General features: G+C 36.2%; 6 protein-coding genes across 7 annotated transcripts; 2 read left to right on the top strand and 4 right to left on the bottom strand.

The window, feature by feature from the left end:
- Window positions 1-18,200: 18,200 nt before the first annotated feature.
- On the top strand, window positions 18,201-18,584 carry LOC131061641 (pentatricopeptide repeat-containing protein At2g13600-like). Its single transcript, XM_057995431.2, has one exon. It carries the CDS (start codon window positions 18,201-18,203, stop codon window positions 18,582-18,584), a length of 384 nt encoding a protein of 127 aa, XP_057851414.2.
- Window positions 18,585-23,034: 4,450 nt separating this feature from the next.
- Window positions 23,035-24,936, bottom strand: LOC131875538 (salutaridine reductase-like). The gene is made up of 3 exons (XM_059220140.1): window positions 24,911-24,936; window positions 23,616-23,789; window positions 23,035-23,522 (listed from the first exon to the last, which is right to left on the bottom strand). Exons 1-3 carry the CDS (start codon window positions 24,923-24,925, stop codon window positions 23,139-23,141), a joined length of 573 nt encoding a protein of 190 aa, XP_059076123.1. The 5' UTR covers window positions 24,926-24,936; the 3' UTR covers window positions 23,035-23,138.
- A 3,130-nt stretch (window positions 24,937-28,066) lies between these two features.
- Window positions 28,067-29,467, bottom strand: LOC131875374 (uncharacterized). The gene has a single exon (XM_059219484.1). It carries the CDS (start codon window positions 29,465-29,467, stop codon window positions 28,067-28,069), a length of 1,401 nt encoding a protein of 466 aa, XP_059075467.1.
- A 95-nt stretch (window positions 29,468-29,562) lies between these two features.
- On the bottom strand, window positions 29,563-33,897 carry LOC131875375 (short-chain dehydrogenase/reductase 2b-like). The gene is made up of 4 exons (XM_059219485.1): window positions 33,746-33,897; window positions 29,898-30,152; window positions 29,717-29,798; window positions 29,563-29,624 (listed from the first exon to the last, which is right to left on the bottom strand). Exons 1-4 carry the CDS (start codon window positions 33,848-33,850, stop codon window positions 29,563-29,565), a joined length of 504 nt encoding a protein of 167 aa, XP_059075468.1. The 5' UTR covers window positions 33,851-33,897.
- A 6,927-nt stretch (window positions 33,898-40,824) lies between these two features.
- On the bottom strand, window positions 40,825-115,525 carry LOC131061615 ((+)-neomenthol dehydrogenase). Of its 2 annotated transcripts, none has more exons than XM_059220142.1 (6): window positions 114,923-115,525; window positions 48,891-48,980; window positions 43,575-43,844; window positions 43,400-43,480; window positions 41,404-41,577; window positions 40,825-41,310 (listed from the first exon to the last, which is right to left on the bottom strand). In XM_059220142.1, exons 1-6 carry the CDS (start codon window positions 114,944-114,946, stop codon window positions 40,927-40,929), a joined length of 1,023 nt encoding a protein of 340 aa, XP_059076125.1. In that variant the 5' UTR covers window positions 114,947-115,525; the 3' UTR covers window positions 40,825-40,926. The 2 variants fall into 2 exon arrangements, with proteins under 2 accessions (XP_059076125.1, XP_059076126.1); XM_059220143.1 differs by lacking the exon at window positions 114,923-115,525 and adding an exon at window positions 49,107-49,132.
- Window positions 81,649-120,854, top strand: LOC131061614 (uncharacterized). The gene is given in 9 exon segments (XM_057995387.2): window positions 81,649-82,017; window positions 117,926-117,994; window positions 118,156-118,427; window positions 118,554-118,656; window positions 118,659-119,219; window positions 119,312-119,511; window positions 119,601-119,845; window positions 119,987-120,223; window positions 120,226-120,854. Coding segments are annotated over 7 exon segments (1,980 nt in total). The 5' UTR covers window positions 81,649-82,017; window positions 117,926-117,994; the 3' UTR covers window positions 120,588-120,854.
- The last annotated feature ends 23,325 nt before the right edge of the window (window positions 120,855-144,179 follow it).

The following is a 144,179-nucleotide window of genomic DNA, read 5'->3' on the forward strand; positions in this document are numbered from 1 at the left end:
ACTTTAGATATGTTGCTAGAATAGAATTACATTATGATGGTGAATGTCATTATTGGAAATTTGTAGGACTTCATTTTGATGATAGAAAAATGATGCTTATTTATGAATGGTTCAATTTTGGGAAATTATGTTAATTGCTTATGTGAAATCGAATTTGAAACAAATGAGATATTGAATTATTGTTGTCAAATGTATGAGTGTTTGATGTGTAATGAAATCCATGTATTTGATTATGTATAATTGTGATTATTTGGAGTTACTAATGTGTTAATTGAGATGCGTAGGAAAATTATCCATGTGACCATGGAATTTAATGGAGAACCAAGCCTAGACCAAAGTGCGTTTGTTAAGCCGGGAGTTGTCTATTTGGAGAGACAACACCCCCTTGTAATGTATTTTATTTGTGAAGTGTATAATGCTTGAGTGTTAAAATTAATTTATGTGTATATGTGTAATCCTATAAGAGACAAATTCCATGTGTGATTTTTATTGTGTCACTTGACACGTGCTGATTAGTGTCATTGATTTTGACTTGTCTCTTGGAGGGAGTTTTGTTTCTACCAAAGCCATTCAAAAACATGAGTGTGGTCCCAAATTTGCCTTGGGTAGGGAGTCTTGGGAGTGGTCAACTCAAGTTTGACCCGTAGGTAAACTTCAGTTGGGTTTCCAAAGGGTTTAATGGACTCCTAGGGTAAGTTTTTAGGCTTTTCCAAAGGTCCAAAGGGTATACCTATGGGTTAGGGGTATTTTGAAACATGTGGCTTCTCCCATGTGACTATTTAGTCACTTCAAAAAGTGGTGTTTCCAAGAGGAACGAAAATTCAACTTAGAAAGTTCCTCCTAGGATAGAGAACCTTCCCTTTAGATGTCATACTCTCTTCCCCATCTTCTTCCACCTTTTCCCTTTCCAATTTTGGTAATGTGTAAGAGTTTGGGAAGGGCAACCAATGGGAACTCACACCTCACCCAAGGGGTTGGGAAGTGTGTGAGAGGCCTTCTTAGGCAAGAATTGGAGACTTAGTGAGTCATCACCCACTCTCCATTCTTGGAGATTATGCTTGATTTGAAAAGTTAGTAGGAGAATAGCACTTTTGGTGGAATTTGGAGAAAGTTAGTGTGGAATTGGGCAGCTCATCCCCAACTTATTTTAGCATACCTATTGGCAAAATAAGGTTGGTTTCTTCTTATCTCCTCTTGTTATGTTGTATGTGTTAGTTTATGTTGTTTTGTAAAAGAAAAGAGTTGCTTGCAAAGAAAGTGTTTTATGAAGTTTTTGTTGAAGTTAAGAATGTGTAGTTTTCTTTTCTATGTGTTTTGTTTTGTGATCTTGTTGTTTTTGGGAGTGTCCAAGATCTCCTACTCTTGGGAGGGTAGGAAGATCTTGGGGTGGAAGGAGTATGACAGCCTTGGGTGAGAGGCTCTCCTTATGGAGAGTGATCTCAAGGGTGTCCTTTGTGACCCTTGTTGCATAGCCTTGTGTATGCATTTGGGGGTCATAAGGGGAGTAAATATGGCCTTGAGCCTTTTGGGGGGGCATAAGGATTGTGGAAGTATTTTGTTGCATTTGTATTGCCATGAGGTGGCTTGTGTTGTATTTTGGCATGCATTCTCCCCATTGGTACTTGGTCCACTTCCACCCATGGAAGAGTCACCATGAATGTGGTGAAAGTGTAGCTTGGGAAGGGAAATTTGTATGTGAGTGTCTATCTATGTTTGTTGTGGAGTTGCTTGTTTGTAACCCGTCTAGTGCTTGGTTCTCCAAGCTCGGGGGTGGCTTCTAGTAAGCCTAGGCTGGGAGGTGAGCTCTCCATGGTCAAAAATGTGTTTTATTGCAGGTTGCATGGGAATGGGAAAAGATGGATTAAAGAGCTAGGTGGCTGTTTTATGTGCAGAAAAAAAGAAGTTAATATGACAATGTATTCTCTTTCGGAGTTGTAAAGGAAAAGAAAAAAAAAGGAGAGCTAGATTGTGTTATTTACAAGGAAAGAGGATTATGTATTCAATGTTAGCTTGTAAAAGAAAAAAGATAGTCAATGATGTATTTATTTTTCCAAAAAGTAAAGCCAAGTATTCCTATTCCATGGATAGGAAAGTGTAAATATTTTATTGCCAAAATCTTGTATTCATGTTTATTTTGTACCCATTATTATTTTTGCATCTACTTTGCTAGAGAAAATTATAATGTCTTTCCTTAGTTTGCAAATGAAGAAAGTAATGCATTAGATTGCACGTAGAATTTCATGTTTTTCAAAAGAAAGAGAAGCAAATGCATTTATTATGATTTCTGCAAGAAAAGGAAAATTATTGCTATATGCGCTTTATGATATTATGCTGCTGCAAATTAGACTTGAAACTACCATTTATTCTCCCCATTTATTGCAGAAAATGAAACTTGTTATAGTAGTTTATTTCTTTCAAAAAAATACATTTAGCAATTAGTATTAGTATTTTGTTACAAGAAAAGGAAATATTGCATTTAGAGTTAGGATTATTTTGTTACCCAAAAAGGTTGCATTATTAGTTGCTAAAAGAGAATGCATTGTTGGTTGTTTTCAAAAAAAATAGGCCTAGTTGAGTGACAAATAACCATTAGGGATCCTTCTATATGCACTTGAGTTTCAAACAAAAATAGAAGCCTAAATGGAACTTAGTTTTAAAGAGTAGCAAAAAAAAAAAGAATATACATTTAAATACATTTTACTTCCTTGTATGATATTCTGATATTCTGTTATATAACAAATGAAGAATACAAAAAAAATATGTGTTATACTAAATCTATCTTCCACATATATATATATATATATATATATATATATATATATATATATAATAATAATAATAATAAACTGGTTCAGACCCTATAAAGAAATTTATTGTCTATTAAACTGTTAGACAAAAAAAACAATCTAATGATATATATATATATATATATCATGTTTGATTATCAACCCTGAAATCTTATTCAACACCGTGTTAACATATTACCCAACCCGAAAACAAAGAAATGAAACAATGTTTTGTTTAAACGAAGGCGGATGTTGTAAGAGCCGCGGGGCCGCACTCATGGGCGACGGCGGCCGCAGCCTGCGGCACCCGCAGACTGCGGGCGGCGACGTCCGCAGCCTGCGGGCGACGCCGACCGCAGCCGGCGGTACCCCAGCGCTGCCGGCTCTCCCTCGCTCCGCCCGTTCCCCGCTCCTTCGCTGCGTTTTCAACAAAAAAAAAAAAAACTCCGCCGCTGGCAAGTTTTAAACAACCTCCGCCCGGACCTTCCTTTCCCTTCCTCCGCCGCGATGACCCAAACAAAAGCAAAAAAAAAATATAATAACGGGGTGAGGGTTCGGCTGCGGGTTCGGCCTGCGCGCCGCCTCCCGTGGCCACCGACACACCCTGCACTCAACACACACACACAGGCTTCCAGGATAAAAATAAGAAAAAAAAAAGGGGGTATGGCATTAACAAGTTCGCCCTAACCCTAGTTTTCGGGTTAGGGCAACACTCACACAATTTAAAATAAACGTGTGAGTGTGGGGGGGGGGGAAGAAAAAAAATTATTTAAGAGGGATAATTTAATAGTGAAAATAAAAGCTCCACCCCCTCTATAGGATGTAATTATAAACTTTTATATGAACTCCTTTTTAGAATTTCAACCTTAGATAAAATATATGAGGGAGTATATATATATATATATATATATATATATATATATATATATATATATATATATATATATATATATATATATATATATATATATATATATATATATATATATATATATATATATATATATATAAGTAGATTGATTTTAGTATTTATCGGAATTAAACATGCTAGATGTAAACTTAAGATTTGACTATTTTTGTTAAATATTGGGCAAGGGTAGAAGGAATTTTATAAGAAGGATTTTAATACTTAGGTAGATTAGATTTAAAATAAAAGGGTGTAAACACTAAGTTCCTTGAAGGGCCAAGAGGGCCAATTAATTTTTAGGATTATAAAGTATTTTTAAATTACGGGAAATTCCTTTTAATAAGGTGTTGCATAGTTAGGTCAACTAAATCTAGTATCTAGGTGGTTATGAAGGATAATGAAATATTAGATCATTTAAATTGAGACTATTTCATTAAGCTTGAGATTTTAATTAATGTTTAACAGAGATTAGTGATAATCTTTTGGGAGTAATATTAGCCCTTCGAAAACTCAGTTAAACTTTATCCCTAGCTGAATTTAATCACTTGAATTACACAAATGTAGTTGAGACACAACAAAATTGCATTATATTAATTAAGTAAGTCGATATTTAGTTAAGTATTTTTTTTTTTAAAAAAAAAATTCCGTTCGTGCCCAAAAGTTGGGCATGACATTTTAATTGTAGCTTTAAATGTTTCCTATAAAATAGAACTTGAACTCATTATAATTTTGATTTTTAAATTTTAGAAACATATAAATTCTTTTTGATCTTTTTAAATTGAATATTATTTTTGCACCATTTATATAGACATGTAATCTTGATTTTTTGAAGTTAAAAACATTATATTTTTGTGTTAAGATTTAGAATCATAAAAAAATGTTTTTTTATCATTTTAAATTGAAAATTAAGAATTAAAATATTGCTTTTGCACTATTTGTATAGGCATGTAATTTTGATTTTTTGAAATTAGAAACATTATATTTTTGTATTTAAGATATAAAAAATAAAAAAATGATTTTTGATTTTTCCAAATCTTTGGTATTTGGAATTTTGGATTTAGTAATGAGGAGTACCACATAAATGTTGGCAATATTACATTATAAGGATATTGAGAAGGTTGTTGATGATTATGGACATAAGTGATTAAAGATGTTTTACTATCTTGATATTATTATTTTGTCATTGATGTCAAGAAATTGATTTTCTAATTCAGTATGATGTTGCCATATCTTGAGAAATATGATATGAAGATTATAAAGGAGTCGGTAAAGACACAAGAAAGAATATGATGAATAAGGGGATAAGTTATTCAATGGGCAACTCTACCGAGTCAGACAATGATGAGATCTTGATGTTTTAGATTGTTTTAACATCATACATATGTTGTAAAAAGTAAAGGTTAATACTATACTATGTTATCAAGCAAAGAACCTAGTTGGTAAACCCTAAGGAACCTAGTCGATAAACCCTAAGGTTATCACAGTCGGTTAATGAAGACAGGATGTCTATCGAGTGAAGTTTAGTATTCACCGAGTTGTAATTGAGCTATAACAGAATGCATTAAATGTTTACATGTGATATTTAATGAAATAAGGTGATGAGCTGGAGTGGATCAATGATTGGCAAGCCGTGGAAGAAGTTTGTTAAATGAATCTAAGGCAATGGAAAGTCGGCAAGAAGATCTACAGCTCAGATTGAACTGCATTACCCTAACACAAGTTCCAAGGTGAATGTGCAAGTTCCAAGGTGGGGTAAAACATTTTCAGATCGAAAGATACAATGAACCTGGACAAGATTGAAGATCTGATGGCCATGATTGATCATGGGAAATGTGATCAAGGAGATTAAGTGGTTAGAAGATTGTTTATAAATAGGAAACTGTTGATAAACAATGTATGCAGGCAAGTGTATGCACAAGGATGCTACATAGTGATTACCGAGCACAGAAGCTTGAAGACCTGTTAGAATAACAGAGTATTGATGCCCAGCAGATAGACAAGATTAATTCTATGTCTAGATTGTATTGAACAAATAGGAATCTGCTTTAGCATTTTAGATGTGAAGTTGCAGATAGATTATATTACTGTTATTTTGTGAAAGTGATAGGAAATCTCTTAACCGAGTGGACTTAACAGTCTTATATGTAAATCCTCTAACAAGGTGACATTCTGATTGAGTGTTTGAAATCCTTTGACAAGGTCACTTCTAACAAAGTGATGATTCTAACAAATCTGAGGGAAACCCCTTGACCGGGTCACATCTAGCAATGTGTTTGTAATCTTTAACAGGATTTGCTTTTAACCGAGCATACTCTAGAAGAGTATATTTCTTAGTGGGTCCGAAATCCCACAGTGGTTTTTCCCTATTTGGGTTTCCATGTTAAATCTGGTGTTATGAGGTTTATATTGTTCATATGCTTTTGAGTTTGCATGTTTGACAGTTTTTGGTTATATGACTGATATATATGTTACCAAGGTTGAATCTGATGTTTTTATGGATGATTAAGTTTGTATGATTCACCCCCCCCTCTCATCTTGTTGGCTATTGGATATGTACTTATATTAAGTATCAGAACTATCAATAAATGCAATATTAAAAAATGTTTCAATGAATGATATACAAAAAACATCTAAGTTTTGGTTGTCAAATGTTATATGTAAACATGCATATCAAGAGCCTTTCCTATGACCTAGTAGCCCATGCGATACAACTTGCACCATTTTAGGATGTGTTACCATGAAGCCAAACATGTCTATCTATTTATTCTGCAACCATAGTTATTACAATTCAATGTTAACAGTTATCTCTGCTACAAATTTTAAAAACCCAGTAAATGTACTTACTATTAGGTGGTCAACAATGGCACCTGCATTGAGAAGAACAATAGTATTTGGGATACAAAGAGAAGCAATGCAATGCTGGAATGAAAATTTAATGGAAGTCTTGGACACTCGTTTGGTGGAGCATGACGGTTTATTGCAATGCAAATGTGAAATGATGAAACCCATAGCTTTTTAAAAACACCAGGTCTATTCAATTTTTGTCGTTTCATTTTGATGCATGTCACTTGAAATGTTCTCCAAAATGTCAAGCAATTCTTCTTTTTTTTTCCATTATCGTCAATTTCAACTTTATTTTTTTTCCTTCCTTCTCATCGAGGTTTCAATGGGGTTGCGGCTGATGATAGCTTGGACGATGACAACTCAGATTAATCTTCACTTCTCCAGGAATACAAAGCATTTCTTTTTTCTTACACCGTTACTACTAATGACCTCTATACAATGCCATTGTAGGATACGCCTCTCAGCGTAATTAAAACATATTTAATCTTTATTTATTTATTGTAAATTTCCCCTCTCTCTCTAGATGATTGAAGCCATATGAACCGTAGGATTTTCGTTAACTTTGGATTTCCTCCCCCCTCTCTCTCTATCTCTAGATGATTGAAGCCATCTGGAGCGTAGGATTTTCGTTAACTTTGGACATCCACGACTCACAGTGTTCTACAGGAGTTGCAAGACGATTGAAGCCATCTGGACCGTAGGATTTTCCCTGTTTTTCGTTCGCTGATTTCTCATCTTCTGCCATAGGGAACTGGTTCAGGATTTTCCTTGTTTTTTGTTCGCTGATTTCTCGTTTTCTACCATAGGGAATTGGATAGCCATTGAATAACAAATTCATGCACATCCAAACCTTCGACCCGCAATCAAAAACTTTAAAATTGATCAAAATGTCCATTAGTCCAATCGTTCATCACTGTAATCCTCTTTTCTAACCACTCTCTTTAATTGGGCTCTTCTGTTTACATTTTGAGCTCTTTTGTTTACATTTCTTCAATATTATAATTAACCAGAAAATGGTAACAATCCATGAAATTGTGTGATGCTTTATAAACAAAAGAATGAAATTGTTGAATGTGGAACGAAGGGGTATCACAGAGGATTACACATGTGCAATTTGTTTGCAAGTAGCATGGAATGGAAAACAACAAGGCCTCGTGTATGCTTCTATTGGCCCTGTTTTCATCCATCATCTATAGTCCATTCATGAAATTCGATGATTGTAGGATATGCACAAATTGCCTTTGTTGAGAAGGCTTTAGAAACGTTCAAGCAATTGCAATTGGCAGGTGTGAAGCTAGTCTTCTCAACCTTCATCAACATCCTCCATGTCTCTGCTAAAGAGATTTGAAACAGAGTATGGACATACATCATGGGATAAAGGATAGCAAATTTATTTTTTTATTTGCAACTTCCCTGGTAGACATGTACTCAAAACATGGAAGTATATACAAGGCACGTCAATTGTTTGACAAAATGTCTAAAAAGAGAAGTCACCTCAGGGGATGCCACGATTGCAGGATATTCAGAAAATGAATGTATTGTAAAGGGTTTAGAAACTTTCAAGTTGGCAGATGTAAAGGCCAACTCTACAACCTTTGTCATTATCTTCCCAACCTATGCAAAATGAGAGCTTTAGACCAGGGTACAGATAAAATTAGATTTAGTGGTTTGCATGACAACATATAGGCAGATTCCTTGCTATTTCCCATGCCATATTACCTTTGTAGTTCTCTAAATTACTTGCCCTTTCATACAGCCAAAAAATGAAAGTAGAGTAGCTTACAACTTGATTGGATATATTTCTCTAGCATTAGGTTTTCTAGGATTACTTTTATCTGTCAATTTTCAAATCTAAACCAAACAAGAGAATTCAGATTTAGTTCAAATTTCAAAATCTAAACCAAACAAGAGAATTCAGATTTAGTTCAAATTTCAAAATCAACTAAATTAGTATGAACCTAGGAAATGTAAACTGGAAACTGAAAAAGGAAAGAGAACAATGGCATCTCAAATGCTTCTTTAGAACTAGATTGGACCATAAAGCAACATGCCTAATAAAAGAAACTACTTTTGGTTAGTGTCATACTAAATTTACACAATTATTCTCTAAGCTCTCTAAGACTATTTTTCAAATCTAAAGTTTTGGATTTGAAGCATCCTAACTCTACATAGCAAAAGAGAAAAAATGGGAAAGAAGAAAATGTTAAGGCAATTTCTCAACAAGAGCATAAGACATGGAGTGTTGGGTTTTTCATGGTAGAACATAAAACTCCCAACACAAAGATCCAAAAGGCTACCTTGAGTTCTATCAATTAATATCCATCAATGCCTTTCATATATATCTTTTTTCTTAGTTGTTAATGTGTTCATAGTTTTAATATCTTGTCTTGATGTATGTCCTTCATTAATACCCTAGTTTTTAGGTTTCTTCCATGAAGTCGGTTTCCAATCATTGACTTAAATTAAAGCAAAATAAAGTGTGTTTTATAGAAAACTTATGCAACAAGAATATGTGGGAGTAGTTGTGTTGCATTTGCATCCATATGGTGTGAAAGCTTTCATATTAATTAGCAGCATTAGTGTAGCAACTTGCAACATGGTATGAAGATTCAAACTGGATTTTTCAAAAAGGACATCTAGCATGAATGACATCTACCAATCCACTTCCACACACCAATGGTTTTTTGAAAGTTTGTGAAAAATGAATTCAAGCAATTTTTGGAGTTTAGTTAGTAAAAATTTATAGTTCCATTTCATGGCATTGATGTGTTGCCAATCTCCAAGTGAAAGAAGATCGTATCTATTTGCAAGTATAAAATTTCTTATACCTTCATGGCTCATCAACTAATGTCAATGCCATTTTTTGTATAATTTACAGTACTTGTCAACTATGAGTATTATAAGAACAATGCTATGGGTAAGGGAGCGATTATTTCAGGTGTTAAGTTTGTAGTTAGACTTGTGTTCATCTAACATGCAATTTCATTGTTCAGGCAAGCACATCTATATTAGTAACTGATTTAAAATCTAAAACTTCTCTCAATAAACCAACAATTGTGGCAGTATTTTTTTGTGTCTATAATTGTGGGTATTCAATCATCTAATGATGATGAAATATCATTGACATAGAGCTAAATTCCTTTACCAATCCCCTCTCATCCACAACTCTCTCAAAAAAGTGATCAAGATTAGATCTCTTGTATTTTCTGCATTTTAGATTATAGGTTTTCAATTTTATTTTCCAATTTTGTAGAAGACAATGCATATCCTACATTCATTGCATTCCATGGGATGACATCTCCTTGATTCAATATGCCAAATAGTTAAAGTGCAAATAGTTTCACAATTTACATACATATCCAACAAGGTAGTTAGTTGAAGTGCAAATAGTTCCACAATTTACATACATATCCAATAGGGTTGTTGCATATATAACATCTAACAAAAATCTTCCTTGCATTATGCTTTGATAAATGCCAAACCCTAATTTAAATCTCACATCTTCACACAAGCATGCAGAAAGCAAAAAAATATTGTAGAGATTGAATTTGTATGTGCCAAGAACATTCGCTTGAAAGATTTTATGAACTTTTCAACAAATGATTTTTGCGCATGTATTTTGCATTCATAGCAGGCCATGAGACTACCCATGTCTTTGGGTTGATTCTATCAAATTATTTGCATATGTTGTTTATGCACCCACAATTTTCTTACACATCTATGAGGGTAATTTTAATCACAACATATCATGAAATCTCTCTAGCCTTTCATGTTTTAATAGATTTTCATATTATTTTTGAAAGATCCATTTTTGCAACAAAATAGTTGATCAAAAGTTTCTCTCTCTCTCTCTCTCTCTCTCTCTCTCTCTCTCTCTCTCTCTCTCTCTCTCTCTCTCTCTCTCTCTCTCTCTCTCTCTCTCTCTCTCTCTCCCTTTACTTTTCTCTATTTATCTTCTTGTTTCCTCTATCACCCTTTCACTCTTTTTCTCTCATATTTTTCGCTCTCTCTTATTACATTCCCCTCTATCTACTTTCATGGTCATTGCTATCCTAAAAGTTGTTTCATATCTCGATACATAAATTTTTTCAAATACATATCTACGTAATACACTTGCCACTAAAATTTAAATTTAATTTCAATCAAAGAATGTCAAACGGATGAAAAACTATAACTTCAATGTTAGATTGATAGTTATAAGCAATGTGGAGATCATTTCACTTGCTTTGTTGTCCCTTGTAATATGTGAGACCCCACATTGGGATGTGAGGCTAAATAAAAGGAGAATATACCCTCTCAAAAAAAATCCCACATCTACCATGAGGAAAAATCATATAGTTTTTTAAAAAAATTGTTAGGACATTGACAATAATTTTGAATGGACTCTCCATGCAACAACATCTATAGAGGACAATAAAAAAAATGGTACAGGGGAAATAAGTGAAGGTGATTCCATTTGAGGAGCATACAAAATGGAATGTTAGGTTACCCATGGGGTAGATTTAATTCCCAACACACATTTAGAAGGTCGTCTTTGGCTCTCTACCAATCTATAGAGGACAGTAAAAAAAATGGTAGAGAGGAAATAAGTGAAGGTAATTCCATTTGACGAGCATACAACATGGAGTGCTAGGTTACCCATGGGGTAGATATAATTCCCAACACACATTTTGAAGGCCATCTTTGGCTCTCTACCAATTAACAAGATTTCAATTTCTCTAAGTGAACATAAATTTCATCAACTTTGTACAATGTAAACACATTGAGCTATTGTATACATTCACCATGTTTTACTTTTTAGATTGTAGATTTTTTTTCCCCTTACTATGTTGAGGACAATGCATATCTTGTAATTATTACATACCATGAGAAAACACATGTTTGAGGAATTATTTCTAATTGCTTTCTTAACAAATTTGAAGAAACCTCAATTAACATTATATTATGCTTTTTTCAAATATTATACGTTGTCCATACAATTTTGAACTTATCAAAAAGTTATTCGACGTACCCATTGCACACCAATTGCACACCAAGGTGCAATTGCTAGTAATAATTTAATTAGAAAGGAAACATCTGTTTTGTTTCTTGAGAAAACGGATTGTCTGTTCATATTTCCTCCACATAAATACTCATTGCCATACCTCTAGGCGTTACCACTTGTCGTTGGCTCCCCAGGCGCCATCATCTCAAGTATGACTAACCTTGTGCCAACTTTACGATGTCATTGGAAGTCATTCGGAAGGTTTTTGGAAAGCGTGTCCTTTCATCCACTCGCTTTAGTCAAAACAAATTAATAAATATATTAGAAATGGGAGTAGCTAAGTTTTTGGTAAATGTCGTAAATATTTTTTGTTTGATTATATTAAACAAAAAATTATCACTAATAGATGTAAATGTAATTTTTACATTTTGTAATATTTTACCCTCCAATATATTATTAGTTCTTGTCATGGAAGGAATATTAATGCATTCACCCAAATCTATTTAATGTCAAAGCATCAACCAATCAAAATCAAGAATTAAAATAGGCTGATCAAATTTCCTAATGTTTTTTATTTTTTTCAAATTTATTTCAAAAGATACAAATTGATTTATCTATTATTCTATTGAATAATAGTACTCTACAATTTTAGTTAACATGAAAACAACTTACTTGTCACTATAGCCTCCACATAATTAACCTGAATGCAATATTTTTAATCCATCATTTTATGGAAACAATAAAAGTTGTTACGATAAGAGCATAGAGGTTCATAAGTGATCGTGCATCACCATAAATAATAATAAGTTTTTACATTTTTTAAATCAATGATAGAAGTTTGTAATTTAATTTTGGTTACATTTCAATTATTGATAATCAATAGTATAGCATGCATACTATATTATAAGCATTGAATTTAGTCATAGATACAATGTGTAAATAACCTTAAGATTAAGATATTTGCAATCTTGCAAGCATTATTAGTAAATCCTCTATTTTATTTGATATTAGGCATAGAAAACAAAATGGAAAGAAGGGTTAGGGTTTTGACTGAATCCTGTTGTTATTACAGATTTATAGGTCATACAACTAACTACTATTGTTATCTTATCATTATCTTATTTATATGAAAACTCCTCATTGCCAACCTAGATAGACCTCATTTAGTCAATGATCTATGTAGAAATTGGAACAAAAGAATTGGTTTGTATTCCAACCTCATGAAAGTTAGTTCTTCAAGGTATCTAGTTAGCGCATTGATATGTCTTTCAACACATAGAATTTTGAGAGTTAAAACCACATTACCACAAGATGATGGTGAAAGGATTAATATCTATTAAATAAAATTATTAAAGATTGTGAAGTCGTATTACTGGTAACAAATGTCAAAATTTTATTCCAATAGTAAAAACTTGAAGAGAAAAAGTGCCACTTGAATTAATACACGTTTAATGTCTATGGTCTAATGCAAAACCTTTCACTCAACAATAATGAGTATTTTATTATTTTTGTTCTTGACAACAGTATAATTTGGGTATATTTTATTGACTTGGAAAATTCAAAAAAATTTATGATAGTTTAACAATCTAAAGCTAATGTAAAAAACAATGTGTTGTCCCTTGAAGACATTGCATACATATAATGGAGAAAATTTACTTTGCAAAAAATTTAAATTATTTTTTGCAAAAAAAGTGATTTGCAAAGACATAAGATTGCATGTTATACTACTCAACAAAATGGAGTGACTAAATATAAGAACTATACAATCGTAAAGATGGCTAGAATCATTCTCAAGACCAAAACATATTGTAAATAATTTTGAGTTGAAGTAGTTGCTATGCATCTCTACTGACGCCTTGGCTATGTTTTGTTATGAATGACTACAATTATGAGTGATTTTGGATACTTATGGTTGGGTGATTTCATTGATAGTATGAGGCATAACATCTAAACCTTGTTGTTAGGCATCTTACACTATCCTATATGGCTGAATAAGTATGTACTAAAGACGTGAATGTATGGGTTGCTACGTAGGCTTAGACATTTATTTTGGGCAATATGGTGTTTTTTGAGGAAGCGACAAGATATTAAGTCTATTGTTGGTATCAATTAATTTTAGTAGCAATAGAATACATTGTTTTTGGTAATAATTTGTTTTACTTTGGTAGGAACTTGATACTCTTTGAAAACACTTAGTTTCAATAGCAACATGAATTTATTTTAACAATACTATATCTTTGGCATCAATTGAGATGACACACTATACCTTAAAAATTTAGTTAGGATTGAAAAAAAAAAAATTCAATATGGATATATCTCGACATATTTTACATAAATTTTAAAAATATAGGTATGCTAGTTATATTTCCTATTTTATATCATAGTTCATTTAATATAAAATATATCATTATATTAATTATGTATTACTATAATTAATATACATTATAATTTTTAATATAATACAAATTAAATTATATTATTATATATTATATTATATAATGTAAATTATTAAATTTATTTCTAAAGTAATATTAGAATTTTGATAATAGCCCTTGTATTAACAATATTATAGTTATATTATTAATAGATATTATATTCTACAATTATCAATCAATCAATATTATAGTCTAATATTATATTATCTTCATCTCAACCCTGTCTTCATCTTTTCCCCTCTATCTCTAAACATGTCTCCCTCTCTATATCAATCAATCAATCTCTCTCTCCCTCTCCCTATACCTTTGTATCTATATCTCTTTGCCTCTCTATCTCTATCTCTCCATATTTATTCTTCCATTTATCCCTATATCTCTATTTCATTATCTCTCAATTTATCTACCCCTATGTATATCTCTCTCTCTCCGCGTCTACATATCATTTTGCATCTCTACCTTTATCTTTCCATTTTTTCCTCTATCATTCTTTACATCTAGAATATTATATTTTACTCTCTCTCTCTCTCTCTCTCTCTCTCTCTCTCTCTCTCTCTCTCTCTCTCTCTCTCTCTCTCTCTCTCTCTCTCTCTCTCTCTCATCTCCATATCCCTTTCCTTATCCATCTCTATATCCATATGCATCTCTATCTCTATCTCTATCTCCTTACCCCTCTCTCACTCTTCTCCCTTTATCTCTTAGTCTTCCTATCCCTATCTCTCCCCCTCTCTCTCTCTCTTCCCATTGCAAAGGTAACATGAGCTTGTTGGTAATGAAACCTAATTATCTTCTTGATTCAAAGCTTTTTATTTCAATCATGTTTAGATACTTCTAAATGGATTCATAGTCTATTCGAATCTATCACTTCTCCATTGAGCCCTATGTTGCACAATCAACAACATTTTCTGAATGGCCTACCAATTGACCTCATGTACTACACAAATTTATGTAGCTAATAGACCAAAAATCTTCCTATTTGGCCTTCCGAATCTCTTCGGCGTACCCATTGCACACCAAGTGCAATTGCTAGTTTAATTAAGCAATATGTTATAGATTTTACTAATGAACTAGATGTAATGCATCTTTTGTTTACTCACTAAGGAAAACCACTTTATGTTTTAATATTTAAATACCATTTGTTTGAAGATTTACTATATTATTGTTACAATTTTTATTTTATTTTTTTGGTTGGTAATTGCTTTTGACTAGAGCTTTGAACCATTGGGGCCACAACAGGAGCCACGTCTCCAAGGTCAAGTCGAGGTATTAAAACTTTTTTTTTCTTGTTCTTCTCCTCTTCGATCTCCCTCTTCTCCTTGGATTCCTTCGATCTTCCTCCTTCTCTCCTTGTTTCTCCCCTACTTTAATCTCCCTTTTTCCCTCTTCTCCTTGATCTCCTCCAGCATTTTCTATCTCCCTATTCTCCTTCATCTCCTCTAGCCTCCCTTTCTCGCTCTCCTTGTTCTTCTCCTCTCCTCATTCTCCTCTTTTTTCATCCTTCCTAAATCTCCTTTATCACTTTCTCCATTTATTGACCCCTTCACTGACCATGTCCACCTTGAAATGTGAGTCCTTAGCATCTCTTGCTCTTTTTTTCTTTCGACTGTTGATGTGACGCTCCCTCCAACCGTCATTCCCTCTCTCTATTCATCTCCTTCATTCTTGCCTACATCTGCCATCCTCCTTCCTCCTCTCCTTTGTCTCATCTCCTTCCTCCTCCCCTTTATCACCTTTTCTTCCTCCCTTTTCCTTTGTCACTCTCCTTCCTCCTCTTCTTCATCTCCTTCCTCCACTCATCCTCCTCCCACGTCTACCTCCACCTACCACTATCTTCTTCGTCTTTCCTTTTTCTTCAAGCCTTGCACCACCTGCACACCTTGACTGGGCACATGCTTCCATGCGTTGTCTTCTCTCTTCATCCATCGCCCTATCATATACTACTTCTCCAATTGCCACCAAGTTGTCTCTTCATTTGTTGCATCATACTGTCACCGCAGTGTCCAAGGCTTGTTTGTTGATACCGTATCCATCTTTTGGCTATGTCAGTTGCCCATCTTGCATTCACCAAGCAATGGTCTAGGCAAGATTTTAACCAAAGAGGCAATATTAGCACTGCCCTTGCAACCACTATTGCACTATGAGATCAACCCTCTATATTATTGCTACAATTATTATTTAATAATGTCAATGTTTTAATATTATCACTATTAGCACCTTGTTCTCATGAAAGTGCTAGTAGATATTTACATTTTTGTTTAATAAATATCCGTATCAAGCTCTTTAAATTAATTCAGCGATGTTAAATAAGGAGAAGACGATAATTAAGCCGATAGGCTTTATAGCCCGGGAAATTGTCAGTCATCCGGAAACCAATCGCCGGAAATCCCATCCAATTTGCGTGTTTGGTTTTATGCATTTTTAGCTTGTCGGGAATCCTGTCCAGCTCGCAAGAGAAGGTTTTCCGGCAAGAGAATTACATTGCTACGTTTGGTGCGGCGTGGTTGCTTTCTTGGCCAAAAAAAATCAGATTGTTCTCGCTCCTTTCAGAACCACCATTACCAAAAACTGTCTATGCAATAGATAAATACAGAAGCGGAGGCAATTCTGAAAGGAAATTATTCAAAAGATTAAGGCAATTCTGAATATGATTTCTCTTCTCGTTTATTAATTTTGATGATGGATTATATAGTGGGTGCGATTTGAAATGCTACAAAGGAAAAATTATTCCGATATAGATACTACATTGTCTTTAATTGTATTAAAACATTTTTTACGATTGAAACCTACATTTTATATGCATTTCTTGTTTTGAAATGTTTAGGTTTTCTTTGGAAATGATGAATTGGTATATAAATGCTGAATAAAATGTTCTTTTAACATTTGAAGATTCTGTAACTCCTCATTGATATTTTGATTTGTCATAGCAGACACACTTCCAAAGTGAAGAATATATACGCAAGGGATTCTTTGAGATATTTAATGTTTATATGAAGGGAAAGAAATTGGTTAGTGATATACATGCAGAGGTACGAGTTACATATCCACTATATGAAGAGGTGTATCCTATAGTTATATACAAAGAAGCATATTTATGATTCTACTTTCAAATTTCTTAAGCTACAACTCCCTCGCAGAGAATTTAATTTGATTTATTTTCTGCAGGTGAAATTGTTGTTTTGTAATCATCAAGATCTTGTAGATGAATTTGCATATTTTCTACCGGCCTCCACAGGTTTAGCTCTTGTTCCCAATCTTCAAGTTTCTGCAATTTTGTTATCTGAACCGGTCCATATATTGACTTTTGTTAAAGGTTCACTAAAATAAGACATGAGCAAGGTGTGTAACTTGTGTGACAATTTTTTAATGATTAGACATATTGAACATTTGTCTCCCTTGATTTTCACTAGGGATGGAAGGATTTTTTTTTAGGACCTTTAGCTTTAAAATCTTTAGGGCCTTGAGAGCCACTTAAAACTGACTTAAGATCATCAACTAGCCTTGTAGTTTCATGGACCTACATTGCGGATAGAATCATGGAACCCATTAGGTAGATATTTCCAGAGGTTCTTGAAACAAGGCATTGTCAACTTATAAGAAGATTGATTCTTTACCTATAATGTGTTTGACGCAATGCTGCAACAAGATGTTGTCATGCTGGCCTAGTGGCTGAAGGAAAAAAACATTCTGATTGCATGACTCAAAATTATAACCTCACACCAGCAATGGAGCATTATGGCCGCATGGTTGATCTTCTTGGTCGTGCAGGGAATCTTAATGAGACAGAAGACTTTAAGAAAAAATGCCAATAAAGGCCGATGCTAAAGTGCTGGGTTATTTGCTTGCTACCTGTAGAGTTCATAATAATGTAGATTTGGGAGAGCATGTTGCAAATCACCTTTTTGAATTGAATCCTCAAAATGTCAGATTTGCCATAAAATCTCATTTGTGAGCATTGACCAAGATTATTACAATATTTATTTAAAATAGTTGTCTAATAGTTGGGTTAAAAACTCAAGTATGCACAGTTTAATCTACCCTCTACACAGTAACATTATATAGTATTAAAGTCATTTGCAATCATAACACAGTACCTAAATCCCCAAATGCAAATAGAACCTTCTACATATTCATGCCTTCTACAAAGTTGTATCAAGAAAAAAGAACTATCAAAGGGAAAACTAATACATGCACATATGAATAGGAGAGGACTTATGTCAGAAATGTTTTTGTTCAGTACACTTATCACCATGCATGGCAAGTGTGGAAGCTTATTGGATGCTCGTGAAGTGTTTGATGGAATGCCTGAACGAAATGTGATTTCATGGACTGCCATGATTTTAGCCTATGATAGCAGTGAGCAAGCTGAAACGGCACTAGGGTTTACCCAAATGCAGTGGACAAACATTCAACCCAATCACTTTACCCTCTCTGCCATTATTTATGCAATTGGTAGGGTGGCATCTCTAGAGAAGAGACTGGAAGTCCATGCACAAGCAGTTAGAAGAGGACTGCAGTCAGATTTATTTGTTGGGAATGCCTTTGTAGATGTGTATGTAAAATGTGGAAGCATGGAGGATGGACTCCATGTGTTTGACGCAATGCTGCAACAAGATGTTGTCATGCTGGCCTAGTGGCTGAAGGAAAAAAACATTTTGATTGCATGACTCAAAATTATAACCTCACACCAGCAATAGAGCATTACGGCTGCATGGTTGACCTTCTTGGTTGTGCAGGGATTCTTAATGAGACAGAAGACTTTAAAAAAAATGCCAATAAAGGCCGATGCTAAAGTGCTGGGTTATTTGCTTGCTACCTGTAGAGTTCATAATAATGTAGATTTGGGAGAGGATGTTGCAAATCACCTTTTTGAATTGAATCCTCAAAATGTCAGATTTGCCATAAAATCTCATTTGTGAGCATTGACCAAGATTATTACAATATTTATTTAAGTCATGTACAAAATTAATCTTTTAATAAAGTTACTGGTTTTGTGTATGGCATAAATACTGTAGTAGTTTTTGGTTAATACACACAAATGAGATTTTATGGGAAACTGATTTTGTGCATGCCCTGTTGTAAAGATCCCATTATTGCATGGGCTGAGGAATGTTGAGAAAAGATTGCGGGGGTTGGATTTACATATGCCAATTGCATTTGCCAAAATGTTTCCAAATCCTTACCAACAAAACAATTTCTAGCTTTAATATGTGGACAATTTACAGTGCATTAGTAAATTTATGTTTTAAGATTAGCCACCTTGGCAAAGCTGTTGGATTTTAGGTCTCAGATTAACAGTAAGAACAAAAATCAGAATTGTATCTTTGACAACTTATATTAACATGAAGGTTAGCTAAACAATTAAACAAACATAGTCTAAATGAAATGCATAAACAATATAACACAAAACACGAGTTACCCTGGGAAACCTCCCTTTTGGTGGAAAAACCCAGCAAAGAATGATCCTCAGATCTGATTGTCACCAATTGGATATATTACAATACTTATCCCTTTAATGCTAATGATGATGAACAAATAGCAATCTGTTTGTTCTAATCTGATTACTAGGTCAGCACACAAGCTTGACCAAGACTGCACCAAAACAGCCTTCTTCTTTAGATCTGCTCCAGGTCTAATATGATGTCTCAGAGCTTTGATAACCTGTCTTCAATATCAATATGAAGTACATAGGCCTGCACCTTTTGATGATGAAGTCTGCACTCTTTAATGGAGGTATTTGCATCTAGGATTATGCCCATGAATGGGATTCGCCTTTAGTCTATATAGCATCAGTTCTTCACATACAATGGATCAGATTCTTCAAGAACGGATTGCTACTAACAACAAGGATAGTTCACACCAAGTTGGCTTAGATTCTTCATATACTGATTGCAAATAATAGCTACTCCCTATTCATCACAAAGTACCGCTCTCTATCCTAGTGGTACTCCCTGTTCATCACAAAGTGCTAATTTGATCCTATCTTTAGGGCACCTACTTGAGTGTATCCTCTTGAGTAGCTTATCCAATTGACAATGTATGTTCTATCACAAAATTGTCAATTTCATCTTGATCCAATTGACAACATATGTTCTATCACAAAATTATCAATTTCAGCCTAATCCAATTGGTAACGTATGTTCTATCACAAAATTGTCAATTCCTTTGGTACTCTTGTTCATCACAAAGTGTCTCAATCTATCCTATCCTAGGGCCTTTGCTTGAGTGTATCCTCTTGAGTAGTTTCCTTATTGGCAACGTATGTTCTATCACAAAATTGTCAGTCCTAGCCCTATCTACTATCCTAGTCCTCCCTAGAGGATCTACTTGAGTGTATCCTCTCAGCAGCTTATCTAGTCGACAACGTATGTTTATCACAGAACTGTCGATTCAACCTTGAAGACATAAACGCGCATTCATGACACAAACACATCTAGCCTTCCTAGACGCGCCTAGCACCAACACAGATGCACCTTAGCATTTTCCCTCCCGCTTGACATTTTTCTAAACCTACCTAGAGCATATTTATTGCACTAGCTAGCATGCATTTATGACAACAATTAATGCAACAAAGTTACAAGGAGGTTTTGTGGTACTTATCGGCTCTCTTGCATCTGCTGGCCTCTGATATTGGCGAATGCGATCGAATCTATGCACCAATGTTATCATTGTTGACTGCTCTCTGCTCTCTTTGCACTCTGATATCTTAGATGTGTGGATGACAATGAGGATGTTTTCCCTCGTAGTCTATCTTATGGACTACCCTACCCCTAGTCTCCCGAGTCAGTCTTCTTTATCTCGTGACTCTGTCACTCTATCCTATCCGGTCAGTCCATTCTAGCCTTTCTTTCTTATCGAGAGATTGTCTGTGATCTTTCCAGACATTTTCATCCAATCTCTCAAGGGGGCATATCATTTCCATCTTGGGGCAACTTTGTATCAGTTCATCTTATCTTCTTTGAAACAACACGACAAGCTGCATTGTCTCAAAAAGGGGCAAAATGTAGACACCTAAAATTGTCCTGTCTAATTAAATAAATATCTTTACTTATTTAATTATTTTAGCCTAATTCTTCTATTAATTAAATAAATCTTTATTTATTTAATTAATTCATTAGCCTTTTCTACCCATGACACATGTCATTCATCTCTTAATTCCTACACTACCTACCCTCTCATTATTTTATTATTTCTTTTACCTACCCTCTAATCCTAGCCGACCATTTATCTTTTACACCTCTTAATCTTATCCCTCCATTTCTTATAGTGTCTTCTATATAAGAGGATACTCTCCTTCATTATCAACCCTAATCATCCTAATCAATCTACACATTCTAATCATTCTAATCATTCTATTCAATTAAACTACTAGCACTCCCAACTACGCTTTCGAATTTTCATATGCGATCAAGTCTGCTTGCAACCACATTTCTGTTCTTTGTTGAGCTCTTGTGAACACATAAAATCTGAGAGCAAATATATCAAGCAAGATCAATGGAGATAGGAAGAATGGAGATCCAAACCCTATTGGACATGTGATGGTATAATCTTTGTGATTTCATTTGATTTGCATTGTCTTTGGTAATCTTCATATGCTATGGTGGATCTTTGTTGTTGTTAGGCTAGGGTTTTGTGGTTGAATCTATTTAGTCTTTCAATATTGTTTTATCCACTTTCACCATAAATAGGGGGTACCTTTTTCCTACCAATCTTGACACAAACTTAACACTTTTTTGCTTGATCTAATCCCAAAACCAAAGAAGACCAACACGAAATCAGGGGTAGCTTTAACTAGAGACGTTGTGGGACTAAAACTTGTGAAAAATTAGTATATAGCTTTATTTTAGCATTATTATTTAAGAAGCCATGAGGAAAATTATGACATATTTTATTATTAGTTTGTTGAAGTAATGAATCAACCTTTATTGAAATCACTAATTCAAAACCATTAAAAAAATATTAATAATTAAAATAAGACACATATGTTTCTTATAGATACTTACCATTATAAATAAGAAAAAAACAGTGACTAATCTTTCTTTCATACATAAATAGTATCATACGCTAAACACTTTCTATCTATAACACATTGCACTAAAAATCATATAAATGAAACACATTCTCCATATACAAAAGAAATATCTAAATCATATTAAGAGACTATGGTCGTAATTAAGTATTAAAATTGAGAGTATAAACCTAGTGCTCAATCTTCATTATTTTTTAATATCATAGGTGATGTTTATAATAAATTTTTCATGTTGCATATAATATCATAAGAATTGTTTTATGAGGTCTTATAAAAAAATTATCTGTAGAATTGTTGTGATTAAAACTTCTAATCACATCCTTAATGAAATTATGAGTTATGTTATTTTTACCATTCATTATTAATTAAGTTAAAACTTCAAAAATGACTATGAATACATTATTTTCATAAAGAAACTAATAAACAAACTTTAAGATTACCTAATGATCTAATTAATTGTATATGGAGATGACATAACACCAAACCAATAATGCAAACTCACTCTATATGACCCAAAATATGAAACAATAACAGACTATTCATATTAAAAGACTAACTTGACATACATACTTTCATGCACTCAAAATTTACATTCCATGGAATTTCAGGTGAGGAGGTGTTATATACATTATGTCTCATCAATTCTTATAAAAAGGTTTTATTAATGGGGGTATAACATGAGGAAACATGCTATAAGGCAAGGTTTTAAACATTTCAAAGCTGCAAGAAAATTAAGAAATTATAAAGGAGAAAAGATGAGTTGTTTAAAGCTATTTACATTGTATTGTATCATTTATTTTTAATCCTGATATTCATAACGAGCCTCTTGTTTTTATCAAAATTTACAGCATACCGTCTATGTTATCCCATATTTTACTGAATGTCTTATACATCTTCAAAATAAAAAGAACTCCAATAAAGACATCAATCAAGAGAAATCAATTAAAAGGGTTTACTTCAACTATACAACATATCCGTCAAGCATTTATGTTAACTATTGGGTGCTTGCATTGTGCTTGGTAGAATTTGTTTATAACCAATTATTGATGATTAACTTACATAAACACATACGAAAACTTATATTATTGAAATTCATTATAGAATATGGAAAGTATCTCCTTTATGAGAAAAGTAGTTTCAGACTTAGAAAGAAATTCATTTAGAAGCCGCTAATCTCCTTTTCAATAAAGTATTTACCAGAAGGTCCACCAAGAGGAAACAAAGCTAATTTCACTACATTTTGAGCACCTTCACTTGGTGATAGGTCTCCTGTATCATATGTCATTCCAGTTCTAACGTATCCAGGATGAATGCAATTTACGTACGCCTTATCACAAAGCTCACGGGCTAACAAACGTGTGTATGCGTTCATACAAATCTTTGACATTTTGTAGGCGGAAAATGGGGTTGGCCATCCTTTCTCTTCCAAGTTTTTCTTTTGCTTGACATCGTCTAAAAACTGACTTAACATGGAATCCAGAAATTCCTCACTAATAATATCCATGTCAGAAAGTTGTTTTTGTAGCACTGGATTTGGCATCATCTGTCAAAACATTTGTAAACATATATATAATGCATTCACACATTATATGATTGAAATATTATTATTTGGAGTTGTGAAAAGAAAAAAGAATACCTTGAGAAGCCCATGTAAAGAGGAGACATTAACAATTCGTGGCCGGCAAGACGATTCCCTTAATAATGATAGCAAGCCTTTCACAACTCTCTTTGTACCATAATAATTTATATCAATACATGTTGTTACACTTTCATCATCATACACAGAAGTTTCATTTGATGTTCCATAGAACTGCAATGTAAAGGCAATATTGAGCAAATTGAATAAGAAGATAACTCAAATACAATTTGAATGGTGAGAATACTTTGTGTATTCTTTCAGTGCACAATTGGTATCTTCCTTACATCAAATGAACGAGATACATAAATGTAATTAATTAATATTTTGAAATAAAGAGTATGTATAATTTGAAAATGAAAATAATATGACTATCTTGAAAAGTAATAGAAAAAATAATATCAAAATTGAAAATCATATAGATAAAAGATAAGAGTTCATCCACACCTATATAATAAAGTAATTCTATGAAACATCTTTACCCTTCCAAAAAGAAACAAATAATTATAATATCACAATGTCATAAAAGTAATAAAAGAAAGCCAAGTTGTAAGAGATACAAAACTTAAAACTAGGGGAGATTCTCTATCATCAAGGTAACCCCACACTCTAAAGTAAATCTCTTGCATCATCAATAGGATCTCACCCAATGAGAGCATTTTATTCATGTGCCTAGGGTTCATTATGAAGAACTATTGTATGTTGAATAGCATCAATTTATTTGAGGAGAGATTACCAACATTAGGAGACTCACTAGATTGATTTATTTGGGGACGAGACCAACCTATACATTGGCTAACTAGAGGATAGAGAAACTCTCTACAACTATTGAATGGTGGTAGGAGGAACCTGAGTGGTTATGCCTTTAGTGTAGTTAAGATGACTAGGTAAAGAAATGCATGGTCATACTTAATTAGCTAGTAGCACATCTAAAAGAAATATGATGTACAAGATATACACCATTTTATTTGATTGCACTTTGATATAAGTTAATCCTATGATTTGTTTGGATGCATTACTACAAATATAAGTATAAGGAAATGAAGTTGCATTCAAAGTGTCTTATCCATAAATGCTTCTTGATCATTGGGATAATGCATCTTGTATGGTCTCCAAAGTTTTATTATCTTGTCCTTCTAATAAGAATTGATCCTGTCCAAAAGAATAATGAAATGTAAGATATCAAAATGCTTTTATACATGATTTTCAAACTTCTCAACATAAATTGCATGCTTTTATCCATGGAAGAATCTCTTAATAAAGATGCAAATTTGTAAAGTGTATACTCAACTCACCAGTAATTGGTGCATATCCACCCCAGCTTTTACTTGAAATCAGAAATTGAGAAGAATAGTTTTTTTCATTCTTCAGTCTTGCAATGCGTCTACAAGTACATATACATACTGTCCTATAATCAAGCATGCAGGAACATTATCTACAGGATTGGAAAGAATCAAGCATACAGCAACATTATCCACAGGATAGGAAAGAATCAAGAGAGAAACGGGAAAGAATCAATCCAAATCGCAACACTCCCCCTCAAGTTGGTGCATAGATATCACACATGCCCAACTTGCCCAAAAACTTCGAGAACACTCAACTTGAAACTGCTTTGGTGAGAATATCAGCCAACTGATCCTCTGATCGAATCTAAGGCAACTCCACAATCTTCTCATCCAACTTCTCCTTAATGAAGAATCTGTCTACCTCCACATGCTTTGTACGATCATGTTGAACCGGATTATGAGCAATATCACAGGCTGCTTTATTGTCACAATATAGCTGGATTGGCTGCCTAGGCAGACAACCCAAATCTCATAGAAGAAGTCTTAGCCACAACGCCTCACATACTCCAAGTGCCATACCTCTAAACTCAGCCTCCGCACTTGATCGTGCAACAACATTCTATTTTTTGCTTCTCCATGTAACAAGATTACCTCCTACAAAGGTGAAATAACCTGAAGTAGAACGCCTGTCATCTACTGCTCCAGCCCAGTCAACATCAGTATATGCATTCACACTTTGATAATCTTCATTTTTAGTGAATAAAATTCCTTTTCCAGGAGCAGACTTCAAATACCTCAAAATGTGCAGAGCTGCATTCATATGTTGCTCTGCAGGATTATGCATAAATTGGCTAACAATACTTAATGCATAGGCAAGGTTTGGCCTTGTGTGTGCTAAGTACATCAGTCTTCCTACGAGTCTCTGGTATCTTCCTTTATCAACTGGCCCCTGATTAGACTCAATACATAACTTCAATCCTTCTTCCACTGGTGTATCAACTGGTTGACATGCTGACATACCAATTTCCCGTAACAAGTCTAAGGCATACTTTCTTTGAGATAGAAAGATCCCTTTATCAGATTGAGACACTTCGATCCCAAGGAAATATTTCAAGGGGCTGAGGTCTTTCATTTCGAATTCGCTGGACAAGTAACCTTGTAGAGCCTTCCTTTCTTCAAGATCATTTCCTGTAACCACCATGTCATCCACATACACAATAAGTGCAGTGATCTTACCCTGCTGTTTCTTCAAGAATAAAGTGTGGTTTGAATTGCTCTGATGGTAACCAAAGGCTCTCATAGACTTTGTGAATCTTTCGAACCACGCCCTCGGAGATTGTTTCAACCCATACAGTGATTTCTGTAATTTGCACACCTTTCGACTATGTATTTTTGCTATCATGCATCCGGGTGGGAGTTCCATGTAGACTTCTTCGGATAATTCTCCATGTAAAAAAGCGTTTTTCACATCAAACTGTTGTAATGGCCAACTCAAGTTCGTAGCTAGAGACAACAAGACTCGTACTGTGTTGATTTTAGCTACAGGTGTAAATGTCTCTATATAATCTATCTCATAGGTTTGGGTGTACCCTTTTGCCACCAGTCTCGCCTTAAAGCATTCAATTGTACCATCTACTTTGTACTTCATAGTATAAACCCACCGACATCCAACTGGTTTCTTTCCTGGTGGACGGTCAACAAGTTCCCAGGTTTTATTTTCCTGCAATGATTTCATCTCCTCATTCATAGCAGCTTTCCACCTTGGGTCAGCTAAGGCTTCCTGCACATTGTTAGGAATAGATACAGTAGATAATTGATTTACAAATGACTAATTTGATTCTGACAAACGATGGTTAGACACATAATGACTCATGGGATATTTAACTTTACTACAAAGTTCGGGTTCATATGTGGGTTTAGGGATACCTCTGGTGAGACGCTGTGGTAGCTGTTTTCTAGATGGTTCAGGAACATCCTCAGCGAGCAATTGGTTTGGTGTATCAGTTTCCTGTGGTGTGATGGACTCGGACTGAGGTGGAGCTACAACTTCAGTCTCTGGGTGTTCATCACTACTTTCATCCAATTCCCCCACTTCTTGATTAACAGGTTCAGGGAGTTCCCCTTCTTCAGAGATGTCCAAGTTACCCACATCTTCAGAGATGTGAACATCTACATCTTTAGAGAGTTCATCATCACAGTTTAGAGTCTGAATTTCATTCTAGTACTCCCCCTGAAGTTTAGGCTCAACGGAAAAATACATCGAGTCTTCATGAAAAACTACATCCAATGTAATAAACATTTGTTGGGTTGGAGGATGATAGCATCGGTACCCCTTTTGATAAGCAACATATCCTAGAAAGACACATCGCAAAGCTCAAGGAGATAACTTGTTGTGTTGATGCTTATGGAGATGTATGAATGCTACACAACCAAAGATATGAGGAGGTAAATTTGGGATGGCTGGAGCAACAATCGCCTCAGCGAGAGCCTGGGAGGGTGTCTGGAAATCAATAGTGCTGGAGGGTACCCGGTTGATCAAATATGTTGCCGAGGTAAGTGCTTCACCCCAATAGGACAATGACATATGGGCTTCTATCAATGAAGCATGGACAACCTCCAACAAGTGACGATTTTTCCTCTCGGCCACCCTGTTCTACTGAGGTGTATTGGAACAAGTAGTTTGATGAATAGTTCCATGTGCTTCCAGATACTGCTGAAGTTCAGAACTCAAATATTCGCCTCCATTGTCACTACGAAGAACCTGAACCTGTGTATTGTATTGAGTGTGAACCATCTTATAAAAAATTTTAAATAACAAGTTCACTTCACCTTTAGACTTCATCAAGCTTACCCAAGTCATCCTGGTACAATCATCAATAAAAGTAACAAACCAACATGGTCCACCCAAGGTAGTGACTTTGGACGGACCCCAAACATCAGAATGTATGATCATAAAAGGAACTGGACTTTTATTCAAAGTTAATGGAAACGAAAAACGATGGCTTTTTGCAAGTTCACAAACTTCACACCGGAAACTAGAAATATCAAATTTTGCAAATAAACTAGGAAATAATTTCTTCAGGTAACCAAAGGAAGCATGCCCCAAACGTCGATGCCATAACCAGATTTCAGATTTCTACTTCTCTCCCTCAGAGCCATCCACCGTTAGAGCTTGACGCAGCTTGTCCGAACTCTTTGACACCAAGTCCAAGTAATACAACTTTCCTCGTCTAACACCACAACCAATCGTTTGCCTCGTTCAGATGTCCTTAAACACCAAAAATCAGGCCAAAAAATTACAACACAAAGTAAGGCAGTGGTGATTTGGGAAACTGACAACAAATTGTAATCCAAAGATGGAACAACTAAAACAGAATCTAGATTCAAAGTATCAGTGAGAGGTAAGGGCCCTTCTCCAATAACTGGGGTCGAAGAGCCATTGGCAGTGGAAACAAATTTTTGTGACGACGATTTAAGGGGTGAGACCTGTCTAGAATCAAATGTCATATGATCCATAGCACTGGAATCAATTATCCATGCACTATTAGAAACAAGTGTAGACATATTTAAAACCTTACCACCATTACCTGCCACTGCTGCTAATGCTGAGAGTTGTCCAGCAACATCATCCATTGTCTTTGTTTCAACAACCGCAGCGCTGGAGGTCTTCTTGGAATTCCTCTTCCATGAATCATGGCTATGATCCCACCATTCTGGATACCCCACAAGTTCAAAATAGTGACTTTTGGTATGACCAATTTGATTGCAATGGGTGCATTTGTAGGTGGATTTATCAGCACCATCAGTGGTTTTAGGCTGGCCTTGAGAAGGTCGGTTCTGATTAGACCGGTATCGAGTCACCATGGCTGAAGCTTCAGTCTTTTCTGGTTCTTCAATCATCGTTGCACATCGAACAGATTCACAGCGGACCAATGCATAACATGCTTCTAATTTGGGAATAGGATCCTTCCTCAAAATTTCACCACGGACTTGTTCGAATTCACCATCTAATCCAGCAAGAAAAATATGCACCCTTTGTTGCTGAACTGATTTTCGGTAAGATTCAACATCGTTCTCACTCTCCATGATCACCTTATCACGATGATCCAACTCACCAAAAATCTCAGTTAATTCTCCATAATACACAGAGAGTGTTCTGCCATTCTGTTTGGCAGAGAAAGCCCTCTGATTCAAGACAAACACCTGCAATTCGTCTGCTCCATCATAAAACGCTTTAGAAAGAGCTTTCCAAATATCTCGAGCGGTGGGTAAGCGAATGTATCGCTTCATAATTTCTGGGGACATAGACATCAACAGCCATCTCTTGACCCTTTGATTGTCTCCATACCACTTCTCATACTTATCATCCTTCTCAGTCGGTGGCTGTGAATTACCACGAATGAAAGAGAGTTTCTCCGTCTCAGCAATATGCATCTCCATGATTTGAGACCACAAATCATAGTTTGTTTCATCGAGTACAATCCCTGCCTTGAACGATGAACCTTCAGATTGAATAATAATGGGAGCAGATTTGGTCCCAGATGTTTCCGAATCTGCATCGGCCATGGTTCAAAGAAGGGTGCAAATGATTCAAGCTTCGAAGCTCTGATACCAACTTGAAATCAGAAATTGAGAAGAATAGTTTTTTTCATTCTTCAGTCTTACAATGCGTCTACAGGTACATATACACACTGTCCTATAATCAAGCATGCAGGAACATTATCTACAGGATTGAAAAGAATCAAGCATACAGCAACATTATCCACAGGATAGGAAAGAATCATCTACAAGATAGGAAAGAATCAAGAGAGAAACGGGAAAGAATCAATCCAAATCCAAACACTTTTTCCATCACTTCCCTGTTCACGCCTTGCCCCGCCACTGCTGCGTTGTTTATCTGTTAAAAACCAGAACATTACATCCCATAAAGTCAAACAAATACCCTTCAACGCAGCAAGATAAAACACAAACTCAAAGAGTTAAATCATATCGTTACCAGAATATCTAATCCTCCAAACATGGTTTTCAACCATTGGGCCAGATCTGAAACACTTTGGGAGCTCTGCACATCTAATATGTGGAAATGAACGTTGTCAAGTCCCGCTTCACCCAAATCTTTCATGGCAGCCAGTCCATTCTTCTCGTTGCGACACGTAAGCACAACAGTCATGCCCTTGCACGCCAGCTGGCGAACGATCTCTAAGCCTATTCCCCTATTGGCCCCTGTTTCCTCACTCCACCATTTGTGATCCTGTGAAAAACCAACATAATGTTTTTGTTAAACCTTTCACTTATGCAATCAATCGACTGAAATTAAAGCATTTCCAAATCTGCATGGAAAATAAGCGTTGCTTCTATACGAAAATGTTACCATTTTGAGGATATTGTTCGTAGCTTAAGCTAATTAAGCTCCACAAATAGATCCGGAGATCTGTTTGGATAGAGTTCGTGTAAAAGTCAAACGTAAGGGATAGTACAGACTCACGTTTCATTTGAGTTGTCTAAGTATTCACAAATAGATGGGGAGATCTGTTTGGATAGAGTTCGTGTAAAAGTCAAACTTAAGGAATAGTAGAGACTCACGTTTCATTTGAGTTGTCTAAGTATTCACAAATAGATCCGGAGATCTGTTTGGATAGAGTTCGTATAAAAGTCAAACCTAAGGGATAGTACAGACTCACATTTCATTTGAGTTGTCTAAGTATTCACAAATAGATCCAGAGATCTGTTTGGATAGAGTTCATGTAAAAGTCAAACCTAAGGGATAGTAGAGACTCACGTTTCATTTGAGTTGTCTAAATATTTGTTTCTTATCAATTATTTTTTTCACCTGAGTTTTATTTAAATATTTGTAGTTGTTTATCTTTTTGTATTTAACTTTATTGAAGGATAAGGAATTTTAGTGCTAGGTACATGAAGTCAAATAATTTCTTTGAAACTTGTTATTGTCATCTTATTAAAGTAATATTTACTACCAGGTTTTTTCAAAACATGATTAAAGAATGTGGCATTATAAATAATTCACTTCATAAATAGGTAAGTAAATTCATATTAGCATCCATAATGTATGATAATTTTGATGATGATGTCAATTGTCTAATAAATTGCATAAAAGAATTATGAAACATGTAGAAATTTCATAAAATTTTAGTTACAAAATGAATATACTAACCTAATGAAGATAGTAATTTACAATTGATACAATTACATAAAGTATTAAAATGAAATAGATGTTAAATTTGATTTCACATCGTAGTAGATCTCCTTAAAAATCTACAACTTTTCTTTAAATAGATAAATGTATGTTTTCTAGCGAAATTGATAAGATATTCCATTTGGGCCCAACTAAGGTTTTTGTTAATTGAAATGGGGTTACATACATTTAATAATAATCCAAAAATTGATTTAAAATATAAGAAATAATCTCATGGGAAGTTGCACATCAAAAACCACTATAAGAATCAAGATGTTTTACCTCAATAAACAATAACTAGTTGCTTGTAGATAATTTTTGTTGTCCCCTAGTAAATAAAAGTTTCTACTCTTGTAAAACCATAATGGAAAATAATATTTTTCATTTTTCATGAAACCTTGATCCCTTATTAAGGCTTAGACTGCTAAAAAATAATTTATATAAAAATTATATTTGTCTACAGTTAAGTTGTCTTAACATGGAATTACCTTGGTGAGTTTCAATATTGCTATCATGCTTTAATAAACCACTCTTACATGGTTTAAGCAACCATCTTATAAAAATGTAATGTATTAATAAAAATAAGTTAAAATCACTTTAAGATAGCAAAAACAATGATGCACTAATCAGGAACATAAGAATGTAGAAACTATAGATGAATAATCTCGGAACATAAGATTTATTTGAAAAAATCCCTTTCAAACTAAAATGTACAAAGAAGAGAGGAAACAAATGTATTGTATTCTAATGTAAGATTAGAATACATTAACTTACATCACATCCTATATCTCCAATTACATAACATCTATGCATAGATATTTTACTCATTTCACATACTCCCTTAAGCACCTACAAACAAAATTTTATTAACTTACTAATTTGCCCACATCACTACTACTTGAAGGACTATATATAGATGTCCATGGTCTACTAGATCATATAAGGAGACTCTGTGAAACATGTAGAAATTTAACAACATTTCCTTTGCAAAATGAATACAATAATATAATAAAAATATAAATTTATAATAGATATGAGTACATAAAGTATCAAATTAAAATGGATGTTGAAGTTAGTTTCATATCATAGCAGAACTCCTTAAAATCTACGACTTTTCTTTTAATAAATGTAGGTTGCAAAATAATCACTAACATGCTCCATTTGGTCCAACTAATTTTTTTGTTAATTGCAAGGTGTTTAAATACTTCTAATAATAATTTAATGGTAACTATAAGAGTCAAGATGTCACACATCATAAACCACTACAATAACCAAGATGATTTACCTCAATAAACATTAACTAGTTGCTTATAGATAATTTTTACCATCCCCTAAATAAAAGTTGCTACTCTTGTAAAACCATAATGGAAAAGAATATTTATCATTGTTGATGAAACCTTGATCCCTTAGTAAGGCTTAGGCTACCACAAAATGAAAATATAAAATTCTATTTTTCTATTGTTAAATTGGCTTAGCATGGAATCATCATGGGGAGTTTCAATATTGTTATCATACTTTACTAAATCACTTTAACATAATTTAAATAACCACCTTATACAAATATAAAATATTAATGAAAAGAAGATGAAATCGTCATAAGATAGCAGAAACAACAACACACAAATTAGGAGCATGGGAACGCAAGAAACACTAGGTGAATAATCTTACAACACAGGGTTTATATGAAAAAAAATCATAATAAAATCCAAAAAGAAGAGAGGACAAGAATGTATTGTATTCAAATGTAAGATTACACCACATAAACTTCTATCACTCCTATGTCTTCAATTCGATAACATCTATGTATAGATATCACACTCCCTTAAGCACCTACAAACAACATTTTCATAACTTACTAATTTCCCCACATCACTACTACCTCAAGGAATATATATATATATATATATATATATATAGAGAGAGAGAGAGAGAGAGAGAGAGAGAGAGAGAGAGAGATGTGCACCTAAAACAACTATAAGAATCAAGATGGTTTACCTTGACAAATAGTAACTAGTTGATTAAACTTTCACCTTTTATGAATGACTTACAAATAATATTAAGATTAATTTGGTACAAAAGATTTATAAAATAAGTGACACGTGAATCTTAATATTCATAAAAAGCATATTTTAATTTCAGCAAACAATCAATTCATGACTTAATTAAAATGAAAATGAATCGCTATATTTTCTATCAATAATTAGTCTATTTGATAGCTTCCTTTGATCACTTACCATATAGAACTCTAACAGATGCTTATTGGGTTTGTTTAAAAAAAATCAACATAAGCATCATGACCCTTCTAGATCTATTCATGAATCACCACATGAACCTTTCTTCCTTCTTCGGTAGATATATAATGATTACAAACCAGAGATTACCAAGTCATTTTCGCTTTGTTGAGATGTCTTTGATGATTTAAGGCCGTACATTATGGAAAACTATATCATGAAGTCATCTGACATAACATGTAACTTATGAATAAACTATACACAATTCCTGCATAGAGGTTGCTAAGTCATCTAAGACAGCTTCTACAAGCCCGTGTGTTTGAACTGATTTTATACATGATTCTCAAGCTTCTCATGTTTTTATTCATGGAAGATTTTCTTAGTAAAGATGCAAATTGAAAAGGTTTATACCCAACTCACCAGTAACTGGCACATATCCATCCCAGTTTTGTCCATCACTTCCCAGTTCATGCCTTGCCCCAACGCTGTTGCATTCTTCATCTGTTTAGAAACAGAAAAGTACATTATATAAAAATCAAACAAACGCCCCTCAACTACCTTTCAACGGAGCAAGGTAAACACAAACTCAAAGACTATGATATTGTTCGTAGCTCAAGCTAACCTGCACAAATAGGTCGGGAATCTCTTTGTATAATGTTCGAGTAAGAGCCAAAACCATGAGTTAACTCGTTGTTGCGTTGTTTAAAAATTTCTTTTTATCAATTATTTGTTCCATTTAAAGGTCATATTTAAAGGAAAGAACAAACTCACATCGTTGATGAGTTGTCTAAGAATTTAGTTTTGATCAATCATTTTTTCATTTGTCAACAAAACTAATCTCTTTAGCTCTACTATGTCACATCAATTTTATTTATGGGAGAGAATTCAATCATGTCTTTGTTGAGTTAGCCTAGATTTTATTTTTGACCAACTTTCTTTTCTATTTATGGGAGAGAACTCAATGACATCTTTATTGACCTCTATGAAAATGTTAAAAAATGGTTAGTGTAAAACATGTGCATAATTTCATTATTATTGTATGCCTTATGTGTCAATGTATGCATGGTTGTTTCATTCATTGGACATGTAACAAGTGTTGGAATGTGAAGTCAATTAGGACTTTGCTTCCATATGTGTCATACAAGTTGTCTTCAATTAGGACTCTACTCCCGTATGTGTCGTACATGTAGTTGTGTGAGTTGTGCTTACTATATTTAGTAAGTTGTCTCCAATTGGATTCTACAACTCAGTTGTATTGACTTAGTAAAATAATCAAGTGATTCATAGTAGAATCAAGTTGGACTCTATATGTGTCAATCGTGTAGACGTTTGAGTGCCACATATAGGTTTAGTCAATAATATGACTATAGTGGTGGCATTGGAAGGGTTAGAGGTGGCAAATTTGAGAACTTAATTATAACATTAAGTTTCTCAAATTTGTATATATATATATATAGTAGCTCTTCCTCCTTTGGAAACAAGGCCAGAACAGTTTTGAGATTGTATTGTAATTGTTTTTGTTGTTGAATAATACAACGACTCTCTAGTTTTGGAGTGTGGGGTTTTTACCCGAAAGGGTTTTCCACATGATAAATTTGTGTTTAATTCTTCTATTTTATGATTATGTGTGGATGAGTCTAAATGTATGCATGCTGCTAAAATTATGGTTTGATCTAACAAGATCTTAAATTGCAATCACTTTCCTCTAACGGTTAATGTGGGAAATAAACTATTGAGTGTGTGCACCAAGATGGTGTGCAAAAATGTGGACACACACAAAAAAAAAGTTGAAAAAACAGAAACCGTGTTCGCGGTTTTAAAATTTTAAAAAACCCCATACACGGTTAGGTTCATTGCGCCTCAGCCTAAAGGAACAAAACCGCATACGCGGTCCTTTAGGAAATAAGACTGTGTACGCGGTCCCTATCAATAATTTTTTTTTTTTGATAGCCGACTATATTCTTTTCTTCTGTGGCCGAGAGCGAGTTTTAGGGGTTTTTTTGTTCCAAACCGTGCACGGGCTACATATTTTCACACCCAGACGCCATGGAAAGAGGTCAGTTACGTGTATTTTTATTTTTATTTGCATATTTGATAAATTTTATTTACGTTTTCAATTTAAATTCTTTGATTTTGATTAGTTTTTTTCAGTTTTTGTTACCAATATTATAATCTGAAAATTTAGAACCACAAAAAGATGCACCTCAAAACCCACAACAAAACCCTCAGGATACACCTCCAGCTCCTCTTTTAGACCGTACAAAAACTACACAGGAGGATTTGCTTAATCAGTTAGGGAAAAACGCTACTAAAATAACTAGACTAATTAATAGATTGAAAAAATCTAAGCTTGAGCATCATTTATCCCTTGCCACTAGCCTAGAAACATTGGCTAGTGGTGCCACTATAGTTTCGAGTTAGATTATAAAATGGGGAAACTATAGGGATAGGTACGTCACACTTATTATGCTGATGGGTTATCATATGATGCAATGAAAAGAAAAAAAGCATAAGTAAAGCACAAATATGTTCTCTTTTTATTGATCCTAGAACTAGTGAGTCCTTACCTCTTAATGCAAAGAGGTTTCCCATACATTGGTGTACCGAAGTACAGATGAATAATTTTTTTTGAAATAGGTGGTGGATGGTCTTTGACGAACCACCTTGTAATAATTATGAGGTTCCATTATATTTTTTGAGGAAAGTATATTGTGAGTTTGTCCTCAATGAGCAACCTAATTATTTTGATATGAGAGAGTTCCATGGTAGAGGTGGTGGCTCTACCCAAGATAGACTTGGAGCTCGTAGGGTAATAGACCCACAGAGTCATCGGCCCCTAGCACCCAAACCCAAGGTGCATGCGATGCTCCCAGTAGCCCTAAAAGAGTCGATGGAGCTACAGACTCTTCAGGAGGCCACAACATTGATTGATGCGATCATCCAACACAAAACATAGTTAGCACACCCTCTTGGCTCGGACAATGGTCCTTTAGCTTAAGCAGCTGGCGCTGGTCAACCCATTGAGCATGTGTGTCCCAGGTTTTCTTAGGCATATGTACAAGGATGAATGTCGAGGTCACTACAGATGGATCCAAGTCCCAACTGTGCACGATTTACGGGAGAAGATGTCAAACCCACACGATTGAGGATGTGGTGTTGACAAATGAATCGATGGACATGTTGTTTGATAGTCAGCCGCAGACATAGGTGTGTTGATTTGAATTCATAAAATTTTATTTATCAGTCACTTAAAATTTGTAATTGTAAATAAATTTTCATTTATAGATCGATTTAAATTGATACAAACAATATGCATTTTAGGATGCAACAATGGGTGTTAATACACCATCTGATATTCCTCTTGCGGTTATTGCAGCTATAACTTCGACGCTTGAGGTATACATTTTGTAACATGTTAATCAGTCTGAGTGTGAGAAAATATTGAAGTGACTGAGTGTTGGAGAAGAACTAGTAAGATAGGTGTAACTGGCAAGGGTTAAGATAACCTGTAAACTGTTACAAAGTATAACAGTCTGTTAAATCGGCAGTCTCTGATCCAGTAAGATAGCAGCAGAGAGTGAAGGAGAGCAGAGTGAGTTTCAGAGAAGATTTGGCAAGGCTGAAACTGAGTTGCAGAGGATTTAGAAAGTAAGAACAGAAGACTAATAGAAAGGAAGAAGCAATATGACAAATAAGAGTTTAACCGACAGAGTGAATAGTTTCCAGGTGTTACAAAACTCATTTGTAACCAAGTGTTTATCATTGTATTGATTTTATATCTCATTGTATTTCACTGAGTGATTTCTCAGTGCAAGGCTTGGTGCTCAAAATAGAATAGGGGTTGGTGCTCCTTTGGGTAGGTGCCCATAAATTGCTAGGGGTTGGTGCCCTAAACATTGTAAAATTATTATTTCATTGTGAGGCTAGATTGGAGTAGTAGATCTCCAACATCTTTTCTCACCGAGATTTTTCCCACATTGGGTTGTCCTCATATATCCAGTGTTATGTAATGTGCTCTTGTATGTGATTGCTTGTTAGTGCTTTCATTATCCTACTGGTTACACACATAATTTGAAATTGTTTATAATCACGGATTCACCTCCCTCTTAGTGATATCTTGTGCTCTACAATTGGTATCAGAACCTTAGGTTCCTTGTTTGTCAAAGATTTCTCTAGCTTGGGTAGATTCTAGTTTAAGAACACAATGGCAAGGAATGAGTCCTCCTCCCTTAAAGCTCCCATGTTTGATGGTACCAACTATGCCTTCTAGACTAGAAGAATGGAAACCTATCTGTCCTCCCTAGGTTTTGATGTTTGGAAGTCTGTGAACAATGGGTATACGGTCCCTAATAATCATCCTATAGATCCAGATGCTAAGAAGGAGTATGAAAACAATGCCAAGGCCTAGCATGCTATTGTCAGTGGTATGTCTGATAATGAGTATGTTAAGGTCATACACTGCTCATTCGCCAAGGAAAATTGGGATAAGTTGAAAATATTGTTTGAAGGAGATGTCAAGATCAAGGAGGCTAAACTACAAACACTAAGGGGCCAACTTGAAGGTTTGAAGATGAAAGATGAAGAGAAGATTGGGGATTATCTTCATAGAATTGATGAAATGGTGAACACTATTAGAGGACTTGGAGAGGATATAGCTGATGAAGTGATTGTTAAAAAGGTACTTAGATCACTCACATATAAGTATGACACAAAGGTCTCTGCAATAGAAGAAGCCAAGGATCTTAAAACCTTTTCAATGGATGAGTTATTTGGGTCCCTAACTGCTTATGAGATGAGAACAACCGATGAAGGAACTTTAAAGAAAGGGGTTGCTTTCAACTCCATAAAAAAGGGTAAGGAAGAAATTACTCATGGAGAATATAGTGAAGACTCAAACACAGTGGTAGAAAACTTTGTAAGGAAGCATAAAAGAGGATCCGGTAAGTAAAAAGAAAAATTACCTCTCAAATGTTTTAACTGTGGTAAAATAGGACACTTTGCTTCAAAATGTCCCTATGGTGAGAATGCTGGAGAGGAGCAACCAAGCACTGATAGAGCTTCAGGTGAGGATAAAAAGAAGAATGCTTATTGAGAAGATATAATAAGCTATCGGAAGCAGAACAATCTATATACTATTGAAGATGATGCCACAGATGAAGAAAGTGCCTCATAAAATGACTGTTGTGAGGATGAAAGAGAAACCAATCTCTTTATGGCATTAGATGATCCAGATGATGAATATAATGAAGATAAAGACATTGAAGATAAAGTGGAATTGGAAGGTGAGCTCATATGTGCTCTTGAGGAGTTAAGTAAAACAAGAAAAGATCTCAAGAAGGTTAAGTGTGATGCTACTGAAGAACAAGACCGTTTGAGGCAATCCCTGTATGAGTCCAAGAAAATAATTTTTGATTTGAAACTCCAGTTGGAAGAAGCCCAGAGGATATGTGAAGTAACATCCTTTGATTTGACAAAGAAAGAGAAGGAGCATCAGAATTTGGATGAAGAAATTGTAAGGCTCAGAAAGGAGCTTGAAAAGAGCAAGGAGGAGTTGAAGATGAGGAGCAAGTATGAGGGGAACACTGAAGCCTTGGAAAAATGTTGAGTAATTAGAAGTACTCAAAATATACCAGAGGTTTAGAATTTGAAGAGGGACAAAGTTCAAATAGAAAAGACACACCTCACAAGGAGATATAGATTACTTCTTCAAGTGAGAGTAAAGAAAACAAACCTCTATTGTCAACAAAGCTACAAAGAAGAAGACCTATATTGAAGCTACAAGAAATCTGCCTGTGAACCAGATTTATTAGAACCAAAAGGCTCACTCTCTGTACTGGAATGCAAACCATAAAGGTAAGTTCAATATTGATGAAGAGGGGTTTACTAAAGTCAATAGCATGAGAGGAAAACATCCAGTGAGACAAAGGTTTTCCGGTCCAATGCAACAAGATTGGTATGTACCCAAATTCCATGGTTACTGCTACTGGTGTAATAAGTTTGGTCATAGAATTGTTGATTGTAGTTTGTTGCATAATCCCTCTACTAGTTTTGAAAGTAGAAATTTGTTTGCTGCACTCCAGGAGATGAATGTCACTTGTTATCAATGTAATAGTTTTGGTCATAGGAGATGAATGTAGGAGAAGTCAGCTGGTATCTTACAATAGTTTTTCAAATTCATCATTCAATGTCAATTTGAAATGTTATCATTGTCAAAATGTTGGCCACATTGCAACCTCAGGAATTCTAAGAAAAAGAAGTCAGTACCAGATCAGAAACTGGAAGCAAAACCGGAGAAGAAAATTGCAACTGACAAGAAGAAGGAAGCCAACCCAGTTTGGGTTGAGAAGGACAATAATAAAGAAGAATAAAGTTTAATTTTGTAGACTACCCTGCATGCAAAAAGAAGAAATTTATGGGTTGTGGATAGTGGATGTTCCAATCACATGACCGAAGACAAAAAGAAGTTCATCAAGTTTGATGATTGGAATGGAGGTTCGGTGAGGTTCGGAGACAACTCTTCCATCAAGATAAAAGGCAAAGGTACTCTGAACATAGATGGAAAATTTACAGCACATGATGTATACTATGTGGATGGACTAAAGAATAATTTGCTAAGTGTGAGTCAAATGTGTGATAAAGGATACAAATTCACATTTAACTCTACTGGTTGTCAGATAAGAAAAGATAGTACCAGACATATTGTTGCAGAAGGTAAAAGGACATATGGAAATGTTCACAATCTGAAGGAATGCTTTGAGTCCCAATGCATGATGGGACAAGTAGATGAGAGTTGGTTGTGGCACAGAAGATTAGGCCATATAAACTTTGATAATATGGTTAAGGTGAGCAAGAAAGGTTATGTGAGACATATACCACCAATTATCAAACCAGCAAGTACTTTTTGTGATGTATGTCTAAGAGGCAAGCAGACTAAGGTAACTTTCAAGATCAAAGAACATAATACCTCAAGGCCCATATAAATTGTACATAAATATTTGTGTGGTCCAACCAGAACAAGAGCTTTATCTGGTGAGAGATACTTCATGTTGTTCATTGATGATTTCTCAAGAATGACATGGGTCAATTTCCTACATGACAAATCACAAGCATATGAGAGGTTCAAAATATTCCAGAAGATGGTTGAGAAGGAAAGTGGATGAAGCTGCAAGAAAATTAAGAAATTATAAAGGAGAAAAGATGAGTTGTTTAAAGCTATTTACATTGTATTATATCATTTATTTTTAATCCTGATATTCATAACGAGCCTCTTGTTTTTATCAAAATTTATAGCATACCATCTATGTTATCCCATATTTTACTGAATCTCTTATACATCTTCAAAATAAAAAGAACTCCAATAAAGACATCAATCAAGAGACATAAATTAAAAGGGTTTACTTCAACTATACAACATATCTGTCAAGCATTTATGTTAACTATTGGGTGCTTGCATTGTGCTTGGTAGAATTTGTTTATAACCAATTATTGATGATTAACTTACATAAACACATATGAAAACTTATATTATTGAAATTCATTATAGAATATGGAAAGTATCTCCTTTATGAGAAAAGTAGTTTCAGACTTAGAAAGAAATTCATTTAGAAGCCGCTAATCTCCTTTTCAATAAAGTATTTACCAGAAGGTCCACCAAGAGGAAACAAAGCTAATTTCACTACATTTTGAGCACCTTCACTTGGTGATAGGTCTCCTGTATCATATGTCATTCCAGTTCTAACGTATCCAGGATGAATGCAATTTACGTACGCCTTATCACAAAGCTCACGGGCTAACAGACGTGTGTATGCATTCATACAAATCTTTGACATTTTGTAGGCGGAAAATGGGGTTGGCCATCCTTTCTCTTCCAAGTTTTTCTTTTGCTTGACATCGTCTAAAAACTGACTTAACATGGAATCCAGAAATTCCTCACTAATAATATCCATGTCAGAAAGTTGTTTTTGTAGCACTGGATTTGGCATCATCTGTCAAAACATTTGTAAACATATATATAATGCATTCACACATTATATGATTGAAATATTATTATTTGGAGCTGTGAAAAGAAAAAAGAATACCTTGAGAAGCCCATGTAAAGAGGAGACATTAACAATTCGTGGCCGGTAAGACGATTCCCTTAATAATGATAGCAAGCCTTTCACAACTCTCTTTGTACCATAATAATTTATATCAATACATGTTGTTACACTTTCATCATCATACACAGAAGTTTCATTCGATGTTCCATAGAACTGCAATGTAAAGGCAATATTGAGCAAATTGAATAAGAAGATAACTCAAATACAATTTGAATGGTGAGAATAGTTTGTGTATTCTTTCAGTGCACAATTGGCATCTTCCTTACATCAAATGAACGAGATACATAAATGTAATTAATTAATATTTTGAAATAAAGAGTGTATCATTTGAAAATGAAAATAATATGACTATCTTGAAAAGTAATAGAAAAAATAATATCAAATTTGAAAATCATATAGATAAAAGATAAGAGTTCATCCACACCTATATAATAAAGTAATTCTATGAAACATCTTTACCCTTCCAAAAAGAAACAAATAATTATAATATCACAATGTCATAAAAGTAATAAAAGAAAGCCAAGTTGTAAGAGACACAAAACTTAAAACTAGGGGAGATTCTCTATCATCAAGGTAACCCCACACTCTAAAGTAAATCTCTTGCATCATCAATAGGATCTCACCCAATGAGAGCATTTTATTCATGTGCCTAGGGTTCATTATGAAGAACCATTGTATGTTGAATAGCATCAATTTGTTAGCTTAGAAAAATCCACCTTATAATTCACCCATGTTGGTGGGAAGATGTTGAGGAGAGATTACCAACATTAGGAAACTCACTAGATTGATATATGTGGGGACAAGACCAACCTACACATTGGCTAACTAGACGATAGAGCAGCCCTCTACAACTATTGAATGGTGGTAGAAGGAACTTGAGTCACTATGCCTTTAGTGTAGTTAAGGTGACTAGGTAGAGAAATGCATGGTCATACTTAATTGGCTAGTAGCACATCTAAAATAAATATGATGTACAAGATGTACACCATTTTATTTGACTTCATTTTGATATAAGTTAATCCTATGATTTGTTTGGATGTGTTACTACAAACATAAGTGCAAGGAAATGAAGTTGCATTCAAAGCGTCCTACCCATAAATGCTTCTTGACCATTGGGATAATGCATCTTGTATGGTCTCTAAAGTTTTATTGACTTGTCCCTCTAATAGAGGTCAATCCCATCCAAAAGAATAGTGAAGTGTAAGATGTCATAATGCTTTTATACATGATTCTCAAGCTTCTCAACATAAATCTCATGGTTGTATTGTGTGTGGATGGTCTCAAGTTTCCTATTAGCCTATAACTTCCTCTCAACCCCATAACAAAGTTGATTTAGGTTGGCTAGAAAGTTGCAACTCTCATCTTACACTGATCATTTATCCTCCAAAGGTTGTCAATCAACTCCCAAAGATGTGTAGGATGATCGTATTAATGATAATGATTTTACAACTTGAAAACTTCCATATTTGATGGTCAAAGTAAACATCATGTGTGGAAATAAAATGATTGTGTTCTGCCTCCTACAACTAGTTTAATAATTGTTGCTATTTAGAAACATGTGATCATGTTTTCTTTTCTAATATGTTGTTTAAAATTACATTTTGTACAGACTATAATATGTTGTTAAAAAATTTAACAACTCTATACAACTAATGTAAAAACATTATTATAGGGCAAATGGTCAGACAAGCAGAGAACGTGACTTTCATATTTTAAGGCCCTACAGCATGGAAAACTATGCTTAGCATGTGCACTGAAATTACCAATTCATCTGGCATACCTAACATGTAGCGTATGAATAAACTATCCCCAACCCCTGCTAAGTCATCTTAGAGGGCTTGTGATCTTTGCTCTGTAAAAACCCAAGTGTTTGAAGTCTACATTTCAGATGACAGTGTTTATCTCTCTTGATCATATTCATGGGAGATTCTCTTCATAAACATGCAAAGATTGTAAAAGTGTATACCCAACTCACCAGTAATTGGCGCATATCCACCCCAGCTTTTTCCATCACTTCCCAGTTCATGCCTTGCCCTGCCACTGCTGCGTTGTTTATCTGATAAAAACCAGAAAATTACATCCCATAAAATCAAACAAATACCCTTCAACGGAGCAAGACAAAGATAAAATACAAACTCAAAGACTTATACCAAAATATCTAATCCTCCAAACATGGTTTTCAACCATTGGGCCAGATCTGAAACACTTTGGGAGCTCTGCACATCTAATATGTGAAAATGAACATTACCAACTCCTGCTTCACCCAGATCTTTCATGGCAGCCAACCCATTCTTCTCGTTGCGACACGTAAGCACAACAGTCATGCCCTTGCATGCCAGCTGGCGAACGATCTCTAATCCTATTCCCCTATTGGCTCCTGTAACCACCGCTACTGTTTCCTCACTCCACCATTTCTGATCCTGTGAAAAAACAACATTATATTTTTGTTAAAACATTCACTTATGCAATCAATCGACTGAGATTAAAGCACTTCCAAATCTGTATGGAAAATAAGTGTTGCTTCGATTCCAGAATGTTACCATTTTGAGGATATTGTTCGTAGCTTAAGCTAATTAAGCTCCACAAATAGATCCGGAGATCTCTTTTGATAGAGTTCGTGTAAAAGCAAAACCTAGGGGACATTACAGACTCACATTTCTTTCGAGTTGCCTAAGTATTTATTTCTTATCAACTATTCTTTTCACCTGAGCTTTATTTAAATATTTCTTTAGTTGTTTAGGAATTTGTTTTTGTGCATTTACGTTAACTTTAAGAAATTTAGGCTAACATTATTTAAGAGAAAGAATAGGTTTTTGAAATAAAGGAGGGGTTAAAATTTATTCAAAGTAGAAGAATAACAAAGAAAGGGCATCAAACAACTCTACCAAGATCTACTAAGTGATTCAACTGATGAGACAAATCCAAGGGTCATTGACCCTTATCCATGATATATCAATTATACATGTGCTCAGAGGCCCATTTGGCCTGGCAATCAACAACACCATTCCACTCCCTTGGGATATGCTTGAAAGAAACAGAAATCAAAGAATCACTCAAATGAAGAATCTAGTTAACAACTGAACTCAACTGCCAACTAACATCTGCAGATTGTTGCCGAGTCAACAAATTCACCACCACCTGAGAATCTGATTCACAAATGAGCCTGCTCCATCCAAGAGCATAAGCACACTCCACAACAAATAAAATGGCAAGAGCCTCCATCAAATTGTTAGTATAACAACCTTTATAAATAGAAAAGAGAAACAAAATAGTCCCCGAGCTATCTCTACCAATGCCACCAATGCCAACAGGACCAAGGTTACCCCGAGAAGACCTGTCTGTGTTGATTTTCAAAATACATTGTGGAGGAGGACACCACCTCCCCACCCGATCTATCTTTCAAAAAGGCTATCTATTGAATTGTTTAAATGCTTAATTTTAATAGACTAAAAGGACAAACCTTTGTCTTTGTTGAGTTGTCTAAGAATTTGCTTTTCATCAATTCATGTACAGTTTAATAGTGCATCACTATTTACTATGTTATTAATCATCAACACTCTCAATTTCTTCTTACAATTTTAAAAATGTCATGGGCATCATACTATACCTTTATATGTACCTTTCAAGTTTCTAAATTATCGTCTTTATTAATACACGTGCATTTAGATTGTTAATAGTTTTGCACTAGATCTTTTCTAAGTTTCTTTTGAAAGCTAAAACACTTCCCGAAACATTCACAATTCTTCTTTCTTTATTGGGAACCTATAAATATATTATATCCTTTCCTAATAATTTAAATGGCCTAAACTCATTGCAAAAATCCTTAAATCATTTCACTCAACACTTCACTTTGGTATAATAAATTCATACCCATGTCCTACACTTCAAGTATAATTTAAATTTAGTTTCCCACTTATTGCACACCCCTAGCCATCTCTATCCTAAGTATAAATTTCACAAAAATATCAACTTTTTATAACCGTTAACTCTGCAAGACCTTACACTACATTTGTGTACATTAAAATTTTATTTAATACCTCATTAAATTTATTCCAACACCCAAATATATACTTGAACTATATGTATATAATTTTCATACTTTGTACATTATTAAGAACTATAATTCCTTATCTATTCTATTCATATCACATTTATATGATGATATTGATTGTAATAGTTCATTAAATCTTTTCCTATTTGTTTGAGCATATAATATTGACTCTATCAAGTTATACTACCTCTCTTATGATCTGACACTAATTTATAGATGTGTTGAACAAACAAAAATATAGTGGAAGACCAACTTTTCTAAGATACTAAAGTAATGAATTCCAAAAATAATGTTGATGTTATAGAGGAGGGAAAGCCACATATTTATTTTAAAGATTAGGGTCGACACAGAATTAGTATTATAGACAAAGCCCAACTCCATATTCTTGATGAAACCCAAACTTATAATTATTTGATATTAGAGAGGGATCTCCACTACTCCACTATACAAATACATAAATAAATTTTATTAAATATATCAAGAGAAAAAAATTAAAAGAAGGATATGCACCATTTATTTTTTATTGATAGAGATAATATTATGCTGAACGTTTTGATTGAGTTACTTAAATCTCATTAAATATAACTTTCAAGGAAATATTTGAAAATCTCTTCAAACATGTGATATAATTTGTAAAAAAAAATACTATTAATTATATTCAAACATGTGATATAATTTGTAAATAAAAATACGGTTAATTATAATTAATCCTAGTAAGGGGCATTGCTATTGTTAGGTATATATTTAAACAAAAAGATTAGAAAAGACACGTATAAAAAGTTTACAAAAAGTTTAAAATGTGAATAAAGGTTTTAGTTCTTTTAGAAAAAAGAGGTCATTGTATTGATAAAAGAAATTTAAGAAGAGAGGTGTTGACTTTCATTTTAAATACGCAAAATCTGGAAATAATCAAATATATCATTTTTAAATGAAACTAGATTAAATAAAAAATTATATCAATACATGTGAAAAGGAGAATTGTTTTAGAATAATATAAATATGGAAGAAAATTAGCCATTGATGTGCAAGGTTGACCAAATTGATTACATTGAATACGGCGTTAGGGAGTTGACCTTAAATTTCTATCACGTGCATACTCATCCTCCATGAATTATTAGAGCTCTGCGTTCTTAGGGATAGAATTAGATAAATTGTTTATGAACATGCTAGACATTGGTTGGAGATACAAAAAAATGATATACAAATAAAAATATAGCAATTATATTTGTCTACAGCTAAGCTAGCTTAATATGGAATTACCATGGGGATTTTCAATATTGTTATCATGGTTTAATAAATTACTTCAATATGATTTAAATAATCAGTTTATACAAATGTAAAATATTAATAGAAAGAAGATAGAATCTGATCAGAAGAATTTTATGAAGAATTTTTTGAATTGTATATTTTTTTTTAGTTTAGTTTATCTATATGTTAGTATTTTGCAATTTTGAAGGTCTTAAGGGCATTTTTAGCCCCTGCCAAAAATGTGGGTCTACATCTCTTGGAGACCTTTCCAACGAGATCAACGACTCGTAGTTTCGAGTCCCGAGTAGAAAGTTATGTCTAGTTGAAGTTAGGATAAATTTTCATATAGTTTTTTGAAAATTTCGTAGTTTTTAGATTTTATTATGTAATAAACAAATGTGACTATTGGGCTTCAATTCTCAAGAGGTCTCTGTGACCCTTGGAATCTCATGAACTTCTATATTTTGGATTTTCGAATGAAATAGATTATTTTTTGGCTTGCTTCAATTCTATGATTTCTGGTTCTTGTAAATAGAATTTACAATACCGCAGGTTCTCACTCAGGTGTTGTCATCCGAATCCATTATTTGGATCAGAACCACCATAAGATAACAAAAAGATTGATGCATAAATTAGGAGCATAAGAATGAAAGAAACTCTAGATGAATAATCTCACAATGTAATATTTGTGTGAATAAAAACTTTAAAACTAAAATCCACAAAAAAGAGAGGACAAGAACATATTGTCATTTCACACACTCCTTTAAGCACCTGCAAACAAAATTTTCTTAACTTGCTAATTTCCCCACATTACTACTAACTCAAAGACTATACATATATAACCTCATGAGAAGTTGCACACCAAAAACAATTATAGGAATCTAGATGGTTTACCTAACAAATACTAACTAGTTGCTAGTAGATAAATAGTAATTTTAATTACATTTTTGTAAATAAAAGTTACCACTTCAATAAAATTTAAATGGTAAAAAATAGTTATCATTGTCAATAAAACCTTCATTCTTTATAAATGGTTTACAAACAATATTAAGATTAACTTAATACAAAAAATTTGTAAGATAAATGACACACGAATCCTAATAATCATAAAAATCATATTGAAATCTTGACAAACAATCAAAATTGAAATGAAAATGAATCCCATATTAAATATTCTACCAATTATTAGTCTATTGGATGACTTCCTTTGATCACTTACCATATAGACCTCTAACTGGTGTTCATTGGGTTTGCTTAAAAAAATTCAACATAAACTTTATGACCCTTCTAGATCTATTCATGAATCATCATATAAACATTTCTTCCTTCTTTGATAGGTATCATAATCAATTCTAAGAGATTTCCACAATCCATCATGTTCAGAGTGTAGTTTTGGATTCGATTGTGTGTAAGATTTTACACACAATCGAATCCAGAAACCCAGAAACTACATCTATCATGGAATGTGATCTGAAACGTTGATGCAAAAATCTTACACACAATCGAATCTAGAAACCCAGAAACTACATCTATCATGGAATGTGATCTGAAACGTTGATGCAAAAATCTTACACACAATTGAATCCAGAAACCCAGAAACTACATCTATCATTGAATGTGATCTGAAACATTGATGCAAAAATCTTACACACAATCGAATCCAGAAACCCAGAAACTACATCTATCATGGAATGTGATCTGAAACGTTGATGCAAAAATCTTACACACAATCAAATCCAGAAACCCAGAAACTACATCTATCATGGAATGTGATCTGAAACGTTGATGCAAAAATCTTACACACAATTGAATCCAGAAACTACACTCTGAGATATCATAATGATTACAAACCAGAGATTAACCAGTACTCTTTGCTTTGTTGAGATGACTTTGATGATCTAAGGTCGTACAGTATAGTAAATTATGCTTAGCCTGTGCACAGATATTATCAAGTCCTCTGGCATAACATGTACCTTATAAATAAACTATACCCAATCCCTGCGTAGAAGTTGCTAAGTCATTTTAAGACAGCTTGTGATCTTTGTTCTCTAAAACCCCAAGTGTTTGAAGTCTGCCTGTTGGATGACTGTGTTTATCTGATTTACTCATATTCATGGAAGATTTTCTAAGGAAGGATGCAAATTAAAAAGGTGTATATTCAACTCACCAGTAATTTGCGCATATCCATCCCCGTTTTGTCCATCACTTCGCAGTTCATGTCTTGCACCGCCTCACCAATAATTGGCGCAGAGTTTATCTGTTTAAAAACCAGACAAACAAATACTCCTCAACTACCTTTCAACGGAGCAAGGTAAACGCAAACTCAAAGACAATCATATCATTAACAAAATATCTAATTCTCCTAACATGCTTTTCAACCAACCATTTTGAAGACATTGTTCGTATCTCAAACTAACCTGCACCAATAGATCGAGAAATCTCTTTGTATAAAGTTCCAGTTACGTCCTTCTTACGTTGTTTAAAAAATTGTTTCTAATCAATTTTTTTTCCTATTTAAAGAAAAGGACAGACTTAATTCTTTCTTGAGTTGTCTTAACTATTTATTTTTATCAATTATTCTTTTCACCTTAATTTTATTTAAGTGAAAGTACAAACTTACATCTTTGTTGAGCTGTCTAGATATTTATTTTAGATTGATTTGTTTTGGTCATATTTAAAGGAGATAACAAATATAAGTCTTTGTTGAGTTGTTTAAGAATTTATTTTTGATCGGTCATTATTAGTTCATATGGTTAGACAATACTAATGCATTCATCCTGTCCAATTAAGTCTCCAAGCATGAACCAATAGGAATGCAGAATTAAAATCTATTGACTTTTTTCCTTATGTTTTTATGCATATCTATTTTTTAAGACATTTGCAAATTTCATTTATTTGTATTTCTATTGACTCGTAGCAATGTATAGCCTTATTGACTCATTTTTAAATGTGGACAACTATGAATACTGTAGTGCATAGTGTCACATTGTGATAGTGGGCAATTTGCTCGTGCATAGTGTCACATTGTGATACTGGGCAATTTTCTCGTGCATAGTGTCACATTGTGGTAGTGGGCAATTTGCTCTTTTTGGAACCAGCTAATAAGTTGGCCTTTTTTGCAGCACTACATTAAATATGTAGTAGGACAGTCTTTGAAGCTATTCCCAATGCAATTATTGGTTGCATTGGAAAAGATGTAAAAGAAAGAATACATAGTGTAATAGACAAAAAACATGTGATGAGTACTCAAGTGGGCTAAAAATGCCAAATGCAAATCAAATTTTAAGATGCTTTCGCTTTTTAAGAAAACAATACATGTGACCAAAATTACTTTGTATGAATGTACATCAAATAGCTGATTTAATTTATTGCTTTTTGGCTTTTTGTGTAAACACTATGATTTGTGATTGATAGAGTGTTATAAACCTTATTGTAAATAATAATAAGTTACTCAAAAACTATTAACTATGTAAGATAAAGTGTGCATCAATATTTTCGCCAATATAATTATATTATCATATATTATATCTTTTTGAAAAAAATTATACATATTACATATTCACATATTAGTTTTTTAATATTTTACTTTATATTAACTTAAAAGTTATATTTTAATTTTGGTTTATAGATTGGAATTTTTTTTTTAAGTCCACAAGAAAAATTAACATGATTTTTTTTTAAAATCAATTACAATCATTTTGTTGTTTGCGAATTGGCAAGTTGAGGAAAATTAAAATTACCATGTAGAATCCAACTCAAATTTTTGATAGATTTAAAATTTTTGTGCATATGACAAAGTAGCTCTTTTAGCAAGGTCTCTCTAGATTGTTCTCTCCAATTCAAATTATAGGATGATTTTAAAAATTTCTGCATATGACAAAGTAACTCTTTTAGCAAGTCTCTCTAGATGGAATAGATAAATAATCTTACTTTATTGCATATAATCTATTATTTTTGTCATATGCATATAATAGTGATCAGAAATAAGTTAGAGTATTAAATGTTTTAATCTTTAATTAATTTTTGTTCTCATATAAATGTAATAGCCTCTCAATACTGGATTGTCTTTTCGATTTCTGATGAGGACATAAATGTAGTGGTTGTTCTGCTTCTTTGAAAGCTTCTAAATAAGCTCAATTCGAGTCCAATTGCAGGGAGTTAGAGAGTTATAGAGTTATAGAGTTACAAGAATACAACTCTTAAGACGAATTTGCAAAGCTATGACATGCATATCATATGTGGAGTTAGCCAATTTGTATGTTCTCATGAAGTCCACAGACATACACTCCTTCACAAAATTGCCTAACTTGTACGGGCTCGGGCATACAACTCTTTTTCACAGAGTTTGCCCAAATTGAATGGATTTCGGGCATATAACTCTCTTTCACAGAGTGCCCAAATTGGATAGATTTTAGGCATACAACTCTCTTTTACAAAGTTTGCCCAAATTGGATGGATTCCGGACATACAACTCTCTTTCACAGAGTTTACCCAAATTGGATAGATGAATTGACAAAATAATTTAGATCAAATACTGTGATTTAATTGTCTTTTTGAAATAGAAACCTAGAAATATATTTTTTAAATTATGTACTCCATGTGTCCGTGCAATTATTTATTTTACTTCAATTCATTATTTTTATAGTGCTGGTTGATTTTGCCTCGGACATTTCAGAGCAATCAAGATGTTTTCTTCGAGTCGAGAGGTTTTCTTCCTTTGAAGTATGAAGTTAAGCATCGTCCTTCTTTCCCTAAAAAAAATGATTTAATATCTGCAGATTCATTTGATATAGTAGAAAATACTTTTGCTCCATTTGGAACCCTTCTAGGACCAAGAAAATTGTTATTTGTGTTATCATTAGTTTCATTCCATGTTTTCAAGGATTTGTCAATGTATTTTTTAAATTTGAAATATAAAATTTTATCCCCATTAGCGATGGTTTACATTTTCATAAATCTCCAAGGAAGAGTAACCCATTTTTCCAAGGCTACTGCTATTGTGAGGCCATAATTAGTTTTCACACTATTAATATATTGAGTTGTGAAACTAAAGATCTAGTTGATCTAGGATCTTTGAAGGTACTGCACTCTATTGTTCACATAATGTAATGGACCAGAGAGTCGTCCTCAACCAGAATCCTATGCCCATCCTTCTGTCTTACAGGCGTCCTTGACACTGAAATCTATAACACAAGAAAAAGTGGACCAACAAGTCAAATTGATATATACTTGGGAAACCAGATTATGACTACTTACACAAGTGCAGAAGATTGGTTGATGTGCATATAGTTTTAACCCAGTTGTCTTTAGTTGATGAAGTCTCATGTTCTGTTATGGTTTTAGCTTATACAAAGAAAGGGAATGCATTGGAGGCCTTCAAGTGTTTTGTGAAATGCAGAGAGTAGTTATTAGGCCTGATTCATTTACTTTAAGTGTCATTTTTTTTGGCTTGCACTATGATGGCATCTCTACAACTAGGAAGGAAAGTCGACGAAAGCATAATTAGAAGTGGGTATCGATCAGATGTTGTTGTGGGGAGTGCGTAAAAATTGAGAGTATAGAGGATGCACGCAAATTGCTTAACAAAATTCTTGATTCATCTCTATGTATAAAAAATGTTAGTACATATATCTGTGTTTTATAGGTGACATCTCTAGACACAACTCTCCTTCACTCTAAATGTAAAGTTCTATAATGTAAGTAAGTGTAAAACACAGATACATGTACTAAGTCAGAGTCGAAAAACTCATCTCTTATTTCTTTACCCAACACAAACACACCCCTTAATTGATACTCAGGAACACAACTTCCGACAGGTGCAAAGCACTCTCCATCAAAAGCTCTTGTTTCTATGCTCCCCCATGATAGAAAATTTAAAAATCCGTCATCTGCCTTAGACACCAAGACATTTATGTCATCTTGCAGAAAAACGTGAACATGAACACCTTGATTTGGATCTGGGCCATTCTCTCCAAGAATTGGTCCAAAATGATATGGTGGAACAGTAACAAAAATCCACCAACCAGCTGCATTTGCTACGCCAATTTCTTTTGCACGCTCTGTTGTAAAGGCCTTATGAGGCTTATTTTGATTCTCAAAAGTGACATAAACCTTGAGAATTCGAGAAGAGTCTTCTGAATTGGCCGTTGCAGCTTTTACCATACGAATAGCCATTACAAGAGGTGAATTGATCCTAGGCTGAGAGGACAACGTGGAAGGAATATACGTGGTCATCATGCCACTAGCAGTTTCTGATACCAGGCTGCCAAAAACAGTTACATCTTCTCGAGCCGTTAGGTGTGCCAAGGCCCAGAAGTATGATTCACTATCAAATTTCTCATGCCTATTGCAATCATAATGTAACGGCTTTAGAGGATCCATCGTTCCCTCGAAATTAGACTGCTTGTTAGAGACGTGGGCGGCATCATCATTGGAACCGGGCAGGAAAACCAAAATTTCTCTCCCGTTAGAAATTCTCCTGCATGTGCTTAGAGGTACTATGTCCTCCACTCCCATCATAAATTCTATTGCAGTTAAATCTCGCAGGGCCCAGGCAGCTGCAACGGACAGATGGTTCATCTTCCAAAACCTAAAGACGGAGATGTCCACAAGAATGTGAACGCCTCCTTGTTTGTCGTTTTTCTCGAGCATTGCAATGGCCAGAGGATCATAGCTTCTATTTTGCTCAACCGCTCCATTTACAGCTCCGACCGTTCCATTATCATTCACCAAATATGATGGGAAAAACGTTGGCATGTGCTCATCAACCTTGAGAGTAGCATAAACTTCTGCTGGTGTTTTAATATCTGAGTATCCTATGATGTCTGGCTGGTTTGTGAGAGGATTTAACTCCTCACGATGCAAAATCACATGCCAACCTGATCGTGCTATCTCAGACAAAATTTCTTCTTTCAGTCTAGCCTCCATATGTTCAACCACATGGCCTTTAATTCCAACATGCTTGAGCGTGTCTACTGGCTGATAAAGCTCTCGAAGCACAAATGGTTGGCCACAAATATAGAGAACAACTTCTTCTCCAATTATATGCTCTCCTATGCATCTCCCATTTGCAAACAACCTCGCAATTGAAACCAGATCCATCCCCTTGAGAGTGTGAGGCAAGAGACGAACGGGGCCTTTGGTGAGGAGGGAGACGAGCCAAGGGGTGTGCTGCCACATAATCTTAATGCTGCTGGCGGTGTGCACTTCATTGTTGCCCAACACCATCTTGACCAACCACATGTTGTGTTTGATTATGAAGAGCGAATAAATGAAAAATAAAAGTGCAGAAAAACAGAAAGAAAGAAAGAATGAATAAAGACACAACACAGAATTTTATGGTGGTTCACCCGAATTGGCTACGTCCACATTAACAGGGGAATTCTTGTATTAATCTCTGTTCTTGTTACATTCAATAATGCACAGCAGCAAACATATATAATGGCTCCAATACGTAAGGCTCAGGAAGCTGAACAGCCAAGTGAATTGGAGGGAAGAAGGCTATTGATGTTTCATCTTCAACAATCTCCCACTTGAAACCCAATCGCTGCTGCAGAGATTCCCCTACTTGCCCTGCTATCAGAGTTTGACAAGGCCGAGAGAAGTCCGACAAAACTCGAACTTCGCCCTTGTCACAGCCTTCGTGAGTGCATCAGCTGGATTCACCTTTGTATCAATCTTAGCAACCTATAGCTTGCCTTCTTCAACTACATGGTGAATGAAATGTTCCTGTATATCAATGTGTTTAGAACGATGATGAGATGAATGATTATGAGCCATAAAAATGGCACTGCTACTGTCACAAAAAAGAACATAATCATTCTGTTTACATCCCAGCTCACTCAATAAGCGCTGCAACCAAATCATTTCTTTGGCCCCTTCGGATAGAGCCATATACTCGGCCTCGGCAGAAGAAAGAGCAACTGACTTTTGTAACCTAGAGGCCCAACTGATCGCTGCTCCAACAAATTTGAAAACATATGCTGATGTAGATCGGCGTGTGTCCAGATCACCACCCAAATCAGAATCAACATAACCCTGTAGCTGAAGTTTACCTCCACCAAAACATAAAGCATAACTGGAAGTCCCTTTCAAGTACCTCATAATCCATTTAACAGCATCCCAATGAGCCTTGCCGGGATTGCTCATAAATCTGCTAACAACTCCCACTGTGTGAGAGATATCTGGTCGGGTGCAAATCATGGCATACATAAGGCTACCAATTGCAGATGAATAAGGAATACATTTCATAAAGTCTTGATCTTCTTGTGTCTTAGGACATATCAGAAGATAGACGAAAATGATCAGGTAGAGGAGTGACAACAGGCTTAAGATCCTTTATACCAAATCTATCCAAAACTTGACTGATATATTTTTCTTGAGACAACCTGATTTCTTTGTTCTTCCTATCCCTGATTATATTCATTCCAAGTATACGTTTCGCAGCCCCAAGATCTTTCATGGCAAAATTGCGAGCTAATAGTTGTTTCAAATCACAAATAGTTTTCATGCTAGAACCTGTAACCAGCATGTCATCAACATAAAGTAGTAATAAAACAAACTCACCGGAATCAAGCTTCTTGTAGTAGACACAAGGATCAGCCTCACAATGAATGAATTGATGCTCAGCCATGAAACGATCGAACTTACGATACCACTGTCGTGGGGCTTGTTTGAGCCCATACAAACTTCGTTTCAGTTTATAGTATAAGTGTTCCTGACCCTTTTTGACGAAACCTTCGGGCTGTTCCATATAGAGTTCTTCTTCGATATCGCCATGAAGAAATGCGGTTTTAACATCCAACTGTTCAAGCTCAAGATCATTAGCTGCGACTAAACCCAACACAGCACGAATGGAAGTCATTCTCACAACTGGGGAGAAAATTTCATTGAAGTCTATCCCTTTTTTCTGATCATAACCCTTTACAACTAGCCTGGCCCTGTAACGTTTCTTACCGCCTTCTTCTTCCTTCAATCAATACACCCATCGATTTTTCAAAGCTCGTTTATGAGGAGGAAGTGACACCAAATCCCAAGTTAAATTGGTCTGCAGGGAATCCATTTCATCTCACATTGCCTCCATCCATTTTTCACTACAAGGATCATGACAGGCTTGTTTAAAGGTAACTGGCTCTGTCTGATCAGTGAATAATAATTCTGGACATTCAGCTAGCAATAATTCATAATCTTTAAACTTTTCTGGAAGTCTCCTCTGCCTGGTGGATCTTCTTAACCCAGTAGTTGAATTTTTAGTTAAATTTTGAGACAAATTTGGATCCCTATTTTCATTTCCCTGTCCATTGCCAACATTGTTTGACAAAGAATTCTTTCCATTACTAGTGCAGGTATGTTTCTGGTTCAAATCCACAGAACCCTCCTACATTATCTCTGTCAAACCAGGATTTGGGAGAGTCTGTCCAAAAACGCCCCCTATGCTTGAAGACAAATCTATTGATTGGGGCAGATACGCTGATGAAGAGGTCAATGATCTTTGACTGCGTATGACTTGTGAAGAGAGGCATGGCGGCAGAGAACATTGCTAGTGATTTACCACGTTATTACTCCTATCACATCCCATGCTAATGTCCCTTGGCGATTTCAATGAATCAAAACCTGCGCTGCATGAAACTGGAGATGGTGGTGACCTGCGTGATGCCAAAGGTAAATAATCCACGCCAAAATTCCCATCAAATTCTGGCTCAATGTTTCTTGGTAAACCTGTAGTTGTTGTGCGGGAGGAGTCAGAGTCATGTGGGTCTGTATCATTTGGAAATTGCTGCGATGTGTCAAACCCTATGCTGCCAGAGACTTGGAGAGAGGAGCAGGGATCGATGGGCAAAGACACATTACGAATTGTTTGAGTGTTGGGCAGAAAAAACTGTGAGCTTGCAATTGGGCACCGTGGAGAATTTTCAGCCTCTGGTAAGACTTCATAATCTCCTTGTAAAGGATGTATAACTGTTCTCAAAAATTTAGATTTCTCATGTGAAGTGACTTCACTAGGCTGGGAATTATCAATCCCAAAGGAATCAGACTCATTCTGACTAGAGACATGTGATGAAGAAACAGGTCCAGACCCCAAAACAGAGGTTGGAGAAGTAATCGAGGTAGGAGACAACCTCAAGGGCTCCTGTGAAACATCGTTATCAAAAACAGAGAGGGGCACATATTCTGTGGTATCAATGGGTTGTGCTAGCATTGCTGGGAAACAGTGTTCATTAAACACCACATCTCGACTTCGAATTATCTTCTTTTCAAGTGGATCCCATAACCGAAAACCATATTGGTTTTCACCATAACCAACAAAGATACAGCGTCTTGATTTGGAATCAAGCTTAGAACGCTTTTCCTTAGGAATGAGAGCAAACGCTTCACAACCAAAAATTCTAAGATAATGATAACTAATTTTCTTACCCAACCAAGTCTCCTCTGGAATGTCAAAGTTCAAACGAGATGAAGGCGCTCGATTAATCAAATATACTGCTGTATTACAGGCTTCGGCCCAAAATTCCTTACCCAATCCAGCATTCGAGAGCATGCAACGAGCTCTCTCAAGAATTGTACGATTGAGTCTTTCAGCTGCACCGATGTCTTGAGGAGTAAAGGGAACAACTTTAATCCGACGAATACCATTGTCAGCACAAAAACTATCGAACTCCAAGGAGCAAAATTCTCCTCCATTATCTGTTTGCAAACACTTAATTTTGCGGCCACTTTGATTTTCAGCGAAATCTTTAAATAGCTTAAATTTTGAAAATACTTCAGATTTTCTTGATAACATGTAAATCCAAACTTTCCTTGTGCAGTCATCAAGGAAAGTTACAAAATAATTAGCACCTCCAATTGATGTTACCTCTGTGGGACCGAAGACATCAGAATAAATCAGCTCCAAGGGCACGCTCTTCTTCTCATGACCCGTCCTTAAGAAGCTAACCCGCTTCTGCTTGCCATAGAGACAATGTTGGCAAAAATCCAAGTCAATTGATCTTACACCTGGTAGTTGCTCTCTCTTAAGCATAATGGAGAGTCCCTTTTTACTCATGTGACCGAGTCTTTTGTGCCAAAGTGCAGTTTCGCTGTCTTCAATTGTCATAGCAGCTCCCACTTGATCATGATTATTAAAGACATATAAACTGCCAACTTTATTTCCCTTTGCTACCACAAAGGCCCCTTTAGTTATTTTCCAAGAATCAGAAGTAAAAAATACATGACAGCCTTGATCATAAAGTTGACTTACAGAAATTAAGTTCCTCTTGAGTTTAAGAACATGACGAACATCCTTCATGAGCCATTTGCTTCCATCTGCCAGCTGCAACAAAATATTACCTTTCCCAATAATTTCACATGCTTTATTGTCACCTAAGTACACTCTTCCAAACTGCCCTTCTTCATAATTAGTGAAGGCTTCTATGCAAGAAGTGGCATGAAAAGAGGCTCCGGAATCAAGTACCCATGAGTTTGATGTAGTGTCGGTTGTAGAAAGAACTAAAACACCATCATCTTTATCATAAACTGCATTAACTTCACTGTCCCGCACTTTTTCTTGTGCTTTCTTGTAAGACCGGCAAATCCTTTTAGTGTGGCCAGCCTTACCACAAAACCAACATTCGCCATCACGACCTCTAGATTTCGATCTCTTTGCAGATTTAGATCTATTTCTGTTATTATACTTGCCTCTTTCTTGAGGCCTTCCTCTTTCTTGATGCCTTTTAGTGCTTACTACTGTCAAAGCTTCTTTGGAAGAAGGCTCTTGATTCTTTCTTCTCATATCTTCACTAAGAAGAGTACCTGCAACATCATCAAAATTCAACTTGTTTTGGGCTGCCACCGAAGTGCTGACAGCCATTACAACGCCTTCCCAGCTATTAGGTAGCGAACATAATAACAAAGTTGCCTTAATTTCATCATCTAAAGTGATGCCAACTGCATTTAATTGATTCACTAAGGTGTTGAATTCAATCAAATGGTTTGACATAACTCCACCTTCCTTCATTTTCAGATTATAAAGTTTTTTCATAATATATACCTTATTAGATGCTGAAGCCATCTCATACATTGATGAAAGTTTATCCCACAAGTCTTTAGAGGTTTTCTGTGATGAGACATTAAACAATACATTGCTGGACAGCGAAAGAAAGATCATCGCTCTTGCCTTTTTGTCCATTTTTTCCCACTCTGGGTCAGATAGAGTGCCTTATCCTTTGGCCTTTCCTTCCAACGCTAATGCAAGATCCTGCTTAATCAGCAGTGACTCCATCTGCACCTTCCAAAGTCCGAAATTCTGACCTGCGAATTTCTCAATTTTCCACTTGTCCGCTTCTTCCATAATTCTGGAAATTTTACATCGAATTTCCCAACCAGCTTCACCACCGAGCTCTGATACCAATTGTTTGATTATGAAGAGCGAATAAATGAAAAATAAAAGTGCAGAAAAACAGAAAGAAAGAAAGAATGAATAAAGACACAACACAGAATTTTATGGTGGTTCACCCAAATTGGCTACGTCCACATTAACAGGAGAATTCTTGTATTAATCTCTATTCTTGTTACATTCAATAACGCACAGCAGCAAACATATATAATGGCTCCAATACGTAAGGCTCAGAAAGCTGAACAACCAAGTGAATTGGAGGGAAGAAGGCTATTGGTGTTTCATCTTCAACATGTTGGGCATCATTTGCCACAACACGAAACACCCCATCTCTGTGCATTTTAAAGAGTATTTTTCCATCATTTTGCTCTGACTCTTGCAGTCCGTCGCCACCATGTTCTCTGTGACGGGGGTCATGAGATCCTTTAAAACCAGTCGCGGGTCCTGAGTTTGAAGCCCGATCTCATGTGACCCCACCGTGCTTAAATATTGTGGGAGTAATTCCTCATCCATCTCCATCTCCAAGGTCTGGCAGTTGAATCCTTCACGCTTCACTGGCGGCAAATTTACGATTCTAGAATGGATACAAGGAAGAGCGGAGGAAGTGGAATCGTAAGTAGAAGATTCTGGCATGGGAGTGCGACTCTTCCTATTCGCAGACACAGGTTTCAAAGCGCGCTCGTCTCTATCCCAATCCTCAAAATTATCGAATCCAAACAGATAATCCAACATGTCTGACGCCAAGGACGGAACCTCTTGTCGAACGGTTTCAATTTGCTGAAAATAAAACGGCTTCTCTACTGCAAACAAGCTAGCCTCCTTTTCATCCACATCCATCAAATTAGGGTGGGGAACGATATCTCCCTTCTCTGTCTGTGATATCTTAAATCGCTTGGAGCGTTTCCCATTGTCCTGCGCTCCTGTCAAAGACCTCTTCCGCTGCAAACAAGAAAACCGTCTTTCATCTTGGACTTCTTCATCTAAGTCCATAGGCTCGTAGGCTTCTATGAAATTATTTTTGCAAAGGTTGTCATCATCATGGGAGTGCCTCTTTATATTTGTCAAGGCTATGCCATCTGCAGAGCTTTCCGAAGCCAAAATTTCTCCCAGGCCTCCTTGGTCTGCTACCTCACTCCAATCTGCACCCTCCTCATCTCAGGAGTTAACAACAGATTCAACTTGGGTCTCCGACGGCATACACTTTTCATCCCCCAATCTCTTGAGTTCATCCTCTTCAACAACAACCTCTTTTCCAGCATCTTTCTGCTCAGAAATTCCAGCATCTATACAGGGACTATCATGGCATTCAACCTTCACCACACGAATGCCAATAACTTCCTGGCCATTAACAGTTTGGCTAATAAGTGCCAAAGCTAGCTCAAGAGGAGAGAAAATAAGAATTCCAACATCCTTCTCTTTCATTGGATTCTCCTCTTCAATTGAGTCCCCCTCTTTCTTCCAGCTATCCCACCAATGTACACGATGCTTGAAGCATAATTTTACATGGAATGTAAAACTGCCATAGAAGTTATAAGTTTTACCTTCTCTTTCTTCCTCCATCTCTGCTCAAGCCAACATGGCTCTGATACCAATTGTAAAGATTAGAACGAGCAGAGAAAAACGATAACAAAAACAAAATGAACAAACAACACATGATTTATTGTGGTTCGGCAAATATGCCTACATCCACACTCAAAGCAAGGAATAACTTGTATTAACTAATGTCACTAATACATGGGCTGCACACAGCCATTATATAATCATAATCAGCTATGAAATGAACAGTTGGGAGAAGGCGAAAGGTCATGTGACCATTGGGCTTCATATACCCAACAGTAAGTGTATGTCAGGAAAGATGTAGATTTGGACCTCCTTGCATTGAATAATTGTAAATCCACTACCTTTATGCGAACATTTGATTATCTAGTATTTATCATGTTCATTATGCTTAATATTGTTATTTATATTGTTGCAATTTGGTAGTGTAGAACCGGTAGCAAGCAATCCTATTTAAGATTGGGTTCTTATTATCAAGTAATGTGATGAAGGTTACATCTCAACTAGAAAGGATGCAGAATCAGGTGGGGCAAATCCTCTTATTGGATAGCAAGTAAAAATAAAACTATCAAGCTTTTACCTTTGACAAAGTTGGGGTGATTTCTCTTGTTATTAGGTGTAATCACTCAATCATTGTCATTGATTGCCCTCGATATGTAGTGCTTTAGATTTGGGCATTTTAGTTAGCATGGACTAATGATTGATCATTGATCCTGTCGTGTATCTGTGAAGTGTGTACCTATTATACCTGCAGCTGCAACACAAAAAACACTCAATAGATCATTACAAGCATGGTTAGAAAATTTAAAACAAAGAAAGATAAACCATAGCTAATCAATCTATTGCCTCCTAGTAAATGCGAGTATGAATTTTGCTCTCAGATCTGGTTATGCAAATTCCAGTGACTTGACTACACTTAAATGGAGGATTTAAATGATGAAGATGCATGATCTAGCAATGATAGCATGATTTAAGCTATAAGATTCTATGATTATTCTAGAAAATAAGCTAGAATGAAGATGCAATTAAGCTAAAATTGAACATGATAACAATGCTAAGAATGATTTGCTAAGAGCTATATGCCTATAGTAACAATGCTTAAATGCAAATGAGATGGGTTGATTATTGATCCAAAATGGGGTCTATTTATAGGATTTCCAAGGCCAAGGGTGAGGTGGGAGGAATCAACAATGAAGATTAAGTCTGAAGATATCAATGGTTAAATTGGAGGTTGGTAGGAGAAGGGGTTGGATGAAAGGGAACATTTGGAGGTTGGTAGGAGAAGGGGTTGGATAAAAGAAAGCATTGTCATCTCCATGGTGACAAGTGTCAAGAAGCTTTGCTCATGAGAGGGCAAAGTGTCCAAGGAAAGGGGACATGGTGGTTAGGATGTGCAAGCTAAGATGGGGTTAATTAAACCCGGAGTTAGATGGAATGAGTTAGGTTTAGAAGGGGTTAGGTTAGGAGATTAGAAGTTAGGAGAATTTGAATTTAAAAGTTCAAATAATAGGAAAAGGCTAATTAATCTTAACAACTCATAAATTGATTTGTTTTAATTAATTATGGGATTATTGAAATGAATTTGATGATGAATTTGATGGAGGGAATTAATTAATTTGAATTAATTAATTTGAATTAATTAATTAAAGAGGATTATGAAATGAACCTATTAAATAAATCCTTAGATTTATTAATAAGTAGATGAAAGGGGGATTTTAATCAAATTTCTTAGTGAATTCAATTAAATTAGGAAGGGGGATTAATTAAATAATTGCTTATTTAATTAATTATCTCCAGACCATTTTTAGGTGTAAACATTTTGTCCCTCTTTGAAGCGAGGTGTGATGACATGTTAATTCAAAGAATAATCTGATTTTGATGATGATATTGGTTTGATAGGATGCCCCAACTCTTGATTGCTAAATTGTGATATGATGATGCCCACTCGGGAGATCAATTGAGATAATTGATCTTCGGAGTTTTTCAAATTTTTGCAAAATTGATATCCCAATAGATTATTGATTTGATTTATGTAACTGTGGTTGATGAAAATTCGAGTTCTACCATTATGGTGATGTAGTTTTTGATGATTGATAAAGATTGATTGGTTAGATTGATAAGATCGAGATTCAGTCTGGTTTCAGGAATGACACCTCCTGTATAAGACAAAGATGACCAAAGCATCTGGTTTCAAGAATGATATATCCTGTATAAGACATGATCGAAACGTCTGGTTTCAGGAAAGATACATCCTGTATAAGACATGAGAAAATATATTTAGATGTGATTGATTGATAGAATTGATAAGATTGATTGGATAAAGAACTGACAGTTTATTGATATCAAGTTGCAGAAAGATTTGGATATGCTGATGTTAGTTTTGTTGAGAGGGTAGCATAATATAATATTTTTGTTGGGTCGACAATATCTGGAGAGATATGAGTCATCGGTCTGATTGTGTATACACTCGTGATGATACCTTGATGATTCTTGCGATAGATTTAACCTTGGATAAAAGGAGCATGCGAGATCCCATGCAAGAATGAAATGCAAGCTAAATGCAAATGCAAATGCAATGAAAAGCTATGAGCAGACCAGTCACTGGATTATTGCATTTTTGTCATCATTGAGCTTTTTAAATGTGGGAAGTGAGTGCAAACATCGATGGTATAATTAACCATTATGACCTGAGCACTACTTTCCTAGATTTTGATATGGCAAGTTAGCACAAGCATCGAGGTATACTTGAACTAAGATGACCTGAGTGTTGTTTGCATAAAATAGGTAGTATTAATCATTTCAATACACAAATCGGAAACGTCTTCAATGATACTCCGATGATCATGTCCCGACACAAATTTGCACATATTAATGATCAATTTTCAGACAACAGACAAGAAAAATATCATGTTTCTTTCTTGTTCCTCTAGTCAAAGACATCCTGGAGTCACTCAAAAATCATGATAGCGAAAATCAATATAGCAAATAAAAGTTGAAAAATCATATTAAAATCATTATCCACAAGATATCATCCATTGAAAAGTGTGTGATGTGCTTAGACTGACTTTGTGATAGGTTGATGGTTGATAATTTGATCGCATGTTCAATGTTGGATATGTCTCAATTTTCGCTTGTTAAGAGTTCTCTAACTGTTAGTTCTACCTATTGGATTAAGCTTAGAATTGATCAAAATTTTTGCCCCAGCTAAGTGTAGGATTTTTCCCCAAGACTATAAACAAATTCGTTATGATATACCCAATGATCCAAACCATGGTGAGAGAGCAATTACGATGCCTGCGTATGTACAAAGGCTTTATGATGCATATGAATAGCGTTGATGAAAAATGAATGCAAGCAAAAAGATGCATGAACTAATAGATGGAAGAGCTAGCTTATAGATAGCGCTTGTTTGCCAGGTTTTCACCGTCTATTTTTATTGCACTTTTTCTCATATTTGATTTCTTTTTTTTTTCTTTGCTTTTTCACTATTTTTGTTTTTTTTTCTGATTTTTCACTATTTTTGATTTATTTCTAATTTTTCACTGTTTTTGATTTTTCTGCTTTTTCAGACATAAAACTTCTTCAGATGCATTCTATTGATGGGTTCCTTGAGTTGATCTTCATACTGTGTTGATAACTGATATGCTTCTGATCCAAATATTGCTGTGATCACAAATGGACCTAACCAGTTTGGTTCAAACTTTCCTTTCTTTTCTCGATCTGCCTGGTTGCGTGGATTTTCTTTTAGTATTAGTTCCCCTAATTGAAAGATTCATGGTTTGACGTTGTGATTATAGCTCCGACACATTCTTTGCTGATATACCTTTAGATGATCAAAGGCATTTTGTCTTCGTTCATGGATCAGTTCTAGCTCTTGTAATCTAGATACTCGTTTTTCATCTAGGATGAGACCTTTTAATGATACTCGTAGAGAAGGTGTCTCTACTTCTATTGGCAATATTGCTTTTGATCCGTAAACAAGAGAGAAAGGTGTGGCACCTGTTGGCGTGTGGATACTGGTATGGTAGGCCCATAGAGCAGGGTTTAATTGAATATGCCAATCTTTTCCAGCATTATTCACTGTCTTTTTGAGGATTTTCAAAATAGTTTTGTTTGATGCTTCTGCTTGCCCATTCCCCTATGGATAGTAGGGTGTGGAGAATCTATTTTGGATCTTGAATTTCTCACATAGCTCTTGTACATCTTGATTCTTGAATGGTCGCCCATTATCAGTGACAATAGTCTTTGGTATTCTGTAGCGACAAATGATATAGTTCAAGATAAATGCAACAATGTGTTTTCCTATGATATTTATGAGAGGTACTACCTCAATCCATTTTGTGAAATATTTAGTAGCTACAAGGATGAATTTGTGACCATTAGATGAAGAAGGATTTATTTTTCCTACTAAATCAAGACCCCATTGACAGAAAGGCCAAAATGTTGCCAAAGCATGAAGTTATTGTGTTGGTGCATGAATCAAATTGTCATGGATCTGACATCGTTTGCATGTTCTAGCTATCTAAAAAGAATCTCGTTCCATAGTCGGTCAATAATAGCCCAAGCGTATGAGTTTTTTTGAAAGGGTAAGACCACTTGAATGAGTGCCATAAATGTTGTTATGAACTTCATGTAAGGCCTTCTCAGATTCTTCTTGTTCGAGACATCTTAAAAGAGTACCGTCTAGATCTCATTTAAATAGGGTATCTACGATGAGAGTAAAATGGGAGGATTGGCGAATAAAGTTTCTCTTTTGGTTCTTCGATAAGTCAAGAGGTAAGATGTTATCTTTTAGGTATGTGTAAGTTTGGCCATAGCGGGAGGAATCATGTCCAATAAGTTGACAAATGGTTTAGGAATCAAGACAATTATAGGCAGGGTAAAACAACTCTTCCAGCAGGAATTCATAACGCTATTGATTTTCCTGTGTCTGAAGTAGAGAAGCAAGTGTAGCCATGGCGTCTGCTGCTTTGTTGTCATTTCTTGGAATCTATTGGAAAATTATTTCTACAAAGTATTTTTTGATATCATCAACCATCTTTTTATAAGGCATTAGCTTTTTGTCCTTTGTTTGATAGTCATCATTGATTTGATTGATGACGAGCTGAAAGTCTCCAAAGACTTGAAGTTGTGTAATGTTCCATTCTATAGCCATTTTGATACCTGTAACCAAAGCTTCATACTCTGTTGTGTTGTTGGTGCATGTAAAGCTTAATTTGTATTCTTTTGGGATTGTATGACCTTGTGGTGTGATGAATAGAATGCCTGCTCCTGATCCATGTTGTGTTCTATTATTGATATCTGCTCCTGGACTGATATTTGGGTGATGTATTGTAAAATATGGATTGAACCCTGGAATGTCTGCATATGAGTAGGTAAAATTGATTTTCTATCTTTTGAAGGGCTCCAAATATTTTTACCTTGTTAGTTCTGATAGAGAAGTTGCTGGATATAGATCAGTTGTATCAATGATAACTGCCTGTGTTGGTTTTATTAGTATAAATGACTTCTCTTGATAAAATTCAGGTAAGGTGTCAAATCTCCCATCTTCCGACGCCTCAAGGAGGTTTTCACCATTAGATGCATCCTTTATTTTTACTTTTTCTCGGTCCAATGTTGCCAATAAATGGTTTTCAACATTAGACCTGACATTATTTTCTTGATTTTCTTTTTTGCGCTAGGAGATTTAACACCCACTTGACATGAAGATACGTTAGCGAAATCCCTGGTGAAATTTGTTACAAGTTTGATTTCATTAAGATATAAGGATATGGCCTAGTCATTCAGTAAGGCATTAATGGTAGTATGTCCTTCATTTTCCCAGTCCATAGATTCAGGAGGGATTAAGGATAAAGGGTCTTCATGTTGAATTATGTGAAAGATATTTGGGGTCATGATAGAGATGTCATAGCTTTCGATATGTATGTCGATGCCTAGAATGGTACTCTCATCAGAATGGCCTCGCATAAGAAACTCCTAATCGTCCTCGATTAAGTCCATGTCAGCCGAATATGATTCTGATTCAAGTAGGCTAGTTCTTGACGTTTCTTTTGCATACGTGTGAACTACATCGACTTCTACATCTGCTTCTTCCATTTAAATTTCAAGTTGCTCTTGTTTGTTTTTCCATGATAGCAAATATTCTCCGATCCCTTGATCTCTTAGCTGTATTTGTTTTTCCATGTTTGACAAAATTGATGCAAATGATTGTTCCTTGGATTGTGTGCTTGAAGCTACTACCTCTCTGTTATATGAAACAATGACCTTTGGAGCTTATTTTAGATTATTACAACACTGCAATGGATTTGAGTCTGCTGATATTGTGATTTCTTGTCCATTGTATGGAAATTTTAAGCACTGATGACATGTTGATGTAATAGCTTGTATGTCCTGTATCCATGGTCCTCCCAAGAGTATGTTGTATGGTAGGTCTAAGTCTAGAACTTGGCATGTTGTGTCTTTTTGCAAAGGTCCCACCTTGATAGGTAACATCATAATTCCTTTAGAGTAATGCTCTTCTTTGTCACATACTTTGAATGTGATGTTTTTCAGGGGATCAACTGCATCTTCAGAATAACCTAAATCACAAACAAGACTCAAAGAGAAAATGTTCAAGCCAGCTCCCCCATCTATCAGGACACATTTAACAAGTGTTCTATGAATGAGGACTTCAATTTCCAAGGAAGTGCTATGGGGATGTTGCAAGGAATCAATGCTTAGATATGAAGGAGATGAGCTTTGAATAGGATCCTCTGAAATAGGTTTGATGGGTATATTATTTGGTAAGGATGCTATGGAAGGTTCTTGCAAGCTTTCGAGAGGTGTAGGAGTAGATGCCTTTGGAGAGTCAATTTGTTTATGGGGGGATGATCCATTGCTAGACATAGGTGCACCATTTTGATCTTCTTAAGCCAAGTCCTTTAGGGATATTTTTAAGAGTTGCATAAAAGAGCCACCTTTCTTTTGAGATGTATTTGAATCCTTGTGAGGTTTTAAAATAGTTGGATTTTCATTTTGGACTTGTTTGATTGCTCTGATATGTTGACTTGTTACTTGTATTTTGCTTTGGTATGTCATGTTGATATGGTTTTCAGCTATTTCAAATGTTTCTGTTTCCATTTCAAGGGTTCGATTGTCTAAAAGTTGTTTTGATAAGTGATCAACACTCAATGTCAAGGCAATAGAGTGATATGACACTAAAAGAGGATTCAAGTGTTTAAAGTTTGCAAGGTTTTTGATCTTCGGTTTAGGAGTGCAATGGTGATGATTTGATAAGAACCAAGTCTAGTAGGAAATATATATCCTATGATGTGGGACAAGATTATCCTGACCAAACATTTTAGTTTCATGATAAATGATGATTGATCCTGATGAGAAACTATGCTTGAGTGATCAGTTTATCAAAGAGGGTGATAATGCACTTTGAGATGTTTAGATCTTGAACTTGTTGAGGGTGAGCACTTGAAAATCTTGTGGTGTTTATATGTTGGCATTTTTGATGATGTTGTGATTGTCATTGATGGACACACTTGTTTTGTGATCACTTTCTTTATGTATGAGTTATGTTCAACTGGTAATTGTTCCAACCCATATTATGTATTATAGTCTTTAGACTATCGGTGCTTTGCGGAAGGAGTTTACCAGTCACAAACTGACTGAAGACCCAAAGCGGTATGAAGACCTCAAGCGGTTTGAGGATCTCAAAGTGGTACGAAGGAACAAAGCGGTGGTTAACATTTTTCCAATCTTCATTTTGATAACCGGTAATCGGTAAAATGTATGAAGCGGTATTACTCTGTGATGAGTTACCAACCAGTATTTATGTGATGAGTTATCATCCACCGACACTTTGGCGGTGATTTTATGTCGTGTTACCAAATGTGTCTAGATGCACTAAACCTAGGAACTTGTAATGTAATCCTATTGGACCGACATGAAATCATACTCCTTTATAAGGACATCATGTCTAGGGTTTTAGGAGTGGATGAGGGTTTTGTATGTGCGATTATAGAAGAGAAGATTAGATCTGTGTGAAGAAATAGAGTGTGGAGATATTGAAGACTGAAGTAATGCTAAATGTGCATTAACAATAAGCTATCAAGGATCTTGTTGTTCACCAAAAGTGATTAACCCAAGTACACCTGCAATCCTTCTATGAAATGGCCAATTTTAGTCTATGGAACACATCAGGGCTTGGACAACATATCATAGGATCCTAATTGATCCTCCTGCACTTCAACTTCTTGTAGACCTAGGGGGGGACACCCTTTTGATGCATGAAATTAACTCATTTACTCACCATGACAACATCAATGAAGTAAATAAACCATTCCACAAGCTCAACAAATTAGATAACACATACATATTGGTTGGATCTTGTACAAATAATGGGTGAAACAGAGCTTTGGAAGGATAGAACACAAAACTCCTAAACATAAACGGAAATAGATTTGTCTTTAATTTGAATTAATCTGAGACTATCCCCAAATCTGCAAGACCAATGCCTTGTTCATTGGGCAACAGAGTCACACACAGAACTGCAAATGTGCATCCATAGTTACAAATTGATTTTCCTTAAATAATATTCCTACATTAACACCTTATACTAATGCATTACTTAATTCCATTAACAAAATTTATCAGACCTGGGACACATTCCATTTTTTATGAGTGATTATAGAATTTAAACTCTTCACTGAAGAATGCCTACAAACAATCATACGATGTCCTTGAGATGACAAATTATAGCCTCTTTGAGGATTCAATTCATAACAATGAAATATATGCACATAGACAATATTGTGGGAAATTTACTTATGCCTGACACAAGTAAGACCTGCAACTAAGAAACCACATCTACAACACTGCACTGCAACCTCTATACCCTAAAAAGATCCATATAATTTTACACATTTGGGTCAAGTAATTCAGAAATGGAAGCCATGAAAACTGGAGCACTACCTCCAAAATTCTGGAACCCTTACAATGAGAAGAAAATGGGAATAAGAAGGAGAGGGAAAAACATTAGGTCTACAACCGAAATTGCCAAGTGTCTCCTTTTCCAACTGAATTCAGTTTCTTCTTCTTTCCCATGGAAACTGCTCCCAAAATATAAAAAATTTGTTAAAATTAACTACATGATTGGATTCCTTATCTCGAGAGCTTTTTGGCAATATATAATACTTGCCATTTTGAGTAAACATAGACCTCTGGCGAATTAAACTTTGAATGTGCAGGCCATCATTTAAATTTTCATTTTTCCTCAATAGTTGAAACTATATCATTTAACTTTAATTTTTCTCAATTTTTGGCCTGATTTTTCATTTGATGCCCTGCCACGTGGCAGCCTGTGATTCTCTCGTAGGGTCTACTAGTCACCAGCTGTTTGTCGGGTCTGCCACATGTCCACCACCTCAGTAGTTTGGTCTCAGTCTTTCGGTGGAATTTCTTCTTCGGCGAGCGGTCTATAGGTCTCATCGAACAGGCACTTTCATTGAAACCTTCGGGCCCACCGCGGACCACCACCTGAGCGCCATGTCACTACTTCGTCATCGCCACCCGGACCTACCATCAGACTGCCACCTAACCCGGACCCACCTGCTGGACCGCCATTGGACCCGCCACCTGTCTTTCGCCATTTTGCGATGGCTAATGAGCTTGCATCTTCGGGTCACAAAGTGACGTTGGTCGTTGGATCTCCTAAACCTGCTCACTCGTTAACTCTTCGCGATCTGCCTGAGTTTTTTGCCATTTCGCAGAGCTTAACATGCGAGCATCTCCCCTTCGTGAAGTCACGACAACCGTTGGATCTCTTGCAACTTGCTCACTGGTTAATTTGCTCCTTCTCTACAAAATTCACCTGCCTTGGGATCTGTGTTTGCATGGGGTCCACCTTGTCACCACCTATCAGCCTCCTCGGTCACCTCGGGAAGCACGCCCATGCGCGTAGGGTCCACTTGGGTGCCCAACTAACACCATTCATCAAAAGCCTTCAAGACTTTGACACTATGAATGGGTGGAGCCTTCGTTTTAAATATTAAAAACTCCCAGTGCACAGCCAATGTGGGATATATGCATTTTCCTGAGAATGCATTTATGAAGGTTTTACCTTAGTGTTTTATGAGAGCTTTGCATTTGCTTAAGATTTTCTGAGCTTCCTTCTTTACCATGCCACGAAGAGGGAGGATTGTTACTGGTTTTATGCCTACCAAATCTGAATTTGATTGGAATTTAAATACCTCCATGCACCACGCAGGCCATTACATTGCATTGGCTTGGAAGCCCTTTTGCATGCTATTCAACCACGCATAGCGGAAGGACTTGCATTTGATGCTTCAGAGACCCATGCAAGGACAAGGATATTAACATTTGAACCTGCTAGTTGCAATTGCTTGAAAGTTCCCATGCTTTTTACAATGCCACGTGAGAGGGAGGAGTTACTCCTACAAATTGCATTTGTTTTAACTTATTCATGCCCTCAGAATAATGCTATTATGTTGCATTTGTTTTAAAAGCTTTATGCAGCGTTTCAACACAAGGGGGGAGGTCTGCATTATATCACCCATTTGCCTGGAATTTAAACACCCTTCTCCAAAACACCAGTCACGTGCCACGTGAGGGAGGGAGGGCTGCTAATTTGCACTTGCTGCAAGTTTCAATGCCCAATCATTGCATTTTCTCCACGTGTTTAATCGCTGCCCCTTTATTACCACGCACAGGCATGGATTTTGGATTTGCTGTGGAATTTTTCTATGGATAAAAGCTTTTGAAAATTCTTACAACAACCATCACGTGGAAGGGAAGGCACGTGAGAGGGGAGAGTTTAGGGAGGGGAGCTCTAGACTTGCCAATTGCATTTACTTCAAAGCTTCTGCAACTTTCAAGACATGCGTGGGAGGATGAAGGATTGGCAAAACCATGGAATTCATTTTACATTTGCTCATACATATTTAACTTGGTGTTACCCTCCTCTGCAATCCTGACAATATGGACTCTTAGCTTGGTAATGTTATTGCCCTTGTCTATCCGCTCAAAGATGCATATGTCCCCTCTCTGAAGACTATTTTGAACTAAAAATTGCATCCATCCATCCATAGATGACAAGTACACTGAAGTCGCCTCTCACCATCCTACTGGTGAATCACAGTCGAGCTGACATTGATATACATTACCATGAAAAAACCATTTTACCGTAAAATTAATGCACGGGCATGAACCAGGTCAGGCCCCAAAGTGGGTCCAGCTAAAAAAAAAATTGTTTTCATGCAACTAACCTTTGAAATGCCTTAGGAACCTCAAACATACCTCTGGAAATGATCGACACCATTTTTGGATCATGAAACTGAGTTTTACAACTTTCAGACACTTACGCCACATTTTCGCATTTAATCGCGAAGACGTAATTTTCAAACCAGTCAAAACACCTTTCTGGACCTTGCCATCTGACAAGTGTGTACTCTGATATACAAGCATGAACTCTACCAAACGGTTTTCCAAGATGAATCCCAAGTGAAGAGATATTAATTGTCGAAAATGACCAATTGGCTTTGTTGACATTGCGGACCTGATGAAGTCAATGTTCAGGCAACACATGATGCCTTTCTTAAAAATATCAAACGACCTCCGTAGACCTTCAAAATTGAGACATAGGTACCTTGAAGTATATATCAAATCTTAGAACACTCATTTTGACCAAAAAATTGATTGGGGATAAATGGTGCGCTCATGAAAATGGCCACTTTAACTGATACAACAATGAAAGTATGAAAGACTAAAAAAGATGGCTCAAGAAACCCTTTTGAAAACCGATCAACCGGATTGGCAGAGGCTTGAAACTTGAACCATAGCTTGTCATTTATACCAGTAACAGCCCGGGACAAACATTCTGACATAACACTCACTAAGGCAACTTTTACACTTATGCAAAATAGGGCTCTGACTAGCAGTTGAAACAGGGATTTGTCAAAACATACAAACTGCAAAGAGTTCGAGCTTGGTAAACTGAGCAAATGGATTCATGAAGACTTGAAATTTTGCATGCTAACTCAAATTTATGCATAGAATTGAATCCAATTTGAAATTCTTCATGACGATCAATAGGGAAAAAGATATAAACACCCAAAGTAGGCTACTTAGTAAAATCTGCATTTGTGCCTAAAATGCACTTTCAGCTCACCCCTTGAAATGGGTACCTGATAAACTGATCCAAACTGAATTCTGAAAGTTGCACATCACTATATAGGCCAGATGAAAGGTGTAGGATACACTTCCCAAGCCTTACCCTTCGAAAGTCAACTGGCTCCATTCTACCCCCTCTCTAACTAGGCCATTCAAACTGACTCATTTGGAAATGCAAAGCAAAATTTTGAAATGGGCCTCTAAACTTGACTCAAATTTAATTAGTCCCAATAGTGGCTCTGACTGGGGATGGTTGATTGCAAGATGAACACAAGAATCTAAAATCTATGGTTAAGCAGACCACCCAAAAATGGATCATTTCTCTTCTCTTCTCAAAAATAGGGCTTCCTTATTCCACCCAAACAACAGGGCACTTTATTAAAAACCACACAACTAAAGCAAAGCAAGTATACAATATATACAAACATACTGACAATTGAATATAAAATGCTCAAACAATCTTAGCATTTACCTTTGTCAAAAATCGGATTCTCATCACTTGATACCATGATCCAAACAAAGGTACCTTTCAACAACAACTGAGCATACTCCTTATAATCAACCTCTTTCATCTCATTACTGTAACAACTGGTGTGCATACCTTTTGTTTGATTTTGAACTTCGTAATCACACACTATTTCAAAAGTAAAATCATGAGACAAATCACAATAGAGGCTTTCCCACAAGCTGCCATACATTTCACTATCCTAATCAATTCTATCATTCACAAAGGCATCATCATGCTGAACTTCAAAAATAAACCATTCAATCTCACTACTGTAGTTCTTATCAACACTCACCTTGCTATCATTTTCATTCATAGAATGAGGGACATTCATAACCAATTGATGCAAACAAGGAACATAAATGTTACAATCCAGATGTGATACTTCACTATGCTGATCACATTCTATATTATCCTTGTCTATCAAACTCAACACATCCGCATCCTCAATATCCCATTCATGGAAAAGAATGCATACCTTTGGCTGAAGCAAATCCTCAGCTAAATCTTCTTCATTCAAACTTACATCCATCTGAAAAACTTCCATTTGTGGTCTGAAGTAGTCATCACATAACCCATGCCTCTTATCTTCATCATGAAGTAAAATTTTACAATACATGTTACTGTTGTTTGGAATTTCATCAGCATTAAAAACTTGTTCAACACAAGGGGAAATTTCAGCATTTTCATCAAAGAGATCAACACCATGAACATTTATATCAAAGATAAAGAATCCCATCTCCAGTTCAAGCATACTATCAACATTCACATTCTCTTCGGGGTACTTAAAATTCCGAAAGCATTCAAATACTAGTTCATTTAAATCTGAAAATAGAACATTATCAACACTGTTACATATGTTTTTATCTTCAAAGACACTTTCATTTTCATATTTCTGATTGAGGTATATAACTTGGTCTCCTCCTATATCATCTTCACAAGATGAATAATAAGAATTCTCATAACCATCATCAGTTGCATAACTGACATTCTTTTGCTGATCATAAGAAAGTGAATAACTCGTGCCAAGACCATTCTCATTCTGAAATTGATCTTCATTGTTCCTCTGTATACCTTCAAGGTGCTGAAAATCGAACTCAGTGTCCTCATAATCAGCAACACCACTCCATTCTGAAACACATTCATCACTGGGTATACTTGCACTAAAAACACTATCAACATCATCCATAATTTGATTTTTAGATTTATCAGACTTAATCAAAATCTGATTTTCATCATATTGCACATTTTCACTTGCATAATCAACAACATTTGGTAATCCTTCAGTATTTGGTATTGCAACATTAAACACATCAACAACATGTAAAGATTGATGGTCATCACCATCATTGTTTTCATTTTTGCTATCCTTGAGAGATGCATGATTCACTTCATATTTGGCAGCTACATAATCAGCATAACCAGCATACAAATCAAATGGTGCATATCCCTTATATATGTCTATCTCTGTATCAGCATTATCACAACAATTCCCACTGATCATTCTGCCATTACTGTGAGAGGCAACCAGCATTAACAGCAGATATTCTTGACTCTGATTTAGCTTTGAATCACATATATCAGCAAAACTACTAGGAACAACAGGGCTTGACATATTTTGACAAGGAATATTTTGTTCAACTTCACATGGTATTTCACCATTGAAGGTATTTTGATAAGAAACAACAGTAGACACAACTCTCTTGGATATCCCAAGTTTCAAATTATTTTCAATTTCCCTAGCTATGTTAAAAGCTTCATACAAAGTTTCGAGTTCTTTGTTTCTCAATAAGAAACCTATCTTCTTCTCAAAAGAACTCATATAAATATCCAAACATACTTTATCATCAAACTTATATTTTTTAGAAATTTTAGACAAAGCTTGTGAAAATATGATATTAAATGTTGGTACCAATTCATCTTCCCTGATTTGTATATAAGTGAATTCTTTCAACAAATCACAATCACTCATCTTTTCATCAAATTGGTCTAAGAAATCTGAAATCAATTCTTCCCATGAGGAAATACAATCTGCCGGCAAAAAAGAGAACCAATCCCTTGCATCCTCTTTCACTGACTGGATGAATAACTTCATGCACACATCCTCTTGGAAAATTTCAAACTCTCCTATAAAATCTGAAAATCTTTTCACATGTTGACATGCTGATTTTGATTTCTTCCCACTAAATATGGGCAAATATTTTCTAATTTCTGTGGGTATGGGATTTGGGTAACCCAAAATATCTTTGAAATTTAGAGAAGCATAGTACTTCATACTGAAACCTTTCCTATTACATGGTTGTGACACTTCACTAGGCATGGTCATATGTGGAAATACACCCGACTGAAAAACTTCACTACACGTTTCTTTTTACTCCCACAAATGATTATACAACCTTGGATAAAAGAATGAAACACTTCAAGCACATATCCTTATTTCAAATCTATTCATAACATTGCTTGACACAAAGCTTTCCAAATTTGCATACTACAGAAGAACATATACATTGGACATTTCAGCAGAATGGATATGCAAATTAATTTGTGATTCCTCTCTTTCCCTCTTTACTAGTGCTGCTCACTTAATGGGAAAACTACATTACTCATTCAAATTTTCAGAACAAATGGTTTTGCATTGAAATTTCTGAAAATACCTGGGTGTTTGCAGGTGTAGGACTTGTAGATCTGAGCATTTATTTCAACTTTCAGCACTGTCTTTTACCTCAGAGTTGCCACCTCTTACACAAAGGACATTTTGAACAGCAGAAAGCCATTCAACACATATTTAAATTCTTTATTGTCTCCTTCAATCTTGCTGCAATAAACACTCTTCCAGGCTATTTAACACATATGGATTTGGGAAATCAACACCAAATCTATGTGTATCTTTCTACTGCACTTTTTTATAAAACTCTTATGATGAAGAACTTATCTAAGCATACAACTAATTTAATCATCACTATCTCAATGTGATTTATCAAATCATCTACTAATCCCTCAACCATAAAAGACATCTTCTACTTTGTGCAATCTCAATGGACTGACTAACTAGATGAAATTAGGCAATTTCTATTCAGCATCCCCAGCAGAGTCACTATTTTTGTTGTTCACCAAAAGTGATTAACCCAAGTACACTTGCAATCCTTCTATGAAATGGCCAATTTCAGTCTATGAAACACATCAGGGCTTGGACAACATAACATAGGACCCTAATTAATCCTCTTGCACTTCAGGTTTTGCTAGACCTAGGGGGTACACCCTTTTGATGCATTAAATTAACTCATTTACTCACCATGAGAGCATCAATGAAGCAGATAAACCATTCCACAAGCTCAACAAATTAGATAACATATACAGATTGGCTGGATCTTGTACAAATAATGGGTGAAACAGAGCTTTAGAAGGATAGAACACAAACCCCTAAACATAAAGAGAAATAGATTTGTCTTTAATTTGAATTAATCTGAGACTATCCCCAAATCTGCAAGACCAGTGCCTTGTTCATTGGGCAACAAAGTCACACACAGAACTGCAAATGTGCATCCATATTTACAAATTGGTTTTCCTTAAACAATATTCCTGCATTAACACCTTATACTAATGCACTGGAGAATTTCGCACCATAGGGCAAAGGTAGAGTTCGCATCAATCTTTTGGAGGTGAATTGCTTGCTTGAAAAAAACTTATGTTATGCACTCCAAATGACACCATATATATATGGTGCTTGCTGACTTATTGGGTCGGCCCAATAAGTAATTGGCGTCAACTTCAAATTTGATTTCCACGCTAATGTATATATATTTGAATGCTTCCACCTTATATTATATAGGGTCGGCCCTATATTGAATTTGGCGCCATTGTTAGTTTGAATGCCCACGCTACCTTTGGGTGTGGATACAAGTAAGGGCGGGCCCAACCCTATTTAGCAAAAATCAAATGTTGCCTTGAGCAATTTGATTTTTGCTTTATAATTAATTTTCGAACTAGTTACAAACAACACTTACATAGATTGTTAAGACTGCATGCCTCTTGACTTTGATGGGACTCCTTGACCTAAACAGAGACTCTAAATGCAAAAAACACCCACAAAATTCAGAAAATGTAAATTAATGTGCTGCAATTATAAGAGAGCATTCACTTAAAGTTAACATTATGTTTTAGTAATTGGTATCAATAGGGCACCAAAGACAAAGGAGTTTACCAAATCCACTTAAACCTAAAATATAAAAAGAATTGGATCATACCCATTGTAGGGTTTCAAGAAATGTGGCAGTGGCATCTAATCTCATACTTTTTAATATGTCATTGAGACTTGTTACCAAAATCCCTAAAACTCTATAATCAGCACGCCGTTTTCAAGAATTTTGAATTTCTGGAAAGTTATATTTTGATACTTTTTAATATGTCATTGAGACTTGTTACCAAAATCCCTAAAACTCTATAATCAGCATGCTGTTTTCAAGAATTTTGAATTTCTGGAAAGTTATTTTGTGACCGATCCCTCTTCTTCAAATGTTGTTTAAATGTTGTCAGCCACCAATTCTTGACTTTGCACAACATTATACATTTTGTTGGAAGAACTGTGGTTAACCCAGCTTCAGCTTATCACAAACAGAAAATATTTGCATGTGATGCTAGCAAATCCCAAGATTTGCATGGATACTCATTTAAGAGACTAATAAACTTTAGCAAAGTTGCCAACAAGAGCTGGTTCTCATTAATTATGATAGCTAGCCCCATGGTTAGGCTATATTGAAAGCAGTTAACACTGTGAAGAAATTCACAAAAAATTTGGGTTCCAAGCTCAGATTTGCACATCTTAACACAAGAAGTTAGAATAGTCCACTAAAAAAGGGAGATTACAATATTCAAGATAAGTTAGCATGCCCCAATTAAAAAAACTGAACTCTTTGCACATCTGTTAATCAACCTTAAGCGCATAACAAACAAAATTATATTTGCCAACAAGATGTGTTACTTGTGCTAGCTAATCACAAGATTTATACTACCCATCTAATAAATTGATAAACTTTACAAAGTGCCAACAAGAAGTGTTACTTGTTAGTAATGTTGGCCAGCCCCACGGTAAGGTTATATTTAAACTAGTTGTCTGATAGTTGGGTTAAAAACTCAAGTATGCACAACTTAACACAATAATCTAGAGAAATCCACAAAGACATGCATGAGATTACACTATTAAAGATAATCTAAAGAAACATAAAAATGCTTGCACACTTCATTTCAGCAAACGATCAGCCACCCTACTAGAGAAATAGAGGCCACCCAGGCCACGTGTCAATGGTCCTGTTCTTCCTCAGCTAGGAAAACCCATCACCTATATTCCTCCTTTGCAACAAAAGTCTCTGCCCCTATCTTCATACAAAGATGCAACTGGAAATCAACAAGTACTTTAAAATGATCCTTCTGTTTGTATTTTTTGTATTCCATTTTCCATTAGATTATATACCAGAGACATAAAAAGAAATATTAAATGGCCATTTGTCCTCTTGCGAATCATTCATATCATTTAGTACCATGAAACCATCCTGGCAAAGCTGTTTGATTTTAAAGTCTTCATTCCGATTTTAGTCCCTGAACTTGCAATCTAATTGAAATGCAGGCCATATCAGTCTTCTTCATGTGTCATATTCTTGAATTTTGTAGACATTATTCTTGATGTCCTTTAACTATTCCAAGATATATATGTCACCAATTCTTTTGTTCACTCATGCTTTCATCTATGCCCCAAACATTTTCTGTTCTAAACTCGTGACTATTCTTAGTCTTGTTTTACAGTTCTGACCCTATGTCTCTTCTCTTTCTCAGTTGGCTTTATTTTTGCAATTGGTTTCTTTTGAAGCTTGCCTGTACGCAAGGCTTGGGCTCTTGTCCTCTAATGCAAAATATAACTGAGAACATGTAAGTTTCAATGTTTCACATAATAGGATACACTAAGAATCTTGATCTACCATGAGTTAGCCATATAGCACATGCCTTGGGGTTTAGGCATAATTTACAATTATTTTCCTGGTTTGATTACACATCAATACAAGCTCTGAATTTTTTCCCAGATGCTTTTTTTAAATGCATAAATGTTTGGTTCTTTTCTTTCTTTTATTTATAGTTTTTGCTCACCGTTTAAAATATGTAGTCACTATTATGATTATTTACAGTTTGCAGATACCACCACTTCATTCAAGATAATTAAATACTTTTAATGTTACTAGGGGTTTCAGATGTTTGTTTGGTTTGAGGCTTTTGGCCATGTGATCCGGTTTCTAGGGGTTGCAGATGCAAATATGTTTTGACTGTTGAATTGTATAATTTTTTGGTCACATATTTTATAAAGATGATAACATAATTTATTATGAAAATGATTTTGAGGTGACCGTATTGATGAACTGTAATTTTGATAATAGTTTTGAATCCTATTTTGTTTAGAACCATTACACCTTGATTTCAGACCATGCCTCAAAATTCCTTTCTTAAAGTTACAATTAATTCTCTGGTTATCGTGTATAATGTCTATAAGAGCTATTATTGAATGGTTCAACATTTTTTTGTGATGAGATATTTTGTTGTTTTGTTTTGGATGATTGAATCTTTGATTTTTGGCTAGGGGTTTTATATAGTCTTTTGAGTCTTTGATTAGATTTTTGTTGAGAACTCTGCAATCTTTGTTTTATTATTTCAGTCATGCTTTCAGTTGTCTTTTATGGGGTTCATTTAGTGTTTTTTTTTTGTTGTTTGGAAGGCTTTTAGGATGCCATTTTGGGATAATATGTGAACCTTTGTTTTAGGATGAGACATTTTAAAAAAGCATTTAAATTTCTTTCATAGAGCTTTTGGATGCTTATACATGTTCAAAATCAACTTAGCCCTTAACAACTTATAAACACTCAAAACTAATAGATAAGCAATAGTCTTAGTGAGTCTTAAATGGGAGGAGGAGACTAAGGTAGGGTTGGGTTGGCACCTATAATCTCCTGCTCAAATAATTCCAAATCTTGTCAATTATTGCTTACAAAACTAAAGTCTTGCAATTTCTTGTCATTTATTGTCAGATAGTTGTTTCTTTCCCCACCATTTTTAGTTTGACCAATGGATATTACCATTGAATTCATTTAAGTGCAGCAAGTGGTCAGACAAAATGACTGCTAATGTATTTTTTATATATATTTTCTTTGTATCAATCATCTGGCTTTTGAGTTCCCAAGTTTGCGTTCACATTATCATATTCAAACTCTTACACATTTTTTCAGCATACAGGATTTCCAGTTTACAATAGACTGCAATATTTGACTTCCTGGATATTGTTCTTCTGCATTGTTGCATTATTCATCCACAGGTATGAATTTAATGAGGCCATCTTTGAAGATCAACCATTCTTTAATTCATTACTTTCTGATTTATAGAAAATAATATTTTGTTATATTAAAAAAAAAAAACTCAGTTTCATACTGATATAATCCAACACTATTTATTAAACTAGTTACCGACCTTTATAATTTTATGTGTATACAACTATCCTCTTTACTACATCAATTGTTGCTATTTAATTTTTCAATGTAGCCCATTTTCAGTCATCTATCTAAATAGAAAAGTATAAATCTCGTTCATAGCAATTGTCGTCTCATGTCTTTTCTCTTGTTAATAAAGATACAGTGAGAATATCAATATCCTGGGTCAATATAAAGGAACATCTTTTGGAGAGCTAACCCATCATCTTTTTTGTCGTGCCGGAACATTGCTTCAGTTATTGACAAATTTTTCATTTGGCAGAATTCTTATGTGTTCCCCATTTCTATTTTTATTCTCTCAAAATTTTCCAATTCTCTTCAATAATTGCTTACAAAAAAAATTCTTGCAATTTCTATAAAATCACTAATTTCAGTTGTAATCTTGTAGGTTGATTCTCTACCTTGTTCGTTTAAAACACTATCTGGCTCATGCAATTGTTTGGCTTGGGCCATACACTGCTGAAACAGGCTTTTGATCTTGGCATACAAGAGCAAAGAATTACTATTTTGGATCAAGTATATTTTTCCAGACAATTAATATAAATTTGTGACACTACAAGTTTTGAATTACCTCCGGCATGGACATCATGTCATATTTATGTTGTAACTTATTCCAACAGAAAAGGATAACCATTTCAATTAAGTATGTTTTCCCAAACAAGAATTATAAATTTGTGACATTTTACGATATGTGCATAAATTTTCTTTCTTATTGACTACATGTGCAAAACACCAAAAATTTTGAATTGTTTTCACAAACAAATTTTCAATTTGAAAATTACCAGCCTATTGGCTCTTCGTTGTACGCAAAAAAAACGTGCAACTGCTAGTTTTAACGTACAAGAGGCTTAAGGATAGCCCCCTATGGGACCGACGGACGGCATACACCTAAAATGGCACATCACTGGTAGCAGTTTAGGTGTGTCAGCCATTTTAGGTGTGTCTGGCGGTGTTTGTAGACTGGTGTCTTAATATTTTCCTCGATGCTTGCATACGGGATGTGACACACTCTGCAAGTTGTATCGATGGGCTGACTGATTACGGAGGGAAGTTTGAGAATGGAGGTGCTAAAACCTGCAAATAACGTTTGCAAGAGGAAACGTCTAAGATGTGCCAGGAGATGGTGCAGGGGCCGGGAGATGAATCAGAGAAGAAGCCAAAGAAGGTAAGGATTCATTCCACCATAGGGTTAGGTAAGGATTCCTTCCTTCCTAGGGTTTTATATATTTTTAACTGTTAAAGGCATAACGCCAAATTCTAAATGAACTCGATTTTTTTTTGGTTTTTAGTTCCTGCCTGCTGCAACATTTTGCTTTCTAACTCGATTTTTGAGGATCAACAATTATTGTTTTGAATCACTTGAATCTTTGTTTCTGCCTGCTGCAACATTTTGCTTTCCAACTCGATTTTTGAGGATGAACACTAATTGTTTTGCTTTCTAACTCGATTTTTGAGGACGTACAATTATTGTTTTGAATCACTTGAATCTCTGTTCTTCCGGCTTAGTAATAGTTTTGAAGGCAGCAGTCAATAATAACCTTAATGATTATATCAAATGTTATAACCCGTGTCACAGGGTTCGCCGAATTTCGTATGAAATTTTTGGCGAATTCCAATTAAATTTAAAAAATTCGTTTTAATTTGCCCTAATTTCATGTGAAATAAGGCTAGGGTTGTTTTCGGCCGTCTGTTACACATTACAGAGGAAGAAGCGAGAACCTCAGTGGGAATTAAAGAAATCTATCAATGAGATTCTTGACCTTCGTCCTCCTCTGACGCAATGCTGGAACACGGGCTTTTTTCCCACAAACCCGATTAAAACGGTCACAGAAAATCCCATGATTGCAGGGTATGCCCGAAACCTAAGGTTCTGCCATCGACCCCATGAATACCATCGCAAATAATGGATTTTGAAGCGATACTGGATTCTGTAGTTGTCGAAGCCCAGCCCGTAGATGTGATGTCCCCATCAAATTTCTAATATAAAACAAGGTTTCGTTAGAAATTTGATGCAAGTGCAAATGGACAATTAAAGAAGGAATATAATAATATGAATGCTTAATATATGAAGTACGATAATGTTCTTATGCAGAACTTAATAATAATATAATTATAAGAAATAATAGAATGATTATAATTAATATAATATTTCATAAGAACCGCTCTGCAGTAATATAATAAATCATTTAATAGGTAGTTGATAAATAGGTTTTGGTTCGTCTCATATGAAAAATTCTGCTTTCGTAGGGTTTCTTAATATTTTTTCTTGCAAATTTTGCCCATATCTTCTGATTGGCATCATTGAAAACAGAATCTTGAGGTAAGTCCTTTAGCATGGTTTCAACGAGTTTTTTTTTGGAATTCATTTGTTTGCCCTGCTCCTGGTCTCTACTATTCGCTGCTGTTTTCTACAATTTTTTCCTTCTCCCTTCGCCCAGCTTACATGGGTTGTCAGAAATTACAAGGTGGTTTGGTTTTCATTTGGCTTGTCTGCTTCTCCATTTCTTTCGATTGATTGGCCTTTAGATTTAAAAAAAGTGCAGAGTTTGAATGATACTCGCTCGTCGCAGTAGATCTATTGGACAAGTCTGTGTGGTACAACGTAAAAGTTTATCCTCCCCACACAGTGGGTTATTTATGCTTTCTAATTTTTAATATCTGGTTCCACAGTCTTCTTCATAGGAAGGGCTTTCAGAGGTTTCGTCAATTTCTTTGGCTGGGATTCAACAATCTATAAGGAAAATTGAGTCCTCTATATATATATATATATATGTGTGTGTGTATTTCGTTGTAATTTAAAAAGCTGAAAGGTATGGTGGTTTCATGAAGGGTAATTCACATTTCAAATGGTTGGCTGCACTGAAATTAGTTTATTTAGACATTTAGCTTTACATATCTTCCTGATGTGTGAAACATGTGTTGGAGTGAAACAATAAAAAATATATTCCATTTATTTTTAGTGTTGTTCCTGGTAAATATCTTTCCTCACTAATAGTAGTTTGACATGGATAGGTACGCAACAAATTTTACCCGTCGTTGGGTCACTTGAAATGGGTGTTTCGTAGTGCAGTTTCGAGAATTGTTGATTTTTTCTGTTCTGCGACTCTCCAAAAATGCCATTGGGAAGGGCCTTATGATCTCAATATGCAATTTAAAAAATGCCCCTTTTTCTTGAGAAATTTCATTGATTTCTTCATTGTCAAGTAACACCCACCTTCTAATTCCTCTTGTTCCGAGATTTATAGTTCAGTTTCTCAAAAGCTTCAGGAACTTTGTTTTTATGAAAACTTTAAGACTTCACTGTTTATAGTTATCCACTGTACCTGAAAGGTGCAAAATGCCTGCTGATATGTAGTAAGCACCGTGGGTCAGTTAGATTTATAAATTTTGGAAAATTGGGTTTTTTTAATTTCTACACTGCTTTTGTGGGCTATGTTTGCTATTGGATCGTGTTAATTGTGTAAAGCAGAAAAATCCCAAATCTGATGGATGTTACCTCTCTTTAGGGACATGAAAGTTCCTTTGTGTAAAAGGAAACTTAGGGCTCTAGTGGAAGATTGTTCCAATTTTAACTTTGGGTCATGTTCATTGTTAAAGTACTGTAGGAAAATACTAAATTAGTGGAAGCTTATCACCTTTGAAACATGGGCTTTGAGCAATAGAAAATGGAACGTTTCTCATGTGAGTCACTAAATTCCAATTTCTCCTTTGTCACCAAATTTGACATTCCCTTGTAAATTTTGCTTGTCTATCATTGATCGGATATTTGGCTTTCTTTTCAGTTTTCCCTTTTCTCTAGTGGGTTATGTTTACCAAATGCAAATGTTACAACATTGCCAAAATAATTAGTTGGCATTCCCATTTTCATCAAACATGGTTGACTATCAACAGCTACTCCTATTCTATAGTGCTTTATCTCCTGGCTATCCAAATGCACTAGTAGGTTCCATAGGTAAGCACAGAAAGCCTCCAGTTTGTTGTATTTCTTGCCATGCTCAGTTGCACGAGCTTGAATTTTTTCAATGCTTTGGGCATTCAGGTGATAAATTCTACTTGCTAAACATGGATATTCAATTTGCTGGCTTCTTCCTCCTTGAGTTCGTTTCACACAGACTTTTTCACCAAGCACAGTGGGATCTTGAGGGTGTAGTATAGATTATACAAAGCTTGGAATTAGAGAATCAATGGACTTGTTTTTAGAAAGCTTGGACCAACAGGTGAAGAACATGTTGCCAGAAAATGCATTTGCTGTCTTGTGATCAAATGTACAGCCAACTACAATACCTCCACAGCCAAACTCCATCACCTGCATATTTAAAGCAATCTGAACAAAAATAATGGATGATAGGGTTAATGATATGTAGAGTAACCATTACTTGTATGGGCATCATTGGTTCTTTCAAGTATAATTGAATATGCATGTCGTCATATTCAATAGCTCAGTGTTTTCTTCAATTAACAAAATCATTTGAATTTTTATTTATTTTTCAGAAAAAAAGCTATAAAAATATTCAAAATGTTCTACAATTTAAATATAGATCCTGATTGATATACTTTTTAAATTTCAAAACTATTAAATTTTTCTCCAAAAAAAAAAACATATTTTCATACATGTCAGCAATATTAAATTTTTAAATTTTAAATGACATAATCATTATTAAATATGTCAGATCTGTCCTATCAAAACTGACACAATTTTATAATTTGTTGACCTACTTTAAAAATGGCACAATTTTCCATCACAAAGTGAAACTTTTTGTTTTATTTTAATATATTTTTTCATAAGCTTCCTGCATTTCCCATTCTCGTGAAACTAATACATTAATATAACATCATAAACAATATGCATTTAATTCAGAATTGTACAATGACATGATTAACCGTCGTAACCCTTTGATTGGTTTTATACGCAATAACTGGTGCATTTTTGTTTAATAAATATCCGTATCAAGCTCTTTAAGCTAATTCAGCAATGTTAAATAGGAAGGAGAAGATGATAATTTTAACGTACAAGAGGCTTAAGGATAGCCCCTATGTGACCGACGAACGGCATACACCTAAAATGGCACATCACTGGTAACAGTTTAGGCATGTCAGCCATTTTAGGTGTGTCTGGCGGTGTTTGTAGAGTGGTGTGTTGTAATATTTTCCTTGACGCTCACATATGGGATGTGACACACTCTGCGAGTTGTATTGATGGGCTGACTGATTACGAAGGGAAGTTTGAGAATGGAGGTGCTAAAACCTGCAAATAACGTTTGCAAGAGGAAATGTCTAAGTTGTGCCAGGAGACGGTGCAGGGGCCGGGAGGTGAGTCAGAGAAGCCGAAGAAAGTAAGGAGTCATTCCACCATAGGGTTAGGTAAGGATTCCTTCCTTCCTAGGGTTTTATATAGTTTTAACTGTTAAAGGCATAATGACAAACCCTAAATGAACTCGATTTTTTTTGGTTTTTAGTTCCTGCCTGCTGCAACATTTTGCTTTCTAACTCGATTTTTGAGGATCAACAATAATTGTTTTGAATCACTTGAATCTTTGTTTCTGCCTGCTGCAACAATTTGCTTTCTAACTTGATTTTTGAGGATGAACAATTATTGTTTTGCTTTCTAACTCGATTTTTGAGGACGCACAATTATTGTTTTGAATCACCTGAATCTCTGTTCTTCCGGCTTAGTAATAGTCTCGAACGCAGCAGTCAATAATAACCTTAATGATTATATCAAATGTTATAACTTATATCTCAAACTGTCAGCATGGATTACTTGCCGAAAGGAGCTTCCCAAGACTACAAAAGAGCCCACAAAGAATAGAGCCTAATTTCTTCCTTTGTTAGGGCATTAATCATCCCTTCATTGGGAGATCTATAAAACCCTAAGAAGGAACAAATCCTTACCTTGTTCGGCTTCGACTCCACTCTTGAAATATCAAATAAATAGATAAAAATTCTTATGCATCCAAAAAATTTTACATATAAATTAGGGTTTCACATACACCGTATGTTGAAGAATCTTCTGCCCCCAACATTCCTATTAACAAAGCCCTTCGCCCTTGCGCTTTCGAATTCTCCTGCAACTTTGAGGAAGATTGTTACAATCTAAGCACACAAAGAACAGAGCAATGTTCTTGAGTCTAATTTCTTCCTTTGTTAGGGCATTAATCATACCTTCATTGGGAGATCTTTAAAACCCTAAGAAGGATCGAATCGTTGCCTTGTTCGGCTTTGACTCCACAAGTTTCTATAAACGAAGCCCTTCCTGAAACAAAAATGGTGGCAGCCCCTATACACCCACATATTTCTCATGTCACATGAAGATGCACAGAATAAACTCCTTTACATGACGTGAGAAATCTATGGCTGTATTGAAGAGGCACAAAATAAACTCATTTACATGACATGAGAAATATATGGCTGTATAACCACAGGTAAAATGGTGACCACCCTGCCTAAACATGTTTACCGCTTGAGGTGTATTAAAATTATCATTAAGCTTGGAACACTGATATAGTAATACATTTGAAATTTTAAAAATATGGAGTGATTATCAAGGAATTATATAGGATAATTAATTCTTTAGTATATTCAAATTATTATGATGTTTGGCAGAGTTGTCCTCCTTGTCCAACAACAGTAAGTGTTGAGCACCTGATCCAAATCAATTTGATGGTAATAATCTTGCAAACTATTACTTTTCTTTATCGAATCTATTAATAAAACTTTGGTCATCATCAATTTGTTATCTCTTCTTCGATTGATGGATACTTGATGCATATAAGAATTGTTGCTTTGACAAGTATACTCCTGTATGGTATCTGTATTGTGATTCATGGGTATGCAATCGTGTTGCCTTCTAATTGCCCTGATGATGGTGATGAGATATGTTACTCGTCATCTCCATTGTCTTTCTTTTGTCAGATGCTACAGATTGATGTATAAGAGACCTCCTTGAGTTTTCCTATAACATCAATATTATGACCAAGGCTTCAGTATGTTGATCACTGCCCTTTATCATCATAAACTTTATTAAGTTCTCCCTCTGCCTCGTTTTTTTTTATCTCATTTGAATCACCATTAGTACAGGCAATTAATATTTAATTATATGTGGTTTTAGATTTGGTTGCCAACATGGAGATTAACTTTGCCTTTATTCCTCATCTTTGATTGCTGCCTTTGGGCATTGTAAAGTCGATTTAATTGATGCAAAGGTAGACAGATCTGACATGCGTCAGATCTGGTCTACCATTATTGAAGTATTATAGATGATCATTCTAATCATTTATTCTTTGTGTGATGATCACTTCCTATTTGGGATTTAGTGGTTAGTTAATAATCTTGAAATATTATTAAGAATTTTAATATAAAGATGTTGTTTAATGAAATATGTAATATAATAATTGGTTTATTATTAAGATGTTAATTTGAATGATATATATATATATATATATATATATATATATATTAAATATATTTATAAATGAATTATTATTATTTTACAATATAAGGCATGAATATCATTATATTTTACTGAACTAATTACAATAAGGATTGCAGTACTGATCAGTATAAGATGGGGACATGACATTAATTCTCTTCCGCGCTTCACCATGTTGGTCACTCTATAATCTGAACCGTATTCTAATATATCAATATAAGGCATGATATAATTACATTTTACTGAACTAATTACAATAAGGATTGCAGTACTGATCAGTATAAGGTGGGGACATGACATTAATTCTCTTCCGTGCTTCACCATGTTGGTTACTCTCTAATCTGAACCATATTCTAATATATCAAGACATGTTGATAATTGCATCTATTTATAACCATTGCTATCCTTTTAGAGACTGATGTTTTTATTTCTTATTTGTAAGCTATCTTCATTTGTAAAGATAACCCTGAAACACATCTGATTAATTAATTTGTGATGTTAATTTGAATGAAATATATATATAATTTTACAATATAAGGCATTGTTGACGTGTTTTTTATGACGGCGTCCAACATAGAATAAAGTTGCCCAACGGTCACTTCACTCTCTCTTGATCAAAGTACGATTGCATGCTGATATAGTAGGAGAAACAGACAACCGACTTCAAGGTTCCTTTTATGCTGCGGATGTGACTCAGTTGGCCGATGTGATTGTTGGTAATCCAAGGGGCCTTACGTATGTTGAAGAAATCTATGCAAGTTCAAGAATTTATTGACGCGGATGATTTGCAATGAAGCTCTAAGTTTTAGATTTTCGGATTATGAAATATGCAGAAAGTAAATAGGAATAGGGTAGAGGGAAACTAAACTAAAGGTAATCTAATCCTAGGAACAAGGAGACGAGATAAACTTGTGCAAAATTCCAACCGCGCTTCGCTTCGCCAGCAAAGCACAACTTACACGAAGGCGGTGCAATCTTCAGGGGGAGTGCTAAAGATTTTCAAATCGTCAAAAGAAACCATCAGATAGAACAATCTCTTCTAACAATCGAAGTTGAACATACACTTATAACGAGGCTCAGACTAACTTTGCACGGCATGCAACAATCAGCTGCACACCAAAAGTATGAGCAGGAATTTGGCAACAAGCGATCCTATCAAATCCAGTTCATCTAATTGCATGAAAACAAATCTAATCTATGAAGAGAACGAGACCATGCGAGTTCCGAAACAACACAAGAACACACCAACAATAGAACAATGTATTAAGTGTTTGCTTCAAAAACTCTTAGCAACAATCTCTGACTATAGTCTCTCCTGCTTACAAATGAGGGGGTTACCCCCTTATATAGGTCTCAGCCCAAATTACATGCAAAACCCTAATTAGGGTTTGCCCAAAAGATTCTCCACACATGATGCAACAAGGTGGGAATCTGCATTAACTAACCCACTATGCCCACTTACAATAAATTTAAAAGGGCCCAAAATAGCACCCCTGATGATGATCATGCCTGGAATATAACTGACGTCGTCATAAATACCCATCACCCTTCAGGCGACGGCGACATGCAAAAAAAGAATCCGTCATAAAACCATTATGAGGGGACGACATGCAAGAAGATTCCCTAATCCTGTGGTGGCATGCGTTGACCGGTCCCGCGCCTAGTCAATTGTTCCCTTCAGCGAGCCATAAATACGCCATCATGGTTCAGTCAAAAGACTTTTGTCCAAAAACGGATGACCATTATCTCGCTCATTAATGGCGTAAGTAATGAACCTATCGACGACGGCTTCCAATTCTCCGATGGAGACACTTGGCACATTCTCGATGTTGAATTCCATCAAGGCAATCTCCTCTTCACTTCTGGAAAAGAAACTTTCCCAATCCGCCATGGCTTCCTGTGTTTTCTTCATCACATTGGAGAATGAAGAAACATTTGCAAAATGTTTCTTGGGAAACGAACCGACGAAGAAGAAATCATGCAACTGGGATTTCAAAGAATTCATTGTTATTCCCCCGTCGCTGAGTTTTCTTGAAAATAAAGCTTCCATGGCACTGAGGATTTCTTCCTGTATCCCTCTGATGGATTCCTTCAGGGTGACGGAATCAATGTTGAATTTATCAAGGGTGTTTTTCCCCGAACAGATGGTGTAGAACCATCGGGGAAAGTCGTAGGCTTCATTCTCCTGGATTAATTTCCCGTCTAATAGTGTTTGCCTTGGAGTCCTCATCAGAGCCCTGAGTCGGGAAATGGTTAAGTCTTGGTAGACATCAACGTCTTCCCATAGTCCTTCCACCGTTTCCAATCTACTTAGGAGGGCCACGAACCTTGAATGGAGCTGAGCTAGATCTTCTACAAATTTCCTTGCCTCAGCATAAACATCCTCTATCCATTCTCGGGAATTCTGTGCCATTGCCTTTGTAAGTGCCGCATCGTCAATTACTTCCTTAGGAAGGAAGGGAGGGGGAGTGGCTGAAGGACCTACTTCCCTGAGGGGTTTCTTGAAACTCCTGACATACTCACACAGAAGTTCGTTTTCCTCCTTCAGCCGCTTGCACTTTGCTTTTGTTTTCAGCAATTTCTCCTTCATGGCAAAGGAAGAATCGTCGAAATCTCCCATTACTTGACCAGTGGAAGCATGGCCGAGATCCACCTGCCTAATGACGTAATCTTCCTGCCTGATCTCACTCCTATCCCTATCCACAGCAGGTTCAACAATGTGCAAGGTCCGGGCTCCGGATTCTTCCCTGACTACCTTGGAAAACTTCCGGGGGGCCTTCCTTTCCGGTGGCTGATCCATCCTCTTCAATAATTCTTCTAATTCCTGAGCAGGATTGGGCTCCCCTCTTGCTTCATTTCCCAATTTGCCTACCAACCAATCCGGTGCGGGGATGGAATGGCTATGCTCCCCTGCATGCACCTGTTCTTGAGATTCCTCTTCCATTTCGCCAGGGATAGTCTCTATGAAATTATCCTAGCAAACATCTTCCTGGCGCGGGGAAACCTCTTGCCTCTGACTTCTTGGCTGATGGCGGCCCTATGAAGCATTGATGCTGAGTATATCAGGTGCTGGAACGTTTCTTGGAAGTGGGCCTACGGGATGTGGGAACATTTCTACTTCTTGTACACTCGCGGAGCTGACTAGTGAATGTTCCCTTCCTATCCTCATTCTCTTTTGTGGAGGCTCCTCCTGCTGGGCTTCCTGCTGAACCACGCGCGGGATTTCCTGTTGAGCATCCTTCGTCTTTGTTATCCTTGGCCTCTTTGGGGCACCTTTTCCTTTGTCTATCCGGCCTCTCTTCCCGCCTGACCCTGTGAAGAGTCTTCTGTTGCCTCGCTATGAGAATCCAGATTTCCCATGAGCTGGTATGTCAGAGGGACATGGTTTTCCACCAACTTTCTTGTCTGCCTGTCAATCCAGTGCTTAGTGAATTTTAGCACTGGCCTAGCCAAAATGTTCAAATCATCTACCTCCGGCTCCGACCAATCTGGCAACAGGATAGGTTGATCTTTTATCCTCTCGAATTCGGGTTGCATCAAATCTGAGTCTTCCTTCACCTGGTCTGGCACCTGATGGATCTCACTTATTCTGATGATGTCGAGGGGCAGTCTGGAGTGCATTCTTCTCCGGACCTCAAAGTCATCCTCGGCACCGGCCCAGTAATCCTCCAAGTGAAATCTATGTATGAATTTGATACCGGCAACTTTCTTGATCTGGCTGTAAGGATCATATTGGGCCCTGGAAGTGTAAAATGGTAGTCGGTAGAATGCCAACTCGCTTGTTGCACTTTCAGCGGCCTCCAATCCTAGGCATATCTCCATGAAATCCCCCAAGACAACTGGAAATTCAATAGACTGCTTCTTCTTCTCCTTTTGCAGCTGGTCGTAGGCAGTCAATTGCCTCATGAGCTCGAGCAATATAAGCTTATCTGATGGATATCTAGGCAATTTGTAAGATTGGAAGGAGAAACGCTGTGTCCTGATGTAGGTGAACTTGGGGAACTGCAGGAACACGGCGCCATACTTCTAGACCAAAGCACTTGCTTGCGAAGACATCCTCATGTGCAACTTATTTTGCATAAGTCGTGTCAGATACATGGTGAAGGTGTCATTTGCCAACTTGTAGGAATTCACGTTGTGGAGATGTAGCTGAGGATAACATTCATGGACCTTTAACTGAGCTGGCCCGCAGCCCATGATTCCTCTTGCTGGTAGCCCATCGAATCCACCCCTTAGTGCCAGCATATAGAACAAATAGGAACTCATGAAGAAGGACTAAGACTTTTTCTCCTGCCAATGTAGAAGAACATCCAAGGCTCAAAGTTCACCGTGTGTGAGCATCCCATTACTCTGTTCAACATTTTTATCATGTCCACATATTCCTGCTTGAACTCGAAGATTGTGAGGGTCTTGGGCATCTTGGAAACGTGCACTCTAGGTTTCAGCAACCATTGCTTGTTGATCAAATCGGCGCACCTGGTGGGGCCTGCTTCATAGACTGCTTGGGCTCCGCTGCTGGTCCTGTATGTCATGGAGTAATGTGAAGGGATTCTGAAGGCTTCACCAATTGCCTCTGGAGTCAATGTTGCCAATAACTTGCCGTCTGGCATTGAGATCGTCTTCCGCTCCAGATTGTAACGTGTTGCACATTCCAAGACTAGATTTGGGCATTGAATGGCGGGAGGAAAGCCAGCTGCTACAACTATTCCGCTTCTCACAATCTTGACAGCTGTCGGAGATGGATTGTGTCCTGCAGTTCTGAACATTCTTATCTTGAACGCAGCCCAGTTGAACGTGCCGAAGTTGGTATCACTGATCTCTTCCCATCTTGAAATCAACCGAGAATGGGGAAGAAAACCCTTCGTCTCTGCTTTGATCATTGCTTGCCTAGAGATGTTAGCTGTCCTGCCAAGTTCCGCCATCCTAGGAATATTTCAAAATGATGAAATAGAGACTAAGTATAGAAAACTTTTCACTTATTCACTCTTTCTTTCCTGAATCTCGCACGTGAAAAATGAAATGTTATTTCCAACTTATATACAATTCCCAAGAGGTATCAAATAAGTAACTGCATTTATGGCGCGTCATACTTTCCTTAATTATGATGACATGCGAGGCAGTTTCCCATGCATGTGAGTTCGAATTTAGAACCTTCCTTAAATGCTCCCAGTCATGCGTCATATTTTGGAAGATTCCTCCCACCAACTCGTTGATTTTGTTCTTTCCAATTTTGGAGGGAGACTGCAGGATCTCTCTCGTGATTTGCTCAATTCCACTCCAACTTGTCATCTCGTGCCGTCGAAGGACCTTTCCCAGCTTTTCTCCATATCCCTATTTTTTAGGGATCTTCCTAAATTTTAGGAGTCAGGTTCATTGGGTGGGGAATTTTGTCCTGATTCGGAATCTATAAAAATTTCCATATTTGGCCAAGATTTGATGTCTAAAAATAGCATAATTGAAAATTCGCCCGAGGGGAATTTCTGTTTTTTAACCTTCCTTGAATCCCTGGATTCCGTGCCTTAGGCAAAATTTCAAATTTTCTGCTTGGGTGAAATTTTACCATGCCAAGGATTCATGAATTTTCCACTTGTGAATGCATTCTTGATTTCAGCGCCCCAGGCCTGACCTGGGCGCATTTTTGCTCTGTCCATGGAGAGGCGGAAAATTGTGCCTATGAATGCATTCTTGGTTTTAGCGCCCCAAGCCTGACTTGGGCGCATTTTTGCCCTATCCATGGAGAGGCGGAAAATTGGAGTTGTGAACGCATTCTTGGTTTTAGCGCTCTAGGCCTGACCTGGGCGCATTTTTGCTTTGTCCGTGGAGAGGCGGAAAATTGGAGTTGTGAATGCTTCTTTGGTTTCAACGCCCCAGGCCTGACCTGGGCATATTTTTGCCATGTCCATGGAGAGGCGAAAAATTGTGCCTGTGAATGCATTCTTGATTTCAGCGCCCCAGGCCTGACTTGGGCGCATTTTTGCCCTGCCCATGGAGAGGCGGAAAATTGGAGTTGTGAATGCATTCTTGGTTTTAGCGCCCCAGGCCTGACCTGGGTGCATTTTTGCCAGGTCCCTGGAGAGGCGGAATTTCCTGCTTGTGAATGACTTCCAAACTTAGAATATTTTGACCTTTCCACTTCAGGGATGATTCTTCAGATTTAGCCATTTTTAGACCCCTGTCTGTCTGCTTTCAACTTTCCAGATTTAGAAGTGATTGTGCATGTTGATTCTCCGTTGTCTGCTAGCCTGATCCTGCCACAAATAGACTTTCCCAAAATAGAAACTTTCCAAAATGTCAGAGTTAGAGCCCAAGACAGGGCGTAAGATGACTTACTAAAAATAGAAATTTACTAAAAATAGTAAGTTCGATTTTTGGCAAAATGGCGACATTCTGGGACTCGGAAAAATCCCTAAAAAATAGGGACTTTCTAAAAATAGAAAGTTACTCCGTTTGGGCTCAAATTTTGTTGGGAGGTCCCCTAAAGGGTCCTGACTCCAGTCGTATGCTTAGTTTTTCCAAAACCCTAACAGGAACCCCTAAAATCTAGGACAAAAGGCAAAACCCTAGAAAAAGGACAAAATAGGCCCTAGACCTCACAAAATTTGCTCGACAGAGAAGCAGATTAACCTCAACTGACTCCCAAACACCCGAAACACGGAGAGATAGAAAAGATTGCCACTAACACACACAAAACGAAAACCAAACGACCGAAAAGGCCTAAAAGCAAAGGGGAGTCCTGTTGATGTGTATTTTGTACATGACCAAACACAGAATAAAATACCTAAAGGGTACCTTATCCTCTCTTGAATAAAGTCTCTGAATGCTGAAGATGTCGCGAAAAGGAACAATCAGGATGACTTCAAGGTTCTTCGTTGTAGGATCTCTACGTGTGGATAAGCACCAGTGGTATGATGTGATTTGCTGAAATCACAAGGGGACTTACACTTGATGACTGAACGTCTGATTTGCTGGAATCACGAGTCCTATTTACTAACTGGAAGACAAACAAATGACAAAAGATGCAAGGTTCGGGAAGTCTACTCTACTACCTAGAATGCGAGAAGACGGATGAATGACTAGGTGGAGTCCTACTGGGTTGGGTCTCACCATCAGGCTGAACAATTCAACACCAACTCAGTGCAATCTTCTAAGGGATGCTTCCAATATGTTCAAATTGTACACCATCTGACACTGATCACCATTCAAGATAATGCATGAAACAATAGACGTGTAACGACTTAAGATTAAGCTCATTTTATTCCAGTTAACCACGCAAGGCGCACTTACCATCAGCAAGAGGCTAGTGGTTTGGATTAGACGGATTCCACACAGGTGCATTCAACAATTTCCTTCATTCGATCTAATCATCTACCATCTAGAATTGAAGATTCAACAAGAAACCATGCATATTGCAAGAAACGACACACTTCACCATTACTTCAATGAAAATGGAGTTTATTTACAATCAATAGCAACAATTTCTTGCCTTGTCCTCCTATTCTACTCTAATTGCTATTCTATCAACTGACTACTCACCTTCTAACTATTGACTAACTATTTTCTATTAGCCTTTACAAATGAAGAGCCGGGGCTTATATAGTGCCCTTAATACAATTCAATGGCTAAGATCAATTTGAGATCAATGGCCAAGATTCTACAATGAAAACCCTAATTAGGGTTTATTACAACAAACTTAATTCCAACCAATGAAATAATTGTATTAATTGGACACATGTCTTTTTTGGAATATTCGACCAATGGATAGCCGAGGTAGGTACATCGAAGCTTGTGCCACCTTTAATGAGTCAGGTACATCGAATTTGGACATGCTGAGGTGGACCAACCCGACTGGAGGAGTGATGACTGGGATGCCACCTTATCCAACACTTGGTTGATGCCAATTTGGTGATGCCTTCCTTCAAATGCTGGACTAGAGGATAGATGGAGAAGGTCTCCCTTAATGATGCTGGACTGGAAGAGGTTATTCTTGATGATGCTTGACCGAAGAAGGCCATCCTTGTCGATGCTAGACTGGAGGAGGTCGTTCTGATCCTTTTCGCGACATCTTCAGCATTCAGAGACTTTATTCAAGAGAGGATAAGGTACCCTTTAGGTATTTTATTCTGTGTTTGGTCGTGTACAAAATACACATCAACAAAATTGGCGCTAGAAGGAGGGCTGAGCATTTGAACGTCGGATCTTGTCAAGACACATCGCGTTTGAAGAAAATATCTAGGACTTTTGTCCGTCCTCCCGCACTCAACAAAATTGGCGCTAGAGGGAGGGCAAGCATTATCATGCTGTGAGTAGATGAAATCGAGATCCTAATTTGCAAGGAGTAATCTCAAGGACTTTTTTTACCCTCCTCCATGCTCGACAGAATTGAAGTAGAAGAAAGGTGAGTGAATACGAACTCTTGAATCCAAGGAAGATCAGTGAAAAGTCATCTTCAACACTCAGTAGAGCCGGTACAGAAAAGGAAAGTGATCGCTGGATCGTCAGTTGGACTTGCGAAAGAAGGAAGCAAGTTGGAACCGATTGTGCTCTCAAGTTGAATCTGAGATATTCAAGATCTCTCTTATTCCAGAAAAATCCAAAAAAAAGTGAAAAACCCAAAATCCAAAAAAGGGAAAAAAAGAAAGATTTCTCAATGGAGCGGCAACAGTTTCACGAGGAGCAACAAGTTGATTTTCCCGAACTTTGGTGGAGATTAGATACACAGCTTTATCCATGCAGATTGTCCGAGTTTGCAAAGCCAAGGCAATGTCGAATCCACGAGATAGAAGAACATGATGAGATGCATTGCTTGAAGTATTTATCAAGGATGGAATCAGCAGCGCAGGGAAAAATCTTCTTTTGGGATGTCCCCAGGCTAGAAACAGAAGAAGGTAGCTTCAGTGTCCTAGAAAGCAAGGATCCTCTTCTAAGCTTCTTGTGGATGATCGAGAGTCAACTCATTTTGAATGGTGAAATACGTCTAGAGAACACATTACTACCATTGTGGTGTAGAATTCACAACTCACCTCACTCTGAATTTACTTGCTCAGTATGTGAAATGGCTATCAATCAAGTCAAAAACCAGTTTGGAATGCCAATTTTATCCGAAGAAGAATGTATTGTGAACAGATCTTGGGGTGCACATCTTGCAGTTGAATTCAGGAGAACCTATGAACAGGACATTTCTCCAGCATTTGATTGTGAGAAGGATCAGTTGTACGTTGACGATACAAGTACACCTGATGAACAATGTATTATAATGGATAGCTCGCCATGCCTCGCACCTGAAAAGGAAAACCATGAAACAAAAGTTGAAGAATCAGTTGAAGATACTCCAGCAATAATAAAGGAAGATCCAGGAGTTGAACAAGCAATTAAAGGAGAAGATGACTCATTCCTTGAGGAATTCTCGTTTATGCTACAAAAGGAGATCCTTGAGAGTGAATTGCAAGAGGTCTCAAATGGCATTCTTAAAGAGGACAATCAAGTTGACATATTGAATGAAGAATTACAAATTATCGTAAGTGAGCTCAGATATGAAGAACAATTCAAAGGGGCGCTTGAAGATTTCATCACCATTATGCTATTTGAGGAAACATTTAAGGATCTTGTAGAGGAAACACAAGTGGAATCACTGCCAAAATTTTTTGTAGATAAGCAAGTTACTGTGAGTGATATGATCCATCATCAACTCCGACCTCCTGAGACTAAGCTTGAAGAAGAAAGGCCACCAGAGATTATATTTGATCAACTAGAGGAAATGTTTGAGGCTCAATCCCTCAAGGAGTCTCTCATTTTTGAGGATATGCTAACAAAATTTCATGAAGATGCCTGGTTTATGCAAGATGTCTCAGTGAAAGCAAAGAATGCTGGGCTATTCGAAGGGGCGCTGGGCTTGTTTCTAGAAGAACTTCCAAATCAAGATCAACATACTACAAATGCTCGTGAAACGATTCATCACCAATGGCGACCTCCTGAAGCAACTGGTGACCTCGCTTCCGACAATACAGTTCCGTCTGAGCCTAAAATATGCCAGGTTGTCTCTTTCCTTAATCCTAGCCTTGAAAGTTATTATGATTTTGATTATGGGGATTTTGGGAAAACAACTTGCATCTGGAATGATCATGGTCCTAACGAATTACCTCAGTTGATTATTTTAAGTGAAAACTTGCTTGAATATGAGAGATGCATGGTGAGAGCTTTCTTTTCTATATTTAAGGATGAATTTGCCCGACTGAGAACCATCACGTTTGCCATGCTCCTGTTGCACAAACTGAGAAATCATGTGAAGTCATGTACATATTTTGCTTCTTTGAGTCGTGTTGAGTCTGGAAGTCTTGTATATAGGTTTAGAGTAGGTTTTCTTTTCGCATTTTAGATTAGAGGTCTTTTGAGCCTTGTTCTTAATTTGCCTTGAGTCATTTGACTCATGATCTAGTGTGGCTCAGGTAGTTTAGTTGTTTGCTTTCTTTAGTTTGCTTTTGGCGTGCACTTTAGCTTAGTTTGCTTTGGGTCAGTCTGTCGGTCATTTGCTTTAGTTTAGGTGTCTTGAGTAGGAGCCTCCATTCGTGAGAAAGGCGTTTGTGTTGTTACTCTCACACTGGCAATATCCTGGATCTTATGTTAGACTCATTTCTTAGATATCTATTCATGAAGTGCTCAGAATCCGAGGTTGTTCTTCTCCAGCTTTATCATCTGATCAGGGCTTGTACTTGATCCGGAAGGGAACCACTTTCTGTGTCTTGATGCCGACATCTGTTGATTACTATATCTTTACACGTTAATAGACTCCGAGTCATTATGGTTTTCAGGCAAAGCTGTGATTGGTGAAAAATCTAAAATCTGACTTCAATGCCACCGCAATCCTCAAACCCTAGTAAGCTTCACTGCTTACGAGCCAAAGGAATTGACGGAGTGAAAAAGTAATATCAAAAGGAAAAAAATGAGAAAAATGAAGAGAAAAATAAAATCAAATGAAATATCAAAATTGGCTAAGGGGAATGTGCGAGTAATTCCATCGGGGCTATAGACGTCTGGCTAGCAATGGAGCAATGTTCATGAGCTTGCGGCGATAACCTCGTTGGGACTATGGACGTTTGAATGGCAGCGAGGCTCTATCAAGGATGCTTTTGAGGATCAGATAAACTACGTAGCCGATCGCAGGGGAACCTGAAGGTCATAATTGTCTTGTCGAGAGGAATGAATACATTTGCACACACCTGGGTAATCAAAGACTAAGTGTCTAGATTTGGTCAAAGATTTTCCTTCCACTTTGAGTACATTTTCTAATCTCTTGATGAGCTAGGTTGAATTTTCCAGAGGTTCTAGGTGTCGATTGAGTCTTTATCTCTAAAATGTTCAGGAACATTTATTCAAGGTGGCGCTAGATGTTGTGACGTATTCGCACATCGCCCCATTACAAATAGGGACCCTTGCTTTTTTGCTTTCTAGGGTTTGTTTTCTAGGTCTTTTAGGGTTTTGTCTGTTAGCCTTTGCATTTCGAGTGTCACCGAGGGGATCACTTGGATAGCAGGTTTTGCTTGAGTTAGGTCAAGTTGGTGAGTGATGAAGTCTGGAATGTCTTGATCCTGAAATTTGGCTGAAATTTAGCTAAGTCTGGAATGTCCTGATCCTGAAATTTGAGTAAGTCTGGAAAACTGAAAATCCTCCCAAAACTAGATTTTGCAATATAGCTCCTAGAGGTCTAAAACCACTCTCAAACATCCTGAAAGTATATATGGAATATAACTTAAAGTATAAGATTATACTTAAATGTTATATTCCATAAAATGATCCTGACGGAGAGTTCAAAAAGTCAAATTTTGCTCCTGACCCTTCCAGAGGGTCCAAAGCGAATTTCGCTCCTGACCCTTCCAAAGGGTCCAAAGCGAAAATCTCCATAAGGCATTCTAGTTTGACCCAAACTTAGAACCAACTTGTTCCCAGGCATCTTTGAGGGCAAAACACTTGTTTGGATGGAAAAATGAGAAAATGAAGTCGGGATTTTGGCCAAGATTAGGAATTTCGCTCCTGACCCTTCCAGAGGGTCCAGAGCGAAATTCATCATAAACTTCATTTGCCACCTTGTTTGAGCTTGAAACCTTGTTCCTAACTTGGAAAATGATCTAACCTTGCCTTGTGAAATGGTTTGAGACTTAAAAAACTGAGCAATTTAGCCTGGAATGAAGATTTTGCTCCTGACCCTTCCAGAGGGTCCAGAGCGAAAATCTTATTTGAGCTTATTTGTCACTAATTTTGGCCAAATTTTTATGTGCAGGGTCTCTTGGAATGAAGATTGAACATCATTCAAAGATTTGGAAGCATGCGAAATGATGAATTCTGGACAAGGAAGGCAATTTTGCTCCTGACCCTTCCAGAGGGTCCAGAGCGAAATTCCCAATAGCTCTCATCTTGCAATGAAAAAAGTCAAGCTTTGGACATAGATGAAACAAGGACATCTCCCTTTACCTACCTGAGAAAGTTTCAACTTGAAAAGATAAAGGACTTTGTTGAAAACCTAAATTTCACTCCTGACCCTTGCTGAGGGTCTAGGGCGAAATTCCTTCAATCACCTGTTTTCCTGGCAAAATCAAGTCAAGCTTGGGTATGGATGAGAGAGGAATAGTGTTTTCTTCCTTGGAGAGGAGAAATCAACTTGAAGTGATGATGGAAAAAGCATGAATTGAGAAATTCGCTCCTGACCCTTGCTGAGGGTCCAGGGCAAAAATCTCTATTGGAGTCATCTCTGGCCTTGTTTGGTCAAATTGAGATGTCAAAGGTGTGATGAATGGTGAAGTGAACATAATAGAACCCCCTAACTTGTTTGAAGATCAAAAAATGAAGGAGTTTTGCCCAGGAAAGGCAAATTCGCTCCTGACCCTTCCTGAGGGTCCAGGGCGAAATTCTTTATAAACACATTATTTTACCTTTCTTGGACATAAAATCCTTATTCATAGCATAGTGCAGGGTGAGATCTTGCTTGGCAAAGAAGTTTCAAAGTGAAAAGTGAAACATTTTGGTTAAAATTGAAAAATCGCTCCTGATCCTCTCAGGAGGCCCAGAGCGAAATTCTCAAAGACACCTCTTTCTTGCAAGGACAAAATGATTTTTTGGGTTGGAATGGATAAGAAAAGGTATGTTTTATCCTTTGAAGATGATTTGGATGGCCAACAAAGAAGAAATCAAGCTAAATAAGGAAAATCGCTCCTGACCCTTGCTGAGGGCCCAAGGCGAAAAACCTAAAATTGGACTTTTTCCTCCAAAGTTGAGCAAAGCTAGGCCTAGGAATAAGCTCGAAATGATGTTTGAATTGCTTTGAAGAGAAAAAGGATGGTTAAGAATGAAAGTTTTAAAGCCAAAGGGAAAAATCGCTCCTGACCCTCTCAAGAGGTCCTGAGCGAAATTTCAAAGTCTTCTCCTTTTCTTGCAAATATAGGACAAAATTCAGTGTTTCATGACTTGGATGGGAGAAGGACATGTGTGTTATGCCTTAGAAATGATTTGGAGCTAAAAGAATGAAAAAATTTGCTAAAAAAAACTCAAATTCGCTCCTGACCCTTGCTAAGGGTCCAGGGCGAAAAACCCTAAAATCACACTTTTTCTCCTAAGTTGAATAATACTAAGTTTGGAATGCAATGAAAGAGCCTATTTGGAGTGCCTTGAAGAGGTTTTTGAACTTTGAAAATGAACATTTTGAGCCCAATTGCGAATTTCGCTCCTGACCCTTCCAGAGGGTCCAGAGCAAAATTCCGCTAAATGCACTATTTCCTTCAAAATTTGGATAAGCCAACTCAGTGATACAAGGAAATGGACCCTGGAGATTGCCTTGGAAGAGTTCAACAATCAAGCCAAGGTGAATTTTGGCCTAGAATTGGAAAATCGCTCCTGATCCTTCCAGAGGGTCCAAGGCGAAATCTTGAAGAAACTTCACTAGGCCTCAATCCAACCTTGATATTCCCAAAATCACCAAATTTGCTAAATTCCAACATTTGGGAGGATTAAAATAAATTCGCATTAATTAAAGGCATTCTTAATTTAATAAATTAATTTTTAGGCCTTGAAATAATTAAAAAATCCACCTTGGAGGCACTAAAATTAATTTTTAAAAATTAAAAAAATACAAATTGAGCGCTCAAACACATTTATTGGCTTTTGCAATCAAGTCGGCCTCCTTTTTTGGATTATTATCTTATTTTATTATTAAAAAACTAGGTCGACCTCATGGTTGAGTGGGGTGAGCGCTCTATATAATGAGGGAGTATTGCCTCAAGTTGCAAATCATTCATTCATTGTTCTAAATGCGAACTTGAAGAGCATATTTGGAGGTGCGAAATTGAGCAAGTTGGAGGATAATTTCCAGATTTTGGAAGGTATTTGAAGGCGAATTTCCAGATTTTGGAGAAGCTAGTGGAAGGTGAGGCCTTTTGGAGGCTAATGGAGGCATAATTCATCCAAAGGAAGACCACAATTCAACCCTTGTCCAACAAAATCCGGTCTTCTTTCATCATTTTCCAAGGTTTTATAGTTAAGCATTCAAGGAGGAGGTATGAAGAATCATTTTTTTTTCGAGTTCTTATTCAAGACTTGTTGTGATTTCGTAGCAATTTTGTAAAGTCTAAGTCTTGAAAATCCAATTTCCATTCATAATTAATTTGAAACTGTGTAATTTTTGATTTATCATGTCTTTTTCAAATTAATATCTTAAGTTATACCCTTGAAAGGTCTTAAATTTCTTGCTTTAAGATATGATGCTCAAAGACTAATTTTAGGTTTTTGTGTAGGTTTCAAATAACCACCCAAAGCCCGAGGATCTATTACTTAGCAGACTCTCAGCGAAGAAGATCGGGCAAGGACAAGGACGACCTCCTCCAATCTAGCATCAACAAGGACGGCCTTCTCCGGTCAAGCATCATCAAGAATAACCTCTTCCAGTCCAACATCATTAAGGGCGACCTTCTCCATCTATCCTCCAGTCCGGCATTTGAAGGAAGGCATCACCAAATTGGCATCAACCAAGTGTTAGATAAGGTGGCATCCCAGTCATCACTCCTCCAGTCGGGTTGGTCCACCTCAGCATGTCCAGATTCGATGTACCTGACTCATTAAAGGTGGCACAAACTTTGATGTACCTACCCCGGCTATCCATTGGTCGAATATTCCAGAAAAGACATGTGTCCAATTAATACAATTATTTCATTGGTTGGAATTAAGTTTGTTGTAATAAACCCTAATTAGGGTTTTCATTGTAGAATCTTGACCATTGATCTCAAATTGATCTTAGCCATTGAATTGTATTAAGGGCACTATATAAGCCCCAGCTCTTCATTTGTAAAGGCTAACAGAAAATAGTTAGTCAATAGTTAGAAGGTGAGTAGTCAGTTGATAGAATAGCAATTAGAGTAGAATAGGAGGACAAGGCAAGAAATTGTTGCCATTGATTGTAAATAAACTCCATTTTCATTGAAGTAATGGTGAAGTGTGTCGTTTCTTGCAATATGCATGGTTTCTTGTTGAATCTTCAATTCTAGATGGTAGATGATTAGATCGAATGAAGGAAATTGTTGAATGCACCTGCGTGGAATCCGTCTAATCCAAACCACTAGCCTCTTGCTGATGGTAAGTGCGCCTTGCGTGGTTAACTGGAATAAAATGAGCTTAATCTTAAGTCGTTACACGTCTATTGTTTCATGCATTATCTTGAATGGTGATCAGTGTCAGATGGTGTACGATTTGAACATATTGGAAGCATCCCTTAGAAGATCGCACTGAGTTGGTGTTGAATTGTTCAGCCTGATGGTGAGACCCAGCCCAGTAGGACTCCACCTAGTCATTCATCCGTCTTCTCACATTCTAGGTAGTAGAGTAGACTTCCCGAACCTTGCATCTTTTGCCATTTGTTTGTCTTCCAGTTAGTAAATAGGACTCGTGATTCCAGCAAATCAGACGTTCAGTCATCAAGTGTAAGTCCCCTTGTGATTCCAGCAAATCACATCATACCACTGGTGCTTATCCACACGTAGAGATCCTACAACGAAGAACCTTGAAGTCATCCTAATTGATCCTTTTCGCGACATCTTCAGCATTCGGAGACTTTATTCAAGAGAGGATAAGGTACCCTTTAGGTATTTTATTCTGTGTTTGGTCGTGTACAAAATACACATCAACAGGTCCCTATCTGGGATGGGGTGATGTGTGATTAGGTCACAACAGGCATGAATATCATTACATTTTATTGAACTAATTACAATAAGGATTGTAGTACTGATCAGTATAAGATGGGGACATGACATTAATTCTCTTCCGTGCTTCACCATGTTGGTCACTCTCTAATTTGAACCATATTCTAATATATCAATATAAGGCATGAATATCATTACATTTTACTGAACTAATTACAATAAGGATTGCAGTACTGATCAGTATAAGATGGGGACATGACATTAATTCATGCTTCACTATGTTGGTCGCTCTCTAATCTGACCCATATTCTAATACATCAAGACATGTTGATAATTGCATCTATTTATAATCATTTCTATCCTTTTTAGAGACCGATGTATTTATTTCTTATTTGTAAGCTATTTTCATTTGTAAAGATAATACAAGGAGCTTTCTCATGTTATCTTACTTGATATAGTCTTATTTTGTATTCAGTTTTGGATGGGGACATCACATTTAAATCTTAGGGAGATTCCCCTCTGAATTTGAAGAGAGGTTATACCATGCACTGTTATGTTGTATTGCCTTGCAAAACATAAATTTACACTCAAAACATTTCTTTAGGCACTCCATCAAGTTCACATAAAATTTGCTCGTGATCGCAATATATAGATGTTGATTTTTAATAATTGGCCTGATCAGCTATATTTTGTTAATTTATCCACAGATATTGGATTGTTTTGACTATAAGACACCCCCACAATAAAAGTATAAAACCTAATTATAGGCAAATTCAACTATATCTAAAAACTTGGTCCACATAGTCAATTTATCTGCAGCATGCATCTGTGGCATGTCTTCCTAAATTGAATTCACACTCTAGTCTCTGACTAGTAAAGATAAACCAAACATGTTAATATGTTCAGTTTTCCATATACTTTCTGCAAACTCAGACCCTGCATTTTTGGGCAGGAACTTCACTGCTTTGCAGCTCTTGTTTAGGTAAGCTTCTGCCTTTTCATTAATTCAAAACCAAACTAATACATCCAGTGAAAAATTACTATAATTCCTTTGACAAGGACATTTATCCTTTCCAACTGAGAGGTGGAGAAAGGATCTCCATATATGCCTACAAAATTTGCAAAGAGAGTCCTGGTGAAATCTTCCAATCCTTCCTTGTATAGTGTCTGTGCCTCAGCCATACGCTGTTTCTTCTTCACTGCCTCAGTTCTGAACACATCAGCAATATATCCACCTTAGGGGGTGTGAGGGATCGAGGACATAGCAGTAATTATTGCTTCCTTGTACTGCTCCTGAAGCAATATTTGCCTATGACCTCCTCATCAAATTCATCTCCAAGCACGTGCTTTACCGCTGGGAGTAGAAATTCATCTTCCAACACAAAAATCCTTTTAAGTTGACCATCCAAGTCCTCTTGCAGGCACGAACATGTCACTCTATGGCACACCACCTTCGATCCCATCTTCATTTCGTCCCCTGCAAACAAAACACATTAAAACCAGAAAATCTACAAGAAAGGATAACGATACACCACCAAACAGGCATTCCTCTGTTTATAGCCAATGTGATTGCTAGAAAATTCCTTCTCTTCAATTGAGATTCTGTCAATTGGCAGAGATTTGTTTTCTCTTGCTACTAAAAATAGTCCCAGTCTGTCATAAAATCTGCCCCAAATCCTCTGAGTATCTAAATCGATCAACCCCTTCTCCAATCCCCTGCGTATCTAAATTGATCAACCCCTTCTCCAAATCTGACCTTCTCATAACTATTTCTGAGCTGAAGGACACAGATAAAATGATTTTTACCTCTTGTAATCGACGTCCTTTGCCCTTTCGAATTCTCCTGCAACTGTGAACTGGGAAGAAGAATGGCGGGCAGCGTCTATGCACCCATATATTTCTCATGTCATACGAAGGAGGTACGTAATTTTTTATGTATGTATATATATGTATGTATGTGTACATACATACATATACACACATACATATACATATACACATACATATACATATACATATATATGAATATATGTATATATGTATATATATTTCTCACATCGTACGAAGGAGGCACTTAGTTTTTTTTGAAACCCATATATATATATATATATATATATATATATATATATATATATATATATATATATATATATATATATATATATGTATGTATGTATGTATATATACATGTATGTATGTATGTATGTGTGTGTGTGTGTGTGTGTATATATACACACACATGTTCAGAATGTTATTATTTTGAAGGCACATGGACAGGGATCTAAAGATAGTTATCTATTGAATGGTTAGGGTTAATCAAGATAGTTTTTGAATGTCCTAATATAATAATGTGTATTAGGGTTTCATCAAGGAGTAAAGAAGTGGAAAATGCATAGCAACTCGACTGAAATGGACATCGGTATTCGTTTGCCTTATGGCATTTGCAACAAATTTGCTACAAAATCAAATGCATTTTTTGCATGCCCAGTTCAAATCACAGAATAGTCCAATAAGTTGAACATCTTCAGCAAGTACCCTGGTAGAATGGAAGTTAATAAAAAATGACAAGTTAATGCATAGAATCAAAAAGAGAGAAAATGTATAACTGTGATGCGTATGCACGCCTATTTCTAGAAATAATCTGAGCACCAAAAAAAGAGAATGGAATAAAAAGACTGTACACACAATTAAAGATACACAATTATATATTCACAAATTCGAATCACAGAGAAAACACCACAAAGGCTACTCTACTACCAGGTAATATAATATGAAAATCCAGTAAAAAATTGCAATATAAAGAGTCAGAACACTCAATTAAGATATCCACTTAATTTGTAGATATTTAATACAATCCTGAATATACATCAACAAAGATCCCTATATGTCTTAAGAATTCAAGCAAAATAAAAGGTAGATGCTGCTCTTACAACGAAATCACCAATTCATCCATGCGGTGTATTTGGAAGGAGAATTATGGAAGAACCCAATCGACATGGGCACCCATCCATCAATCCACAATAGGTCTAGAATTGAGTGAAAGTATATTTTGTACTAAAGACAACATGGAAACCTAAGTAGAGGAAAATCAGGTCTAGACCATGTCATTGTTATTTGGATGGGATTTGTCTACCTGAAGATGGTTGAGTTTGGTAAGCATGAGGATCTACTTCGTCGGTATCGGTGGTGGAGAGGGCGATGCTTGCACAAGACTTCAGCACTGCAAAGAGGGCAGACACCAGACAGGAACCCACTGAGCCAGCCATTTGATCCAGTTTAGTGCAGCTGCAAGTGCTTGCCCAACCATCTACCCTATTTATGGAAACTACAGGCGGTAATGAGATGCGGCGGGAAATAGTAGCAAGTTGGGCTGCTTTAATCAATCCACAATAAATAAAATCTATAGATTTAAAGCGAAATCTGCGGTATACAGCTGCTGCTTCAATAAATGCAAGTTCAGGGGTGACAGATTTGCAGGCCTTGGTTTGTGTGGGCGGTTTAATTTGTATGTGGTATGTTTTTACTCTCTGTTTTTTTTGCAGGTTTTCCTTGACGATGACAATGGGAGAATTATATGTGTGTGTGTGTGTGTGTGTGTGTGTGCATATGTATGCATGTATATGCATGTATGTCTATGCATATGTATGTATGTATGTATGTATATGCATATGTATGTATATATGTATGTATGTATATATATGTATATGTATATGTATGCATGCATATATATAGTACGTACACATATGCATGCGTATATATATGTACACATGATGGCATATTTTTTAATGAGTCATTCCAAAACTATCCATTCATATATGAATATACTCTCTGGGCCATAAACTGACAGGCTTCTTATTATTGCTTGTAAGATTTGAAAGTTTTTACATTTTGTAATGTGCAAGTTTGAAGATTAATATATGCTAATTGGGGAGTTGCAATCTTGGCTTTGGCTTTCTATTGTTGTTCACAAGCTTTGGAAATGGTCACGAGATGAGTGCAATGCAAGTGGCAAGGGGTTATTATTTACCTCTGTTTATGCATGCCTGTGATGTTACTGTATCAGTCAATTGAGAATCTGAGAGTTTTATCCAGTTTATCATGTATATGCTCAAAATCTGTTCTAATCGCACTTCTACTGAATGCATAAGACGACTTTCTTTTGCTGGTGACAACTAGTGTGCCCCCTCTGTTGTGGCAACTAGCTAGTGCCATATTGATGACTAATGAAATAAGTGATACTAACCTAGAAAAAGTTTTGCCTTGCTTTGCTTTATCAAAAAATGACTCCTATCTTATATCAACTACTTGTGGAAATGTTTCATTGTTTAATATGATGACATTCAAGGAAAAGAGTTGTTGAAGGATGGATAACTGTTTAAATGCATATTTGGAAGGAAGATTCTCTCTATTTTAATTCTTTAATACTTAAGCTATTTTAAATGCAGACAATGACAACCTTCATGGCACCAGCAGCAGCAGCAACATTTCTTGCTTTCCACCCACAGGACAACAACATAATTGCTATTGGCATGGAAGACTCCACAATTCAAATTTACAACGTTAGTGTGGATGAAGTACGATTTCAAACCTTGGTAGTTTGAAAACCTAGTGTGGGGATTGATACCGACAAACCTTATCATTGAACATCAAGGGTTATCAAGTAGCGATCTTAAGGGAGCACCATCACTCTAAATGTGGGGCCCTGCAGGGGTAAATACTATCTCTGATCACCTACAGCAGTGAATAGACTTAGACTTATGATCCCAAACCCTAAAAGGGTAAGATAGAGAGGGAGGTGTCTTTTCCTATGAGTAGATTGTGGCATAATTTACTTCTAAGATGAAGGTGTAAGGGCACTTAAAGGTTTTCCGTAGCAGGTCGCTAAGAGTGCAAGAGGTTGATAATCAAGGGTAGAAACTTCACTAGCTATCATCCTTTCATCAAGGTTAATCAAGCCCTACTCTTTGTAACATATTTTGTGCTGAAAATTGTAAGCTTACATCAGATCTGAAATCTTCTAGCTACTCTAATTCTCAGGCTTTGGAAGTTCATGTATTAAGGATTGTATTTGTTTGCCCATATCTCCTAGAACTGTTTACAGTGTGTTGTTGTTTGTTGAATGAACTCTATTTGGTGGAAATTTTGTTCGTAATTAAGAGTCTTAATCAGATCTATAAACCCTAGTGAAATTGGTGAATAAATTAATAAACCCTAGTGAAATTGGTGAATAAATTAATAAACCCTAGGGGTTATTACATGAAATCCTTCCCTTGGCAAAAGAGCAAACATATGATGAAATCAAAATTATATTCATCAACGTAGTTTGTAATAGGGATATGCTCCCTCATCTTTTTCATTTCGAGAACTTTGGTTCAGCAAATCTATATAAATTCTGAATCATAAGTGATGGCCAACCATTGAGGACATCGTCAAGCTGCCTCATTTTCACTGCAATTCAGTTCTTTTCCAATACAACGAAAAGGCTAGGGGCCCTACCCACTCTTACATATCAAAAAGATATAAATTTTTAATATACATAGATAATTTTTTATGTCTCCAAGTAACTGTTTCCTACTTTTTCAAAGAATGACATACCAGTATCAATACAAGTCTCCCATACCAGGACCAGTACCAGTCTCCAGGCAACCTTGGCTAAATGTTCAATGAATAACATTTTACACATAATGTAGCTCTTATTGCATCATGTATGTATGTGTGTGTTTGTGTGTGTGTGTGTAGCTCCCATTTTCATTAGTATCAGAAATTAGTTACATAGAGTATGCAACAGAATACGAATGGCCTCCACTATTTCCTGGAGCCTTTCAATCTGTGCAGGAGACAAAGCATCCTTATAGACTCTAACTAAGAAAGTATAAGTATCCATGCGATTCTTAAGAAGACCATCTTGCAGTGTGGCAATGATCTCCACCACTTTCCCTTTCATTTCCTCCAAACAGACCGCATCACCAATCAGCACAGATTTCGGATTCATCGAAACAAGATTGAGGGCATCTTCTGCCTTCTCTCGGAACTAGGGGTGGACCATCCTTTGAATGGCATTCACTGTAGCAGCCTTGTCATCTGTTTTTCTTAAGATGTTGTAAACAAATTTCTCCAGGAGCTCTGAGTTATGAACATGCACCTGCACCAAAACCTTCTCTCCGATTTTGTTTCAGACCGTGCTTTCCTCAACATCACCTTGGATTGTGAAGACATCCCGCAGTTGGCTCACCACCTCTTTCTTGTTATAGTCACACTTCACTCCTCGGATCAAAATGAAATCAGATTGCACCATAGAGGAATCAGATGAGATCGCCATTGATGCCCAGCGCTCAAGTGATCAGGAAAATAGGGGAATAGATACTCCGATGCCCTAATAAGGGCATCACCGCCATAGAAAACCACACCGTTCCTGCCTTCCAGCCTAAATCGAGGGGTTTGAAATTGATCTATCGTTTCTCAAGATAGCATCAATGCCAGTCCATGTTTTAGAACTGTCAGAAATCTGACTGCCCTCCATATCAATCGCTGCCTGGGATAAGAAATTGGTGGCCTGGTTCACCTCCCGATAAACATGCACCAGGGTGTAATTCAAGTTTTTGAGATTTTCCCTAATTTCTTTGATCCACAGATCAAACTTCCAGTTTTCTCAATAGCCTGAAATAATGGAGTTGATAACAAACAACGAATCCCTTTGATATCAATTTTATTAAGGCCATACTTATTACACCATCTTAGGCCTTCGTATAGCGCCCGAAATCTACATCATTGTTCGTGCTTTCAGTTAGCTTGATCACCCCTAGCCACAAGCGTTTCCATCACAGTTTCTGATTATAAATCCACAACCACACCTGCCAGGGTTTGATCTGGATGCCCCATTAAATTGAGTTTCAATCTGCCAGTGGGGTGTATATGTATATATATATAAACTCCACCACATACTCCCCTCAACTTCTTTCTCAGATTGGACAGTCTCAAAGAAAATTTAATGGGTATCTGGCATAATAATTCCATTGGCATATCAATGAATTTTATGGAATGTTAGAACTTAGAATGTTATCAATGGGTCGACCAACCAAGTTTCAAATGTGCCTAACTCAAATCCCAATAACATTCATAAAACCTAGCTGAGCATTTTTCTTTCTAAGAGATTATCTTGACAAATGAGAAGGAATTTGGGAAGAAAGGGTGTGTGTTTTTTGCACTTTTGGAACAGTCAAATGTGAAAGACACTTCATTTTAGAATGTGATGCTTATCGCGACATTATGAGAAATTATGTTAGTCTTGACAGCTGGTTCATGGTATTGAGAAATTGGGGAAGCTCATCATCATCTTAAGATAAAGATTTCCAGACTCAGTCTCATAAACTATTTAATGTTTAATATTAAATGTTCTTCTCCTTTTTCTTTTATTTATTTTTTGAATAGAAGGGATGTGTGCTAATAGTAGCTAGTGTCAGAAATAATAAAAAGATTAAAAAATGGTTGATATTTGGGTGGATTTAAAGATAGAAAAGTGGATTATCAAGAATATTTGTAGTAGAAAAAAGAGAGTTGCTAATGGTTCGGAGGTCTATTTATTTTGGAAGTGATCTTGCTGTATGTCATGTTTTGCTATTAGTTTGCTATTGGATTTTATTTTGTTTCAATTCTAATTCGTCTCTTTCCAAGTTTAATTCTAGGTTATTTTTTTCTATTTGATTTTATGCTGTTGCAATGCTGATTCTTCTCTTGCCTAATTAAAATATACATAACTTACGATTTCAAAGAGAATTATGACAAAATAACATTAACTCAATAAGCCTCTTGACCTTCCTTTTCTGTTAGTTGAAGAAAACTGAACACTTGTTGTGATGATATTCATAGAGAGGGAAAGTAAGTTGAAGGAGGTTGTAGTTTTGGCAATGGCTTCAACATATTCGGAGGGCCACTACTCCAGCTCCAGCCTGAAGCCAGAGCACTTTGAAATCAAGCAATGGAATGCTGTTGCCTTTTGGGCTTGGGAACTAGTCTCTGAGAGTTGTCCTTTTTGTAGAAACCTCCTAGGGGAGGCTTGCATCTCGTGTCAGGTTTCTTCAGGCAGTTCCACCAGGGAAGAATGTATTGTTGCATGGGGAAAATGCCATCACGCCTTCCATGTTCACTGCATAAACTTGTGGTGGAGAAGAGCACCACCTGTCCTTTAGATCTACTTGAGTGGGCGTTAATTAGACATGGATGTTAGAGTTAATAGGGCTCTGAATTTGTTTCAGTCTTAATACAATGCTCGCAAAATACTTCATTTTATGCATGCCTGTCATATTATTTTTTATTTTGTTTGTCTTAATACAATGCTCGCAAAATATTTGCATACTTCATTTTATGCATGTCTGTCATATAATATTTTATAATTTACTAAAGTTATTTCAGCTCTATGTAATTTTTTAAATATTGTGCTCTGATGAGTGGTGTCTTTTAAGTTGTTGGAACTTGGAACAAATAAAATTAAGAGAATGCTTTTCAATGTTTTAATGTGAAGATATCTATCAATTTTCAGTTTTCATTATCTAGTTTCTTATTTTTCATATGGATAATAAGTGTGAGTTAAAGTAATCAGTAGAATAAATTTTACAATTAATGTCTAAATAGTTTTAAAGATCAATTTAACTATGATTTTACAAGATGGTGAGATTAAAGGAATACAAGGATAACTCCCTAACACAGGCATGAAATGGAAGTTTCATAACTAATGGAGTTTCATTTGATTGTATTTTTATTTTTCCAGGAAATTCATCCAATAAAACCCTGGAGATTATTTGTCCTCTCAACATCACATGAGAATGGAGTCTGCTGCTTCTTTTAAATCAATTGTATCCTCTACAATGGATGTGAAATCAACCTCATCATTTGTGGAGCCAGTCTCTTCCTAATTCATTTTAGGAGGATAATCAGGCTGAGGAAGAGAATGACAACACTAATGATGAGGTTGAGGACAACTTAGATCTTTGTAAATAAGCTCATGTATGTAACACAATATCACACCCATATATGTAAATAAGCTCAAACAGTCATGTTACATTTTCTATAAACACATTTAGATCTTTGTAACATGGAGACGCATCCCCTGCTCCATAACCAGATGTCCCCGTCCCCTTCCGTTTCGGGGATGGGGGGACGGCAAGGGGACGTCCCCTTGTCGTCCCCACTTAATCAAAAATACCAGGAAACGCCAAGAAATGTCCCCAGCCATTTGGGGATGTTTCACTGCCCCTGGGACGGCAAGGGGACATCTGGTTGGCATCCCCCCGTCCCCAAAATGACTGGCCGTCCCCTGTGGTTGGGAATGATTCCATGCTTACAAAAACAAAAACAAAATAGTTTTTCCAAAATTTTGATTTGCTTCTATTGTTTTGTGGGGACCTTACAAGGACTTCTAAACCACAGAGGAACCCTAAAATGACATAGAGAGTTAAAACTAAACAAAACACTAACCCAACAACTAGGACTGGTCGGGCTACCATTGGATGATCCACTTTTGCTAGAGGGTGATAATGACTCAGATGGTTCATGGGTAACATTATTGGATGGAATGTTGACAATTTCTTTTGGATGATTTTCATTTTATCTACCGAGATATTATGGTTTTTATGGAAGAAGAGGAATGAACATTGCTACCAAGGGGAGGAACAGATCCTTACTGAGTCTTTTAAATAGATTCATGATTATTTCCATTGTTGAACAGGTCAAGGTTACACTGGAGTTGCCTGTGGATAAATTCATGAAAATGGTTGAAGGAGTTGCTGATCTGCTATCGACGGATGACATTAAACATCCAAGCTTCTGGCCGTAACGCTTGAAAAAAGTAGTTAAACTTTCCAAATCAGTACCTCCAGCAACACGAATGTCTTAAGAGAAGAGATGAAACCATGAAGCATCTGGAGATAATTTTCCAAAACTTTGATAACGCTAACTCCAGCTGTGAAAGAATATCTAGCCGTGAAAGGATATCTGGAGCCCTTCAGTCTTTCAAAGTTAGTTATAATCTTGTAAGAAAATGCAATTGGCAGGTATAAAGCAAGACTCTTAAACTTTTGTCACCGTGCTCCCAGCTTGTGCCAACATGGGAGCTCCAGAACAGGGTATAGACATCTATCAAAGCATAAATGAAAGTTGATTTTTCATGGATGTTGGAGTTGCAAGTACCCTGATGGATGTTATGCAAAATTCTGAAGCATAGATAAGGCATGTTAACTGTTTAACCAAATGTAAAATCCCTTACTAGGACTGATTGTAAACAAATGCGTATGTCCAGATTGTGCAGAGAAGTATTGTTTAATTTAACTGGTTGATTCTTGTAGTGCCAATGTATTTCATTCAACAGTATATTTCATGTATTCAAAATTTAACCTTCACGGTTATTGATCTACATAGCATTATTCTAACAGTCATTCCCACATTTAATAATGTATGATAAATACTCGATGGTGCACCTGTAGTTTGCAGAAATGCGGCATCAAAGGGCGAACAGTAAGAAATTCCCCGGGAGTGTTAACATCAGCACCTTGGTTGTCAGATCGAGATCACCTGCGAGGCTCCATTCCGATACTTCCTCTCACACTAACAATTCTCTGCATCATTTCCATCCCGGTCGCTGAAGGTAATCTGCGCTACATACCCGAGCGGAGACATATCTCGATATCGGGACTCTTGGTCGCGGTTTTAGTCAGTGACGTCTTCGCTGCGTTAGATAGAACACCCACTCTGCAACGGAAATCATTCCCGACTGGAGGTTATGCCAGCACACAAGTTCTAATTGATTGTGCCTTCTTCCCTGCGTTGGCGTATACACCCGCACTGCATCGAAGATCAAACCCGACTGCTTTCGGAATAACACCACACACGAACATAGAATATATGCATATATGTATTCTGAAACTCACGCCAATGAAATACTCTGCGTCATTCACCAACACGGCTACAATCCACTGCTTACGCAGCCACGACTCCACAATAGGCCAGTATTACTGACGAAAGGGAAATTATATTAACTCGGATCCTGATACTCAGGGTTATATTTCTTCTTCCAAAAATCAAGTCTATATCCCCCTGCGTGCCAGACCTTATTTAAATAATATGGGTGGTAGGATTCCCGTAGAAAACCCGTAGAAAACCAATTTCCCGCATAATACAAAGTAATCAATAGTTAGCTTTAAATTAAGCTTTATTGGAAAACACTTAACTATTATTATAATATATTAGTTAATATGAGAACTAATATAAAATAAGAAAAGTTAATTTATTTCATAATTAATACTAATTAATATTAATTTGACGGGACATCACACCAAATGCATCAAAAAGATTTGGTCTCATGGATGTAACGATTGCAAGCTATGCACAAATTGGTTTGTTGAAAAGCCATTAGAAACTTTTAATTAAATGCGTTTGGCAGGCGTAAAGCCACACCTCACGACCTTTGCCAGCATCCTCCCAGCATGTACCAAAATGGGAGCAATAGAATAGAACATGAACATTCATTAAAGCATAATAGAAAATAGAATTTCATCAGATGCTGTAGTTGTAAGTCTCCTGGTAGACATGCATGCTAAGTATGGAAGTATACACAAGGCACGTAGACAGTTTGACAAAATTTGTTGAAAATGTGATCCCATGGAATGCTATGATTGTAGGATATCACAAAATTGTAAGGATGCTTTCAAATTTTTTTAACTAATGAAGCAGTATCCTGAGCTTGTAAGATTTGCTTGTGTTTAATTGGCATGCTTCCATGAAGGTTTGGTAGATGAGGGCTATAAGTGCTTCAACGACATGAAATATGTAGTGTCCTCAATTGGGACTTGATTTGGCCTAGAATTCCCAAATATGGTTTGGATTATGCTTGAACCTAATATCTGTCTTGGAGCCACAGATAATTGATAATATTTCTTCATCCTACAATAAATAATCGTTTCAGGAACGATCTATATGTCTGATTCACTGATGTATCTAGGATTGTTCTGCTCTTAATGAGACTGATGCTTATTTAGTTGTTCTCCTCCAATCTGCAGATCCTACCTTTCATATCTGCTCAACAATATATATTAATGATTGTGATTATAATATGTTTTAGTCTCTTGTAATAATTTCTGTTCTGCTGTAATAATATCCCTCTCGAATTAACTCCAAGTGACCTCTATATATATCCTTTCACCAATGGATTTACCTCCTCAAATCAGGTTGGCCAAGGCTAAGGCAAACATTTATTTGTTTATTTAAATTCTTTGTTATTTATTGCATCATGAATTTATCAGTAGTATATCCAGATTATGTTATATTCTTATCATTATGCCTTATATGAAACTGAAAATAATTGGTTTTAATGAAAATTGTATTAATTTCATTATATTAACCATTTTATTGGACTGAGAACAGTCCCCATTATAATATTTATGAATGCTGTAGTTTAAACAAGAAATTAATATTTATATAAATGACAGCACCCTACGTATAACTCAGACCTGTCTAAGATGAAGTCTGCTTTCCTTTCTTTGTTTTCCCCCTTATCTATTTCTGTCCTAAAACATACTACTCTGCCATATATTTCTGACAGTTTTTCTTTTATTTTTACTCTTTCCCCATTCTTCTTATTCGTATCCTTTCTGAGGAAAACACAAATCTTATTTAAAGTGGCTGAGATGTTACGTCCTTTCTCAAAGGACATGTTCAATGAGGTGAATGTCCCCTGCGATGGGGCTTTACCAAAATATACGCATTGATTTTGTTAAAGCAGATCAGTCAAAGCACATTTACCCGATCCAATCCATATTGGTTGATGGTAATTAACCGTAATGAAATTGATATGGTTATCAAGTCTTAAGCAACTGATTTAGTACTAACATATGAAACAGAAATTGATTCTAATTAAATCATTAGTAATTTATTGGAAATAATATAACAATAATATTAATATTAATAAATATGAGCAAGGACCTTTAATAATTGATGTACACTTAATGTTAAGTATATATGAATATTATTTATTAATTTGTTTATTAATATTATATTGATGAAAATAACTAATTGTAGTTGATTATATATGATTATTTGACCCTGCCTTATATAATGCAGGAGCCTATTGTTTTCATTGTCAGTAATAATCACAATTAATTTGTTCATTGGCGAATCGGTGAAAGAATAAGCTATGGTTTGATATTATTGTTTTATTGAAAAGATTTTTAAAATAATTTTCTTACTATTTTTGATAATTTCTGATTGGCCGTTGACATTTTTCCTTGGGTTTAAATAAAAATTTTGGAAGAAAAAAAAAATGAACAAGAAAAATTTGATGATGGTTGTCTTAAAATATTTGCATTAATAAGAATTCAACTAGCATTGGCATTCTTATTGAAAAATGATGTATGTGCTTGTACTTTTGTGAGGAATTGTAGTTGCAAAGATTCATGGTTTTGAAGCATTTGACATATTGTTTTCAGCTGAGCGAGTGTTACCTACTATTGTTCAGTGATACATAGCCAACATTTCTTGCTCACTGATATTGCAAGGTGAGTATCCAAAAATCTAATGGTGCTCTGTTTTCATATATTTTGACTAAAGTTTATGTTAAAACAAGAAGTTGTAACACCATTGCATTTGTTTTTCATGTTACCTTCGTAAAAAGGAGTTTTGGATGATTTTTTTAAGCGAGTGTTTCATTTCATTGCAGATGGCAAGATGGGATGATATTCTGATGCTTCCTGTGCAAGAGCCACCCACCATTGTGTTTTCCTCATCCGACCTTAATTGGTCCAAGGTGGAAGGTTGGGGTCAGAATGTTGATAATGTAGCCCGCATCCCTTTCTCTAGAGTTGACGACTTTGTGAAGGGAGAATCCTTGAGTATTGAATATCCCACAAAGTTCCGTGTTGAGGCAAGGAGGAAAAAAACAGAATACAGTTCATATAAGCCAAGAGTAGATGGTTATCTGGAATATATCTTGTAAGTGGATATAGAATGACAATATTATTTTAGTACATTATGACCAAGATCTTTTACAAGTTGTGGAAGAAATGTGTTTCAATTTGCTTATTGAGTTTTGCTAATTTTTTTTTGAATCTTGTTCAGATATTGGTGTTGCTATGGCCCTGATGATCACAGGAAAGGAGGAACATCACGACCGAGTAGAAAGTGTATTAAACCTTCAATGAAGAAAAGTAGTGCTGGCCCGCTGGGTGACCACATACAAAGAGAGGTTGCATGTGTCATTTTATTGTGAAACGTTTGTATGCTCAACCATCTGTTGCTCTTATTATATACAACCAACGGAAGCATGTTGATAAGTCTGGTTCTCCTTGCCATGGACCACTTGATACCAAGGCCATTGGAACACTGGCAATATATGCTCCTTACATCTCAGAAGAACTTCGACAACAGATAATGTCAATGCTATATGCTGGAATTTCTGTGGAGAGTATAATACAAAATCACAAAAAATCTGTGGAGAGGCAAGGTGGCCCCTACAATCGTGATGCCTTCCTCTCTCGCCGTTTTGTACTCACGTTAGAGAGGAACATTAGACGAGCTACACATGAATTGGACTCAGATGATGCATTGAGCATGAAATTGTGTGTTGAAAGTCATCAAAATCAGGTTTTTTACTACCAGGAATCCTCTCAGACTGATGCTTTCATCTTGGGAGTTCAAACAGAGTGGCAATTGCAGCAAATGCTATGTTTTGGAAAAAACAGTCTTATAGCTGTTGATTCCAGTTGTGGAACTAAGAAATTTAAGGTTTGCCTATTTATGTCTTTCATATTTTTTTTATACAACTTAAAGTTTTCTGAAAGACACAAAATGTATGACTTCGTTTATTCTACATGCAGTATCCAATTTACACACTTCTTGCCTTTGATTCAAACCAAACTACAATTCCCATAGCATGGATCATTGCTGGGAGTTTACAAAGTCATGATGTTTACAAATGGATGGGAACACTTCATGACAGAGTTCGTGCAAAGGATTCTACATGGAGATTGAATGGCTTCATTATTGATGATGCATCAATAGAAATTTCTGTAATCAGGTTTGTGCCTTTTAACCTGTAATTGCTGTTAGCTTATGGTGAAAATGTTTAAGCTCATATGGTGTCTGTCCACTGACAAAAGTGTCCAGGGATGTGTTTCAGTGCACAATTCTGTTGTGCCTTTGGCGTGTACGTCATGCATGGCATAGAAATATTATAAAGAAGTGTGCCAATGCTGAGATGCAGCGTGAGATGTTGAAGCGCCTTGGGCACATCATGTATAATACATGGAGCGGGTCAAATGTCATCAATGCCATGGAAGATTTTATGGAAGATTTTGTAGACCATAGTACCTTCATGGAATACTTTAAAGCAAGGTGGATGCAAAGAATAGGTTTGTCATCAATATTCTTAATTTTTTATGCATGTCAATATATTATCAACTCCTAAACAATGCTAGTGTGGTTTTTTCAATTTATGTCTCAAAACAATCTTCACCCCCAGATAATGCTAATGTAGTTTTCGTTGTTCGTAGAGATGTGGGTGACTGCAATGACTATTCTACCTGTTGCAAGTCAGGAGACTTGTGCAGCTATTGAAGCATATCATTCTATACTAAAATCTAGGATGTCAAGTGCGCCAGATGTGAGCACATATCAACGAGTTGATTGGTTGGTACACAAATTGACTCATGAGGTGCATGCTTACTTTTGGGTTGATCAATTTTTAGTAGAAAATGATCTATGTGGATATGCCAGAGATGAAAATTATGTTCCACATCATGGCGCAAGGCACTCTTAATTGCAGATAGTGATGTTATTTTCAATGAGAAGGATCACACTGCAAAGGTTATTAGCCAAAGTGATCGGACAAGGACATACATTGTTTGGAATCCTAGTTCAGAGTTTGCTCTTTGTGAGTGTTCTTGGTCTATGTCAGGCAATCTCTGTAAACATTTTATTAAGACTGTTATGGTTTGTGGTGATCGTCAGATGGCTAGACCATCAATGGCTCTGCAGACATATCATCAAGCTTTGCTTAGCCTCTTGTGTGGTCCACCAAATGGATCAGTTGTTCTTGATAATGCTATCTCACTAGCCATTGGTGTGCACCAGGATCTTAAGCGACAGGTCTAACCAGCAAATCATGGCTATAATAATTCTCTGCTTTCTCCAGTTCCTGTTAAGTGGGTTTGCAAGAAGAGTAGAACTTCTAGACAGAAGGCAAGTGTTGAAAATGGAAATAATAATTCAATTTGTGGGCATATGTATTGTCCCCATTCAGGATTAACCTTAGTTTAGTACTGAAACAACAATTTAACCTTAGTTTAGTGCTGAAACAACAATTTAACCTTAGTTTAGTACTGAAACAACAATTCTAACTTAAGTGAGAATTGTAATACATTTATAAATATAATTTCATTGATTCTAAAGACATTTTTTTATAATATATAAATCATAACGCCAATAATAATTTTGAAAGATGGAACTTATCTTGATGGCTTCCTCTGGTTTGTATACTTGAGATATGTGTTTTTATATTGTACTTATCCCTTTATATATATTTTTTTCTCCTTAAATTTAATGTATGTACTTGCATGCCATAACCTTCATATATCTCCCTTATTATATTTCAAATTGGATCTTATTATAAAACTCCTCAAAACCCTTTATAAATCCCCTCACAAGGGACATGTCTTTCATCAAGTTACTTTTTATTAAGCTTAGAATTTTTATTATTATATTGTAATCATGGGTGCTCTTAATGATTATGATGTATTAATAAATCACACCCTTTTAAGTGTTGCATAATAATATACTTGCTGTATGTAATTGTATCTTCCTAATCGCACCATATTGGCATTTTAATTATATCTTCTTTCATGTTCGATATCCTCTGATGATTCTGATTTTTTCTTGTGACTTATATAATTGATAATATAAAGACAAATTTATATAAAATGACACTTTTAATGTTACTTGTTATTTCTGATTTATATAATTAAGAGTATACTTCAATGAATTGAATCGATATGCTTGTATCTGCAGTGAGATATAAATTATTATTGTCTATGGCAATATGGATTGCTTTTTCTGATATAGTCACAGCAAATAGGCAATGTCTGATTATACTAACGCTTGAGGCATAAGGTTGATATGATTTCGAATTACTTGCAATGATTGTATAAGTCGCAATGTTTGATATTAACGGTGAATATCTGCTAGAATGAGGGGCATTTTCTGATGTTCCACTAATTGCTGTGTGTATCCAATAATGGGTCTTGGGCCCGTCTCCCTTCAGCTCTTCCAAAACAGGAATGAAAACTATATATATATATATATTTAAACTTTACCTTGACAAGGATGTTACTGCCTGTAACTCCCTAATCCTCCCCTCATCTGATCGATACTGCCAGATTGTTAATATCTCCCAAATTGAAAGGATGGCAACCTTTGGAGTTTGATGAGCCATATCTAATCTGGATCGAAATTTTCGATAACAATAGTTGACATACTTAATTACTACCTTCATACTGCTTACAATCGCTATCTTAACTATTATAATCGTTATCCATCAGTTAACATTGTGACTCCTCATGGTTTATATTCGTTAGCCATTATGGATGTTATATTGTATAATACCGATTAGTCAATTTGTGGGGGGCTTACAAGGACTTCTATGTAATTTAGTACCCTAGATTAGTAATCAGATTTATGTCTTTTCATTATGCCCTAGTTTGTTAATCAGATTTGTAACATTTTAGTAAACCATAAATTAGTAAACTCAGAAATGAAAGAAGTAAACAAGAGACAAACACAAATACCCTGGGAAAACTTCCAAGGAGGAAAAACCCAACATTAAAGACCCACAGGTCAGATAATATATTCTCCCTTAATAGCACAAATACAATACTTAGCTTCCCTTTCAGATCTGATCCCTTTTGTATGACAGATCTGCACTTCTAAGCTCTTCAAGTCTGCATCAAAACAGCCTATGTCCTCTTGGACAAGTTCGCACAATCCTAGACAAGTTCGCACAACCCTTGTGTAAATTTGCACCTTTTACTCGCAGAGCTAATTCGCTGAATGCATGAATGATTGAATTGTATTTGCAAGATGACTTTATTTATGAGTCCTTAGCCTTTATTAATATCCAAGTCGGCCTCTTTCTTTTGGCACCAATTTAATTATTGTGGCGTGGTGTATTTAGGGAGGCGTGGAAGTATAGGGCTGGGCTCAATCTTGGGGGCACATTACCCCTTTAGGATAGGGCCTAGTCCTAAATGAGTTCGGATGTTGCCTTAAGGCAATCCAAACTCATATTTACCTAGTTACAAACAACACTCCCTCTTAACTAGGGAAGAGAATACATAATTTGAACCTTTAGAATTCCATCTAGCACACAAGCATAGAATGGATCTAGCACACAAGCATAGAATTACATCTTCCACCTAGCACACAAGCATAGGATGGTTCCAACACACAAGCATAGAAAGTGTAATACACAAGTGGGTCTTTACATAATTACAATTTTCCATCTAGCACACAAGCATAGATTGGACATAGTTCATTCTTGCACACAAGCAAAGAATGATCAAGGTGTTGCAGATAGAGTCACTGAGATTTGAGTTCCCTCTCAATCAGGGTTTCGTTTTCCACAATACCAAGTCTGTCTCTGAAGTATTCAAACTTCACTCTGGATAAGGGTTCGGTAAGGATATCTGCAACCTGTTCATCTGTGCTAATATACTTTAGTTGAATGGTGCCTCTTTGCACCTCTTTGCACAATATCCCATAGTATCCATCTTGTAATGCCGATGGAGGATGACTTCAAACTTTAACATGCACACTTGCAAGTCATGAATACATACACAATTTATTCATGCACATCATGGAGTCTTTCCATGTCATTGATCGTGCATATCCATCATTCATTGTCTTTACCTCAGTCTTGTCTTAAAGAAGAATGTAACATCATAATCTTCCATCTTGCACACAAGCAAGAAATGGAATAGACATAATTAGAATATTGTAGTCTTCCATCTTGCACACAAGTATAGAATGGAACTACATAACATAGTCTTCCAGCTCGCACACAAGCATAGACTGGATCCACCTTACATTGCTTGCAGAGGGTGGAGAGGATCTTTTCTACCATTTTACATTGCCCGTAGAGGATGGTTGATACAACACAATGTATCACAGAGGTTGAGACTCCCTCTCAACCAAGGCGGTGTTCTCCACAGCTCCAAGTCTATCTCAAGCTTCAAGAGACGTGGTGAGGACATTTGCAACATAGGATTGTTCTGCCATAAAACACTGAATTGTCAGACATCAATATACAACCTTGATAATAAATCAAAATAGCACAACAAGAATTTTGAGAAACCACACTTCTTCTCTTGATGCAACATTTGCAACAATGTATTTATCTATAGTAATACTTAATGCCACTGAGGATTGTCCCTGTAGGTCCAAGAGATCGCAATGGGCGAATGCTTGAAGAGTTTTCCTTGTCCGTAACACTTCTTGACCAATCTGAACTTAAGCAGCTTCAGCCCATAATCAACTGTGCCTCACAAGTATCTTAGGATGTGCTTGGGTACAACATGATAAACATGTTTGGGCAAGCTCATGAGCTGACTGAGAGCATTCACTGCAAGGCATATGTCTGGTCTAGTGTTAACTAGATACATCAGTGATCCAATCAACTGCCTGTACTCTGATGGATCTGCAAAATTAGAGTTAGTTGTAGAAACACTTAACTTCTTTAAGTTAGATTTCATAGGAGTAGACATGGGTTTACAATCCATCATTCTAAATCTTTTCAAAATAACAATAGTATACTTTCCTTGACTTAGAAAAATTTCATTAGACCTTTGCCATACTTCTAGACCTAGAAAATAATGCATTAAACCTAAGTCCTTCATTTCAAATTCTGAAGCTAGTTCTTTCTTACATCTAATGATAAGTTCATCTTTACCAGTAAGAAATGAATCATCCACATATCGAACTATAATTAGCATTTCGTCATTGGATGACTTAAAGTAGATGTTAGAGTCAGCATCATTTTACAAAATTCTAAACTTAACAAGTGTTCTTTCATACCAAGCACGGGAGTCATGTTTGAGGCCATACAGGGCTTTCTTCAATCTGCACACCTGAATCTCATAACCCCTTAAGATATACCAAAATAGCTGGAACTCCTTCTCAGCAGCAGCTGTGTCCAATCACATCTTCCAAAGTACTTGAACTTCCTTTGAGTGTATGCCCATCCCAATAATTTCCCTTGAAGATTTAGTATGCCTTGTTTCAGAAGCATTCCAAGCCACTGAAAGATCCAATCAATTTCCTGTACTCCGAGATAGGAAATCATACTCTATAATGAAATTGAAAAAGGAACAAAATGCTTGACTCAAAAAAAGAATTACATGCTAATACTCATAATAAAAGGTAATCAACCAACATAGGTTAGAGTATACCAACTCAGAAGGAGACGCTCCTCCTTAACATTTGCATAATCAATCTTTTATGTTAATCTCAAGGATCTTGTCCATCTATCTTTCAATAAGGTGGACCCATAGCACAATTGTTGAGATAAGATGGGGATAAATTCCATCAAGAGATTACACAACAAGATTGCCAATAAATGTTATCGATAGAAAAGTCCTAAGAAATCAACAATACATTCTAACTTCTACTATGTAGGAAGGAGCATCATCATAACCAATTAACTGAAAGCAACCTGTCATGCAATTATTTTAACAGATAACTGACACATAATAAAACTGCATTTGCCACAACATTTAATGACATGAGCTCAAATGCAATAAGGATGTTAACTCGGGATAACACAGGCACAAACTTGCTTGCAGACCTACAAGGATAAACACCTGTCACAGGGAACCTCAAAACATGATTGGCCCAACACGGGTTAATTCAAGGAGAATATCATTTTCCTTTCACACAACCCAACAAGGGTTTTACAAAACTAAGTAAACACAAACCCATAAGAAGCAAATGAAACCCTTATTATTACAACTTGACAAAGAAACCCCATATAATCAAATTGACAAAGTTATTCAACAGGAATACTTAATCTTCAATTATCATAAAGTTTCTCATCACAAAGTTAATAAAGAATTAAGGAAAATACACCTGTTGATGTTTAGATAACATTGACACTGGAATCGAAACACTGGAATCGAAAGCTTCCCCAAAAGAAACTATCTTTGCAGTCTATCTTCAAAAGCCATAATTCACAATCTCCTCTTGATGTGCCTTAGCACAATCAGCTAGGGTTTGAAGATTGGTGGGAATACAACTGATTTTGTTAGCAATACAAAATAGCAGTTGCATGACTAGTAGCAAATAAATCTACCATACCATCTGAGGTGGAGAACCCAGTGAGGTATCCTATCACCATTTTCCCTAATCATGCCATCCATCTGAGGTGGAGAACCCAATGAGGTATCCTATCACCATTTTCCCTAATCATGCCATCCTTGTCCTATGCCTCATGATTTACACATCAATTCATTATGATGGAGAGTAGGAGGGTTGTCACAGTAGGGTGCCCTGGAAGTCCATCCTTCATAGGCCCAAAGGCAGCACCCTCCGCACCCCTTTGGCCTCATGGGACTCCCCGGTCTTATACCATGAGGTGGCATGCCTAGAAGGTGACCCCATCACCGTTTTCCTCAACTGTCACTTCTCTTCCTCTATCATAAAATTAATACTCAGAATACCAACAGTAATATCTCATAATTCAGATTTATTTTAGCAGGTATGAACATAATATACTGTTTAACAAGGATATCCAGAACGACAGTATTCAATTAAAATATACAGAATACAATATAATGAATTTGCAGAAATATACAGATACCCTTATGCAGAAATGGTCATCAATTAGATGTATGTGTACAAGAAACGATATCACTGGAGTTCAACCCAATTCTGTTGAGAGAGATGTAGAAATCTCAATCTTATTATGTCTCCTTGGGCGCTGGAATGGTGTCCTATATACTACCTCAAACGATGAGAGGTTGTTCTTCTCAAGAGTTTGTGTCATTTGTGGGAAGACACCTCTTTTTTTTTTTGTTTATCACTCGAATCTCCACAATGAATTAAAGAATGACTCCTCGATGAGGACCCAATGATGCCCGCTAATTTCACCCCTGTCATTATCTTAATAAAAGACGAACAACAACCTAAAGGTAAGAGCTTACTGAAATCTGAGGGTTAGAATAACCTTGGCTCTGATACCATGTAATTTAGTACCCTAGATTAGTAATCAGATTTATGTCTTTTCATTATGCCCTAGTTTGTTAATCAGATTTGTAACATTTTAGTAAACCATAAATCAGTAAACTCAGAAATGAAGGAAGTAAACAAGAGACAAACACAAATACCCTGGGAAAACCTCCAAGGAGGAAAAACCCAGCATTAAGGACCCACAGGTCAAATTATATATTCTCCCTTAATAGCAAAAATACAATACTTAGCTTCCCTTTCAGATCTGATCCCTTTTGTATGACAGATCTGCACTTCTAAGCTCTTCAAGTCTGCATCAAAACAACCTATGTCCTCTTGGACAATTTCGCACAATCCTAGACAATTTCGCACAACCCTTGTGTAAATTTGCACATTTTACTTGCAGAGCTAATTCGCTGAATGCATGAATGATTGAATTGTATTTGTGTTGTGACGTATTCACACATCGCCCCATTGCAAATGGGGACCCCTACTTTTTTTGCTTTCTGAGGTTTTCTTTCTAGGTGTTTAGGGTTTGTTTGTTAGCCTTTGCATTTTGAGTGTCGCCAGGGGATCAATAGGATGGTAGGCTTTGCTTGAGCCAGGGGAGTCAGCAAGTGCTCCAGGTTAGGATTTCTTTGAGAGTCTTCCTTAGGGCCTAGTTTTGCTCTTGTTGCTAATTGTGTCTTGCTTTGTGAGTGGGTATCATTCTTGAAGGTCCGAGCTAGGTCAAGTTGGTGAGTGATGAAGTCTAGAATGTCATCCTGATCTTCAAATGCCTTGAAATTTGGCTAAGTCTGGAATGCCCTGATCCTGAAATTTGGCTAAGTCTGGAATGTCCTGATCCTGAAATTTGACCAAGTCTGGGAAATTGAAGAATCCTCCAAAAACTAGATTTTGCAATATAACTCCTGGAGGTCTGAAACCACTCTCAAACATCCTGGAAGTATATATGGAATATAACTTAAAGTATAAGTGACATTCTTAGACTTAAATGTTATATTCCATAAAATGATCCTGACGGAGAGTCCAAAATGTCAAATTTCGCTCCTGACCCTTCCAAAGGGTCCAGAGCGAAATTCTCCATAAGACATTCTACTTTGACCAAAACCTAGAACTAACGCATTCCTAGGCTTGAATGAAGGCAAAATTGTTTGAATGAAGAAATGCGAAAAAATGAAGTCAGGATCACGGCCTAAGGTGAATTTCGCTCCTGACCCTTCCAAAGGGTCCAGAGCGAAATTCGTATTTCCTCTTTTTTTCTCCTTAGCTTGACCAAGTTTGTAGACTTTTGAGGCATAATTGAGAAGGTTTGATGCAACTTTGCCTTGGAGAGGAGATTTTAGACCTCAGGATGATGGATTCTAGCCTGGGAGAGGCAAAGGGTCCAGAGCGAAATTCCTTATAACCCTCATTTTCCTTCCTTGTTTTGGATGGGCGTTGGTTTATTAGGCATTGTGTGTGAGTCTTGATGTGTTCTTCCCTTGAGAAGTGTTTTGAAAAGTGAGGATCTTGTCCAAAAATAGGAATTTCGCTCCTAACCCTTCCAAAGGGTCCAAAGTGAAATTCTTCATAAGCCTCATTTGCTCCCTTGTTTTGGATACCAACCTTGTTCCATGGGCGAATTTGGGAAGGAAATAACATGTCTCTGCCTTTTTGAGGTGATGGAACGTAGAAATGTGAAGGATTTTGGCCAAGATTAGGAATTTCGCTCCTGACCCTTCCAAAGGGTCCAGAGCAAAAATCCTTATGCACCTCAATTTATCACTTGTCAAGACCAATTTCATAGTTCCTTAGGCATGTTTGGGGGATTTTTGACATGTTCTGACCTTAGGAGGTGAGTAAAGGTGGATGAGATGAAGATTTTAGCCAAGAATAGGAATTTCGCTCCTGACCCTTCTAAAGGGTCCAAAGCGAAATTCACTATAATCCTCATTTGCTACCTTGAATGGGCTTAAAACCTGGTTCCTCAAGTGGAAAACAATCTATATTTGCCTCCAAGAGAAGATTGAAGTTTGAAAAATGAGTAATTAAAGCCTAAATCAAGATTTTCGCTCCTGAAAGGGTCTAGAGCGAAAATCAACCTAAGACTCATTTCTTGCCTTATTTGACCAAATTTTGATTTGCAAGGCATTTTGAAGGGAAGAGTAGACATGTTTTGACGTTGGAAATGTTTGAAAGCTTTGAAAAAATGAAGGATTCTAGCCAAGAAGGTGATTTTGCTCTTGACCCTTCCAAAGGGTCCAGAGCGAAATTCCTTACAAGCATATATTTTTAACCTTGCTTGAGCTTAAAACCTTGTTCCTAAGGCGAAAAGAGATGAAATTTCACCTTGGGATTGAAAAAATGATGATTTTGGGCTAGAAAAGGAAAATCGCTCCTAACTCTTCCAAAGGGTCCAAGGTGAAATTGTGCAAAACCTATCTTTTCCCTCAAATTTATGCCAAGTCTAGTGTGGGTCAAGATTAGAGGTGTCTTTAGGCATGTCCTTGAATGGTCAATAATTATCAAGTTTGAAGGAATTAAACCAAATGATGAAAATCGCTCCTGACCCTTCCAAAGGGTCCAGGGCGAAAATTCTTCAACCACCTATTTTCCTTGCAAGTCTAGTCAAACGTTAGGTTTTCATGGCTTGGATGGGTGTGAGGAGACATGTTCTTGCCCTTTTGAAGTTAATTGGTTTTAAAAAATGATGGAAATTGGCTCAAACCAAGGATTTCACTCCTGGCCCTTCCAAAGGGTCCAGAGCGAAAATCCTAGGATCACCTACTTTCTTTGCAAGACAAGTTAACATTTTGATTTTTATGGCCTAGATAGGAGTGAGGCAATGTGTCCTTAGTCTTGGAGGTGAGTTCAAGTTGAAATGATGGAGGAATGAGCCTAAAACAAGATTTTCGCTCCTGACCCTTCCAAAGGGTCCAGAGCGAAAATCCTAAAACCCATCATTTTCTCCAAAATTTGTGCCAAGCCAAGCCTAGACCAAGGTAAAAGATGCCCTTGTGATTGCCCTTGAGTTGATGGTTGTCTCCAGAAGTGATGATTTTAGGCTAGAGGAGGAAATTCGCTCTTGACCCTTCCAAAGGGTCTAGGGCGGAAATCCTTCAATCACCTATTTTGCCTTGCAAAATCAAGATAAACTTGGGTTGGATGAGAGAAGAAAAGTGTTTCCAGGCCTTGTGATGTGGATTGAAGTTGAAATGATGAAAAAATGAGCTACAAACAAGAAATTCGCTCATGACCCTTCCAAAGGGTCCAGAGCGAAATTCTTCATCTGCCTATTTCCTCCTTGTGTCAAGTCAAGACTAGGAGTCCTAAGGTGTAGTTGAGGTTGAAATGTTGTTACTTTGCCCTGCAAGATGAATTTAAGTGAAGGAGATGAGGAATTGAGACCTAAAGCTTGGATTTCGCTCCTGACCCTTCCAAAGGGTCCAGAGCGAAATTCCCAATATCACCTAAATTGCTCACAATGATGATCAAGAAATGGATTCCCAGGCCTTGGTGGAGAAAAGACTAGTGTATGCTTGCCTTGGAAGGTATTTTGGAATAAAGACATGATGGAATTTGTCCAAAAGTGCAAAATTCGCTCCTGACCCTTCTAGAGGGTCCAGGGCGAAATTCTTATAGGGCTTGTCCCTGGAAAGACTCTTGATCAAACTTAATTTTGATGTCTTCTTGTTGATTATTTAAGGTATAAAATGCTATGTTGAAATGAATTTATTATGTGTCCTTGATCATCTTATTGTTTGTCTTGCAGTTAAAAGGCGACCTTCTCCAGCCCAACATCATCAAGGACGGCCTTCTCCGATCCAACATCAACAAGGATGACCTTCTCCAGTCTGGCATCAACAAGGACGACCTTCTCCAGCCCAGCATCATCAAGGATGGCCTTCTCCGGTCCAGCATCATCAGGGACGACCTCTTCCAGTCCAGCATTCGAAGGAAAGGTACACCATCCATCCTGCACATCGAAGACAAAGGAAGTTAAAGCAAGGGTTCGTTGAAGAAGCAGACAATTTCAGAAGAGTTAATTAAAGATAGCTTCTCAGCAACATCAAATTGAATATCTACCAAGTTACAAGTGTCAGACAAGGTGGCATCCCAGTCATCACTCCTCCAATCGGATTGGTCCACCTCAGCATGTCCAGATTCAATGTACCTGACTCATGGGAGATGGCACAAACTTCAATGTACCTACCCCGGTTCTCCATTGGTCGAATATTCCAGAGAAGACATGTGTCCAAATAATGCAATTATTTCATTGGCCAGAATTGAGTTTGTTATAACAAACCCTAATTAGGGTTTTCATTGTAAAATCTCGGCCATTGATCTCAAATTGATCTGAGCCATTGAATTGTATTGAGGGCGCTATATAAGCCCTGGCTCCTAATTTGTAAAGGCTAATAGTTAGTCAGTAGTTAGAAATAGTGAATAAGTTAGTTAATAGTATAGTAATTAGAGTAGAACAGAAAGAGAAGGTAAAGATTGTTGCCAAGATGTTGTAAAAGGCTTGTAAAACTTCATTGAAGAAATGGTGAAATCTATGGGTCGATTCAACAATTTGCATGGTCTCTATACTTCTCAGATTTGATTTCATGTTATTAGATGAGTGGAAGAAATGTGTTTGATTGATGGTGAAATTTGTATATCCATACTACTAGCAGTTTGTTGATTGCAGACTTGCCTTGTGTAGTCAATTGGAATCATTCAGCTTAAGCTTAACTTCAATTGTCGCTTCTTCACTGATATGCATCAACCTGATGGTGTCTATGCTTATAGCGATGATCTGAACATCATAAAGCTTTCTTCCGAAGATCGCACTAACCTTGTGGAGATGGTCCTGGGATGTCAAAACAAGACTTAGTTAGAATTTCATCAAAGGTCATTCATTGCTCTTACATTCTTAGTGTCAGAATTAGATCCTTTCCTCGCCCTCATCCTTTTTTTCAAAATCTAGGTTAGTGAAATCCTATGTTCCAATAATATTCAAAGCAAATCAGACGTTTAGGTCATCAAGTGTAAGTCCCCTTGTGATTCCAGCAAAATCGCATCATACCACAGAGAGCTTATCCACACGTAGAGATCCTACATAACAGAACCTTGGAGTTACTCTGATTGATCCTTCAGCGAGATCTTCAGTAGTTGGGAGCTTTGTTCAAGAGAGGATAAGATACTTTGGTATTTTATTCTGTGTTTGGTTGTTTACAAAATACACATCAACAATTTGCAAGATGACTTTATTTATATGAGTCCTTAGCCTTTATTAATATCCAAGTCGGCCTCTTTCTTTTGGCACCAATTTAATTATTGTGGCATGGAGTATTTAGGGAGGCGTGGAAGTATAGGGCTGGGCTCAATCTTAGGGGCACGTTACCCCTTTAGGATAGGGCCCAGTCCTAAATGAGTTCGGATGTTGCCTTAAGGCAATCCGAACTCATATTTACCTAGTTACAAACAACATTCTAAACCACAGAGGAACCCTAAAATGACATAGTCGGGCTACTATTGGATGATCCACTTTTGCTAGAGGGTGATAATGACTCAGATGGTTCATGGGTAATATTATTGGATGGAATGTTGACAATTTCTTTTGGATGATTTTCATTTTATCTACCGAGATATTATGGTTTTTAATGGAAGAAGAGGAATGAACATTGCTACCAATGGGAGGAACAGATCCTTACTGAGTCTTTTAAATAGACTCACAATTATTTCCATTGTTGAACAGGTCAAGGCTACATTGGAGTTGCTTGTGGATAAATTCATGAAAATGGTTGAGGAGTTGCTGATCTGCTATCGACGGATGACATTAAACATTCAAGCTTCTGGCCGTAACGCTTGAAACAAGTAGTTAAAAACTATCAGAATGATCATCAGGACTTTCCGAATCAGCACCTCCAGCAACATGAATGTCTTAAGAGAAGAGATGAAGCCATGAAGCATCTGGAGATAATTTTCTAAAACTTTGATAATGCTAACTCCATCTGTGAAAGGATATCTAGCTGTGAAAGGATATCTGGAGCCCTTAAGTCTTTCAAAGTTAGTTATAATCTTGTAAGAAAATGCAATTGGCAGGTATAAAGCCAGACTCTTAAGACTTAAACTTTTGTCACCGTGCTCCCAGCTTGTGCCAACATGGGAGCTCTAGAACAGGGTATAGACATCCATCAAAGCATAAATGAAAGTTGATTCTCACGGATGTTGCAGTTGCAAGTACCCTGGTGGACGCTATGCAAAATGCTGAAGCATAGACAAGGCATGTTAACTGTTTAACCAAATGCCTCAAAAAGATTTGGTCTCATGGATGTAACGATTGCAAGCTATGCACAAATTGGTTTGTTGAAAAGCCATTAGAAACTTGTAATTAAACGCATTTGGCAGGTGTAAAGCCTACCCCACAACCTTTGCCAGCATCCTCCCAGCCTGTACCAAATTGGGGGCAATAGAATAGGACATGAACATTCATCAAAGCATAATAGAAAATAGAATTTCATCAGATGCTGTAGTTGTAAGTCTCCTGGTAGACATGCATGCTAAGTATGGAAGTATACACATGGCACGTAGACAGTTTGACAAAATTTGTTGAAAATGTGATCCCATGGAATGCTATGATTGCATGATTTGCACAAAATTGTAAGGATGCTTTCAAACTATTTTTACTAATGAAGCAGTATCCTGAGCTTGTAAGATTTGCTTGTGTTTAATTGGCATGCTTCCATGAAGGTTTGGTAGATGAGGGCTGTAAGTGCTTCAATGACATGAAATAAGTAGTGTCCTCAATTGGGACTTGATTTGGCCTAGAATTCCCAAATAGGGTTTGGATTATGCTTGAACCTAATATCTTGTCTTGGAGCCACAGATAAATGATAATATTTCTTCATCCTGCAATAAATAATCGTTTCAGGAACGATCTATATGTCTGATTCACTGATGTATCTAGGATTGTTCTGCTCTGAATGAGACTGATGCTTATTTAGTTGTTCTCCTCCAATCTGCAGATCCTACCTTTCATATCTGCTCAACAATATATATTAATGTTTGTGATAATAATATGTTTTAGTCTCTTGGAATAATTTCAGTTCTGCTGTAATAATATCCCTCACAAATTAACTCCAAGTGACCTCTATTTATATCCTTTCACCAATGGATATACCTCCTCAAATCAAGTTGGCCAAGGCTAAGGCAAACATTTATTTGTTTATTTAAATTCTTTGTTATTTATTGCATCATGAATTTATCAGTAGTATATCCAGATTATGTTATATTCTTATGCCTTATGTGAAACTGAAAATAATTGGTTTTAATGAAAATTGTATTAATTTCATTATATTAACTAGTGTATTGGACTAAGAACAGTCCCCATTATAATATTTCTGAATGCTGTAGTTTAAACAAGAAATTAATATTTATATAAATGACAGCACCCTACGTATGACTCAGACCTGTCTAAAATGAAGTCTGCTTTACTTTCTTTGTTTCCCCCTTATCTGTTTCTGTCCTGAAACATACTACTCTGCCATATATTTCTGACAGTATATCTTTTATTTTTACTTTTCCCCCGTTCTTTTTATTCGTATCCTATCTGAGGAAAACACAAATCCTATTTAAAGTGGCTGAGATGTTACGTCCTTTGTCAAAGGACGTGTTCAATGAAGTGAATGTCCCCTGCGATGGGGTATTACCAAAATATACGTATTGATTTTGTTAAAGCGGATCAGTCAAAGCACATTTACCCGATCCAATCCATATTGGTTGATGGTAATTAACCTTAATGGAATTGATATGGTTATCAAGTCTTAAGCAACTGATTTAGTCTTTGAAATCTCTTTTTTGATTCTGATTAAATCATTAGTAATTTATTGGAATTAATACAACAATAATATTAATATTAATAAATATGAGCAAGGACCTTTAATAATTGATGTACACTCAATGTTAAGTATATATGAATATTATTTATTAATTTGTTTATTAATATTATATGATGAAAATAACTAATTATATTTGATTATATATGATTATTAGTCCATGCCTTATATAATGCAGGAGTCTAATGTTTTCATTGTCAATAATAATTACAATTAATTTGTTCATTGGCAAATGGGTGAAACCATAGTTTTAAAACTCGTGGACTCGCCACGAACTCGCGAGTCCATGGGAGCCACGAGTCGACTTGCCAAGGACTCGCGAGGCGAGTCCTGGCGAGTTCATCTGAAAGACTCGCGAGTCTTTTGCAAGGACTCGCGTGAGTCTTTTGCATGGACTTGCACGACCCAGAAAAAAAGTCATGCAAGCTTTAAAATTGAGTTTTTAAAAAAAAAATTTACCTTCATTTGGCATAACTAAGGGAGTGAAAAATAAAATAAAAATAACACCCGATGCTTTTATAAAATAATAAAAGTATTTTTGGCTTCACAGGGCACTGCCCCTCGACCCTGCCCTGTATTGCAACAAGGAGCGCGCAAGGGGCGATGCCCCTTGACCCCAATTTGGGGGCGCTGCCCCCAAACCCCCGTCGAAAAATTAAGGGGGAAATTGCGCCGATTGAAGTAGGGAAAATTTAACCTTTGACTCTGATTAGGCTCCATATAAAAGCATAATTAGCATTGAAGAAATCTTGGTATTATACATTTTAGAGTTGAAAGTTTGAAACTATGAGTATGTGACGTGTAATGTTTCAATTATGGCTCTTATGTTCTCTAAATGCATTAATTTCTTTATGTTTTTTTGTAAAACTACGGTTTTTTTTTTTGGCCGAGTCCTTGCCGAGTCTTTGCTGAGTCCAAGTCCGAGTCCAAATTTTTGGTTTGCCGAGTCCGTGGCGAGTCCGAGTTTTTCAACTATGGGTGAAACAATAAGGTATGGTTTGATCTTATTATTTTATTAAAAAGATTTTAAAAATATTTTTCTTACTATTTTTGATAATTTCTGATTGGCCATTGACATTTTTCCTGGAGTTTAAAGAAAATTTTTGTAAGGAAAAAAAAACTGAACAAGAAAAATTTGATGATGCCTAAGTACAAGTGTGGTCCTGGTCTTAATATTTGCATTAATAAGAATCCAACTAGCATTGGCATTCTTATTGAATTGGATTCTTATTGAAACATGATGTGTGCTTGTACTTTTATGAGGATTTGTTTGTGCTTGTGTATTTGCAAAGATTTATTCAGGGTTTTGAAGCATTTGACATATTGTTTTCAGCTGAGCAAGTGTTGCCTACTATTGTTCAGTGATACATAGCCAACATTTCTTGTTTACTGACATTGCAAGGTGAGTATCCAAATATCTAATGGTGCTCTGTTTTCATATAAAATCTTAATATTTTTTTAGTAAAATTAAAGGATCGATGTTATCAGGCCTGTTTGTAGTACCAATAATGAAAATTGTTTCTTGGCTGTTATACAAACTGATTTAGGACTCCGTCTGCAGCATTACCAGCATAACCGATTTGTAATTCTTCAAATTCCTCTACAACGCCTAGATTACTCTTGGACTCTGTCTGCAATATATCTATATAGATATTTGCCTGTATATTTGTAAGGTGGCCATTGTTACATTTACCCTTGCGCCATCGTTTATTTTATTGCCTCCTCATTTTTGAAACTAAGATATCGATAGAGATTTTTGTAGGTTGCGGCCCTTTCATCCCTCTACTACCCCTCATTACTAGAGCTCCCATTCATTTTCGCTACCTTCTGCAACTTCTCGGTTTGGTTATACCTAGACATGGCCCTCAAAAGACAGTTGAGAGCAACGACATTCTGAGGGCACCCATACTTTTTTATAACCTCAGATGTCATGGTGGCATCTTCAATCTTCCCGCACTCACATAAACTCTGACATCATCTTTGCCAAGACTGGACATGTCCACCCACAAAAGCAGAGCATCTTTGTCTTCCACATACAATTTTTTAGCTTGAACCCAAATCAGTGTCACACATTTCAATTCTTTTGCCTGAAACTTAACTCAAAATTTCCTCTGCCAATTGTACTTAAAACCTGTATCAATTTTTTCCATTATTTGTCAGACCTATATCAGTGCTCCAGCTTCATTCTTGACCTCCAAATCCAACCAAAAAACTACAAGGTGGGTAACCGTCTGAATTTTCCTCAAAAATAAAATATATGTCTTTTTCTCTGTCGTATCCTCTGGTGCCCATTTTGACACCAAAATTCATTAACAACATAATAGTGCTTCTTCTAGAAATATTCATAAGCTTTTGACACTTGCCCTCTAACGCAGCCTTTTCTTCAAAAAATTTGGTCTCTATCTACTTACACTATAGATCTTGCAAATGCCCCGGACGCTCAAACTTCCTGTGACTGAACTGGTTCCCTCTACGCCTTCAAATACAACCCCTACAGTAAAGCATTCTGCCCACTAAGCCCAGATTTTAGCTTTATTCAAGTCAGCTGAGGTAATAATGATTTTTCGTTGTAGCATCTTTTATTTTGGTGTAAGTTTGGACCTATATTTTTTAAATTTGCAAATGTGGGTTACACTGAAGAGCATATCACAGTATCAATTTTACTTCTTGAGTATTCAAATCTTTATCTTGACTGTCATCATAGCTACAATAATAGTCTTGAGTATCTATGCGCTAGAGTTTAATTCTACTCTTAAAGAATATTAATTGGTGCTCTCTGTTTAGAGTTATTACTTTAGATTTTGTAGATGTGAGATCAAAACTTATTATCATATCTGATTCATTTGAGTTAGATAATTTGATTCAATATTTTGTCAACTGTTTATCAAATCATTTCCAAGTTTATTTTGATTGTTTTGAATGCTTGAATTATTCCTGATTATGAGCCAAAATAACTTTTTCCATCTCATCTATTGAATTTATTTCCGCATAAACTAAAATGATTTTTTGTTCATCCCTAACTTCATTTTTGAACATTTTCATCAGCATTACACTTATCTTCTTAACAGACTACATTTTTAAATCTATTTTTACATCTTTATAGGATAATTTTTCCCTATCACGTTAGGCAAAATCACGAGTTGAAATTTTGTTATCTTAGTGAGAATGATTGCGCACTAAGAGATTAATGGAAAAACTAATGGGGATTGGCTGTTAAGTAAAAGTGTTTTTTTATTCAGGTCATATACTAATGTGCATCCTCTTGTGCTCCACAATGGTTCCTACAATTTTAGAGGACACATGATAGGATTTAAACCGAGGTAACAAGTTGAGCTAGGCAATTAGGTTTAGATTTGTAATCAAATAATATCAAAAGTTTTAAATAATACATTTAGTCTCCATGTCCTCCAGAATTAGGGCAATTAAATTTCAGGATAAAGACTTAGTTTTGGTGCATTTTGTACTTTTTTAAGTATTCAAATTTTTATCTTAGTTTCAATTATATCTACAATTATATTTTCAACTATTTATATTTTAAAGTTTAGCTAAAAGCAATCTGAATTGAGTATCTTATTTTTATTTAGGATGCTATGATTTATGTTTTTGTTACCAGATGCAACTGTTCATTTACATAGGCAATGTTTTGAGTCACATTTTGAATGTGCAAGGTTTATTTTTATTCTTTTGAGTTCCTCAGCATGTTCCAAGTTAGCATTTGTAGGGTTGAGACATTTTATTCAATCATGCTATGTGTCCATTCCTACTCTTGGATGTTTATATCATTTAATTTACTCTTGCTTTGCTATGACCATGTAATAACTACACATTTTTATTTTTTTTTATTTTTTCATATTTTTCTCATACCATGTAATATTGATAGATGTTTCATTCATCAACATTCTTCCATTCATATCAGCTAAATTCATTTCTACTTAAGTGGATACCATTGAAATAAATTTGCATTTGTTCCTTAACATTTCTTTTTGCGTTCTTGTCACAAACTTTAGAATTTGCTTGTTCAAACATATTAATAGTTATCTAATGTGTGATAAATGGCCACTTTGTTTTGTACATTTGCAAGCTAAAGTAGTCAAACTTTCTGTATGACTAGTTCCATCTAAAGCCTTTAAATTTATAAATGATAAGAATGGTGTTTCATAATATTTAACTCCTTTTATCACAACATAGACCTCATTTATTCCCATAGATACATATAGAATTATACATCATATTTGTACAGACGAATGTAGAATCAATGCATGAAATAGGTTTCATTTCTACACAAATACATATGTAGAATCATACAATTTATCAACATTGAAGTGAAGTACTGAATAAATTTGGAAGCTTGAATGAAATTGAAAAGGAATGTTGATAATGAAAGCACGTTGCAATGCACCATTCCTTGTTCCACCCATGTTGATAAATATGATTTCAATTATGGTTCCCTTGGAGACTATACATGAGAACATTTCCTTCCACCGATTCTCGGCTCCACACATAACATTGATACAAATCATTTAGTGCCAATAATTATAGTGGTTGATAAATATATAGTTTTATTTAATATAGGAAAATAATTTGAAACATAGCCCATCCATGTCAACTCATCTATTGAACACAATCTTTATGAAAATCAAAAGTTCTTGCTAATTATTGCTATTTTTGAATTAGGCAGGGACTCTAGTCGGAATACAACTCTTGTTTAATTCTTGTATTTTATTTTATTATTGGATGTGATGGTTCATACGTTGACTAAGATCAGGGACATGATAAAATAAATATTGACATACAAACTACTATCATCTGACCTCAAAATTTATCCTATCTTTCATAAAAGTGTTATTTAGATTTTATATTTTTCTTCCAAATTTTGAAAATGTTTTAAACAAATAAGAAATTAAAAAAGTAATGAAAAAGTTATTGTGGCCGGCAGCCTGGCATTGAATGTGATCTTTTAGACATCCATATTGCACTCGACTTCTAAAACTATAGTAAATTCTATTCGTCATTTGTTACTTTTGGCTTAAATGTGAGCTTCTATTCCAATAATGACGACTTTTCTTATTGAGATCATTAAATTATGTAGTTGATCTTGCAATTCCGACGGTAAATAAGGGATCATTACCAAATGTTGTATTTCCAACTGACCTGTTAGACATGTATAAAAATTTAGGAAGCATAGACAAGGCACATGATCTGTTTCATAGAATGCCTCGAGTAGATCTTTAGCTCTCTGTTTTCAGCTCTGAAATCACATTCTGAGTTTATAGAGCCATTTTATAAAATCCATTAACACGAGGACTTAATGTGTAATGCAAAATTTGTGTTGCATTGATACGATACCAAAATTTGCACAAAATAGATTTTTTTAAAGGTTTTGCGAAATTTAAGCTAATGCAGTTAACGATTGTCAAGCCGATTCCACTACTTTTGCTGGCATCCTGCCCATGTTTAGGAGCTTTGGAATAGAGATCCTGAAAGGTTTAAGGAAGGGTGATATATGTCAAATGCAATTTCAATTTTGCCCTGGTAGACATATGCATAACGTGGGAGAATATACAAGGCATGCGAGCAATTTGGCACAATTGCCAGAATTGCAGAATTGCAGAATTGCAGAATTGCAAGTAGCTTGAACTGTCTTTCCTAGGCCATCTAAAACCTTTGTTTTCAAACCTTAAAGGCTTGTAACTTCCCATTTCCAATCAATGGGGACATGATGACAATTTTGGATTGAAAGTGCTTCTTGGCAGGTGCATTATTCACTATTGTCCACTATTAATAGAAACAACAAAACTATCATCAAAACTAACTTGGATGCATTTGCAAGGTATGGTAGGGGAGGAATTTCCTTTTTCTCCTTTGGTCTCCATACCATCTTTGACTTTTCATTCTCCTCTTTGTGTTCTCTTCTTCTAAAAGTAAGACAAAAGTACTTGATTTTCTTAATCCCTACATATTGTAACCAATGTTACCCTTCAATGCAAAGTCGGATCTCATTTGGATTTTTTTTGATTATCGCAATTTCATTCTCACGTAGAGATATGAGTCTTCTTTGATGATTTTTGTGTCTATGTCGATGAGATCCAAATGTTGGCAAGAGACACTACATCGACATGGTCATATGTTGTCATTGATGGCAACTCATGCTAGTAATCCCATTTGTAATTCATAATTTGTTCATACCAAAAGTATGATTGGGTTTTGGATAGGTCCAACAAGATAGAACATAACATCCGATAGTGTACAGTAATTTGGTTGGCATTTCATGTGTTGAATATTTGGTGTTGCGGATCTCTAGGAAGCATTATGGATGTTTTATCTACCTTATTTCAAGTTTGTGGCATCCGTTGTTGATTCCAGAGTGAGTTGGATGATCTAGTGTACATGTTTTCATGAAGAACAATGTTGTATGGCAGACATATGAAATAAATTGTTGTACGGATTATGTGGGTCAATTTTGGTGATGATCTCTATGGTCAAAGATGGTCAACCGACATATGGAAAGCATGTGGACAATTCTTTTTAGTCTGCATATGGATTTGAGTTTGGGTTGAGCCGACTTGATATACATGTTTCATCATTTGTATAGTATTCTTGAATTTGACATGGAGAAGACCTAATTTGATGTTGCGGATATAAAAGACCGATGGATAAGATCATTTTTGGTTTCAATGGTTGTGTGTAAAGTGTATATGTTTTATTGAGCATGGTTTCACGTGCGCTACTCATTGATTTGTGATTTGGAATTGTCTCAGAGCAGTATTACAGAACATTATTGAAGAGCAGAGTTTGCAGAGTACTTGATCTAGATTTATGTTCTTAAACAAAACTGATTTTTGGCATGTGTAGATGCTACTTTCAAGTTCAGATAACTCTTGATGATTGTAACTAATTTGTAAGACAGTGAGTCTTCATTTGGGTTGTAGCCATTATTGTATTTGAGCAGTGAGCTCTAGGCAGTGCGCCTAAATGCATATGCATTCCTCTTAGGCAATATTTCTTATACTTTGGTCGAGTATAGTAAATATTTTGGGTCTCATTCCTGCCACGGTTTTTCCCTTAACCGGGTTTACGTGACAAAAATCTTGGTGTTATGGTGTTGTGGATATTTGCATTATGTTTTAGTTTCTTTCTTTTATTTATCTGCACTAAATGGATTAAAGATCAAGTGAATAAGATTAAGTTTTGTGGAACACTGATTCACCCCCATTCCCAGTCAGTGTTCATTGACTCTAACAATTGGTATCAGAGCTTAGTTCCTCGGAAGAAGTCTAACAACTTGAGGAGGATCAAGGAAGATGAGTCAATGGATTTCAGTAGTTTGTAGAAACCACTTCTTATTGCACTTGAATATCTTTCAGTCTAAAGTTGAAGTTCGAGATTTGCAAGTAAGTCTTGATGATGCAAAAAATGTGATTCAGTCATTAAAGGCTCAATTGAAGAAGTGGAAGTGAATCTTTGAAGTGCTAAAATAGAAAGAGAACAATGATGATGATCATCAGAGTCAAGTCATGAAAGAGGAATGTGAGAAGCTTGCTAGAGATAATGTAGTCCTAAAACATGAGATGGAAACAATGGTGATGAAGCTGACCAAGGAGATTGAAGACAAAAAGAAGAATGAGGAGACTCTTGCTTAGTTATTGAAAGACAAATCTGATGAATGCCAAAGTCTTGATTGTGAGAATGGCCAACTAAAACCTGAACTGCAAGTATCCAAACTCAGAGAAGAAGATCTTGAAAGATAGATTGTTCTTCTTAGGTATGATCTCAATGTTGCAAATCAATACAAGGAGAAATTTGGGACCAATTTAGCCAAACTTAATGAGATGCTTGAAAGCCAGAAGGATGGAGGTGACATAAGAGGTCTTGGATTTGAGAAAGGTGAAACCTCCAGATTTGGTCAAGGCAATCCTAAGTCTCAACATTAGAAGAACAAAGCTAAAAGGTCTCTAGTAAGACAACCTAGTGCTCATAAGTTCCATGATAACTGTTTTGTTTGCAATAAATTTGATCATATGGCTAATCAATGTAGGAATAAAATGAATAATAATGGTCCATCTTTCTTCGGTCAATGTTTCCAATGCAACAAGTATGGTCATAAGTCTAGTGAATGCAAAAGTATGATGAAGAAATTTTCAAATAGAAGAAATGTCAGATGTTATGCATGTGGTAGGTTTGGAAATGTTGCTAATCAATACAGATCTAGGGGAAATCAAGGAAATTTCAGACCTAGACAAGGAAATGTTGTATGCTACAATTGGAACAAAGCTGGTCACATTTCAAGATATTGCAGAAGCAGAAAAGGTCCAGAAGACAAGAACAAGAATGTGAAGGCAAATGAGAAAGGCAAAGCGAAAGTAGAGGAGATAAGAGATCAGATGAAGAAGACATGGGTTAATAAGAGTGATTCAGAAGCAGAAAGTGGATCCACACTTGATTTCGGTGTTGGAACTTCATCCGGTAACTAAACTAAGGCATCCGACCTTGGGGGAGTTATCATGAAAATATTATAAACCCCTTGTTTGAGATTTGTGTTTGATTCCAGCATGTTGCAAAAGTTGTATTTGATGATTACAGATCTGTTTGAAGGATTTTCAGAAGAGTATGAGCCAAATTAAAAGTCTGCAAAAAAATTTTGTGCAAAGAAGAGTATCCAAAAGTGTTAGGGTAAAGTGCATTTATTATACCTAAAAGTTAGGTATGCAGAAGATAAAAAGCGATTTAATCACTTCATTTCTCACTTTGCATTCAAAGAGGAGAGAAGAGAGCTCTGCAAATAGAATTTTTAGTGACTGAAGTGTGAAAGAAGATTTCTCAGGCGATTTGGCAAGAAACCCTAATCCAGTGGCCAAGGTATTTCTCGGTAAAACTTTTTCAAGTTTGAAGTTTTAAATTTTCAAAATGGCTGCATTTGGAACTGCTACCCCTCTTGTTGTGGACATTACTGAGGGATCCTGACCAAATTTCAAACAACACCCATTCATTTCCATGGAAGATGATCCGAATAGTGCATTTTCATCGATTCCACATGGTGTTTTGCACATTTAAGATATTAGGGTTTACACACACTGTAATGTTGAGGAGTTGGGAAGCTCACATATGTTGAATCTCTACAATAACCAATTGAGTAATGAAAATCCAAAGCTTAAACCAAAATTCCAAGCATTGGAGGAAAAATGTTTTGCGTAGTTTGTCAAATTTTCGTCGTTTGATGAAATTGAATAGATTCAATATGTTCTTAGCCAAGTGCATGATGAGTTTATGTGGCTAAACAAACCATTTAAGATCATGAATAATGCTATTTAGGTTGTTACTAGTTTATACTCAACAAGTGACCTACTAATACTAAAGATTGTAAAGAATCAAATTGTCATAGATGCAGCCAGATCAAAATTTGATCAAAGAGCTATGAAAATCAATGCATTCTTGACCATGATGTCAGATTCACCTCAAAGGTGATTGAAATAAGGTTTACTATTCCAGTAGGGAGAATTCAGTGTCCGAAACTATAATTTATGTTGCTTATGAAATGATGAGAGAAAACAAGAAATATGACCTATGTGAATTGTTCCAGAGTGAGCTTATGAAGAATTTGTCAAAGATC

The sequence above is a fragment of the Cryptomeria japonica genome, chromosome 4, assembly GCF_030272615.1.
Source record: "Cryptomeria japonica chromosome 4, Sugi_1.0, whole genome shotgun sequence".
Classification (NCBI taxonomy): Eukaryota; Viridiplantae; Streptophyta; class Pinopsida; order Cupressales; family Cupressaceae; genus Cryptomeria; species Cryptomeria japonica.

What these genes read in the sequence shown, in the direction of transcription:
- LOC131061641 (XM_057995431.2), top strand. Translation starts at nt 18,201, where the DNA reads ATGCATGGCAAGTGTGGAAGCTTATTGGATGCTCGTGAAGTGTTTGAT.
- LOC131875374 (XM_059219484.1), bottom strand. Translation starts at nt 29,467, where the DNA reads ATGGCCGATGCAGATTCGGAAACATCTGGGACCAAATCTGCTCCCATT.
- LOC131875538 (XM_059220140.1), bottom strand. An exon ending in CTTTACATGGGCTTCTCAAG is followed by an intron (nt 23,523 to 23,615) that starts GTATTCTTTTTT and finishes ATGTTTTGACAG; the next exon opens with ATGATGCCAAATCCAGTGCT.
- LOC131875375 (XM_059219485.1), bottom strand. Translation starts at nt 33,850, where the DNA reads ATGTACTTTTCTGTTTCTAAACAGATGAAGAATGCAACAGCGTTGGGG. An exon ending in TTGGAGGATTAGATATTCTG is followed by an intron (nt 29,799 to 29,897) that starts GTAACGATATGA and finishes GGTTTTTAACAG; the next exon opens with ATAAACAACGCAGCAGTGGC. An exon ending in ATTTGGATTGATTCTTTCCC is followed by an intron (nt 29,625 to 29,716) that starts GTTTCTCTCTTG and finishes TCAATCCTGTAG; the next exon opens with ATAATGTTCCTGCATGCTTG.
- LOC131061615 (XM_059220142.1), bottom strand. Translation starts at nt 114,946, where the DNA reads ATGCCGCATTTCTGCAAACTACAG. An exon ending in CGCATTTCTGCAAACTACAG is followed by an intron (nt 48,981 to 114,922) that starts GTGCACCATCGA and finishes GTTTTTAAACAG; the next exon opens with ATAAACTCTGCGCCAATTAT. An exon ending in TTGGAGGATTAGATATTTTG is followed by an intron (nt 43,481 to 43,574) that starts GTATAAGTCTTT and finishes GGTTTTTATCAG; the next exon opens with ATAAACAACGCAGCAGTGGC.